We start from the raw sequence: 116,251 nt of genomic DNA, 5'->3' as shown, positions 1-116,251 counted from the left end.
GGATACAGAAACCTTTTTTCACTCCTTTAACTTTATCTTTTTTCTATCGATGACAATTCAGGACGGGTCAAACGAATTGGTCCGCAAACTCGTAAAAAAAACGCGGAACGAGCTGGGATGTTGAACCCACTAGTCCACAATGGTCTGCTCGCAACCCGTGCGGACTAAAGTTGGGACGGGGCGGAGTAGGCCAAAAAAGTGAATCCGAAATTAAACTGCGGAACGGGTCAACCCGACCCGCACTTTACAGGCCAAAACGCGAAGCGAACCAAAATCGGCCGAGCAGACCCACTTTGTCATCCTTATCTTTTACTCTTTGTCTTTATAAATACAATAAAGTTCATTCTTTAATACAATATTTTGTAAATTGTCATCCATATCTTTATTCTTTGTCTATATAAATATAATAAAGTTCATTCTTTAGTACAATATTTTGTAAAACGAACGAAGAGTATGTCAAAATATTATTACTCATCTATTTATCATTTACGTATGTCTTCTATGTATATAGTAAAATAATATCTCATAAATTGCATATGATTTGTTGTTTTAATTCTTCATTTAATCATTTGTGGTAAATAAAGTTTAAGCATAAAAAAAATATTTTTATTTTTACTTGTTTACCTTTTACATAATTTAGTTTTGATATATTTCATAATCTTAATTAATCACATTGATCATGTTTAAAATATACGATTATTATTTAATTTTAATCACTTTGATTTATTGTAATGATAATTAGTATAATTTCATATATTTTATATTTTAAAACAAGTTTATTAGTTTTTTCAAATAATTTTGATGTATTTACTTTAATTATATAATATAAATATTTTTCATTTTGCATTTTTATAATAAATAATTACAATAAAAGTTATACATTAATTTTTAACAAGTAATCAATGCGATGAAAATTGAGAAAAATTAACTTTTAGAATTAAAAAAAATGTAAATTACAAAAAAATTCCTAGAATTTTTTAATTCTAATGTAATAGTCTCTCCCCTTTTCCTTATAAGTATCAATTGGATAATTCATCAATATTATAACAAATCTTTTATTTAGTTTATGAAAATAATAACTTATTTTTAATATATATATATATATATATATATATATATATATATATATATATATATATATATATATATATATATATATATATATATATATATATATATGACAATGTGACATCATCTTGACTAAAGTTAATTATGATGGATCATAATTGACAAATTTGTTATAAATAACATCATTGTTTACGAGGTTGATATCACAAATTTATTATAGTTTCTATTATGATCTAATACACATATATCTTGAAGTGTCAGAGTGTTTTTTGTATGAACACTCTTATCTCAAACACTGAAAATATTTGGTATCTAATCTGTCTCGAATTACCTAAAAGTATAGTGAAAACATTTCAAAGTGAAAAAAGAATTAGAAGATATTTCAACTTTGTAAGAATACTTATTTGATCTTAAATGTCCACATAAGAAATACTTAAATGCAATAAATGAATGTAAAACAGAATTAGAAATATTAAAATAAGTTTTAATCCCGAGATTTTTTGATCCACCACGAATTCAAACTAAATTTTTTTAGTTTTTTTCTTTTAATTTTTTCACACGTTTCTATTATGATTATTTTTTATTTCTAATTTTGTAGATTCACAATTTAATTGTTTTGAATATTAGAACGATGTTGAATAATATTTGTGTTCACTAATTTGAGATGTAAATAGGCATATGTTAAATATGGTACATGGTTGTGACATGTAATCATTAACATCCACTTAATTTCATTAAACGCCTAATGCATTTCTACTATATGACATATTCTGTCCTGAAATTAGCATAATTTCTAAGAGTATTAGTTAAATTTGGCACCAAGCAAGACATTAGATATCTACCTAAATAAACAAGAAAAATTATATGAAAACGAACAAGATTATTAGGTGAATATTGGTAGATGGATTTCCAATTTCCCAATGCACACACTACTCACCAGAACACTAATATGTTGCTTATGTACAACAAATAACATAATATAATATAATCAAACATGTGAAAAACATTAATGTTATCCAAAATATTTTAAATTTGTCCCTTAGTGGGTCTCCTCTCGTCTCTGAGTCATGAATTAATTTATACTTAAATCCTTCCTCTTTCTGAGTTTTTCTTGATCCAATATTGGATGTTCCACAGATGCATTGGCTAAGTCCCACATAGAATACAAGTATTTGTTGAGAGTGGCAAATGCTAATAAATTCCTTATGTGACAGCAGAGTTAGTTATCTTTGCGCTTGGGGCAATGACGCAGCTAGTGAGGTTCTAACCGAGGCGCGTCTATTGCTGGTTGAAAACTATTTCCAAACCCCCTCTTGGGCCTGGGTTTACCCTGGGCCTTCGAGAATTTCTGGAAGGGCTCCCTTAGGGGTAAAGCCCTGCATTTCTTAGTTTAAAGTTTTGTGATTAAAACCACTTTAATGATTTTAGTTCATAGTTTTATAATTAAGTAACACTTTAGTATTTTAGTAGTGGGATTTTGTGAGTTTATAAATCATACATATTTTCTGATTTAAATGTAAATGTATTTTTCTCAAATATTTTAGTAGTGGTATTTTGTGAGTTTTTAAATCATACATATTTTATGATTTAAATGTGAATGTATTTTTCTTGAATAAAAGTATGTTTAGTTTTAGGACAATAGAAGCTGAAAATATATAATAATTATTTGTGGGAAAAGTTAAAATTACAAAATATAATAGTTATGCAAAATAATTTATAATCTATACCATTTTCCTTTTTCATTATAATATGACTCTTTCAAAATGGTGTTTAATTATTTGTAACAATAGAAGCCGAAAAATATTGAACAATTGAGAAAATTTAAAATTACGAAATACAAAAATCATGAAAAAAAATTAATAACATGTTTCTGTTTCATAAATTTTCTTTATAAAATATTCAATAGTATTTTTGTTAAAAGGATGTTTAATTATTTTATAATAATAGAAACTGAAAATATTAATCCAAACTCAATAACAGAGCATAGATCTAATTAAAATCTTATATTAAGTGCATATTAAAACACATGAAGTGATGTAAAATGAAAATCAAGTAGGATTGTAATTTGTATCATGCCAAGTTAATATTTCGGACTAAAGCCCACATCGACTATGGTAATGTATGAACCTATCTATGATCATAATATAAGATGAAGATATCTTCTACATCATCCCACGGAGCCATGAGTTAAACACATAGCGAACTATTCTTTCGCCTTTTACTAAAGAATACCGTGTGTTTGTCTCAATAAGTGGCATACGCCTATTTTTGGAAGAGTCCTTTTGATAGGACTCTGCAATTTAAGTTCAAAGTAATTTCACAGTACACGTAAATCTAACTTGATTGGGTTGTTAACATTAAGGAGTAGTACCTTTTTAGAAATCCTTTTTAGAAATTTTAGAAGACTAAATTTTAAGAATAAAAATGATATTTTAAGTACTTCAAATTACTTCTTTTTAGAAATTTTGGAAGACTAAGTTTTAAGAATAAAAATGATATTTTAAGTACTTCAAATTACTTCATTAAGTTTGAAGTTTCAGTTTCAGCCTTCCTAATTTATTAGATGTTAATTGAGTCTTGTATGCGACTTAAATTTCAACCTTTTTGGAAAAATTATAATTTACACTTAACATATAGTCCTTTGTGAAAGGCTCTTGCAAGAGTAAAGGTATATTTACACTATATCACTCGATGTGGGCTTTAATCAGAGATGTAAAATTGGACAATGCACCATTTCTACTTCAAAACCGTCAATATTGTGCCACATTTCATTGAATTAAATTGATCACAAATTTAGTTCAAAAGTTGAATTTATATGCTTTTCTGGCTGTGGTTGGGGAGGACATTTCAACCTTGAGTTATGCATAAATGTGACAATTAATAAAATCATGCCATGCATTTGTGACATATTCTGCTATTCGTTAAATACTGATTAGAAAATATGTAAATATTTTCTTTTCATCTTATATTTGTATATCACATGACTTATTATGGGACATTTGGAAAGTGACTTTCACTAGAAAAGTTGTCGTCGTTTTCGGAGTCTGCTATCGCATTCGAATATAAGATCGAATCTCTGCTTAGGTTTTTTCCTTGCAACAACGTTGTTACGACAATGGCCAAGAAGAAGAAGAGTTAAGAAATAAATGATTCGAAAGGTAAGACGATTTAAGTTAGTATAGATGGGTCTTTCGATATTGAAGAATCTCCTACAAATGTCATAAATGACTTCATTGTCCAACATAATAACCACGTCGGAAATGCTTCAAGAATGAGTGGATGAACATGGCGTCGTTGTAAGGTTCTGATTGAAATGTGAATGTATTTTTCTCAAATAAAAGTATGTTTAGTTTTAGGATAACAGTAGCTGAAAATATATAATAATTATTTGTGGGAAAAGTTAAAATTACAAAATATAATAATTATGCAAAATAATTTATAATGTGTCAAATCATTTTCCTTTCTCATTATAACATGACTCTTTTAAAAACGGTGTTTATTATTTTGTAACAATACAAGCCGAAAAATATTGAACAATTGAGAAAATTTAAAATTACAAAATATAAAAATTATGAAAAAAAAATTGATAACATGTTTCTCTGTTTTATAAATTTTCTTTATAAATATTCAATAGTATTTCTGTTAAAACTGTTTTATGACTTTTTAAAAGGATGTTTAATTATTTTATATTTTATAATAATAGAAACTGGAAATATTAATCCAAACTCAATAACAGAGTACAGATCTGATTTAAATTTTATATTAAGTGTGCAAATTAAAACACATGAAATGATGCAAAATAAAGATCAAGTAAGATTGAATTACATCATACCAAGTTAACATTTCAGACCAAAGCCCACATCGACTGTGGTAATGTATGAACCTATCTATGATTATGATATAAGATGAAAATGTCCTCTGTATCTTCTCACGGAGCCATGAGATAAACACATAGCGAACTATTCTTTCGCCTTTTACTAAAGAATACCGTGTGTTTGTCTCATTAAGTGGCATACGCCTATTTTTGGAAGAGTCCCTTCTCATAGGACTCTGCAAATTTAGTTCAAAGTTTGTTCACATTTTGAAATTTGATGAAACTTAGTTAATTCTTCAATTATTGTGTACTACATTCTGTACATCTAGATCTAAATTGATAATGTACATCTAGTTCTAAATTGATTGACTGGGTTGTTATTGTTAAGGATAAAATTGATATTTTAAGTACCTTTGAAGTGTCAGTATCAGCCTTTCTAGTTTATTTGTGATTTATTTGAACATTATGTTTGAAAAAATCTTCTTCATATTAGCTTTACTCATTCACTAATTCAAGTGGTTGTTAACGGCACTCATTATAAATATAAAACTGAATATGTTCGAAACATTCTTCAATTCTAGAACAATAATCTATGCAGAATCGGCTAAAGTATTTACTTTGAATTAAATTAGGAAAGCAAGGAATAACTTCAAGTGTATTAAACATCCTTATGTATCACTATTAATAATTAAATAACTAGTAATTAAAAATAAATAAAATTCTAAATGTATGTCACTTAAATTTCAACCTCTTTGAAAAAATTATTATTATTTAAATTAACGTTATAGTCCTTCGAGAGGCTCTTGCAAAAGTAAAGATGTGTTTACACTGTCACTCGATGTGGGCTTTCATCAGAGATGTAAATACCATCCGACAGTATGCCATATTTCATTTAATTAAATTAATCACAAGTTCAAAAGTTGAATTTATATGCTTTTTGCGCTGTGGGTGCGGAGGACATTTCATCCTTGAGTTATGCATAAATGTGACCATTAATAAAATCATGTTATGCAGATTGTTACCCTGCCCGCTACATATTCTGTTATTCGTTAAATACTGTTTAGAAAATATTTAAAGATTTTCTAAAACTTAGAGGTATTCATGGATATTTAAAAATTAATAATTTAAGTTAATTTTTTTTTCTTTATACATGAAGAGAATTTGTTTTTATTTTTTACTTTATATCTTTATATCACATGAACTATCATGGAGATTTGAAAAGCGACCTTGACCAGAGAAGTTGTCGTCATTGTCGGAGTTTGCTATCACACACGAATGCAAGATCAAATTTTTGCTTAGTTTTTTTTTTACAACAACGTCGTCGCGATGGTGGTAAGAAGCGTTAAGAAAGGAATGAATCGAGAGATGAGACGATTCAAGTTACTGTAGATGAGTCTCTCGATATTGAATGATCTCCTACAAATGTCATAGATGACTTCATTGTCCAAGAAAGAGTGGGTGAACATGATGTCATTGTAAGGTTCAAGTTGAAACTTGGGAGGAAGGTAGGAAATAAAAAATTAGGTTAAATTAATTGAGTCAAAGTGTAAGAGAGGTACGAGAGGGTTGATTGATGCATTGAGAGGAAAACCTAATTTTGATAAAGAAAATAATTTAGGTTATGTACCGTCCAGTGAATGACCGACCTCAACATGCTCATTTGGATTCCGACTCGATAAATATTTATGGCTTAAATATACATTTGGTCCCTATTTTTGTTGATTTTATTCAATTTGATCCTTATTTTCGTTTTATGTTCAATTAGGTCCTCATTTTCGTTAAATCGTGGTCAATTTGGTCATTTTCACTAACGGTGTTTAAATAGTTAACGTTTTTGAACAGTACATGCCACGTGTCAGCTCCTGGTTTTTTTAATTTTTTTTTAATTTTTTTTAATTTTTTTTTTAATTTTTTAAAAAAAATTTAATTTCAAAAAAAGTGTCCACGTGTCAAGTTACAATTGTGCCACGTGTCAATGCTAGTGCCACGTGTCAGTTTCTTGTAGTATTATTTGTTTTGTTCAATTTAGTCCCTATATTCAATATTTTTATTCAATTCAGTCCCTATATTCGTTATTTTTGTTTAATTTAGTCCCAAATTTTGTTAAAATAAAACCATTTAATTTTTAAAATTGACATTATTATTACTTATTTTTTAAATTTAATTATAAATTATAATATTTAATTATTAATTGAATATAGTTCTTAGATTCAATTGTTAAATAAAATATAATTATTTAAATATTATTAAAATATAATTATTAAAATTTAAAAAATATATATTAACATTTGTAAAATTTACATTTAAATTTAAAATATTTAATATTTTTATTGCATTTTAGATATTAAAATCTAAAATATTTTATATGTAAATGTTAATTTTATAAATATTAGTTTATTTTTCTAAAATATTTTGAATATTTAAAATATTTTTATATATCAATTTTAAAAATATTTTAGAATATAAATATTAGAAAACAAATTAATAATTATATTCTTATAATATTTTAAATAATTATATTCTATTTAGAAATTAAATATAAGAATTTATTCAATTTATAATTGAATTTAAAAAATAATAATTTTAAAGGTCAATTTTTGAAAAGATATTAATATAATTTGTATAAAAGATATTAAATTTAGTGTCAATTTGAAAAGGACAAAATTGATTTATTTTAATAAAAATTGGGACTAAATTGAACAAAAATAACGAATATAGAGACTAAATTGAACAAAACAAATAATACTACCACAAACTGACACGTGGCACAATTGTGACTTGACACGTGAACCATTTTTTTGAAATTAAAAAAATTAAAAAAAAATTTTAAAAATTTTAAAAAAAATTTAAAAAAAATTTAAAAAAAAATCAAAAAAACCAGGAGCTGACACATGGCATGTACTGTTCAAAAACGTTAACTATTTAAATACCATTAGTGAAAAGGACCAAATCGACCACAATTTGACGAAAATGAGGACCTAATTGAATATAAAATAAAAATAAGGACCAAATTGAATAAAATCAACAAAAATAGGGACCAAATGTATATTTAAGCCAATATTTATCATAAAACAACGAGTTTTAGTCACAGACCGAGGTTATGAGCATTTGGACCGAGGTGGCCGAGGTGACGAGCAAATATCCCTGGATTTTAGGAATAACCACCCCATGCGAGATTCAGGAGAGAATAGTGGAGAAGTGGGTAGGTTGGTTAGCTAAAGATCTGGTTGTAAGATGACGATTTTAAGGCTAAAAGACCCTATATATACATGGGGGATTAAGAAAAAGGAGGAAGGATTATGGACGGTAGTTAATTATCATAGTTCGGGTTTGGTCCTTAATTCTAGACCGGAACAGTTAGGATGTATAAATTATAAATTGTAATTTTTAATTTTAATAGGTAATGGATTCTTGCGGGTACGGGTGGTAAGAAAAAGAAGAATCGAGAGTTTCGCATAAGTCATATCTAGAGAATGGAGAGTAAACAATTACTTGTAATTGTAGAAAATTTAAACAATATTGAATATTGTGTTGTCATTCATTAAGAATGTTATTTTGCAAGGATATCAAGTTTCTACCATAACAATATATATTAAAGAGGTGGACAAGACATGCGGAAAGTGATACAATGATTAACCACAGTGGAAAGTCAATTAATGTTGATAACTCAAAACACTTTAAACAACTATGTTCAAGACTTTTAATATTAGCTCATGATGTATTAGACTATCCATAATCATGAAACGTGATGTATTAGACTATCCATAATCATGAAACGTGATTTATGAAAGGGTGTTAGAATCCGAGAAGAAAGTGGTTGTGATTCGATTGAACCATCAATCACATGGTACTCATCTTACCACCATTCAGGAAATGGTTGAAACTTTAACATCCAAAGGTATTAACTTTAAAAAAAATAAGGTAAAAAAATAGAAATAATAGACATTTAAAGAGTTTGATGAATTAAAAAAATGAAACCTTCGTTACTTTAGTTGAGTCAAGATTTATTGGGGTCATCAACTTTAGTCTCATTGAAATCATATTTAATATTTGTTTTGTCTCAACCATATCAAATGAGGTTCATAAACATGCTTAGTATTTACATTTTTTTTTTAAATGTAACAATGACATACAACAAAATATTTATTAAAATTACTGACATACATCTTATATTATTTTATTTCAAGATGGATGCAAGATTACATCAAATAAATAATTAAAATTTAGTTAGGCTAGTTTAGATATTGTATCATTCTAAAATTTCAATGAATTTTTATTATAGAGACAACTAATGATTAATTTTTGTATGATTGAACTAAGTTAACTTTTTTTTAATTATGAAATTTGATATGTTTGTATGATATTTTTAGAACTCTATTGTATAAATAAGAATAAAAAAAATTCATTTCATTGACAATTTTTTATTAAACCAATTAAATTAAATTGTACATTATTACAGTACAAACCTTTCGATACCATTAACAAAATAAACTAGATATTAGAGAACGAAACTCTGCTTTAAATGTAATTCTATGATGGTTTATTTACAATATATACACACATGGTCAAAAGTCAAAAAACAATATTTTGATAGCTATTCTTCAATCAAATTCTTGTAAAGCTTTGATAACAAAAAAACCGATAGTAATTATCCAAATTATCAATCCCAAGACAAACAAGCTAAAAAATAGTTGTTGAGAAAAAGTTGAAAACATTCATGCAGAATAATATAGCTATTGATAATCTCTGAAAGTACATGTAATAAACGAATTTGAGATTGTATGTAATAATAAATAAACAAAAATTAACACAATTTGATAAATTTTCTTAACTAGAATATCAAACATAACTTAATCAACCTATTACATTAGTATCTTCATATTAATAGTAAAAACATTTGAACCATTCATTGTACATAGCCACACTCATGAACAACAAGCACACATAGCTTGAAAAATTACATTGTTCAAATACATCCTAAAAGGAAAGAAAAAATTAAAAGGAAATAACCAACAAAATTCAACATTCATTGTCAAACTGAACTCCTACCTAGTACACTAGCTAATAAACATAAAATGACACAGTTAAACAAATTTTATTTCATGAGTAAATTTTTCATTTTTTAAATAAATCATATTATTATATAACTATAATTTTTATTTTTGAAAAGATGATTGAATGTTTATTAAAATTTTAAAAATATAAACGAAAAGAAATAATTTGTTTGTATAAAATTAAAAGTAAATTAGAAAGAAATTAAAGATAATAAAAAATAATAAACTAAATATATTATAAATTATCTATTAATTGAATAAATTAGAAATTTCTAAAATAAATTCGTATAATATTTCTTATCTTCTATTATTCAAATTAATTTATAAAAGTCAAATAAGTAGTTAATTAATTTAATGAATAATGCACTTCCTTAACCATAAAACATATATAATATATGGATAGCGGATGACGTGGATTGTAAAGTTCGAGTTCTTCGCCCCTTTGTTTGTCGGTTGTGTTTACCAACACGAAAACCTTTTCATTTGTTCCTCCCAAACAAACAAACCTTTGATTTCAGTTCTTCCTCAATTCAACTTCGACAAGAGGATTGTGCTGTTTTCTTCTACACACCCTTTTGATTTCTCTGATCAGTTCAAACAAACACAGGTATTTCATTTCTATCTATCTTTGTTTACTTCTCATTTCTAAATTGACTGTTCATGCTATCTCCTTCGTCACTCTTTACAATTTCCTCCTCTCCCTCTACTTCAATTTTTCTAGTTAACCTTGTTTCCTTGAATTGTTTAACCAGCAATTTCTTATACTCTCCATTGTTTTGCCTCGTAATATTCTCTCTGACGTAAGGGTTTAAATGTTTCCTAAAGTAAAGTAAAGTTCTTTTCAGATTGTATTCAGTTATGAAATTAATGTAACAATCTTATAATTTCCAAATTTGATTTCTCGTTAGTGTAATATTTTCAACTGATGGTATAATTCCTTCTCTATATATGGGTTATTGGCTCTTTGCATTGTAGTTGGCTGCTAAATGACACAAAGGTTGTATCTTACATAGGTTGAAAAAAAGTCTATGAATTATTGCTGTTCATCTGGTTCTGTTGCGCGTCTGTGCTAGCAGAATTCAATGGAATTCTATGATCATGGTTTAAGTTTTAAAACCCAATGAAATTTACTGACAATAATAAGTTTTTAGGTATACGCCCTTTTTACTGGGAGTTAGGGATAATCTTTCCTTAGAGACAAATTCTGTCTATATTGAGCAAAGCTTGTAAATTTTGGAATTGGGTTGAGTTTAAGAAGTATTCTCGTTAAGAGATGAAATTTAAACCTAACTCAATTTCATAAAACCAACTTGTAAGATGTGTTTTGTGATACAAGTCGATCTGTGAATTGACTTAACTTAAAGCCTACCTATTAACACTTATGCATGCAGCATTCTTGTTTCTCTTGCAATCATATTGGTAAAGAAAATTTTTCCATTTTAATTTCATTACTATCAAGAAGCTAATATTGTTATTACTGGGGAAGAAGCAGCACCTATTTATGGCCAGCGTTGGTGATATAAAGGAATCTGAATGGATAGATAGGATAATATCTGAAGGGGCCGTTCCACTTCTTGAGCCAGACAATTGTTCAAACGGTTGGGCTACACCTCCTGGTGATGTGTTCATGGTGAGAGGCCCTGAGTATTTTAAGACAAGGATTAAGGTTCCTGCTGGTGATTATCTGCTGAAGCCTCTTGGTTTTGATTGGATTAAAAGTTCTGTGAAAATTGGGGAGATATTAAACGATCCAAATAGTAGGGTAAGGAAGGTCATTGATAATGAGTTTCCAGGAGCTGAAAAGCCCTTTGTATGGGCCTTCAATGTTCAAGTCCCAAACAAAGATAACTATAGTGCCATTGCTTATTTTACAACCAAAGAGAGAGTTGTTGAGGATTCCCTAATGGAAAAATTTTTGAAGGGTGACAATGCATTCAGAAACTCAAGGCTAAAGCTGATTGCCAACATTGTAAAAGGTCCTTGGATTGTTAGAAAAGCTGTTGGAGAACAAGCTATTTGTGTGATTGGGCGTGCCCTTTCATGTAAATATTGCACAGGAGAGAATTTCATAGAAGTAGATATTGATATAGGGTCTTCCATGGTTGCAAGTGCAATAGTTCATTTGGCATTTGGTTATATCTCAACTTTGACCGTTGATTTGGCTTTTCTTATTGAGAGCCAAGATGAATCAGAGCTTCCTGAGAAAGTTCTAGGTGCTTTCAGATTTTCTGATCTTGACCCTGCTTCTGCTAGATCAGTTGAACCATCACCTGTTGTGAATTGTGACGAAGTACAAACATCTTTACCTACTAGATTGTGGAAGTCAATTGGACAGGGCTTTTCCCATATTCTTCATTCAGGTCCTCAAGAAGATGGTTCCTCTTCTGATTCACAACATGCAAAAATTGTACCAGATCACAAAGATAATCCAACTGATGCCAAAAACTGGTGAGTTTTATGCATTTGTGATTTGATAACGGTTGAAACTCTCGTATCGGTGTAAACTTTATTTCACAAGCTAATTTTATGAGATTGAGTTAAGTTTAAAGTCTACTTCTTACCATGATTCCATGATATAAAAGTCTATTTTGATAACACACATACTTTATAATATAAGATCACCATCGAAAGATTTTGTGTTAAATCTTGTATTTCTCAACTTCCTTAATTTAAAAACATACAAGCACTTATGTTTGGTTTGTCATTTTGGGTTTAATGTGAAATGATTTTGTCTGCAGATAGATTGGAGTGAAGGAATTGGAAGGGTGTGGAGTTCAATTTGAGATGATTATTCTTTTAGCCATTTTTTTATTATTCAGTTCATAGCATCTGTTGTATTACTTGATTCTTTCCTATGTGAGTATTATGTAATACTACAGAAACTTAGAAAACCTTAAGAGTGGCTACATTCTTTTAGCTGGACTGTTATGTATAGATTCACTATTTCGTTTACAGATTTGAGAAAAATAGAAAACCAAGAAACAAACCCCATAACTTTGAATTCAAAAATTAAAATCCTAAAATTACATATTTAATTAAATATTAAATAATAAATAATAAACATTTTTAATTTACGAAAACAAGTTATTGAATTATTGGTAAGCATTTGATATGTCGTTTAATTGTTATTCTAAAACAATAACAAATATTAAAAAAAAAATTAGGAGGGAATAACGAATATTAAAAAAGAAACAAATTTGAGGAGGGAATAACAAATATTAAAGAGGAAGTTTTTTCTTGTCTTTTTTTTTAATTTTTGCATAGGATTGCATAATGTTTATACATAGAGGTTTAGCTATCTTTAACTTGCGAGTAATTACTCTGTACCCTCGTGATGTTTCTCTTATCATCCATTGTGAAGACAGATATACATCCTCTATGTTTCTCCGTCGGATATCAACTATTTATAATTTTTTTAATTTTGACTAAGTTTCATCACTCCTATAATATAAAATTTTTCTAATTTTTTAGTTTTGACTAAATTTAGTCTTATGACTCCTATAAGATTCATATAAGATGCGTAAATTTGATTGGTAGGACTAAATTTACACATATTTTAAGTTAATGATCAGATTGGATCAAAATTTAAAAATTAATCAATTTTACCAATTAAAATATTAATATTTTTTTTACCACACAAACCAAAATCATTGAAACTAAAAATAGATTTAACAGAAATTATCAATAAATACTACAATATCACAACAAGGTGGGGGGAAATCTCAACCTACTACTAAAACAACATAAAGATGTCATTTTAACAAGCCATATGACATAACTTAAATGAAAAAACACTCTAAAAAAATTTATAAAAATATAATTAACTAATATTAATAAAAGCATTTAAATTAAGAAGCATAATATATAATTTTTCATGATAGATTTATTTTTTAAAAAGTATTATTAGTAATAAATTCAAATTATTAATAAAAAACTCACTTTTATAATATATCTATTAATATATTTACAATTTTATTTGTAAATTAATTTATTATTACTACATTTTTTATAATATTGTTAATCAATAAATAATTTGAATTAATAGTCAATAAAATTTTTTTTAAATTAATACTAATACATTATTAATTCATTATTTCTAATATAACATTAATTATGGCAACATCATTACTTATCTATTAAAAATTTAAGCTATTAACTGAAAATTTAACATTAACATTTATGATTTTTTAACATCAATTTAATTTAATAAATATTGTTGTTATTATTTTTGTTATAATAAATATAATTTTTATAATAGATTTATTTCTATAAAAGTATAATTAATAATAAATTCAAACTATTACTAAAAAAATTCATTTTTATAATATATCTGTTAATATATTTACAATTTTATTTGTAAATTAATTATTCTTCGTACGTTCTGTGTAATATTTGTAATCAATAATAAATTTAAATTAATAGTCAGTAACAATTTTATAAATTAATAATAATATATTATTTCTAATATAACATTAATTATAATAAATATATTACCTTTTTCTACATATTTAAGCTATTAAATGAAAATTTAACATTAACATTTATTATTTTTTAACATCAATTTAATTTAATAAATATTGTTATTATTATCATTTAAATGTTATTTAGACGGACAAAAATAGGTTATTAGTTAGATATAAAATAGTACAGATTTCTAAATTATATACATCATGTTACTTTAATAATTTATATAAATATTTAAAAAGTATGTTTCTAGAAGAAAAATATATATATATAAAAACCAAATGTGAATTTGGTTCTCGATAAATAGAATTTCAATCCATTCTTCTTCATCCAACTACCACATCGTCTCAAACAATTCAGATACTTGTGACCTGAATTTTGACTTGTTGCTGTAAATGGGTAGAGTTATACAAATAACGTGACATTGGTTTGGTGAAATTTTTTTGGGAAAAGTTTAGTTAGGTAATATTCAAATACACTTAATATAGTCCCAATGTCATTGGACCAAGAATAATTTAAATTTATTTTCTTTTTTATTTTTCCGAAGTGTCTTTTCAAAGGAAACCCAAAACTTTAAAATAAAATTAAAAAAAAAAAAACTTAAGATATTCTAATTTTATCAATTAGAAAGCTTAATATTCTGCATAAAATTTATAAATTAAGACGAATTTATAAATAATATATAAATATAGATAAATTTTATATTACAATTTGATTTTACAAAATTAAATTATACTTAACATTCACGTATTAATATATTAATATATGGAAAACAAAAAGATGGTGAAAACTGTAAAAGAAAAAAAAAATTAAAATATGTTTTTTTAAGTTACATATATTAAATATGCATGTAAGTAAACCTTTTAATTTACCCAGTACTGTCATTTAATGACAATAACAAATTCCACACATTATTAAAATATGAGAATAAATTTTATACGAACTTTTCAATGAAAACAAATTCCAATCTTGCATTCAATAAATTCATCCTTAACCATATACATATATATATATATATATATATATATATATATATATTTGTATTATAATTGTCATTTTTGTTGAGTGTAGTCAATTAATCACAGTTGGTAACGTTTGTATCACTCTTTTCCAAATTTCAACTATTTTGTTGCCATTTGGCAACAGTAGTAATGGTTTAGTTGCAGACTCCTTTTGCTTATTCAATGCACTACGCTGAATCAAATTCAAACCTTGAAAACATAATCAGAATCAGAAGAAGAAGAAATTAGTATCTAACTTTTGACCTTATCCGTTCTAGGAAGGAAAACCGCACTGCAACTTCGTGAATCTCATTGCCTTTCAACGGTAGTTAAAGATATCAACCAAAATTTACATTTCCAAAATAAATAACATGTCAATTTCAAGAACAATTTATACGCATCAAACTCTGAGCAGCATTTGCACATTAATCTTCTTCATCTTGGGTGTAACCAAGCCACCAACTTACACTAATTTCCAATACGGTTTAACCACTAAACCAAGTTTATCTTAAATATGTTACTAACTATATAAACCCTTTTGTTTCTACTAACCTTTTCTTCATATCCACACATGTGGTTCTCACTGTTTCTTCGTACTCTTGTAATGCGACACTCCAAGGTTCGTCCAAATGAAGGTTCTGATGAATCACATGTCGAACACAATCCACAGCTTGACCATGGAGGTTGGTCAAGGCGTGGTCGTGAATTTTGTGAGGCGAGAAGAGCGTTTCTGAACAGTTACCATCTGAGTTTGGAGAGGAACAACAATGGAAGCTTCAAGGAAAAGTTGAAGAAATCGGTGAAGGAGGTTAATGAAGCAGCCATGGGAGTTGTTTTGAGCATGCATCGTAGGGTGGTGTCTAAGAAACGAGTTAAAATAAGGGTTTTTAGGATCAGAATGAGTTCACACTCTTTGGCTCTTGTTACTGTTAGATGTTTCATTCCATGGGTCAACAAAAATGAGATTGTGTGAAGATCTTGTTTGTAATGTTGCTTAATTAGAAATTATACTTCATCTCAATAATATACATATATTATCCTTCGATGTAAATTTTTACTACAAGGATTTTATTTTCTAATTAAAGAATAGTGTAAAGAAAATTTGTGTGTATTATTTGTGATATGTAATAAATAACCACTTACCTTTTATGTGGACGTTGGATAATGTATTACTACTTGTTGAAATTTTGCCAACAAGATCTGTTACATTGTATGTCCACTAAAATAAATCTTTCCAGAATTGTTGTACACTAGTTTAGCCATTCACTAATAGATATTTTTAGTTGATATGTTTGATCCATGAGTATGATTATTTAATTATTTGTTTTTCATTGGAATGAATATAAATATTATGATATTCGATTTGTAAATATAAGTTGTTTACTACTATCTCTAGTAACTATTAATAAATTTTAGGTATAATTATTGATTTGATCCTCAATTTTTTTTATTTTGTTTAATTTATTCATGAACTTTTGAGTTTGTTAACATCGTTTTTATAGTGGTGAAGTGTTATTGTGCAATAAATTAAACAACTAATCTTAATATCATACTGAATACACATGATAAAGGAAACATCAAAAGAAAGACTAAAATGATATTAACTACACTCAACAAACAAATCAACCTAATTAGCAACTTCACTCACATTTTTATTGCATAGTGACAACTCATCAGTGTACATACGACCTTAATTGAACTATAACAGGAAGTACTAAATTGAACAACTTTAAAAAATAAGGGTATCAAATTGCATCTTCCAAAACCTCAAAGACCAAAGAACATTCCAAAAATTCAGAAACTAAAATGAACCAACTCAAAAAATTGAGGGACTAATCAATTATTATACCTAAATTTTATTTTAATGATTGTTAAAAATTAAGTAATCAAAAACAATGTTATATATATATATATATATATATATATATATATATATATATATATATATATATATATATTTGGACTAAGCTTATTTTTTAAAAATTTGTATTTTGGTGTAATTCATTTAAATTTATTTTTTATCAAAATTAAATTTATTCACTTTAATATTTTAATGTACAATTTTATTTTATTTGAAGTATACTTTAAAATTAAAAAATATATAAAAATATATGTGAATATTCAGAAATACCTACATGTATATTTTTTCAAATATGTCAGGTTTATTTTGTTAGACGGAATGATTAAGCACTAACTATATATTATCCAACCCGTTGTCATCTTGCACTACCATTCTATTCTGGATTATTTCAAGATATAAATTAAATTATTATCCTCTTAAAATTTCAAATTATTAATTATAAGATGCTTATTTTAAAATATTATATGTGGCGATGCTATGGCTGATTTTGATACCAATTCATTCCATCCAATTGGAAAAAGTCAATTTGTTGACTAAAATATCAAATGCACGAGGGTTGAACTTGAACGTTTAGTTTAATTAATCACACGTCTTCAAATATTTATAATTTCAGTTTTTTATTTTTACTTTTAATTGACTGATGTTCTTAATTTTCACTAAATTATTAATTTTTAATTTGTTTACATTAATTTTCATATTCATAGTAAATAAAAAAAGATGCATTTATCAAGACAATAGAATTACTTTAATAACATTATTTCAACAAATAACATTCATCATTATTAATCAGAAAATAATTTTTTATTATTAAATTTTGACAATTTTTTTTTATAATTTTAGATAGTATTTTTTAAATATTTTTTTATTTTTAATATTTTAAAATAGTTTAAAAAATGATAAATTAAATTATAAAAAAAAATTGTCAAAATTTAATAGTTAAATTATTATTTTCTTTATTAATTTTATTTGCAATGCGTGAACAAAAAAATTAAGCTACAGATATTTAATATTAGATCAGAGAGAGGAGAGTATCTGTTAATTCTGAAAAATTGAGACACACAATTATTCAAAAGAAGTAGTTGTATCAGATTTTCAAAAGATACATTGCAGCTGTTTTTAAGTGTCTTATTATTTTAGAGAAGATAGAATGAATATGAAGGAAATATAGTGTCCACTCAAAAATGAGTTGTACTTGTTGATGCATTCACAGCCACACACACCTTTGACAAGGTAACCCCACTGATCCCTGTTGGTTTTATTGTTGTTGCAGAAACTGATATACAATGCAATGCAATGCAACATCCAACTCCTTATCTTCCTCACATGCTCTCAAATCTCATCCAGTCACTTCTTTTTCTGTCCTCAACCACATTAAATACTTGTTCTGTGCAGTACTTCAATAGTTAATTGTGTTCTTTTTTTGTTCTCATCTCCACAACTTGTCCTAATCTTTCTGCACCATGATTCTCCTTGTTTTGCCTCTGCAAAGTGTTGTCTGCTAAAGGGTTCTGAGTATTTCTTTGTGTGACAATTAAGGGAGAAGAACTGACATGAAAATTCAGTGTGATGTGTGTGAGAGGGCTCCTGCAACAGTGATTTGTTGCGCAGATGAGGCAGCTTTGTGTGCCAAATGTGATGTTGAAGTTCATGCTGCAAACAAGCTTGCAAGCAAGCACCAAAGGCTTCTCCTTCAATGTCTATCGAACAAGCTTCCCAGATGTGACATTTGCCAGGTAAGAACATCATATTTCTGTGTCTATATAGTTTTTAGGATTCCTTAAATAATTCGATGAGCTATTTCTATGCTGATCTTGTTCGGTTTTTTTACTAATGATGTTATACATGCCCCAGTTGAACCTATTAAACATTGGACAAATCTTGTTTTATTTCTTGAAGACATGTTAAGAGTTGATTAAACTTTCTGGTGGTGTGTGTTGAGAATGTTACTTGCTATTTTCTATGTTCTTAGTAGATGCAGACACTTGTTTTAACTGATGGAACCTGGTTTAGGAGAGTTAACAGCTTTGGTGAAATGGGAATACAATTGTCTTATAGATCTGATGGATGTTGGAATGTAAAAACATGAAAAATCTTTGTTGCTCATTTTGTCTTGTTCTTTTTCTCTCCACCAATAGGACAAGCCAGCATTCATATTTTGTGTTGAAGACAGAGCACTCTTCTGTCAGGACTGTGATGAACCGATTCATTCAGCTGGAAGCCTCTCTGCAAACCACCAGCGGTTCCTAGCAACTGGTATCAGAGTGGCCTCAAGTTCTAATTGCACCAAAGACAATGAAAACAGTCACTTGGAGCCTCCCAATAGGAATGCACAACAAGTTCCCACCAAAGTTCCTTCTCAGCAAGTGCCTAGCTTCACATCCTCTTGGGCTGTTGATGACTTTTTGGAGTTAACAGGCTTTGAATCACCTGAGAAAGTAAGAGGCAGCTTTGTTTCATAATGATTTAGTTGCATATGTATATATAATGAACTAACTCAACAAAGTATTATAGCTGAAATAAGTTAGTAGCATTACATGTACATGTTTCGTTTGTTGTCCCTTTGAATTGCCACATAGAATAATAACATGGTTGTAGCCAATCATCATGGTACATGTGAAAATTTTGGTTTATGCTGAGACACCCCAGAAAATAGAAAATTCTTTAGCTAGGTGATTGCTTTTCTGGGATGTATCCCACCGTCACTGACAATCCTCTTAGCCTTATAGCCTGATGCAAGTGTCAGATCAATGCAGTTTGGTTTTCATTGATTTTTTCCTGATCAAGAGATTGATAAGGACAAGAATTACATTGAAAATTTTATCTTGAATTGTTTTCTTACTTATTTTGACACATGCACTCACTTAATCAAGCATTCAATTGTTTAGGAAAGATAGCCATATGTTTATACATAACATTGTACTAAACTCTGGTACTTGATTTTGTGATGTGCCTCTTCCCTTATATATATTTGTGACTCTGGTTTTATGACTGTGCTCAGAAGGAATCTCTACAATTTGGAGAGCTGGAATGGCTTACAGATGTGGGTATTTTTGGTGAACAATTTACTCAGGAAGCCTTGGCTGCAGCTGAAGTACCTCAGCTTCCGGTAACTAATAATAGCAGCAGTGTTGCCTCATACAGAACCTCCAAGTCCTACATGTCACACAAAAAACCAAGGATTGAAGTCCTAAATGATGATGATGATGATGATGATGAGTACTTTACTGTGCCTGATCTTGGATAAGAACACGGATTCCATTTAGGATGTTACATGCATGATTGGAAAGACTAATTATGGGGTCTTCTGTAAAATCTCTTTCAGTGAAATATCGACAGAGATTATTATTTTCTCAAAAATAAACTATTCCAACCAGACACGTTGATATGTTGTATATTCAATTATTCATACTTCACTAAGGACAATGATTTTGGCGACATGTGTGGAGTTGATAAGTATTGTACTTTTGATGTTTTTCTGCTGGATAACATAGAATGAAATTTTCGTGTCTTTAGTCATTGTGCATGCTTTATACACTAGGGATTCTCCCACTGTCACATCTTCCTAATTGATCCCAATAATTTGAGTTCATTTTATTTGTATGCAAGAAATAAGGCTATTTAGTTTTGTTTCTTATTACTAGTTGATATAGTGTGTAGCTAATTAGTAAATATGTTTTTTTTTTCTTGAATGGAATTGAACCTTATTATAAAGTTACTTTTTTAATTCTTTTATTTCCTATTCTTTTCTGTTACTGTTTCAAATATCATGCCCACTTGAACCTTATTATAATAAAATTACTTTTTTTTAAGCCAATGATAAATTGGATATATCATCACTACTATATTTAAAGTGTAATTTGGCAAAAACAACTTCCTTAAAAAAGCTAAAACTACAACAAAAACAAGACTACAAAATTCTCTGAAACAAGATTACAAGAGTTGTGTCCAAAGTTCAGTTGGTTCAGCTGCTTAATCTTTATGATATGTATCTAGGTAGACCAAGTTCTTGGCGTGGCTGAAGGTATTTATATCACTTAGAAAATAATACTTTGTACTGGGATGACCAAGTTCTTGCCTATCCCTCAAGGGTGTTATAAAAAAGCATTTGGAAATTCTTATCCACAAACAACATCAGAGCAAAACCAAATTTCTCTCATATGATGGAGAAAAGAACACCTACTAAAATCCTCTTTCCTCTGTATTCCATCTTAACCATAATTCTCTGTCTCGTGCCATCACAAACCAATTGCTCAACCCTCCAAGACGACACTCTTTCCCTTCTTGCAATAAAAAATGCAATTGATCCCAACTCAATCACCCCCTCTTCCTATCTCAGCACCTGGGACTTCTCAGTGGATCCATGTGAAAGCACTGGCTCACAATTCCTAGGAATATTGTGCTACTTGCCCCTTGATAACTCCTCTAGTAGAGTAACAGAAGTTGACCTCGATGCCATTGGCTATGAAGGATTTCTAACACCAGCATTAGGGAACCTCACACAGTTAACAGTCCTCAACCTCAACAACAACAAATTCCGTGGTCCATTACCAGAAACCATTGGCAAACTAAAGAAACTAACAAGACTCGCAATGTCACAGAACTTTTTCACTGGGGCAATTCCACAAACAATCACAGGGCTCAATAACGTTAGATACATAGATCTTTCAGGGAACAGGCTCTCAGGTCTAATCCCCACTGATATCACTGCTCTGAGAACCTTATCATACTTGAGTCTGTCAAACAATGAATTTGCTGGAAGAATTCCAAACCTCACAGGGTTGTGGCAACTCAACACATTAGACCTCAGTTTCAACCAGTTTTATGGGGATCTTCCAAACCTTCCAGTGAGTTTGAGAAACATGTATTTTCACCATAACATCCTTTCAGGGCACTTGACACCCCTCAAGGGACTCATACACTTGAAGTGGTTAGATGTGAGTGACAACAGACTCTCAGGTGCCATCAGTGGGAATGTTCTTTCTTTGAGAAACGTTGTTCACCTCAATGTTTCTTTCAACCGTTTCACAGCATTAGAGGTTATCAACTATTCTCTGCAAGAGCAAAGTCTTCAGGTGCTTGAGGCTCAAGGGAACCATCTGAAGGGTCATTTGCCAGTGAATTTGGTTAGCTTTGTGAACCTGACCTCGATCAATTTGGCTAACAATCAATTCTCTGGTTCAATTCCCTTGGAATATGGCACAAAAGTGAAGTCATCATGGAGAAGACTGCACTTAGATTACAACTTTCTAACGGGAAATCTTCCTCGGGAGTTTTCACATTCCACAAACGTTAAAGGTAGCCTTGCAAAGAACTGTCTAAAGTGCCCAACAAGTGTTGGTCTCTGCCAGGGGAGACAGAGACCATCTACAGAATGTGTCGGCCAACACAACGTATGACAAATGATGTCCAAACAAACACAATCAACCATAAGCAAGTGCAGTGGTTGTTTAGATCAACAATGTGCTCAGCGTAGAATTTGTATGCAAATAGGAAAATAAATTTTGCTGAACCATATTTGTTTGTTGTCAATACAAGATAAATAACTTTGCATTTTCAGTTATTCACTAAGATTGCAATGGAAAAATGGCTTGTGCCAGAGGTTTAGAACTAGTATAAGTTTTGGCTACTCTTCCTTCTCCATCCTTATAAGTTCATCTTATTAATTCATATAAAATTTATTCTCTTAACTAAAAAAATTAGAAAATAGCAAAGAAATGTTTTCATAAAATTGATGAATCTAAATACAATCAAGAAAATGTTATAAATACAATCCCAGGATTGTTAAAAAACCAGTATAAATGTGGGTGGGAGCATCATGGGCCTGGTACAGGCTAATGGGTATCATGTCTGGGCTGGCCCAAAATCTAAGTAGGCAATTGCTTCCTGTACCCCATAATTACTAACCGTACCCCTATAATGTCAGAAAAAAACGTATTTTACGTGTTCTGATAAATTCTTTGTAACATATTTCATGTAAGGAGGGTGTTGAAAAACTTGTTACAAAAGACATTATGTGCATTCTAAAAAGATTACTTCAAAAAAAATTTTACAAAAAACTTTTTCCAAAATGTATTTAATACATTCTCGAAATTCTATTTCCAAAATTTAAATCTGAAAATAATTATTTTGAAAATTTGTGAGGTACGGGAAGAAGGATATCAGAAAGTCGATACAGTAACTGTAGGAAGCAGCAACTGAACTGCACTGCAGCGATACAGAAGGGTATCAGAAAGAAGGATATTGAATTCAATTCGTAACCACAACTTAATGGAAGCTTCAGATTTGGACGAAGGGGTGAAGGTGTTGGATGCGTGTTTAACCAATATCAATTGGCGCCTCAAGCCTTCTTCCAAGCGTCGCTTACAATTGGGTTTTTTTCTCAGCTTCTCCGTCTCAATTTCCATGTTTCTTTCATCGTTGATTTTGATTCGTTTCACGGCGTGGCTGCAGATATGCTTGCTCTGATTACAAGAATGCGTGCGGTTGTAATGGTAGACTACGGCGGAATCATGCCTCAACTCCAACACCACCTCTCTTCTCTCCTTCAACTCGCACAAAGGGTGAATCATCTTCTCTCGTATTCTATTCTCCTTCTCTTATCTCTTGTTCGTTATCTCATCTTCAGTTCTTCTTCCAGGAATCCCTAATTTTCGAGCATATACGAATAATGGTTATACAAGACATGATTTACTTAATACACCTCACCGAACTAACGCACTTTCTCAATTCAACCTTCAATTCTCACCGACCGTTGCTCTTTGTCGACCTTCAATCGGAAAACCCTAAGGTCTTCCTACTTCCACCGATTTCACCAATTTCTCCCTCTCCTGCCTCTACGATTTTTCGTGCTTTCAGTTTCGTCAATCATTTTTACGTGTCTTCAGATGGTAACGAAAATTGAGGAAAGCCAGTTAGCAATGCAGCTTGTATCGATTCAGAGGTTGTTTTTGACGATATTCTGTCCCGAGAGAGCCACTGACCCCTCGCCGTCGCAAGATGACAAATGTACGGACGAAACCGATGCCACTTGTCGGAGTCAGAGCTTACCTTCTCGTTCTACTACTGACTGCATTGATCTCAGTGACTGCATGGACAACACTGACATCACTGTGCCGACCTTGAATGGGTAATTCTAATTCCCTTTCAACCTATGTATGTACATGTTCATTTTATCCAGTCGTTCATTTGATTTTTCTCCCTTATAGCACGTAGATTTGACTAACTCTGATTATAAGGATTATGCTTTAACCGGTCTCTGCAAATTTTCTAGTTACGCATTTTGTTTTGCTTTTTGGTGTATTGCTATCAGTGTGGTATGATTGCAAATTTGTGGGGGAGATAGGATTGATCAGTCTTGTTCCCGTTCTTCACGGAGGACTCTCTTAAAGTTAATTTCTTGTTGCGCACAACACTACTGATTATCCATCTATTTGCTGTGTCCTGTAAATAGTGCTCCATGCACATTGTAGAGTTTGTGGCATTATTAGCCTGGAATGTTTCGCAGCTTGCATGTTATCATAGGTTATAGCTCATACTTTTTTTGTGCTGAATGGGTAGTTCATTGTGTCAGATTCTTAGCCCTTCCAAGACTTTACAGATTTCAATCATCAGTTTTTACTGTGTCTTACCTGATTCTTTAAATTCAAGGAGTGGGATGATTCAAATTCAAGTAAACTTGTTGTCTACAGTCTACACTGGTATATTTACCCTGAATGCCAACTAAACTAGATAGTTAATATTGTCACCTGTTATGGATAACTGGAGACTAGATTAGTTAGTCTGTCACGGTAATACGATTGTCACCGAATTTGGTCTATTTTAGAAACCAGTATGAACTTAGGCTGTTTCAACAGTGGTTCAAAGAATGCCATAGCTATTTTCATCTTATTTCATATACGTGATGGGAGTATCTCATTTTATTGTATTTACTTGCTTCAGATGGCTTCTAGGATATCCAGTGGTCTATTTGTTTGGCAAAGAGCACATTGCAGATGCCATTTATAATCTTTCGACCAAGTATCTCCATATTTTTCAAGTGTTTGTCTGCAGGTTTGTTTTCCTAGTCATTTGTTCATGCCTTAGATTATGAAACTTCCTTTATATACTTGATGTAGAAACTGTGTTAAATTCCCCAGAATATATTTGTTTTGATTTTTTTTTATCCAAAAAACAGAGTATGATGAAGAATAAATAAGACCAAGAGGGGGGATGGGGGGTTTAGATAACATGGATAATGAAATAATTAGTTACCAAATATGTTGGATTAACTATTAAAATACATCGTTTTGAGATCTTGCAGGAATAGTACTCTCAAGAAAGGGACCCGAGCTGAAGAGCTGCTAAGGTAATTACTACATTTGGATTTGTGAATATCATTTAGTAAATTAGAAACTTTCGCAATCGAACTAGAGGTATTGCTTAAGTGACAAACTGAACTCCATATTGGTAGATTTTAGTTGTATTGTATGGATTTGAAACCCACCGAAAGCATATTGTGAACCGGGCCCAGCTAACACCCAAGCTGGAATCTGTCCCACATTCAAAAGGTGTGAGGAGGAGATCTGATTTTTACCCCAAAAAAAAAAAAAATAACAATGATCTGGGGCATTTGTGTTAGATGGCTCTTGTCTACTTTAAGGTATACATGCTTTAGCTTGGAAGGAAAATGTAGAAAAAGTGACAATTGTATCGAGTATTCAATTCCCATGATTTTTAAGATGAGTTTTTGGTTTCATGTATGAAGCTGAGATGTAGAATAATCGTCTTTTTGCCAAATGGTTTTTACAATAAAAAGGTGGGGATGCATTATACGTTGCTATTTACACCATGGCTATTGGCCTTAGATTTGAAAACTAATATTGTCTTGCATCCCCCAACCCCCCAATATCAAGCAAAGAGCTTGTCACGGAGGAATGTGATACTGTTGCACAATATGCACACATTACTTTTCACTCTCTTTTTTAAGTATGCATCTGCCAGACCGTTGGCTTTAATTGGTGATCTTAAATTGCCACTCAACTCCACGGTATGGTCATAGCTCCTTCACAACCATAATATTTTGTTTTTTGTTGGACGAGTCTTAATCTCCTTCTTCATGGTCGCGTTGTTGTCTTCTGTTAGTAATGAATGGAATTGAAAGTCATACGAATGTTCTATGAAGTCAATCGGAAGATATCTGACACTTTAAGCACTTTGAAACAGTTTTTCAGTGCCTTATGATCTAAGCATGAGAGGGAGTAATGAAGAATGGGCAGAGGCTTTTCTGGCTCAAATGCAGGCTAAATGGGAAAGATGTGCAAGCGCTTGGAAGTCGTTAAAGATGGAGGTTAGTGAATGTAATCCTCAAGCTATCGTCCTATAAATGTCTCCTCTACCTGCCAGAAAAGGGTTTTGTAAAATCGTCCTATAAATGTCGTATAAAGGGTTTTGAAACATAAGTCCACGAAATTTTTGTTACAACATTTTCCGTTCGTGGACTCTAAATTCCTGTTAAAAGAACACGCCTTGTACCACCAAATCCTTGGTGATATAGTGAATAAATTGGCAAGTTTAAATTCCTTTTTATAGATTATTTAGTGGATGATTTTTGTGTGGGTTACTAATGCTTTTGAACATAGCAAAGACGTGAACAATAGTTTGCGAAAACAATCGTGCAAACTCAAACTGAACAAGGCATAAGAACTTCAGCTATTAAAAATATAAGGCGGTTAGAGTTGCAACTAATGATTTGGCAAAACTTCATTCAATTGCTAATTCTCAAAACTTCATAGAAAACGTTATTTGGCAAAACCTGATAACCCATGATCTCGCCACCAGTGCATAGGAAAAAAGAAAAAAAAAACAAAGTACTACAAAGAAAATCCAAGAAACATGAGGAAACTTGAAACATCGGGGGGGAAGAAAACGAAATGATTGGGCATTTTTGTCCAAAGATTCTATGCCCCTTTGATGAGTTTCAGTGCATCCTCCTCTTTGGGAAGGGCGGGAATTGCTCCCTTTTGGGTAGTTGTAATTGCTCCACATGCATTAGCAAACTTGAGTACGTCTCTTAACCTTGATTCATCCTGCAATCAGTAGGTAAAAATTTGATCGATCATCAATATAACGGGATCCGTACAAATATCACTTTGATTTTATCAAGATTACTAAATTAATATAAAATAAGTTATTTGGGGGATGTGGTAGCTAAGCACTCACTTCAAGGATGGTCTGATCATCGACAATCTTGGACAACAGAGCACCAACAAAGGAATCACCGGCACCAGTTGTATCAATTGTCTTGACATGGAAAGCATCCACTGATCCTTTGAAATTCTGGTTTAGGAAAAAATGAAGAAATTCATTAGTGTTTCAGTTCAGAAGACATTAGCAAAATTATTGTAAATAGAGACCCGCTGACACGTGCAGGCTGACACGTGCAGGCATTAGATGCCTTCCTGAATAAATTCTTCAGTTTTTTTAAGGTGAAAGTACCACACGATATTAAAAACAGGTTATTTTAAAAACAATAAAAAAAATTGAACGCAGACAGTTCAATTTTAGTTTGTAGCCACAGCATATGCATACTATAGCCATCAAAATGATATTTGGGGTGAGAGATGGCTTCATTGCAAACAACAAACCGTTTTGACGTGCTCTCTATTGCAGAATATTCAAATTATAATCTTTCCAAAAGTGGGCTGGAAAGTGCAGAGCTACCCTGGTAACAAGTGAGAATAAAGCAAACACAGAAGTTGATTTATTTTGATAAAAAGGGAAGAAAAGGATGATGAGAAGCAGAAAAACACGTGGTGGCCCCGTTCCTGCCAGAAAGAACCTGTTTACAAGCCTATCTTACTTGCAAAGCATTCAGAATGACCATGACACATCACAGCAAACGCAACAAACATCTACGGATCTACCATACTCTGACAGCATTAAAGCATCCAAGATTCAACACAAGAGTAAAAGACAGAAAAGGGATAGATAGGTGAGGTGAAGTTATTTTTTACCTTGGTGTAGTATCTGCAACCCTGTTCTCCTAGGGTGACAAGGAGCAACTTCAAATTGGGGTGCCACAATGACAAAGCAGAAGCATCATCAATCTTGTCACTTTTTGTGAGGAACTCAAGCTCCACATCACTGACCTTGATCAAATCAGCCTTCTCCCATATGCTCAGTATGTGCTTACGAGCTTCGTCGGCCGAGGGCCACAAGGGAAGACGGAGGTTGGGGTCATATGAGAGCAGACACCCAGCTTCTTTGGCAACTTCCATTGCCTTCAAGTGTGCTGATCTGCATGGCTCCACGATCAAACTAATTGATCCGTAATGAAAAACTTTCGCCTGCCAGTTCAAGTTTCAGTTAGACACCCACCTATTTCACTCTACTAAATGTATACCAATTTAACAATCACCAATAATCTTCATCAATACACAATTGGCTTCATTGTACTAGGCATGATGATACGGTCACCGAATCATACACTTTTTTTCTATTCGTTTATTGTAAGTATAAAACCTTACCTGCTATTATAGCCTATAGGCTATAAATTATGGACCCACAGTCACTGCCCTTCATTCACAAGCTATGGATATATATAATTAGTGCAATACAACCGACCGTTTTTTTTAATACCTTTTAATTATTTAAAAAACATTGAAAATCATAACCCATCTCAAAAGTTTTATCAGTTCTACCGATCAATGCATACAATTTTGAGATTCAAACAAACAACTAAATTCGTTGAAGCGGAAAATAAACGAACCAATTTCCAATTTTTCTAAACATTTTCCTTAGAGTATAAAATCCATACTACTAATTACTTAAATTAAACAAAATATATAGTAAAAGAAAAGGGAATAAAGGCTAGAATCGCGTGGAGATGTTGGTCAAAGCCACCACAGCATGGGTCATGACAGCACGGCGGCTAAAGGAACACATCAAAAATTGATCTACGAAATAGTCAAACAGATACAACACAAAAACGCATAATCCATCCTCTCAAATCCCACTCTCATCCTAAAGCGTGCACAACCACGAACGACAAAGAAAACCCACACAGGAAATAAAAATTAGAAAATTGAAAAAGAAAAAAAAAAGAACAAAACTTTGGTTGCGGAATAGTACTATATTTGTTTTGTTTTGTTGGATCGAGAGGAAACATAACCATCCCCCAAATGAATCTGGCACGTGACTCACGTGCCGCGATGATCCACCAACCCCACCCACCACCACCAACCAATGTTCATGATCGGTGCTGTTCGGTAATATTTCGTATTAAAGAAAATCATTGATTTTCGAAAAGTTTAACGTAACGAAAGGGTGGTGACTCCTACTCGTGAATCCTAGATCTAGTGATGGACCCCACTTCCCATAATCTGACGTGGCAACATCTTAAAAGTCACGCCCACGTGTACCGCCACGCGCGTGACATCACGGTCTCTCTCCACAGGTCTCACATCTCGATCATGAACGGACGCATAAAACAAAAGACTTGGTTTTCCGGGAAAAGGTGAAGAAAAAAAAAAATCGCCAGAAAGTATAGAGAGAGTGTGAGAGAGGGAAAAGATGCATACAGATCTGATGAGTTCGAGGTTGAGTTCTTCGGGTTGGAGGAGCATGTCGGCGCTGGGGTTTCTGTAGAACATGAATTCACGCTCTCCATCGGCGCGTAGGGTCACGAACGCCAGGGCAGTGCGGGCGCCCTGGTCGAAGGTGATCCCGTCGGCGCGGACTCCGTTCTCCTTCAGGATTCCGGCGAGCATGTGGCCGAACTCGTCGTCACCGAGTTTTCCAACGAAGGCGGCCTTGCCGCCGAGTCTCGCGACGGCGATGGCGACATTAGCGGGGGCGCCGCCGGGTGCCTTTAGGAAGCCAGGAGCCTCCGCCAGGGAGACGCCGGAGACGGTGGGAACGAAGTCGATGAGCATCTCGCCGAAGCTGGCGATTAGGCCGGTGCCGGTGGCAGGGACGCCATTGCTGAAGGCCATTGGAAGAGAGAGAATGTGTTTGGACTTTCTGAAACGTTCTTTGAAAGGAAGAAGAGAAAGAGAATAAAACGCTGGTTTGGTAGTGATTATATAGAAGGAGCTCATTCAGAGTTGAAAATTTTAATTTTTCCTTTTATTATTATTATCATTATAATAATAGTAAGAGTTTAATGGCCATTGGATTATATTTTAGCCATTCAACCAACCAATCTATTAAATATTGAACCTTTTAGAATAATCATAATTATTATCAAAATTTGTGATTTATTATATGTTTTTATTCAACGTACTACATTCAACCAAACCAATGTTCTCAACATGTGGTAATGGTTTGTGTTCAGATAGTGGTTTAAAATTCTAATTATGATAATATGAAATAAGAAATTAATTCTTTTTATAACAAACTATATCAATATTTATGATATATGAAAATAGTATATCATTCATTGAAAGAGTGAAATGATTTTAAGAAATAATGGTATTAAGGGAAGTATATAGGATTATTTAATTAATCTAATTAATTAATTAATGCAATTTGATGCGCATTAAACTTCTGCAACTTGTTGAAGTTTGGTAATAAGGGATTGGTTTGGGTTGGGGCGTGAATGTTGATGGATTTGGACCGTACCCTACTTTTATATTCAAACTTGCTTCTTCTCTTTTCATCTGGAATTAAATTACTAATACTTTTAGGTCCAACGGCAATTAAAAAGTATGCAATTATTCAATATTTTACGTGTGAAAATAAAGTATATGTTTAATCAAATTAAATTTTTGTTTACTGGGGATTGTTGAATCTCTACGGTTCGAAGATTTTCTTTAGAGTAAACAGATTTTAATTTTATTTTAATATATTGTTATTTTAATTTTTTAAAAGGTGAAATTCATTTTATTTTAATTTTGTTACTGATGAAAATACAACAAGAGAATTTTTCAATGGTACAAATCACCGCTTAACGTTATGTCATGAAATAAAATTGACGCTTAGCGATACAAAACCACCGCCCACTTTGTATTGTTCAGTGCCATGACAACAAATGCATAAATATCAAGAGTTTTCATTATCATACCAGACCAACACAACAAATTGCATACATGTTTCTCATAAATCAAAGGCAAACATCGCAAATAAATGACAAATTCAAATATCAGATAGTACAACACATCACAATCAACAATAATAATTCATAGTTCATGCTTCAAGCAAACACAAATTATAGAAAATAATTAAAACATAAAACAACATAAAGGATGCAAATTTAGCTACCCCACGTGTGAAAGCATCTCAACCAGCTACAGATTTTCAAAAACATCCCTAGATAAACATGATGTTCTATTTACACATAAAAATATCACAAAAACAATCTAAATATACTGTTATGATCATTGATTAATAAAAACTCATGTTAATGATTTAAAGAGCATACGAAACATAAAAAGTCCACGTACAAGACGGAACAAATTAGACAATAAAGAAAAACAGAAAACACGACTCACACAATTGAAAAACCTCATCAATCCAAATTTAATAACTAGTCCTGAGAATCATTCTTACGATCTCTAGAACGTAAAATTAAAATTATAATTCCTATTTGTTCAAATCATTTTCTAGGTAACATGTTTATCGGTACTTTCTAACAACCATATAAACATTTGTAATTATTAAATAATACATTCAATTATTGAAAGATTAATCCAACAATATTTACCGAATCACACGTCCATTATTACAACATATAATCACGATAATTATTGAAGATCAAATCCATCAAAAATTTAGTGATGTAAGTGTTTGTATGCAAGTACACGGACAGGACAATTTCCCAGTAAATACATGTAAATGTTCAGTTAATAAATCAATTTTGAAAGCATAACATTTAGATATGGATTTTAAATCGATGTCGAGATTATAATTAGAAATTGATGAAGTTAATAAGTTGCTAAAACTTGAATAGATCAGTGTGCTTCCTTTATTGTTTTTATTTTAAAAGAATAGAATTAATATCTTTAATATTCTGAGGTCCAAAGACTATCATCATAAATTGTCATCCATTGCCATTATAGTTCAAAATTTTACCATCCTCGTAATCTTCTAGAAATTGACGACTTCACAAAATAATGATACATTTCTCAGCCTTCTCACGGTGCTCCTCACTAAAAACAAAGCATATATATTTATTGTACGTGAAAAAAACTTGGTATATATATCTAATATTTCTTTTAAGAAATCATTAGTTAATGGAAAATGAATTTAGTTTTCCTGTGGAGTATAAAATAAAGATGTCAAACTTATTTGATGTGATCGTTTATATATATCATTTTATTGTTGAACTGTATGTGATATCATGCTTACGTTTGCGTTAAACGTAAGCGTGCATGTTTTTCAGTTTATGATTTAATAAATATAAACTAAAATATACATTATTAAATATGATTTGTGTTTTAAAAAATTCTATATTAATTTTTATTAACAATGTAATAAAGTTTGTTAGAAAAAAAATAGTCATTTAAATTTTATATTGAAAGTTATTTTTCTTCATAATGAAAACGAAGCTGAGGTTGCTGGATAAAAAAATTAAGATTGTTAAACTTTTATTAAAAAAAATATTATTTGTAAAATATGATTAAATTCTAATTCCGTGGCTATTTTTTCGTAGTGGGTTTTTTTTTTGTTAGTTATTATAATTTTCAAATAGATCTCTTCAAAATTATATTTATATATATATATATATATATATATATATATATATTATTTTAATAAAACCTACTTGAGATAATTATAAAATATTAATAATAAAATAGTCTTTAACTATATCACTTTTTAAACTTATTGTTTTAACCTAACATTTTATTTAGTTTTTTGTCATTTTTTCCTATTTTTATCCCTTGTCTTGGACTAGAAACTAACATTTACAAATCAATATTTCAAATATCATGTGTATGATTTTAGCATATAGGATTTTAGTTGATGTCTAATATCTTCTCATTTCTTACATACGAAGAACTCGATTAACACAAACATAATTTAACTTTTGCGACATCAAAATTACATGATTAAACCTTGAAATTGTCATGGTCTTTGTAAATTGTAATCACAAATATTAAAATATTATTTATAAAATGACAAAGAGAATAAAAGTTGTGAAAAGGAGAAAAACAAAAAGAGTGGACGCAATGCTCTGTTAATTTTCCAAAAGCACTTATTCCCTCATTCCACTTACTTTGCGTAAACAAAATAACAATTTGGGTAATCAGAAAAAGACCCATAACTAAGAAATAAGAACGCAGACAAAACAAACAGGGAATAAGACAACGAAACTCAATAAAGCATGATAGAGGAAAATCTCTATGCACATTTTAAATTTCTCAAAATACCATAAACTGAATAGAGTATAGGGACTACGTTTGGCCATACAACAGTTAAAAGAACAAAATAACAAAATCCGATGAATCCCAAACGGACTTCTAAGCATAAAAGCACTTCTCGTGTGCACGTAACTTTAGGTAAACTCAATTTCACTTACACGGATCATCCATGCATGCATCTTTTGACCTACCTTCCAAACTCTATTACTTTTTAATATTCCCTTATCTCCACTTTATTTTTTATTTTTTTATGTAAAACTAGATATTGAGAAATAAATTTAAATATAATTTTGCAAAACTAATTTATAAAAGAAAAGGTCTATAGAGGGGTATCACTAGCGAAATACAACACCAATGAGACCTGAGCCCAACCACACAAGTCATTGACACCACTTTTAATCAAAAACATTAAGGTATTGAGTTTATGAGTCTTTATTCTTATATAGTGCTCTATGCTCTATTTCCTCATTTCTAGTCAATGTGGAACTTAGACTCACACTTGAATTCCTAACAATTATTTAACTTAACATTCAAGTAAAAATGTGTCAAACAATATAAATAACTCAAATACAAATTTGAAATGCATGCGAAATATTAAATAAACCTAACAAAATCTGATTAAAATTATTAAATTCACGTATTTTGAAAGATGAAAGACTAAATCGGTCTAAAGTTTTGAAATTGACTAATTTCAAAATTTGTTGAAAGTTATTTTTTTAAATAAAACTATTATTGAACACTTTTTTAGTGTGTTTAATTTGATGTAAAACTACAGCTTATTATAAAAGGGAAATCAAAGAATAATGCGTATATAACATGGAAAAATAAAATAAAAAATAGGACAACAAATGAATCAGATTCTGAAGAGAAACCCGTGAAGAAAGAGTCAGCATAGAGACCCATTTAAGTGAAAGAGTACTTTATAGTATTAAAAGATGCTTTAGAAAAAATATATATGTGTACACCAAAATAATTTATTGAAATGCGTAAGAACATTATCCTTAAGAATCTAGGTATATAGCACAAGTCCCCAGAAACATTTTTTTACAATTTTTTTATTCGTATTTATATATTATTTGTTATCATTTTCAATAAAATAATTTATGTTCCTCTTGCTTATTCTCTGTCCACTTTATATATTTACTTTTTCTCCACCAAAAGCGTATGTTAGTTTCCCTGGTGCACCTTTAACATTAGGAAAATTTTGGATTCTTTAGTAATTTTTTTTACTGTATCTTTATAATATATGTGTCTTTACAATATATTGATTATATTATATAATTCATCACCTTCAAGTTATATCATAACTTTTACCTTTCGTTGTAGCTCCTCATTTTGAAGTTTTAATCTCTCTAACAAAAGGTTTTAAAAATATAAAAAAATAATTATATAGATGCTTTTGGTGTATTTTTTAAATTATACATTTTACCTTTATTAAAATAATTTTTCTATTTTAAAAATATATAAATTATACCATTAAAATACATTCTTTTTATGTGATATTTTAATTGGAAATGTTTACTCTTTAATAAATTATTATTTATTTTACAATTAATTACTCATAAAAATAGTAGAATTATATATAGTTTTAATACAATAAAGATCTGATATATAAGAAAATATATGTTTCCTCTAATAAACATCTTTCCCATTATATAAAGAAAATATACCGTTTGATAATATCTTTAATGTCATCTTTTAGTTTAAGAAAACTATTCTTTAATAAATATTTTTTTCATATATTTAATTAAATAAATAATTGAATGACTTTTTTATTTTAAATTAAGCAGATAACTTTTTGTTTTAAATAATAATTATATAATTTCCTTAAAATTATTTTTAATAATGTCGCTGAATTATTTTTTATTTTATAATTAATTAATCATAAAATAATAAAAATTTAAATATAATTATATCATAATCAGAATTTGATAATTTAATTTGGTTAATCTTTTAATTGGACAATGTCAAAAAACAACTGCTAACACGAGTGGGTTGTAAAAATGGGCCTAGTGCAAATCACACGGGCCCAGCCCGTGTCCACTTCAGGACTTGGGAAAAATTGACTAAACTGAGAGGGTTGACTTTTTATGGGATTCCAACGAGGAATTGACACGTAAGGTGAGGTACACAGGAGAGTTGATATGGTTGCCCTCAGGTGAACCCCTCTCCTCTGTTCTGAATGAATCTGCTCTCTCTGCACGGAACACAAAAACATAAAAGTAAATTTTCACAATCACGGTCGCTTCCTACGACAATCGAATTTGCGTCAGCCTCAATTCTCAGTAAGTTTTTTTTGTTTTACCACTTTTACGACTTCTCCCTTTTCTCTTTGGCCACTCAATTGCTTCAATTCCATTCCGATTGAGTTCTAGGGTTTTCCTTCTTCCGCATTCTTAAACGACCGCGTTGCCAGTATTCAATTGAAGCGCTTCAATTATTCTTCCTTGTGATTAATTATTTTTTTTTTTCCAATGGGAATGAACCAAGTAGCTGACTATCTGAGTTTCGTTTGAACTGTAGTGTGTAAGAACTTTACCCGAAGACCTGGAAATTCGCTTTAATACTCTGTTTCACGAGTGAGAAAATTTGGAAAGAGGGTAAAAAGGTCCATCTTTTTTTTTTCTCTCTTGGATGGAACGTGAGACTAGACTAATACATTACACTCCTCTGGGATGATGGAATGTTTTGGGGTGCAAAAGCTTTATTCTGTTACGAAATGATGGATTCTTAAAAATGTTAGTTGGCTTTTTTTTTTTTTCTCACATTTTTATAGAAAATGATTTGTAAATTTCAGTGCTTGTTAACTCTTGGATTAGTTAGCGGTTCTTAATTGTTGATTCCATTTGATAATCAAACTCAAAATTCCGGCAGTTTTTTGTATGTGGTGGTATTGGTGTTCGATTTACAATAAGCTCTGGAGAAGTGGAAAATGAACATAGAATATAATTTGAAATGCTTCTGTTAGTATGTTATGAGTCATAAATTTCTCGTCTTTTTTCTCTTTTATTATTTGGAAGCATAAATTTTGTGTATTAAAAACAAAAAAGAAACTTGTTTGAAGTTGACTGATGTTTTCCATACGATGACATGATTGTTTGTCATACTTTTGAAAGACACGTTCTTCCTTCACATTGACTCTGAAAAGTCTTTGATTTGAGCTTGGTAACTGCCTAACTGGTAAATCCATTTTAACTGTTGTAGTTGTAGCGGAGTGTATTTGTCCTCTGTTAATGACTTTGACTTGTATGGTTTTCTTTCTCTGATACTTTGTTGTACTTATTACATTATATGACGTTTTGTACTCATTTTATGGTGTCTGCTGTTATGCTTTCTTCTTAAAACGAACACATCACTTAAGAATTTTTTTAGTTAGGACAATATAGTTCTCATTTTCTTTCATCGTTTTTATCTTCAATGAAAGAGTGATTTTATCAATTTTATACCCTGTTGTGTAGCATATCACCTGGCCTGAAAATCTGATAGAAGATATTTTGTTGCTGCAGTGGAGTTTGGGATTGATGGCTCCATTAATGGTGAGACGGTAGGAAATGTTACTCTAGGGCAGATTAACAGTTGCAGCACAGCTGATGAAAACAAAGTAGGTTGCAGCTCTTTCAATCCTGCTTATAAACATGATCATGATGATAATATAACTCAAGATTCTTCTGGAGGGGACACAATCCCATCAGGAATTCCTGCAGTATCAGTTGTTTCAGCTGATGAGCCCTATGTGGGACAGGAGTTTGATTCTGAAGCTGCAGCACATGCATTCTATAATGCATATGCTACCCGTGTTGGATTCATCATACGTGTGAGTAAGCTCTCACGATCAAGGCGTGATGGATCTGCTATTGGACGGGCTCTTGTTTGCAACAGAGAAGGTTACAGAATGCCTGACAAACGTGAAAAGATTGTGAGGCAAAGGGCAGAGACTAGGGTTGGTTGCAGGGCAATGATTTTGGTGAGGAAAGTAAGTTCCGGTAAATGGGTTGTTACTAAGTTTATACAGGAGCACACTCATCCATTAACACCTGGAAAAGGTAGAAGGGATTGCATTTACGAGCAATACCCGGTGAGTTAGTGTTCTTTTCTGCAAAACGTGGTTATGATTGTTCTGTTAATAGTTACTTTATCCTTGATAGATAATAGATTAGATAGTCACTCACTTAGAGTTTGAATTTTGCTTATAGAATTTCCACCTTACACAAATTACCGAAAATTGTTTTATGCCAAGCTTTCTCAAATGTAAAATCCCTGATATTTATGCCTACTGACTATTGGTTGCAAGTTTAGTTGATGTTTGAGTTTCCCTATTAAGATGCATGGAAAATGTTTTGACAGCATCTTCTGTTTGGCCTATATGCTTATGTTAGTCCTTGTGAGATCTTATGTGAAGAGTAGCTTGAAGAATTTGAAGATGGTCTCCTTGAATTTAGTTTTTCCCATTCTTACATCTTTTGTTCTATGCAATTTCCAGAATGAACATGATAAAATTCGAGAACTGTCTCAGCAGTTGGCCATTGAGAAAAAACGGTCTGCAACCTATAAAAGGCATCTTGAATTGATATTTGAGCACATTGAAGAGCATAATGAAAGCCTTTCAAAGAAAATACAACACATAGTGGACAGTGTGAAGGAGATGGAAACCAAAGAACAACAGAGTCATAGATAGATTCAGTTCAGTATCCAGTTTTTTTAATTATTTTTCACTGGATGTAACGCAGAATCAAGTGTCAGGGTCATAAGTGCCGCTAGAAATGTCGTGCAATAATATAGTTGCTGACCTAGATATTTACTTCTTTAAGCTTTAGGTGTCAGGTGAGTTCTGTAGTTCAGTTTGCTAAGTTCAATGGAACTCAATAATTCATTAGATTGCTTCAAATTCTGTGATATTTTAGTTGTAGAAGAAACTAGTTCAGTCAATGTACAGGTCCTTTGAATCCATTCTTCTCAAGTTAAGCTAACAATGTGCAACTCATAACAGGCATGCAAATGTCTTGACAGAATTAAATTGTTCCATTGTTGATGTTGTAAAGTTTTATCCGTGGTTCTCTTCTTTGTATAGCATTCAAATAATATTCAGAATGAACAATCAGAATTCAGTTTGTTATTGTCAAACTTCCATCAATGAATTCACTTTTTTATTGCCCGCATTGAGTTACCATCGAACACCGCAATTTTTCTGTAATAAGAGGTGTCATAAGTGCATATGACTAAATCACAGGTATGAAGTTTAAAATAAGGGGTGTTATATATATATTTCGAAACAGACAATCCCTAATGTTACTTAAGAAACACACAGAACGTACAAGTTAATTTTAAAAATACTTATGCATTAACTTTTAAAAAAATTATCATTATCTCATGTATAAATTAATTTTAGTTCTTAAAAAAATTCTCTTGCAAGAGTTTACACTCGCTAAAACCCAAATTAATGCGTGATAATGAAAAAAAGTAAAGTAGACGAAGCCGTAGAAAAAAGTAAAATAAAAAAAACTAAGTCAATGTAGCCATTTGAAAACTCTCTCTGATAATCCAATACATAATTTGCTGTATTTTCTGGTTCTTACTAGATAATGATTCTAACAGTGACTTAAAATTACTCCGTATCTAATAAAAAGGAGCCAACGGTATCACAGAATTGAAGACAAACGAAACTCTTTACATCCAAGTGCAGTTGCAGAAAGAATGAAAGCTCCACTAAGATTCTGAAACACAACTCCATGAAAATAGGAACTGAATAATCCATGACCAAACTCAGTTAAGCAAAACAAAACAAATCAAAAAAATTGTTGAACAGTAAGTACTGATAACATCATCTGCTGTCAGAAGTTGTGCTGCAAGAAGAGTTTCTCTCGTGGAGAAGCAAGACCAATCTCTTCCTCAAGACTTTTCAGAGCATCACCACCACCACCACCACCACCACCACCACCACCTCCAACATTGCCCAAATTCCTCCCTTCTACATTTTTTCCCTCAACATCAGCCTCTGAGCCTGATCTTCTCTGAGAAGAAGTCACACTGGGGAAAGTGATCCATGAGGGTGCTCTAAACTCAAACCTCTGATCCTCCACATCAGTGCTTTCTGAGGCAGACCTGTTTGAAGATCTCTGAGATGATTTTTTGTGCAATCTGTTGCTTCCCAAAACCACTTCAGTTGGCAAAATTGGCTGCTCAATGCAAGGACTCCCCATCAACTGTGCAAGAGCTCTCTCCAAAACTGTAGTCACTTTGTCCATTGAAGGCCTATCCTTCCCTCTCATCCTCACACTTTTACAAGCCACATTAGCTATTCTTCTCAATGCATCAACATCAGAAGGAGCTTTCAAAACCGGATCCAGAATTGAAGCTATATCTCCTGACTTTATCAGAGGCACTGCCCATTGAACAATGTTCCCTTCTTCATACTGCATGTCAATAGCTTTTCTGCCACTCAGTATCTCCAAAAGTAGAACTCCAAAGCTGTATACATCAGACTTTGTGGTGAGGTAATGGAGTCTGTAGTATTCAGGATCAAGATAACCAAGAGTCCCAGCTGGTAGTTCAGCCAGTGGGGAGCTGCTATCTGCAGGACCAAGCAGTGACAAACCAAAATCAGCCACTCTTGCATTGTGTTCTTCATCAATGAGAATGTTTGAGGATTTGATATCTCTGTGAATCACTGGTGGACAAGCATAACCATGCAGATATTCGATTCCGCGTGCTGCTTGCACTGCAATTGTCACCCTTCTCACCCAATCCATTTGCTCTTTCATCACTTTGTTGCCATGAAGGTGTTGATGCAATGAGCCATGAGCCATGTACTCGTAAACAAGTAGTCTCTCTCCACCCTCCTCACAGTAGCCTAGTAGATTGAGCAAGTGTGCGTGGTTCAGCCTAGAGAGCAAGTCAAGCTCGGTGTGAAACTCCTTGGAATTCTTCTGCACGTTGGGATACATTATGGCCCTTTTGACAGCAACAACAGTGCCATCTTTGAGAACCCCTTTGAACACACAAGAGAAACTTCCCTTCCCCACTATAGACTCCTCTTTGAATCCACCGGTTGCTCTTTCAAGTTCCTCGTACGGGAACATCTGTGCTCTCCTAATCTTGAACTCCTCCATGTCTGGTCGGACCTTGGATTTCTCCTTCTGGTGTGAGGAACTCCCTCTTAGTTTCTTCCCCTTTGACCCTCTTGCTGAAGAAGAAGAAGAACACTGACAATCTCTTAGCTTGTAGCGAACATACAACATTGCAGTTATGGACACAATGCAAACAAAGAAAACAGCAAAAGCTATCTCAGCAATAACCACCGGCAGTTGAAGAGACCAAAATCTTTCACTTCTCTTGCCATTTGCAGCATTGGAGTAAGAAGAGGAGCAATTGGAGAGGCATTCTGGTGAGGAACACAGAGAACAGTTATATTCACAAAGTATGTCAGATTTCAAATTGCATCCACTTCTCTTGTACATCTCAGGAGGACAAGCAGCACTGCATGGCATGCAAACATGGGAATCTGGTGTTTTGCAGATACCATTTTGTGAGGTTTCAAAGTACCCTGGAGGACATGGAGTAGACCTACACATTCTTGGTGAGACAGGCAAAGGGAGAGAAGTGGGGAATCCAACACCCCAACAAACAGGCATGTGAGATTTCTCAACAAGCACTCCACAGGTAAAGTAATTCCCAGCACCAATCTCAAAGGCCTTAATCCCACTAGGAACTCTTGTGCCTGCTTTGAAACTATAGCCCCAACAAACCACTCCATGATCATAGGTCTTAATCCCACATGCATGGAACTTCCCTCCCACCACAGAAAGCATGGGATCATTGGGAGCCAATTCAACTTTACCTTGTCCTTGTCCTGAACCTGTCAATGAAATTGAAAGTTCTTCACCCAAATCCAGCAAGCTCCTCCCCCAACAAACAGCTCTAGAATTCACCCCTTCCAAGATTCCACACACATGGTACCCTCCAGCAGAGATCTTCTGGAACCTCATGCCTCTAGGAACCATGTTAATAACCTGGCTACTGGTCTCATCCCCCCAGCAGAACACACTCCTGTTCTGAGAAAACAAGCCACAATTGAACTGAGAGCCTGCTGAGATTGCTTGAACCTGCCCATCAAACACATAGTTATTTGTCATGTTGTAGCCCCAACAATCAACCAAAGAAGTGTTCCTGTGTCTTCCGGTCAATGGTTTCCTCAATCCGCAAACGTGAAAATCCCCGGCACTGATCTCTAGGTACTGAGCTCCCTTAAGCATAGGTTGTGGCACACCCATTTCAACATGGCCACTGCTACCCCAGCAATATGGTTGACTAGAACTCATCAAGAGCCCACACACAAAGCCATCACCGGCCGCTAGACCAAAGAACGGAAAATGTGTTGGTGTTCCATAAATTATGGCTGAGTTCATCCCGTAACAGTTTACAGTGTGAGATCCATCCGGTTTCAAGCCACAAAACGCGGACCCTTTGTCGCCGTAAGAGACGGCAATGGAAGACATGGAGCCAAGACTTGAAACTTGCAACCACAAGCATGAGAAAACCACAACCTCAAATATAGCAACAAATCGAACTGGCCATAGGTTCATGTTCAAAGTGCAGAAATGAAGAACTGATACACTGGATATTGTTCAGAAAAAAAAAAAAAGTAGAATCCTCACTAATGATGTCAGTTGGAAACACCCTTTTGACCACTCAGCAAGAAACACGGTTTAAAAGGAGAGAATCAAGTCCAATATAACTATCAAAAAACATCGTTACCTCATGGTTTTTCACAGTTCCATGGATGCAATGCAAGGAGAAGAGACCCCAAAAAATGAAAAAAGGGTGGTGGGGACATAAAATAACCAGTGGAACAAGGCCATTGCTGGTAGCAAAATCAGAATCTTGATTGTGGGTTTGTATGCATGAGTAAGCAACAATCAGCAGCACAAATGGCAAGAGAGTTTGACTGGATCTTTTGTCCACTTTTGGTGCTTACAATAGAGAAGATGCTATGGTTTTGTTGTCTGGTGAGTTAGAGAAAATTAGCAGAAGAAAAAGCAGGTCCATGCTGTGTTTTGAAAACTGACATGAAATGAAGAAACGGTCACAATAGATCAAGAATTGAAGGTGTTTGAAGGTTGCAAGAAGAAGAGAAGAGAAGAGAAGAGAGAGTGAGGGAGAGAAGGTGCATTAAATGACACAAAACTGCTACTTCTGAATATGTGGAAATGTAGGTGAAGGCATTAAATAACACAGTTAATGCTTTTTGATCTTTCCATTCCAAGTTTTCCTGAATTTTACTTACGTCAACAGAGGTATATTTATCATCCCATGGGAACAAGAACAATCCTTTCCCCAAAAATATTTCCCATTTCAATTCTTTATTCTCATGCCTTCGTGCGTTTATTTTTCACCATGCACCACTGATACCTGTGTAGTAAACTTTCTCATGCATTTTGTTACATTCTTTTTGGTGTAATATAAAATATATTCTTTTTTTTTTAAACTATCTTAATCGTTTCATTACCTTTGATTTGTGGTAGGATGAAAATGTAAAATGTTCATTACAGTAACTAATTTTAGATACTATGCTGACTAGATATCATCTTATAAACATTAAAATAGTTTTTGTTGTAAATAAAAAATTATAATTGATTTGTTAATTAAAATATAAATTGAATTCTAATATTACTTGTCAAGATTTTAATTACATATCTAATTTTAAATTAGAGACCAATTTAAATTAATAAAAAAATATTTTAAATGTTAATAATTTTTAGTTTATATATGTTACTTATATATGTTTCGATTCCAAATTCGTCGAGTAAAAATCATTTGTGTCAATTACTTCTCATTCGAGGTATTATCATCAATCTAATGATGGGATGTCAATGTTCTGATCACAAGTGCGTCGAGTGACATAGCTAGGGTCAATCACCCCTCATTCGAGAAATTGTCCTTTTAGAGTATGTCCATCACAGTTTTACTCTTAAAAGATGTTTCAGAAGGTGAGAAGAGAATAAGTCTTTAAATTATATTTGACCTCAATATCTGAGCAATGTGAGAATTAAGTGTATCTTAGTAATTTTTTAAAAAAACTTTGTTATTTAATTTGTGTATTTGTTAAGAGTTTCTTAAAATAAAAAACATGAAATGAGATGTGTCTAAAAATAAATTAATATAGTTAGGATTATTTTTTTCATTAAATATTTTCAATACTTTGACCAATGTAATGAAATTGGTGAGTCAAGAATTTGACTCTCTTAGATGAGAGGAATACAATTCAAAGGTTAAAGTAGACTATAGTAATGAGCATTAATTATAAGATCAATGTTGATATTTACAATTAATTATATATTTTTGTTAAATATCTGTTTGATTATCAATTAATAGGTTGTAAGCGAATTTTATCACAATTTTAAATTGTTCATTGATGGTTAAATATATATCTAGAAAAATATTTGTGTGGGGGAGTTTTTGAAACTATCATTTATAAAACAAGTACCTGAAGAGGATTTTCTACATTGAAATTTAAAAAAGAACAAACAAATGTAAGAATGAGAATCAATACATGCATCTCTATGAAAGTTTGACCAAGTATAGTAAGATCCAGAAGATGGATTCGTAACAAGTTCATTAGAATTGACTTGATCCTAAAACTTAGCACATTGGGACAACAATACTCTTCACATCCTTAACATAAAGAACAACATTAAAATCACTAAAAGTACACAAAAAATCATGGAGATTACAATAGAAGACCACAAAGAACAATGAACATTGTAAGTAGTTACACTATAAACCCCAACAACCTGTATTTTAACATCATTGACCATAACAACAAATGAAATAAATTTACCAGAAATATTAATAATATCAAACGTGAAGTCACTTGTACTCAAGAACCACAATCTAACAACCTTGGCAGAAGAATCAAAGACAACCAACAAATTAAAGTTCAAACAATAAGAAAAATATCATGATAAGAACTAAAAGAAGTTATTGGTTCAACTAAAAAAGAAAAGTGGGTTGGTGCTCAGTAATCAAATTTCGTAGTATATTAAGAGTTTTGTCATCAGCCAACCCCCTTAAATTCCAAAAAATGCCTATAAAACTCATGATTGTTTTTTAGAATTCCCAACTTTTGAGGATTTAATGATGGTGTTATTTGGAGGTCTTCCCCTGCCTGCATTCCTAGTAGTTTGAATCGGCTCATCATCTTTTTTTCTATAGTAGAATCTTCCCTTTCTTCCATCACATTAGCCCAATTAAAAGCTAATTTCAATTCTTCCACAAGGCGAACCTCCTCATGCGTAAAAGAATTAGGGATTATTTGATTTGGAAGAGGTGAAGCATGCAATTTTTTCACTTAATGCTGATAGTTCTCCTGGTCTAGATGACTTAGGTGGATGTTTTTATCACTCTTTTTGGGATATTGTTCCTATTGATGTTTGTAAAGTTGTCCAATAATTCTTTTGACATGGTTGGATCCTCCCTGGTATGAATTCGAATATTGTTTTATTTATTCCTAAAGTTGATGGGACAAAACATATAATTGACTCTCGTTATATAGCAATGACTAATTTTTGTTTCAAACTCATTATGAAAATTTTAGCTTCGACTTACGGTAATTGCTAGTAGAATTATTTCTCTCAATCAAAATGGTTTCATTAATTGTAGAAGTGTTAAATATTGTATTTGTGTTACTTTTGAAGCTATTAATCTTCTATCTAAAAAGGTCAAGGGTACGTAGTAATATAGGCGTTAAGATTGATATAATCAAGGCTTTTGATACCGTCAATTGACATTTCTTGGGAATTTTGTAAAAAAGGGTCAGTTTGACCACAAATTTGTAAAAAAGGGTCGTTTGAATTTTTAATTGCAAAATTGGGTCGTGTCGTCAGGGGGAGGACGACTTTAAAGGTGAAGTCGTCCTCCCAAAGGCCGGTTTTCACTTTGGCGTTAGTGAAGTCGTCTTTGCAGATGACGACTTCATTTTAGGTTTTTTTTTTTTAAACAGTAAATGATAATAAATTGAAATAAAAATAAAAATAAACTTTAATATATTTTTTAAATGATTAAAAATTAAAATACAATAATTTAGTAACTTGAAAATAATGAAACAGTCATCTACGTCCTCCGGTTCCACATGTTGGTTTTCTTCTGGATCTGTTGGGACGTGTTAGTGGTTATTTTTATTATGTATTGGTTGCGAATTTTTATTATGTTATTTTTATTATGTGATGTATTTTTTAAAATTAATTTATTATACTAATAAAACAATACCAATAAATTAAATATACTATACAAAAATTTAAGAAATGTAAATGATTGAAAAAACTGGAAATTAAAAAATTATAAATCATAAAATAAAACTGGAACGAAAAAAAATCAAAAACTAAAATCGGCCTCCTGCCGGACGACTTCATCACAGAAACCGGCCGGAGGCCGGACGACTTCATTAAAAAAAAAAAAAAAAGGAAACCGGCCTTTGGGAGGACGACTTCACCTTAATGTCGTCCCACGCCAGACGACACGACCCATTTTTGCAATTTTTTTTCAAACTGACCCCATTTTACAAATAAGCCTTCAAACAGACCCCATTTTACAAATTTCCCACATTTCTTACTTCAAGTGTTGCGCTGTTTTGGTTTTCATGAAGGATTTTTGACATGGATTCTTCATATTTTACAATCTGCTCATATTTCTATCCAAGTTAATAGTGGTTTGGTTTAAAAAATTTGTAAGCATATGTAGTTCAAAGTTTTTCATCTTTCTCATGAAAGAAATCATTGTGCTGATAAGTTAGTTAATTTAGTTTTGATTCTTAGAGAACAGTATAAGTGGTTTAATGTTTTATCTCCATGTATTTTATTTAGATTTTGTTCTCATAATAGATATAGTTTGTTTATATTTTGTGCAGTGTAATTTTTATCATGGATTTGGTGTGATTCCCTGTGCGTTTGTATTCTTTTATTTTATTTTTTTTAATAAATTTTCATGTGATAACAAATAATTGATAAACTTTGGGATGTCAACATAATTGAGATATCAAAGTTTATAGTGATGCATAATATAATCTTATTTGGAGAATTAATAGAAATTGTTCTAACATTTAAGTTGGTGGTCATTTAATCTATATCGTATTGGATAATAATTAAGATAATGCAGAAGTTCAAATTTTTTGTTAATTTTTTTTATATTGTTCTTTAGTGAGTACTAAAAAAGCATTGATATTGATATATTAATTTTTTTAATATATTTTAAAATGTCATCCATCAACATATTTTAAAAACACAATAACATAAGAAAATTCAATAAAAAATTCAAATTTATAATGCAACATGTTTCTTAGTTTTACAGAAATGAGAATGAGAAAATATATTTTTTTTTTGTTTTTTAGAAAATTATATTAAATTTCACTATAATAATATCACCCGAGAGAATGATTAAAATAATGGTACTAAAATATCTATACATGTACTCGTAGATCGGTATTTCATTTAGGTTAAAATACTCCCTTAGTCCATGTTTTTGTTGAAAAATCTCAAATAGGTCCTAAGATTTTTTTTAGTCTCAATTAGGTCCATATTTTTGAAAATGTGTAACAATTAGGCCCATTCCGTTAGTATGATGTTAACGGTGTTAAGGACATGCCACGTGTCAGCTCCTCATTTTTTTAAATTTTTTATTTTTAATTTTTTTAATTTTTTTTTTTAATTTTTTTTAAAATTTTTTATTTTTATTTTTGAAAATTATTCATGCCACGTGTCACATCAATATTGTGCCACGTGTCAAGTCAGTAAGGTGACACGTGTCAAGTCATTGTTTGAATCTCAATTTGGTCCATATATTTGTTATTTTAATTATATTTTAGTCCATTTTTTTTTAATTTTCAATTTCCTCTTCTCTAAATTGAGATCAAATTTAACTTTTATATAAATTTTATAATGATATTTTTATTAAACAATTTTAATAATATTAAGTTTATTTTATATTTTGTTTTAAAATTTTAAAATATTTATTTTAACTTGTTACAAAATTGTTTTAAATAATTTATATACAAATGTTAGAGTTGGTTTAAAAATAAAAAATTTATAAATTTAAATATAAAATTTTAAAACAATTTTGTAAAAGGTTAAAATAAATATATTTAAATTTTTTTAAAAAAATGGACTGAAATGTAATAAAAATAACAAATATATGGACCAAATTGAGATTCAGACAATAATTTGACACGTGTCACCTTACTGACGTGACACGTGGCACAATATTGACGTGACACGTGGCATGAATAATTTTCAAAAAAAAAATTAAAAAATTTTTAAAAAAATTAAAAAAATTTTAAAAAATTTTAAAAAATATATTTTTAAAAAATCAAAAAAATGTGGAGCTGACACGTGGCATATCCTTAACACCATTAATATCATACTAACGGAATGGGCCTAATTGTTACACATTTTCAAAAATATGGACCTAATTGAGACTAAAAAAAATCTTAGGACCTATTTGAGATTTTTTAACAAAAACATGGATAAAGGAAGTATTTTAACCTTTCATTTACCGCGCCTAATAAACCTCGTGATTATCACGTGGGGATCCAAAATTTCATATATGTTTTAGTTGGCTTTGATCAATTTTATTCAAACTCATTGTTTTATAGCGCATTTCTTTTTATTATTATTATTATAAGTTTTTTGGTAGCTTCTAATTACTTTTCTATCAAACACAAACATAAAATTTTGTTTACTTTTCTTAGGCTTTGTCATTCAACCACGCCACATCTATTAAACAAACCCTATCAATTTAATATTAACCATTAATTAAATGCTAATCAAAATAGTTTCTATATTTTGATATCGGAATTTTTTATTTGTCGTTTCTCATTAATTTGCTTTAAATTGTCTGTTTTTGAGTTAAAAAGGTTGAAATTTCAACTTCAACTTTAGTGAGATAATATTGTTACGATGAATTACTGTATTCTATATATATTCATTTTGAAATCTAAAAGTTATGTCATATTTTTATTTCTAAAAGACATTTTGACGTCTTAAAAAATTAAATGAGAAAAATTTATTAAATCATCTTTGATCTTAACTCCTAACTAATATATGACGTAACAAAACAAAATAGGATATAAAACTAACTTTGCATTAGTTCATGAAATAAATTGTCATAAAAATAAAAATAAAAGGATTTCTTTCTTATATTTTATTTTATACCTTACTAAACCTCATCCTTCAGTGATATTTTGAAATAAAATGGTCGTAACTTGGAGAATAAAAGAATCTATTGTTTTTTTATATTGAAATTTATTTTCGTTTTAAAGATTAAGAAATGCTAAGCCTTAAAGATAAAGGTTTAATTCTTAGTTATACAATAATAACGATATATATATATATATATATATATATATATATATATATATATATATATATATATATATATATATATATAGAGAGAGAGAGAGAGAGAGAGAGAGAGAGAGAGAGCAATTAATGTTCTTAAATTGTTTTTTGTGTTGGAGAAAAAAACTTACCTAGTGACAAAACAAGATTATTTTTCGAGACACTCATTTGAAATATCACACACTTTAATTAACTAAGAAAGGACCATGTTTTGAAATTTCAATGAAAATTAATATTAATATATTTAGATTTGTTTAGAGAAAAACATGTTTACAGTGTCTGCAGTTTTTTTGTCAAACTAGGTTTTAGTTCCTACACTTTAAACGTGTTGATTAGTCCTTCAACTTTTATAATATGTAAAAGTAGTTTTTCTTTGTATTTAAATTTAGTATTTGCTAGTGAGTTTCTACTATTACAGCTAAAAGAAATAATTAAATTCACATAGTTTCCAAAGTTTGAGAACTAATTTATTGATTTAAAATGTATAAAACAAATACAGAAAGTGTATAAAACAAGGGAAAAATACGTTTTGATCCATTAAATTTCATAAGAAAAATACGTTTTGATCTATTAAATTTCATAAAAAATTATAGATGATCCCTCATCGAAATTTTGTCACTATTTGATTCTAGTATTATTAATCCTTCGGTTAGAACAGTCTTAAAAAAATTGATAAGTGACAAACAACAACATAATAAATGTTGACACGTCTTGTAAGATATCTTTCACATATAATTATATATATATATATATATATATATAAATGATATATAAAAAAGACTTAAAAACACATTTTTTCCAGTTATTTATAAACAATGCATGGTATTTTTAAGTTAAAAAAATTACAGTAAGTGTTCTTCATGTAATAGATAGATAATTAAAAATAAAAAAATAAAAATAAAAATATTACAGTACAGTTCATCATATTTTTTAATTAAAAAAAGTCATTTATTGTTAACCCTATCATTCTGCCTCGAGCCCACAAAGTAGCAGATTTATTAGAAGTTCAATTGAGGAATTCAATGTAACGTTAACAATTTCTTAACACGTTAAACGAAGAATGAATAACAATTAGCTAAAATTATTATGCAGGTTGATTGTCATATTTTCTAATTTAAGTTGAAGTTTCATATGGATAATTCTGGTTAATTTTCAAGGTTATTTTATCCTGCGAGTAACAAAATTAACTAATTAAGGAAATGAGTAATCTTGATTTTGTAAGTCTTATATAAATTTAAATACTCTATATATATATATATATATATATATATATATAAAACTCTAATTCCAAAATTGCTAAAATGAGTTTTTAATTTATGATGTGAAATTTATAATTAACGTAAGTACACTTTATCAGTTAATTACCTAAACAATTTCGTCACAAAAAAAAGCTAAATTATACCATGATGACGTTACTTTTCCGATATGTCCTAAATATATTGATGACCTGAAAAGAACTTTTATATATGTGTTTTAAAATAACCTTAAATATAGAGACTTATTCACGTTTTTTAACTTTCATCAAATAAAAAATAATAGATTTAGGAAAATTACTTTGAAACAAATTTTTTATGATAAACTTTTGATAATGTACAAATGACAGCATCTTAATAAATAAAAGAAAGATTTTATGTAATTTAAAAAAAATGATATATATTAAAAAGTAAACTTTGTCTGTTAAAAAAGAGTTTGTCAAATATCATAGTCGTTGTATTTATATATGTGTATAGAAACAAAAGTTATTTTGTTTCGATAATTTCGCGTTTGTTACGCGATTTTAGACTCAATCGTCAAACACAAACATACCTTGTCATATTTCCGAATCAGAAAAAGCAACAATACAAGTTGGAGCATAATAATACTTAAACTTATATTAAATTTTATGAACATGCTATCAATGTTCAAATAAGATATTAACTTAATTATTTAATATCACCATGGAATCTAGAAGATGACTAATGATAAATCAGTCTATATAGAATAATAATTATTAGTATAAAATTAAACAGATCAGTAACATAGATAAGAATAACGCTGAAAAAAAAAAGACATTTTTATGCAGTCTGATTATACCTAATGTTTATTTATTCCAGACAAAATTAAGTATAGTAGAAGAGAAAAGTGATAAAGTGGATTTTTTTTACATAGGAAAATTTGCATTATACTACGGAAGTAGGCAAATTTAAAAAAAAAAAAAGGAAATAAAAATAAGAGTTAGGAATTCAAGTGTGAGTTTTAAGTTTTATATCGCATAAAAATGAGATATTGGAGTACCATACAAAGATAAAAACACATAATTTAACTAACCTTTTCATTTTAATTATTTTGGTTTATTTAATTTTTCACTTACATTAATCATGCAAGCATAAATAAAATATACGCACTAAGACTAACTTACATTGCATTTAGATGGTAATGGGAACTAGTTTGCTTCACATTTAGCCCATAAAAAATAGGTTAAACTTATCGAGTCAAGATTTTTTATTGGTTTTTTTGGTATTGTTTTCTACTCAGCATTGAAAATACATTGTGTTGATATTTTAAATATCTTTTTAATATATTTTAAAACGTCAAAATTAATTGTAATCATTATATTATGGAGATACAGTAGAGAAATAATACAACAAAACCTAGCAGAGAATCCAAATTCAACTTATCTAATCGGCATAAAAATTAAAGACTAATTTTGTTGACCTACTTTCACACAACACAATAATTAGTTCACCACAAACCCGATTCAACCCGCATAAACTAAATTTTAAAATTTATTTTATGCAAATATGATAATAAGAATAATAATAATAATAATACTTGTTTTAATATTTTTTATTTTTGTTTTAGACCTATTAATTTATTATTGACAATAAAATAAATATAAACTAACTAAACATAAAATGAAGACCAACATAAAATAAATGTGAAAGTTAAATCTTTTATAACACAAGGAGCATAGCAATAAATTGTTATTTAAGTTACCCGAAAACTTCAACAATTAACCAAAAATACTGGTTTAAAGATTCTAGAGTAAAGAAATAACAAAATAAAATAAAATAAAAAAGTTTTATTTGAGAGAGAAATTAAAATATAACATTTACGTACCTTTTCTTCCGGGCCGGGCTAGAGAGTCTCTTCACAGGGTCCACCCAGCATTACCATGCTCCTCGCATTATTATTAGCGAACACACAGGCGCACGCATGTGTATTCGCATTTTTTAATTTTATAAGATTAATAATATTTATTTTTAAAATATATATAATAAATTTTAAAATAATTGTTAAATAAAATAATTGTTTGAAAATGTTTTTAGAATAACGGTCAAAATAAAAAAGATTTAAAAAAAAAACGGTTACAGAAAAAATAATTATAAAATAATTAATTTTTAAAATAGTAATTAAGGATAAAATTAAAAAATAAAAAATGAATACAAAAGAGGAATCCCCTTTATATATTGTTATAAATTATTATTTTTCTTCTGAGTATATTTCTTTCAAAAGAATAAAGCAACATGCAACCTATTATTACATTAAATGAATAGCTTTCACTTTTAAGTTTAATTAGTGGGATCCTATCCATTTTCGTTTGGATGTATCAGTTTAAAAGTGTTAATCAAATCTTAATTTAAAAAAAAAAATTTAATTAAATCCTTTCGGTACAAAATTATTAAAGACTATAATTTTTTTCTTTGAAAGAAATATAATATATTATTTCAAAAATTAAGATTTAATTACCACATTTTTTAAAACAGATATCAAATATATATATATATATATATATATATATATATATATATATATAAACGAAATTGAGTATCTCTGACTAATTAAACCAAATTTTAATAAATGATACTGAACATATGGGAAAATTTCGGTGTTGTGTATACCTCAGAATATAGTCCAGACGCATAAAACAAGGCTGCAAAACAAAGCTAACAGCAGCAACACCATACAAAATTCTTGGACAGGGAATTCATGTATATTTATTGGTTTCAAATTTCGGTGTTGTGTATGCTTCAAAAGAACAATCATGTACAGCAAAATTTCGGCTTTGTTACTAATTCTATTTAATGCAGTGATTGTTGAAGCACCTTGGAGAATAGCCGTGTGGATCTTCTAGGCCGAACTGTCACAGATTTCTTCATGCTTCTTAAGAACATTCCAACACCTTTATCACTGCAACTTTGACCCTTTGAGTGTCTGTTTTTCTTCTGATGTTTCATTTTATATTCCTGATCACCACACTTTTCAAGCGGCTCATCAAATTGGTAGCATCTGGAAGAAACACAGTATGATTATGCTCAAAAACCAGTTACATAAAACCTTAATTAACTAAGAAAAATGTTGCTGAGGGGAGTAATTAATTACTCTGAATTCTCCCTTCCCTTAACATTTTTTCCCACCTCCTGCAGATAACGAGATGTTTTATACATTCATCACAAGAAAATTCATAAAAGCAAAGATAATAAGTATTGGTCTCATAAAACTGTTTAGATTGTCAATACTCAGAGAAGTTCATAATATGTTCCCTCACAGACCCTATACTTCATCCCCTTCTGCAACACACACAAACATATAAAACAAATAGTTCTTTTCACAGATATGTTACAAAGGATTAAAAGAGTACTATCACAAAAATAGAGGACAAGATACAAATTATTGAGAGCCGAGTTTCACTAGAAAACAACTAGCAAATAGTGAGAAAATAAAATACCATACAAATCCCTGTTCAAACTACAGTGAAAAAGATATCAATATCAATAATGAGCTGAACTTTACAAAAGTGGACAGAGTTAGGAAACTGCATTCAGTAAGAACATGAATCTTTTAATGATGAGATTACTTTCACATATGTAAACAAAGATCCAAATAAAAACAACACATTACATATTTAGAAGGCCAGAGATAGCATAGCACCATACCTCTTCTTCAGCAAATGAAGGGATATTCTTCACATCAGTATCCAAATCAATCTCCCTTGAATTTCCCTGTTCCACAACTAAATCGTTCTTAGGATCAACTAAATCTGGGAGTCCACCATCTTCAAAAATTTCATCACCAGGATTTGAATCATGATGCTTTAGTGTCTCGGAACCACATATGAATTTAATGAATGGAGTATTAATAGCCTTAAGGGTTTTCTCAGATACATCTTCAGCACAAGATTCAGCACCAGAAAGATAATTGTTTGGTGCAGCATATCTGACTAAACCTAAGGCAGTGGATTGCTTTTCATTTATACCTTTTCCTTGTGAAGAACTCCCTCCTAAGCAACCAAGATCCTGCAGAAGACTCCTACATTCATTCATCATACACACATTCTCACTCACACATACCTCATTTCTATACTTGTTAGCCCAATAAGATGGGGATGAATTCAAATCGACACAAAGGTTAATCCCCTCCTCTGACCACCCATGGTACTCAAAACAAAGAGGGGAAACATCAGTAATTTCTATCAGTGAAGAAGTGAAATCTTTCTCCTGTGAACAAACACCAGATTCTACATCTCCACAGTTATTCTGATGAATATCAGACAACCTTGTCTTCTTTGAATCTCTATCAGACATTGTATACAATACACAAAGTGAACCTGTAATTGATGAACACAGCTTCAAATGATTGTACAAAAAAAGAAAGAAAGATAGATGCAACTAAAGGTAGAATAACTCAATCTACACCTCATGTTCCCTAACCCCTATCCATTAACTGTAAGTTTGTAACAGACACAATGTGCAACTACCGTCCAATCCAATCCATAGTACGAGGAAGCATGAACTTCATTAAGGTTAAGATCATATTCTTGCAACTTCCTTTTCTTTTCTTTCTTTTTCTTGATGAGGGTTTGTTTTTTCATGGCTGAGAGAGTTTATTAAGACACGCAACAGCTCTCATTGGTGGCATTGAATGAGATTGAAGCACAGAAGGAAGAGAAAATAAAGAAACAGTTTTTATTTTACTTTAAAGGAAGTGGGAAAAAGAAAGAGAAGGAACATGAGTAATACCTGATCCCAAATCTTGCGGAGAATGTCAGAGTCACCTAAAAATGGAAAATAAAGATTTGGAAAGGTTTACCTTTAATATAATTGTTGGGAGAGTCTAAAAGCTATTTTTCACAAGTATATTTATCCTGTTATTTTATTTTGTTATGATATTTCTCGTATTGTAATTAAATGATCTGTTTCTCTAATTAATTTTAAATATTTAGATAAAATAATATTTTACTGTATTTATTTAAATTTATTTTCCCTCATTAGCATCGAATTGTCGCTTTGGCCGAGTGGTTAAGGCGTGTGCCTGCTAAGTACATGGGGTTTCCCCGCGAGAGTTCGAATCTCTCAGGCGACGATTTGAATTTTCATTTATTTTGTTTTTTCTTATTCAGTTTATTGTTTTTTTTTTTTCATAATCAACATTTTAAATCATTAAAAATTAAAGCAGCAGTGAACATAATAAATCAAATTTTAACAATTTTAGTTTTGATATACAACAACAATAGACTAATTAATTATTATGGAAGTTATATATTTATTACGAAAACAAGAAAATATCTTCAAGAAATTAAATATTATAAAAACTTCTAAAATTTTATCATTAAGATTATCATATTCCAGATAAGTTTTTCTAAATATTTTCAAGGTAACTTTAAGTACTTATCAAATAATGATTTAAGCTTTTTTAATATTAAACACAAAAATATAAATATGCCTTCATATATGTTATATTATTTAAATATTCTTTTAGGTGAGCCATTTGTTTGAAGTATAATGTATTACCAATCATTTATTTTAGAAGACTCTTCAACTAATTCAATTTAATAGTATGTCTTTAAATTTTTGGGAAAAAGAATCACATTTAATTAAGTCTTATTTTGGAATAAATATGCTTATTTTTTCACTATTTTTTATATTTTTTTAGTAATTTTTTTCATTTTTTTTATACAATCACATCGCTACAATTTAGATTGTAGATATCTATTTAATAATAGAAATTACAAATATTTCTATTCTCATTATTATACTTACTTTGGTAATTACTAGAAGGCAGACTTTAAAAAAGTAGTATTCTATGCAAGGTATTTTACATTTCCCATAAATTTAACTGTTTAATAATATGTGATTACTTTTTCTCCTATTAAATAATGAAATTTGAGAACCAATAATTTAAAAAACATTCTTTATTTTTTATTCTCTTGATTCAAATTGATATTCTTATTTTTTTTTAATATTATCATATTTGAACCATCAAATGCAGAAGAGCTTTAAAGGTTTATTTAAATTTGGGAAATTGTTCAAGATTTATATGGAAGTGTTAAAAAAACTGTTAACGATATTGAAGATTTTTGTGAAGGTGCTGTAACAACCATATAAATTAATTTTTTTTAATAAAATATTCAAGGCAGAAGTAATGTTCAACCAACTTTGTTTGAGTTGATGTATTTCTTTAAATTAAATCGGTTTCGTTTATGTTTTTATAAAAAAGTTAATAGATATGTCTATTAATATATTCTTTAATACCAATAAAAACGAATTATTTTACTTCTTTAAGTCATAGATTTTATTTATAATACTCTATAACTCGGTTAATGGTATTTTATTTTATTGTCTCTTTAGTCACAAAAAGAAAATACACCTATTTTTTTCATAAAATACTTAGTTTTCTTTATGCATCAAATATTGAATGATTACAATAACTACAAATGTTACATTTCCAATAAAATTCTTACCTTTACAAGTGTGCATAGTTTTTTTTTTCCATATATAATAACAATTCATCAAAACACTATAATCTGGAAATTTGGATCATATGAAATGCTCATTGATAAAAAAGACTCCAATCGAATATTTGAATTAATTATTTTTTTAACCTTATTTAAAGGGCCTAACCGGCATAGATTATATAAGTAATACACCAACTAAATTATTATAACAATTATTATCTTTATATATACAAACACTAAACGCTAAGAAAATTAAGAGAGGAGACATGAAAGGATGCCACGTGTTAGCACCCTACCAAACACACGCAAATAGGTGTTTGAGTGTAATAAGTCACAGAAAATAATAAATAATAATAATAATAATATAACTAAAGTCTCTCTTTCTCTTTCTCTCATTATTTTATATTTTAGATCCGTTATCAACGCTCTTTCACTCACCCCATTGCATTTTTAAACTCCTCTTTATATGTTACAACCTTATTTAACTCACTTTTTTGTTTTACTTCATCCATGTGTCTTTTCATTCAGGTCACTCTTAAACAGTAGATGTCCGGTTTTTATTTAATTTTTAAATATTTTTAATAACTAAAGTTTGATAATTCTTTTTAATTTGATATTTTTTAAGTAATTTTAAAATATAAAAATAAAAAATATCACTTAAAAAATATTATCTCAATATATAAAAAAATTATTAAAATATTATTTTCTTTTATGTAACTATTATGTAATAGTAATAAATCATTAACTCATATTACTAGTACCATTAAAAGTTTAAATATGAGTTCTTTTGTAAAATAGGATTATTTTAAATTTGTAATTATAAAATAGGATCACTTGATTTTTTTTGAAACAGAATGAAGTCGTCATAATAAAGTCGTCAGGACTTATGACCATATTTAGATTAAAGTTGTCATGAATGTGACCGATTTTTATTTTTTATTTTTGTAAAACTGAAGTTGTCAAGACTCATAACAACTTTAGTTCTATATTTTATTAAATAACTGATATAAATGTTAACGACTTCTTTTCTAAAAAAAATAAATAAATAAACCGAACACATTTATGACGACTTCGTCTTATTTTAAAAAAAAAAGTCAAATTACCCTATTTTCCAATTACGGATTCAAAATTTTTGTTAAAAAAAAGGCCTTGGATCTGATATTCAGCTTTTAGAAGGATTTTACTAGGTCATTGGGTACTCTGGAAGAGAAGAATAATTCATAAAAATGGTTATGCTTTGAAGGAGGAAAAAAGAATGAATACTTAGCCTCTGATCCATTGAGAGAGGAGAGAGTCATGATTGGCAGACCTATGTTAATTTATTGTGTATCATGGCACCACTTCCACATTATATATTAATCACTCCATTAATTACATCAAAATCACTCACTGCAACTCAAATTACAGGTAAGCCAACACCATTGATGGACCCTTCCAAACCCATTATTTAATGTCAACGCGTCTTCCAACAACCAAGTCCTAACCATCATTATGTTTCTTTATTCAAACCAACCACATTTCACTGCTTTCCCTTCTACTCCAGTACAAAAAAAAATCTGCATGCACAGTAATTTATAACAGTATTTTGCATCAAACACTCTCTTGCATTAAAATACGATTCCTTCAACAAGATGAAAAAACGCGTGAAAAGAAGAATCAGCTCTTGCATGGCTTCATGAAGTGTGTGTAAAGTGTTGTAGTTGGAATTGGTTTATCTTATATAAATGCAAGTAATGAAGCTAATTTACCTAACCTAAGAACTCTTTATTTAGAACCCAAAAATCTCTCTTCATCCGACAAACAAGAACCACAAACATCTCTTCCGATGCCAACTATTATGCTTAGGTTTTTTCTTCTTTACAACCTCCTTCACCCATTTCTTCTGAGTCTGGTTCCTAAGAAGGTGCGAGCCATTCTCTCTCCTTCCTGGTTCCGATCCTCCACCACCACCACACCACCAACACCAACACCAACACCAACACCATCATCTTCTTCTTCGAGTGCCTTCACAAGAATTTCAATGTCGATGGATCCCACCGAGCTGAAGCGCGTGTTTCAGATGTTCGACCGCAATGGCGACGGGCGAATCACGCAGAAGGAGCTGAGCGATTCGTTGGACAATCTGGGTATTTTCATTCCCGACAAGGAACTGGCCGTGATGATCGAGAGGATAGACGTTAACGGAGATGGGTGCGTGGACATCGACGAGTTCGGGGAGCTCTACCAGACGATCATGGACGAGCGTGACGAGGACGACGACATGCGAGAGGCCTTCAACGTCTTCGATCAGAACGGCGATGGCTTCATCACCGTGGAAGAGTTGAGGACCGTTTTGTCCTCGCTCGGGTTGAAACAGGGAAGAACAGTGGAGGATTGCAAGAAGATGATCATGAAGGTGGACGTTGATGGAGATGGGATGGTCGATTACAAAGAGTTCAAGCAGATGATGAAAGGGGGTGGCTTTAGTGCTCTCACCTGATTTTTCTTCATCTGCTTCCGTTTACTTTCATGTTTCGGATCCGTTTTTTTTGGAAGCTATAATGGTTGTGGTTTCCACGTTCGAAACGTCATCATCGTTCCATTCTTCAATTCCCATGTTGTAAATAAATCTGGGGAGAAATTGTTACATGATTTAGGATTAATCTTCATATGTCAGGTAACTCTGTTATGTATTTAATATATATATACATGTGTGTGTCTCGTGAAGATTAGTCCAGAGCATCAATGTGATGGTTTTTGTTTATCATGGGAGGGTGTAAGATTTAGACCAATCCCATCTCATTCATCTTCTTCTAGGTGTGTAACCTGAGCTCGTGCCTCGTACTTACCATGCATGTCATGTTTTTATGGTTTTGGAAGAGGCACGCGTCCAGGATTGATTGTGTGCGTGTGTGTGCGTGTTATTTTTTCCAATGGACTTTTTTTTGGAGGGTTAGCACCTGGTTTGATATCTATAAATGAGATGAGCCTTTTTGTCTTGGTAATGCAAGACTTAATTTTCTTCACTTTGGATGAAGGACATTAAAATCAGGGAACTACTCTGTTATTTTTGTTGAAGTTTTTAGGCGAGAATGGTTGATTCTATTTTTTCACTCTACAAAACTGTGTTGGATGATTCTGTTGAATTTTGAATACTTTTTTTTCAATCAAGTTCAGCATTGAGATTTGGGATAAATTCACATGAAATAAGAAAACATGACTTTAGTCACAGGTTAAGTGATGACCAAATATCAAAATAATTTAGTAAAATAAAGAATGAAATGGCTAAATTATACTTAATGCTTTTAAACAAAAATAATAAATCATGTATAAATTATACTTTGAAATCAACATAATCCACAAAATGGTAAACACCAGATAATAAATTTCCAAGTAAACTATATGCCGCCTGAAGTTTAACTTGAACGTTACATGATATAACAACACTACTTCAAGCAAAATCACGTCTACATGCCGACAGAATAATGTTAGTCTCCGATGTTTAGAAGACTCTTTAACAATCTCAACCAGAATGTCTCCAATTAGGAAACAGGCTATAATAGCACTTGTTACCCACTATCTGAATCTGATTTTTCTTCCTCAATCTCTCTAATACTTCGTACTACAGCAGCAACTTTTTCAGAAATATGTTCGGTGTGCTTCTCTAAATCATTCAGAATCAAATTTAACTGCTCTTCATATGCAGCACAACGACGTTTGCACTTTTGCCTTTCATTGTACAACTCAAGTGATAGCTCACGGATTCTTCTATCCTTCTCATCCTGCGGCACTAAGAATGAAATTATCAAAAAACTTATCCAAACAGCTTGAGATGTGCTTTCGATGTTATTCAACAATTTAATCAATCAGATTCACAACTATTTTCTTCCATTTTTTCTCTTTCTCAACACCGGTCAATGTCATGTAGATGTAATAATTTACTAAGAGGAGTGTAACAAGACACTCAATTATTGGTTAAAATTTATGAAAAATACAAAATTATGGTGTGACTCATTTATTTTTTGGAAAAAAAAAGTGGGACCTAAAAAAGTTGGGTTTTCTTTAATAAATTTTAGCCAAAATTGTTTGTTAAAAGTTACTGCTATATCTCATTTACTGATTATCATATCTTCTTGATGCAAGACTGACAGAACTCCATTATGGTCTAAAGAATATATAAGATGTTTAGGAGAATCAATGGTAAACACTGCTTTCAAAAAACTAAAAGTCTGCATGACAGGAATGCTAACAGGAAGGTTTGGTTGGGCCAATGGAGAACATGTATAAAAACAGAGGCACCAGTAAGAAGGCAACAAAACATGAGAAAATGGTTGGGGTCGAGACATAAAAGACCAAAGTGATAAATGTTTTGCAAACTCAGGGACTATAGTAATTGGCACTCACAATTTCAACCCAAAATTAAGAATTTACTTGTATTTTGTTAGACAAGCTTATCTTAATATGTCTATTTCAATCCCCCCAAAACTGATGTCAACCCCAGACATTAGGAGTGGAGATCTTATCAGTTCAATCAAAACATACTTATATGATGCCCGGTTCAATCAAAACATACTTAAATTGTTCATTAAAAGTGCACTGTTTGACTGATCTTCTTAGATTTCATCAGTTTGACGACAACAGAATAACAAATAACAAAGGAAACAGGATTTGGGAACTGTGCATTCAACTATAGATCACAAATCATTCTTCTTAAGAATCATCTAGTCACATTTGACGTTGTAAAGGAAAGACATACCTCGCTAACCAAGTGCTTCCCAGATCCTCGCCATGGAACTTTACTGGGACTCATTAGCTTATGATTATGCTCCTTTACAAATTTGGTGACAACCCACTTCCCTCCATCCCGTAAAGCCAGCCTTATCATGGCCTGACAACCTTCACGAGTGGCTGGTGGTGGAGGCAGCACCCTATCTTTTCTGTGTACATACTTTTTTGCACGAAAGCCTTCTTTTGAGCAGACAAAATCTTGACCAATAACCTGGTTATTTACTCGTGAACGACGGTTGTGATGTATTCGTACCGTAAACCCTATTCGCCTACCATAGGCAATGTAGAATTCTCTCGCTTCCTCTCTTGAATTGAACTCCATGCCTATGAATGGTTCAACAGCTTCTATATCTGTTGGAATTTCTGTTGCAGGTAGTTCGACAAACTTCTCATCTTCACTTCCACATAATTCTAGGTTTTTTGAAAATTCATCTATTTTCCCGTGTTTCTCACTAATTTCTGCTTGCATATCAAGGTCACTATCATCTGAGTCAAATCCCTGGACAGATTCGTGATCCATAGCCTCACTATGGCAGAAGAATTACACAAATAATTAGATTATTCTTCCAAACCAGTTTACCTAATATAACAATATATTAAAAAAAATCACGGCATATGCATAACTTTAGTACTCTTGACACAACAATCATGTAACATTTCAATTCCATAATAAAACAAAGTAACAAACCAGTGAGACAGTACATCATTATCGAATAAGGTCAAAATACACATGACCAAATCATATGTAAATTCATAATAACATTAGTTCTTAAAGAGAAAACATTTCAAAAAGAGTTATTTTCTTTACATCATTTAAGTCATAGTAAAATTTTACATATATGTTGCCTTCAGAAACAGTGCATAGCATACAACACTGACTTCGGATTCAATGAGGGGCAAAAGTTACATTTGATTTCAATGCCGCTAACTTGCTTCTTGACTTGAGAGTTTATACAATATTCATAGTTCTGCAAGTTTACCAAGTTTCTCCAAAAAAGAATTTGGTACGTTAACTCATTTTCTCTACACATTATTGTGAACTCATAACAGTCTGCGCCTTATCTTAAAAGTTTTATTTGACAAACAATAGCTATTTGATTATCTAACCATAAATACTGATAATAACGTTCAACCAGAAAAGGAAACAACAAAGCCCAAGGAGAATTTGAAAGAGATTCTAAGAAGCATTTCTTATAATATGAACACTTAAGATGAAAATCGAAAGAGTTTGACAAAGCTTGTGAAAATAATAATTAATCCTCCTTGAAGCTTTGTTTAGCTTATCAAAACAAGTACAGTTAGTATTTGACCTTATTCCTTTTTGACTTCCCATCTCCTTAGAAGAAGCTCCTCCAGTTATACTCTACTTTCCGATTTCAACTTTCCCATCATTAATAAAAACTAACTTTCCCAATAGAAAGAAGAGAAGCGTAAAAGAAGTTGGGTCAAACATTATCTAAAGGAGCTAGAACTACATTGGACTGAGCACTCACGAGTTGAGACCTCATAAAATGAATTTGGGTTCAAATGTGCAGTTTGCACCTCAACTTCCCAAGGCCATTAGGCGCTAGACTATGTGAAATGAAGAATGCTTCGAGTAGAATCTAATAGCTCGTTATGGGCAGAGAACTTAGGTTCTGTGGAGGAGCTTAGCTCAGTGGCAGTGTGAAAGTTCATTCCACTGAAGTTCCTACAGTTTTCAGAAATAATACAGACCTTGTTTTTCCAAATGGAGATACACATTTCACTAACAAAGATCCCAATCTAGATGAGCATTGTGCACGACTTTTCTTTCACCATTGCTGCAGGTAAGGTACCTCTAAAACCCTAGACTAAAAAATAATGGCGGACACGGGATAAGTATATATTAACACAAAATACATTCATGAATCTAACTATGATTATTTTGTCCAAGTAAAACAAACAAGAGAATGTTAATTTTCATTAACTAAAAATATACATAGAATTTTTCAAAAATGCGAGAAGATGAAGACAACAGTTTACTACCTGTCCAGCACAAGAACCACCCGAGATAAAAATCAGCCAGATTTCAACATGTTACTGTAAAACCTGCAAGAAGAACATGCAAGTTATTAACATTGCATTACGGTTTCCTCTTCACCCATGAATGCCCCATCTAAATTCTGAATTGTCTGTGGAATTGACTGCTCACGAAACATAGTATTTCCTGATGGAAAGTTTCGAAATAACCGAAAAATTCAAAGCACGAGTTCTAAAAAAAAAAAAAAACGTTGGTTTTCTTGATGAATACAAATTCGGAGCAGAAAAATGACACCAAGAAGAAAAAGTTGAAGAAGCCTTACTTACCCCTCCTCCGATTAGGTCCGCCAACCTAGAGTGGTGAATTTGGATCGGGTCGGGCTTACCGATTTGGGTCTCTCCGAATCCGAAAGAGTCGCAAACAATCAGTCACCATTGATGTACGGACGCATGACCAACAGTGACACCACAGACTGATGCAGTACACGCTCGCTCAGGTGTTATTTATTTATTTCAAAATTAAAAAAAATAAAATAGGCACAGTTCAAATAACTATTCCCACCACCTGACTACTATTTAAAGCTCCACCTACGCCTTTAAATGACCTTCTTACCCCCACACCGAACTGAACGGAACGCTTTCACAAATATTTCCGGTCACCGGAGCAAACATTCATGCACTCCTCTCGTAAGAAAACTTAAATATTTTTTTTCTCAAGTTTATACTTACGTGACTATATTTTATTAACTTTTGAAACACGAGATGAAAAACATAACAAAATGTTCCATAAGATGTTTAATAATTATTGTATGCACTTCGAATATAAGTTATTAAAGTTAAATTTAATTTAAAAAAGCAATCAAAATTATATGAAAAATTAAATATTATTCATATTCATATCATATTAGAAGAATATCTATAAAGATAAATTTATTTTCAAAATGGAACACACTTATATTTACGATGTATATTTATTATGAGACATTTGATTAATTCATATTTATTGAGTATATTAGTTTGCTTAAATTTGATATAGATTGCCAAATATTTTTTATTGATATCTTAATGCATTTTACTAATATAAATGTTACTTTAGAAGTGTAATCATTTTTAATTCCAAGTAAGAATTCTTTCCTCTCAGGAAATATAGTTTATATATTTAAAATGTTGACATTAAAACTATTTTTTTTATTAAGAGTTCATTACAATTTCTGATATAATATATAATTACAATATGTTAATAATTACACTATAAACTGTGTGTAAGTAATAACATAATAATTAAGTATTATAATATTCATTAAAACAGAAGGAAATGGAATAAGCATGTGAATATGTGTTGTGATGTCGTCAAACTAACAAAAAGTTGTCGTACCGTGCGAAAGAGATGGCGGGTACCTACAATAACCAACACCGCCACGTGCTGCAGCTGGTGCTGTCATGCCGGAAAATCACCGCCCAGGTCACCAACACCACCACCTCATCCATCATAGCCATGGCCTCCTCGTCGGAGCAGGAATTCGCGGCTCACTACCGTGCCCAGCTCAACCGGTTCCCCAGATCTCAGCGCTACTGGGACGGTAAAGTGGCCTCTCGCGTCGGGGAGAAGCTAGGGTTCCGCCTCAGAGAAATTGGTATCACCACCGTGCAAATCGACCCTAGCGAGGAACAATCCCGTCCACCACACTACCGCGCCATGGTCTCTCCCTTGTTCCATTCCATCAAAAACGCCGGCGTCCACGTTTCCGGAGTTCAGTGATTAATTTACCCCAAATTGTGAGTTTCAATTTTGAGGGTTTTTCATTCTTGAGCCAATTTTTCACCACACACAATAAAATTTTGACTCTGAGCCACTATTGCCTGTTGCTATTATTATTATTATTATTATTATTATTATTATCGGGATCACAAATTGTTCAGAAATTGGTGATCGTTCTTGTTCTTTGCTAGTATCAACATTGATTGATTAATAACTTGGCCGCTCCAGTTGCCAGATTTTTGTTTGTTTTCTGATTGATTTGATGGTTACGAAGTTTTGTTCGGTATCCAAATGGCGTTTGGCATTGATTTAATACTGATAGAAGAATGTGTTAGTGACTTTTTTCGCAATATTATAACGTTATTCCCATTGAAGAAATGTGGTTACCAATTCAAGAAAAATTGGATTGGAACATTGACTAATCATGAAAATTGAAACAGTTGGGGGGTTGTTATGAACATCCTTCATACTGCACCATGAAAATTATTAGAATATGCATCCACATTGTCTGTTGATTTTTTTTTTTTTTGTTATTGATGTTAAAATATTAATAAAAATAGCATATTTTAAAACATTAAAATCATTGTGTATTTTAAAAATATGACAGAAGAAAAGCACTAAGTACTCAGTAAACAAATTCAAATTGATAAATCATCCTTTGAGTTTGTATTGACATGATAAAGATAATAATATATACATTAGGTGGGTTGAACCAGTTTGTTTGTAAACTTTTGAACTAAACAATCAACCCACGAAAACCCATTTGTAATGGTAAAATTTTAGTTTTCAAAATACATTTGTTATAAACTAAAAATATTTATTTATTATATATATTCACATCTCCACCAACTTAACGAAGTAAGAAAAAATAATCATAAGTAAGATATATTAAAGAGTTAATTTTAAGTTTAACGTAATTTTATAAGAATTTTATAGATATTTGATAGGGGATCTTTAAGATAATTTTATTTATTAGGTTAAAAATTACTACTAATTTTATTTAATATTTAAAGTAATACTAACACTTATTATTTGAGCGTATTTATTAACAACCATCACATTTGTTTTTTGTGTGCATGCACTTTTAAAATCCCATTCTCTTACCACCCATCGATGTTTTATATTTTTCACTCCAATTTTTAATAATATTTGGTCAATTTCTAAATAAAAAGCCACTTCCAAATTTCATTATAGCAAAACTAATTCTTATGCTAGTCACATAAAGGATAAAGTAAATTTAACTATTCTCACATATTAAATTTCACTTTACATTTAATCTTAATAGAATTTAACACATGCATACTTTTGTTTCGATGATATCTTAATAATAATCTTTTATACAAATAAGAATAATTATAGTATTTTTTCAAGAGTTTTTTTTTTCAACATGTTGATCGATAGAGAGACATGTGCAACCAACGAAAGCGTTGGCAAAAAGATGAAAGAAATGATATGGCGTGAGACCATAAAAGTAAAAAAAAAAAAAAGAAAAAAAAAAGAAAATAATGGAAGTCACTTTCCTTTCCTTCTTTTTCAATTTTACTTTCTAAAAATCAAATTCCAATATAAAAAAAGAAAAAAGCACCAACCCATAATTTTCGGACCGTTGGAATGAACAACTCCAACCCCCTTTAACCTATCAATCAATAATTTTTATCTTTCTTTTTGTAAAAATAAAATAACAAAAGCGATCATTCTTATGACAAAATTGATAGCATATGATGATGAAGCATTGGGTGTAGTCAACTTTGTATTACTCACCACATCATCATCATCGTTCCACGGTATGCATGCGATGCTATAATCGCGTAATTTTTGTAATAAATAATAATTTATGCAACATTCATATATTATATAGAAATTACTATATTGATGATAAATGACCACTATGGGTTCATGGTGGTTTAATCGTCCAACACATTTTGTTTGTAAGAATTAAAACGTTACATTTGATAATAGTGCCAAGGGTAGGGGAAGAGTTGCACCTGACTCTGACCCTGACCCCATTGCCATTTTCCCTGGTATTTTTTTTTTAATTTAATTTTATACGGTTTTGTTTTCCGTTGGATTTGATCGAGTACATACAAAGATTTTAAATATTCGATTATTTTTTCTCTTTTCCTAAGCGTAATACATCCCAATTCTCTGATAATTTTGTTTTTTGCATAGATCGCGATCGGCGAAGCTTCATTTTGCGAAGGAGTGGAAACTATATAATTCGAATAGGTTAGGTAGGTAGGTTTCGGACGTTTCTCGCTGTGAATTGTTGATGAGTTAATTCAGTATATATCGCTCGTTTGGTCCTCAATTTTCGAGCGTTCGTTTTTTTTTTTTTTTGTTATTGGGAAATTCGTTAAACCCTGTGCGGACTCTTGATCGAGCTGAATTGGATTCGGTTTGTGAATATTGCTTGTGAATTTGTATGAATTTGAGTTCTGATCACTTGAATGTGAATGGTTGAGGTAATTTGCGAAGTGAATTTTGTTGTGGAAAATGTTGCAGGGCAGGGTTTGTGAATTCATTGCAAAATGGGGGTTATGTCCAGGCGGGTTGTGCCCGTCTGTGGTAACCTCTGTGTGTTTTGTCCTTCTCTGCGTGCAAGATCAAGGCAACCGGTGAAACGTTACAAGAAGTTGATGGCTGAAATATTCCCGCGTAATCAGGTGAAATTTTCAGCTTATGTTGTTACAGTCATTACTTGGTAGGTATTAGTCTCACGAGACCCAAGAATTATCAGTTGACTCAGTAATTTTATCTAATGTATGCATCGGATGGTTATTTGTGTACTTTTTGAACCAAGTAATACCATCTTGTGTATCATTACTGTTGCTCTTAGTGGCTGGTGTACTGTTATGTTAAGATGAATAATGATAAATGCAGTCAACGGGGTGATAAGACGTGTTTCTTGTACTGGTTTAGGTTATTTTAATTTAGCAAACGGAGAATGTTTAGAAGCCCTTCTTAGCCCTATTTCGATTCTTATCAGGTGATGATTACTGTGATTTTCAGGTTGCTGAGCCTAACGACAGGAAAATTGGAAAACTATGTGAGTATGCTTCTAGGAATCCATTGAGAATTCCTAAGGTAATAATTCTTAATAATCTCCCCCTTGTTTTCGTCTCTTCTAGGCTAGTTTGTTTCATGCAACCAAGAACATCATGACATGGTGGAGGAAATTTAGATAATCATTCCGTAAGAAACTGTCAGATTGATTAAATTATCATTGTAGAAGTTCCAGTTGGATGCCATTCAATAATCACCTGTTTGATAAAATATTTTAAGATATTATATCATATCTTAAAAAATACCTCTTAGTAAATCATTTCTTTACCTCTTAGTAAACTGATAAACACTTGTATCCCTAATTAACTAGGATTATGATTAGTATAAGTAAGGGTTAGTAATAGGTTTTATGAATATAATAAATTCATCAATACATTCAAATACATCTAAATTATCAGTTTGCTAAGTTAATATCAATTTACTATACAAGGTTTAGTACTATAGTGTTTCTTATATATAAAACTATATGATTTCAATTTAAGCACTGAGATGTCCAGTGATAAAATTTGAAGCACTGATCCGTAATGCTTCACAATATTTTCATAAATTCTGAATATCTTATTGAAGGAAAATTTGATTATTTAATATTTTGAATGAGGCTAAACTAAAGGAAATCATTGCTCTTTAATATCTAAATAAAGAAACTTCTCATGAATGCATTTATAACCCTTCCATGACCTCAATGTTTTCATATTTTCTTCACCCAAAATCTTATTTGGAATTAGTTAAATTTAACAAACACCATTGAGTCACTTTAAGTACTGAATCTTTTCATTTTCATTGTTGATTTCTGATCTCTGACATATCTAAATTTATTTGGTGTTTTGTCTTGGCAGATTACTGAAAACTTGGAGCAAAGATGTTATAAGGATTTGCGTCATGAAAACTTTGGTTCGGTGAAAGTGGTCTTGTGCATATATGAGAAACTGTTATCGACATGTAAGGAGCAGATGTAAGTTTTCCACAGTATAAGTTAAGTGCGTGTTCCTTGGATTTAAATATCATTTGATCCTGACCAAATTCATTTAAACACATTTGGGTGTTGGGGGAAGGACTCAGGCACCATAAGTGTATTACATTGCGGAGGCCATTTTGAAATTTATGGACATTTATGAGTTCTGTGTCCAGGTTTCATTCTTGTAAACACATTTGGCTGTATGGGTACTTTTTAACACATGGTTACGCTTACAATTCTGTTTTTTTTTCTTAATTTATTTTTCTTGGTATTCTTGAACAGGGTCTCGCAGTGTTAATTTGTCTCCTCTAGTCCTATTTGATATTGTCAAAAGCATCTTGCCATAGAGTTCTTGTTCATTTGATTTATTTCCTTATTGGATGCTACCCTTTACTATAGTGAGTGATAGTATTCAAACATGCTTCTTAATCTTGCAGGCCGCTGTTTGCCAATAGCTTATTAGGGATCCTTCAAACGCTTCTAGAGCAAACTCGTTCAGAGGAAATGCAGATCTTAGGTTGCAAGACTCTTGTAGAATTTACAAATTGCCAGGTATTTGGTTAATCAACCTTTCGGACTTTCTAGTGTTAAAATTATAGTAGGATTGCTTCAATTTGCAACAGATATTCCACCCATTTAAATCGGTTTTGCTGATTTAAATTTAACTTTAAAGTTTGTATTATTATAGTTTATGGTCATGATACATTGCATTTTGTTGTAGACCAAGTATTATTTTTCTACTTTTCTTTTTTCAATTCCATAAATTTAGTGATATTGACCCTTTGAGTTAAAGTAGACAAATGGTACATACATGTTCAACTTAGAGGGTTTTATACCAAAACTATGTCAATTGGCTCAAGAAGCGGGAGATAATGAACAAGCTCTGCTTCTACGATCAGCTGGCCTACAAGCACTATCCTACATGGTACTTTTCTTTGGTCCATTGTTCTTGCAGTATTTGCTTATGTATTCTTGTAAATTTATAATTTCAAGGACTTCTCTATCCTCTTTTTATAAATATGAGCAAGAATCTATATATTTTGATGATTTTTAAGGAAACGAACCCTCTGAAGAGTATGTCAAGGATGGTTACTAACAGTTTTAATTATTTCTGATTAATAGTCATTAGATATTGAACTTCTTCATACTGATTGGAACTTTGTTTAACTTGGTAAAATTTTCTTAAAAAAATTGAAGCCATTGTAATCTAAATAAGGAAATGAAATTTACTAAAATTAAAGAGTGAAAGTGGACTTTTTAGTAATTTAAACTGTAGCAGGATAGAAGCTTTATTTTGGGAACAAAATTATTAAGTGGTACATTTCAATCATTCAAGTTGTTTACTGGCTATCCTTTTCCAACCACAGTATCTTTGGTTAATTGTTCTTCAAGGTCACTTATACCTTCAGTTTGCCTGTTGTTCTTCCTCCCTATGTTTGTCCAGGTGCAGTTCATGGGAGAGCACTCACATCTTTCCACGGATTTTGACCAAGTGAGTATTATTTCCCTATTCTTATTCCTTGATTCTGTCAGAGACATTAAGCAAAGGGTTGCGTTAAACATGTTAATTTAGTTTGTATGTATTTATTAATAACCACAATTCAGCTTTTGATTTTAAAAGTTAGTTTATACTTGTCTTAATTTGTTGGGTGGGTGGGTATGCTGTTCAATAGATTATATCAGTGATTTTGGAAAATTTCCCGGATCCCCAATCCAAATCCAATCTTGCCGAAGTAGAGAAATTGAATTCACAATCTCAGAGCCATCTGGTCCAACAATTTCCCAAAGGAGGAGACCTACGTTCTTTATCAGCTATCAGTAAGAAGGATGCTTCCTTACTTAATGGTGTGACAGGAACTGAGACAGAACCCAAGTTGTAGGTGTTCTCTATCTGTTCTCCCATCTCCGTCTTGGTATAAAGCCAACATATGACATCCGGACAACCATTTTGTTCACTGTTTTTACAGAGATACTGCTAAAGATCCTGCTTATTGGTCAAAGATTTGCCTGTATAATATGGCCAAATTGGCCAAGGAAGCCACAACTGTGCGCCGTGTCCTTGAACCATTTTTTCATAATTTTGATGCTGAAAACTACTGGTCTTCTGAAAAGGGAGTTGCTTCTTGTATTTTGCAGTATTTGCAATCCCTTCTAGCAGAATCAGGTAGCCTTGTAATGTTCAATATTATAACTTTTCTTACATATGAAGTTTTTATCTAATTTTCTATAATCGATTATCACTTTTTGAACACCAGGTGATAACTCCCATCTTCTGTTGTCCATTTTGGTCAAGCACTTGGATCATAAAAATGTTGCTAAGCAGCATATCCTTCAGATTGATATCATTAAAACCACCACGCAGCTTGCACAAAATGTGAAGTATCAGGCTTCAGTTGCAATCATTGGTGCAATATCTGATCTCATTAAACATTTTAGGAGATGCCTGCAAAATTTAGCTGAAGCATCCAGCACTGGAGATGGTACATATAGGTTGAATACTGAACTTCAGTCCGTCTTAGAAATGTGTATATTACAACTTTCAAAGAAGGTACTTGAACTAACTTTATGTATCACTTCTTTGTTTTCCTTTCAAAATTTATATTATCTCGCACTTAGCATCATACTGGGGGGTACCTTAGATGTGATTTTGAGTAAAGTTTCCTGGATTCTAGATATCTGTAGATCCAATTTGTTATCTGTTCTACTATAACAACAGGTTGGGGATAAAGGACCAATTCTTGATTTGATGGCTGTGGCATTGGAGAATATCCCAGTTACTACCGTAACAGCAAGATCGACAATCTCTGCTGTCTATCAAATAGCAAAATTAGTCACTTCCGTTCCAAATGTGTCATATCGCAATAAGGCAAGTGTTCCTACTTGGATTGAAAATGGGATTTTGTGCTTAGCTCTAGTAGATTTCTAAACTTTTGGGCCACCTTTTGACTTATCCAGGCTTTCCCTGATGCCTTGTTTCATCAATTGCTCCTGGTCATGGTTCATCCTGACTACGAAACACAAATTGGAGCACATAGGATCTTCTCTTTGGTGCTTACACCATCCATGGTTTCTCCTTGGTTGGACCACAAAATAATGACTGCTCATACTGGAGATGAAAACTTTAATGGAAAACTTGAAGAAGAAAAGACAATATCTAGTGTCAAATCGAAGAAATATGCAATTCATCCATATAGGGGCTACAGCTTTTCTCCCAAGCTAACTAATGGAAACGACGTAAGAATTTTTTTTATGTGTCATTATTAATTGTTTTCACTTAATAGTCTGTTTTTGGTTGGAGAAGGAAAAGAATTTGCAATTCGTATTCATCTTAATTTAGTTTTAGTTATTCTTGTTTAGTTTAATTATGTTAAATATATTGTTGAGCTACTTAGGTTGTTTCTTTTTTCCTCTTTCCAACAATAGAGACCCTTGATCCTTCATTGCTCGGGTTCCAGACTAAATTGAGTCTGAAATTTTCAGGATAAAAGTTCTCTTAGGCTAAGCAGTCATCAAGTCAGTCTTCTGCTTTCTTCAATCTGGGTTCAGGCAACATCTGTGGGAAATGGCCCTTCAAATTATGAGGCAATGGCACACGCCTATACCATTGCTTTATTATTTACTTGTTCTAAGGTGAGTATGGTTTGCTGCGTAGTTGGTGTTCTCATTGCTTATAAAGATCCATGATCGATAAAGACTACTGACGTTACTTTACTCATTTTGTTTAAATGTTTCTCATTTATAATTCTATAAAGACATATGCTAACCAGTGTCATTTAAAAAAAAACAAAAAAGTAGAGAATTTCATTGGGGAAGGAAGTATCTATTCTATTAGAAATACAAAATATTATTCAAAACTTACCCTTTTTAGGCAACTAGAAATGTTTAATAATGTAATTAATGCTACATAACTAGTTCCATTAGGGCAGTTGTTATTAGAATAAAGAGAAATTGTATTTTATTATTGGAAATTAAAAGCCAAAGTACAAGAGTGATGCCAGTTATACATAGCTGATCTAGAGAGTCTAACAGAATGTAACTGACTAAGAAGAGTATCCTAACAACCTATAACTAACTAGGTATTAGTTTACCAAGTACAGCTATCAAAGTAATACAGCTGTCAAGAGCTTAATACAAAAGAAAGGGTCTATTTACAATGAGTTATACTATACTCCAAAACCTTTTTAAATTGGTAATTGACTTGGTGGCAGTGGTTGTATTTTGACAGGAAATTTTATCTTGTCATAAATGAAGAAAAGATTGTGCATATTATATATGTTAAAATTAATCTTAATGATTTCTAAGCCTTGTAATATTACATGATTGATTTGCCTAAAGTTCATGAAGTTCTAATTGTTTTCCACAGGCATCCAGTCACACGGGTTTAGCAAGATCTTTTCAACTGGCATTTTCCCTCAGGAGGATCTCTTTGGACCAACAAGGTGAGATTTACAGACAAATTTTCACTCTGGATGAAGGAACAACATTGAGAAATCTTGTCCCTATGGAATCAAGTCTTGAGAAGTGGAATAATCATTCCATGACTTTTTTCATACAAAACAGAAATGTTCTTTCCTATGGAATGGAGACAATAATGGAATCAAATTCCAGGGTTCTCCAAATGTTCTGCTACACATATATAGGAAATCGTCTTAACTGAGAATAATATTTTCTCTGGTGAAACTTTTCTGACATTTTCTTACATGCTTGTTAAAGGAGGCTTACAACCATCTCGTAGGAGGTCCCTTTTTACCTTGGCTTCATATATGCTTATCTTCTCTGCCAGGGCTGGCAGTCTCCATGATCTAATTCCAATAGTTAAAGCTTCTCTGACCAAAGAAACAGTTAATTTCTTTACCTTACCTCTGGACTTGATCCACATTTTTCTTTCCTTCATCTTCCTTTTAAAATTGGGTGTCACTATATACTTTCCCTTTTTACTCATGATTAGATTGACCGATTAAAGTTATAATTCCACAGGTAGATCCTTTTCTTGAATTGGTTGATGATATCCGACTGCTGGCTGTCCGTAAAGAATCGGAGAATATAATTTATGGATCTCAGGAAGATGAGGCGGCTGCTGTGAAGTCTCTTTCAGCTGTAGAATTGGATGACAAGCAGTTGAAAGAGATTGTAATATCGTACTTTATGACTAAATATTCAAAATTGCCAGAGGTAATGTGAATTTATTTGGGTTGACGAAGAATACTTTGATAATATGCTTGGGAAATTAACAGTGTAGGTTTTACCTATATTAATAGTCAGTTAATGATTTTTCTAAAGAAATGTGGCTTTGATACACTTTAATATGTACTGACATACAACCCTTCCACATGCAATAAGGAGTAGGGAAAAATGAAGGTTAATAATGAGGAGACATGTGTTTTGATTTGCTTCACTATGTTGAATGTAGTCGGGGAGAATATAAAGGAAGATATAGCATAGTGTTTCAGAGAGAATTCAGAGAAAGGAAATGCTTTATTATTATTCAGTAGAGTGTAACATATTGCATAGGTTCTGCATGTCACCCATATTTATAGTTTCTTGAAAAATACTTAGTTGAGGTAACTATTTCCTAGGCTGCTATTTGATTGTGCAACTTCGTAGACCCTAATGCCCGTAAGTGCTAAATGCTTCTTTTTTTGTGTGTGATAACATGAACACAGTAATTACTAGAGTAACAAATACTATGTGGTGTATCGCCATGAACTTTTGAGTAGCAAGGATGTGGAAACTATCAAAGTATATACTTTTTTAATTTAAAAAATAATACTTGCGAAGCATGCAAAAAATGTGGACTTTATAAAAGTATGTGGGCTGGGGGCTCAATTTGTGGCCCATGTACTGGTGTATAAAAATGTGGAGATAACTAGAATTGTTTTCCATATTTACCAGGATGAACTGTCTAGCATAAAGAATCAACTTGTACAGGGATTTTCCCCCGATGATGCATATCCATTAGGACCTCTGTCATTTATGGAGACATCAAGACCATGTTCTCCTCTTCATATGATTGAATTCCCAAGTTTTGACGAGGTAAAATTCTCCAAAGTTGCATCTACATTAGTGGCTTGTCAATCTTGTGCGTCAAATTTTGTAATTGGTTTTCCAGATAATGATTCCGGATGATTTCACGGAGATAGAGACTGGACATAGTGGCAGCCAGTCAGATCGCAAAACATCACTGTCAACCAACCACCCCGATGTTCTAAATGTTGATCAACTATTAGATTCGGTAAAAACTTGCGTGCTTTTGTTTGTATAATCGGAGAGAGGATATTTTATTTCTTCTTTCCTTAAACATACTGTGGGCATCATTTTGTGGATAGGTTTTGGAAACTGCACGGCAGGTTGCAAGTTTCTCCACTTCCTCAACTCCTCTACCTTATGACCAAATGAAGGACCAGTGCGAGGCACTTGAAGCAGGGAAACAACAGAAGATGTCCGTCATTCAGAGTTTCAAGCATCAACAAGAGAGTAACGCCATAGTTCTTTCTAGTGAAAATGAAGTTACAGTTGCCCCTATACATGCTAAGGTTAGCATTTTTTACAGAAGTTTAATTTTTCAGTGAAGAAATATTTGTCGTATTTGCCATTGAATTTTGCGTACATATTTTGAAGAAAAAAAAATCAGGATCTATTGCCATTGAATTGGTTATATTTTTTTAGAAGTTTGTCGTATCGACTACCATGGTTGGTTGGGTAACAAGGTAGGGTTTGAACTAATTAATTATAAACGATTTGTGCCTTGAGTTATTAGTGGAGCGATGTATTTACTCCCAAAGTACATTAAGAATAACTTGGTATGGTTTAGTTTGGTTTTCTGGAAATGATTATTATTTATTGGCACTGTTCATCGTGCAGGCACTGGAATATTCAAAAAGTGATTTGAAGTTAGTAACTCAGGAAACATTTAAAGAACAGGATGGAGCACGCGACCATTACGATGACTATGGGCTGCAACATTCTTTGAGGCTACCTCCTTCGAGCCCCTATGATAAATTCTTGAGAGCTGCGGGATGCTAATGACACTAACCTGCAATAGATGCCATTTTTTCATTCTTTGCAATGCTGGTAAAATGTTTCTTTAGATGGTTTCTACCATTCATGCCCCAAGTACGTGAAATATGCAGGAGAGTAAATTTTTTCTTTTGTTGGGAGAGGTGAATGTTTGTTTCCAGCAAATGTAGGATTTTGTCTATAAATTATAATTATATTTGTCAATATTTATTTATTTTGTTTTTTTCTTTTGTGAATAAAGGGTTTTGTTGATACTTTTGTTTTGCTGAAACCGTTTTCTCTCGTTCTCTAGTGTGGACCAAATGCTAGAAGCTCCTAATGATTCATGAGTTGTGAAGAATGATTTCCTGTGCGGCTGCTCCGCTTTATCTCTGCCAAATTCCAGTCAAAGCATGCTCTGGGCGTATTACCATACGTATATTTTATTTTTAATTTTTCTTGCATATATTAATATCAAATATGTATACTATTTCACGTGGAACACGTACACGCTTCATTGTTATTCTGTATGGGTGAAAACTTTAATAGATGTGAATGTGATAACGTGATGGATAATAAAGCGATACACGAAAATGAGATGGAAAGAAAAATTTAATACATGATGATAACTATTTAATTGATATCTCTTTGATATTAATTTAAAATATGCAGTTATTTGAAGAGATAATGCATTATTTATCTCTATAATTTGAAAGAATTATTACTTAGATTGTATTTTGGGATATTTTAAATTTAAATTGTTTTACTGACTTTTATTCTTTTAAATTATTTGTTTGAATAAATCATTTTTATTTTTTATTTTTTATTTTGAGTTTTTAACTTTAACAGAGTAAATTAATTTTTCCATATGCATTTTTTTTAAATTATATATACTGTTAGAGAACATTATAAAAATAATACTAATGTTGGTTCCTTCAAGGTTAATATTGATAGAGATGGAGCAGAAAAAAGAATAACGAAGGGAAATGTGAGAGAGAAAATTTTCAAATACATACTTGTTTGCCGTATTAGAATTATAAAGTATTAAATAATAAAAGGTTCATGAAATTTTAAATTAATTGGAATTTTGGTCATATATTATGTATTTTTTCCATTCTCGTGTCATGTTTAAAATAATGAATTAATCTGAAAATATAACAAAGATACATGTAATTAAAAAGTAAGGGACTGAAATTATCTAAAGAATTTTTTTAGCCGAAATGACGAATAAGCAAAAATTAAATTACATGAAGAAAACCAAATTAAAATTAGAGTTACATTTTTCGTGAAAACATTCACACTAAAAAGAAATTACATCAAATTGATTGCTGAAGAAAAAAATGTTATGACAATCAAAGTAATGCTGTTAATATGTGTTTGTTGAGGGTTGAGTCCTGTAGCATAGGATGGAAGAGCACGTGTCCCTCTCTCTGGTTTCGATCTATTTGGAGGGGTAAATAGACGAACCAACCGAATTTGGATTTACTTTTAGTTTTTTCTTTTCTTTTTACTGTGTTTTTAAAATATACAGATGATTACCGATTGAAAATTTGAAATATTTTAACAAAATATTTAAAGTATTAATATAGTGTATTTTTATTAGTCGATGAAAAGTAATATAAAAAATTTAGTAAAAAATCTGAATTATGGACCAACCACATCACATTATACACAATTACACTTTAAGCCTTCACTTTTGCATGTGTTTGTTTTACTTTTGGATTGTGCATTACACTAGTTAACTATCTCAATAAAAGATAAAAGAGCTAAATTAATTAGAAATAATGAAGCTAAATTTCAGCCTAGATTATTAAAATATCCTTTCGGTATTTAAGTTTGATTTGGTTTGGTTTTTCATTAATTGGACTTCAATGTACTTCTTTATATTCGTAAAGTGATTAAAAGAGCATGTGACAAATTTTAATGGCGTCTATAACCAAGAAAAATACTTACTCTTTTCTCTTCACTCCGACACAAACATCTAAAAGACAACATTTTTCCTCAAATGTTGGTCGCTTCTGTGTTTGGTTTGGGACGAATCCATGTCTCCCTTCTTCCCAAAACCACTCAATTTTTTTCCTCAAAACCTCACCCAGGTTTTGTAAGAATATCTCTTCTTCATTTTTGCATCTCCATCACAAATAAACTCACTACTACTTTCTTTCCTGCTTCAGTGTCTCAACTTCGAGCCTCTGTGACTAACAAAAGAACCAGAAAAAGCTTGCAGCTTCAGCAGCACGTTCCCGAAATTGAAACGGAAAAGCATCAGAAAGTGAGACTTTCAGTTTCATTGTTGTTTGAGCTTTTCCGACCTCCGGAATTTCAATTTTCAATCTGAACTTTTCAATCCTTTAATTGGTCCCATTTATGGAAACTTTTTCACTTGTGATGTGATATGAACCTGTTAACTGCATCTTCAAGAGTAAGTTTCATTCGAATGTGATGTAATGTGTGAGTTTACCCCATGCAGGAGATCCCAGATTTTGCACTTGCACGCGCAAGATCAAATGAATTGGTTCATAGTGGTGAGTTTTTCTTGCCTCTGGGCTTCGTCCTTGGTTCGGGAAGCTCAAATTTTGCAGTTGATGTATGTAGGTGAAGCCCCTGTCAACTGGGAAAAGGTTCTTCAAGGAATTCGCCAAATGAGGAGTTCAGCAGATGAACATGAACCACTTGCGCGCGAGGAAACTTCTCATAATACTGTACCTCCTAAGGTCTACCATTAAATGCATTGCTTATTCTCATCGAACTCATCTATAACCTATTTTCTGTCTCCTATTAGAATTACTCATTAGTACAAGTTTTGTGATGGGTTTATATATTTCATCATATGAAGGGGTTATAATCACCAAGAGATTGTGGTTCTTTATATATATCACATTAGTTTTATATATATGATATCATTTTTACTCAAAATTTTAAGATAATACTGTTATGAATATTTATTTTTATATAATGTTTAATTTTGTCTATTCTATTGACTTTTGACTCACTGGTTATTCCTAACATTTTGAACCACATTTTGAATCCTGAATGGGTTGGATTGTCACAGGGACTTTCTATTAACTACTGTGATTGTAGGAGCATTATTTTCTTCTAATTTCAGAATACTGTTTGAAGCATGATGTTACGGATAAATTTACCCTTATGTAAATTCTGATGATTACAAGTAGGAAAGAAGATTTGCTGTTCTTGCATCTTCCCTTTTATCAAGCCAAACTAAGGAGCATGTTACTCATGGTAGGTATTCAAGCCCTTGGTTTTCTTTTGTTAGATTGTAGTATACTAAGACTCATTCTAAGGACAAAGATATACTGATATTATTTCTCCTTAGTAATCCAAATGTGAGTTTGAGTCTGAAATTAAATAGAAATGAAAAAGTTGATCATCATTAATAGACTCACAAATCCATTATTTTAATGTTTTAGGTTGAAAATAATATCTTTTATACGTGATTAATCATGTTAATGAAGTTGCTTATTTTAAATTTTTAATCACAAGTGTGTACTTTCAAGAATAGGAGCGACTCAACGTCTTCAAGAAAATGGCCTGCTTACTGCTGAAGCAATGAACAAAGCTGATGAAGAAACCATAAAAAAGTTGATTTACCCTGTATGTTCTTTGCCAAAGTATCTATTGTAGTAGCTTCAGGAAACCAATTTCTCATCCATTATTTCCATAATACCCATTCTTATACTTTATTCTTTTCCAAGGTTGGATTTTATACAAGAAAAGCGAGTTACTTGAAGAAAGTTGCTGACATTTGCCTCATGAAGTATGATGGAGACATACCTAGCTCAATCCAGGAACTACTCTTGCTCCCAGGAGTAGGTCCTAAGATTGCTCATCTGGTCTGTACAAAATGCTTTTCTATTTCAAACACCATTTTCCTTTCAGTTTTTATTAAAATATTTATTGGTCCTTGTACATAACATTTATTAGGAGTTATGACAAAGGAACTAAAACTTGAGTATTTTTTTTTTTCATAGTAGGACTGATTCCTAAATGAGTGCAGGGACAAAAAATTATTATTTATACTTTTTAAGCTCATTTTATTAGTGATAATAGTGTGGGTTTTTTTTTCCTCTTTAAGCTCACTTTGTCAGTGGCAGTATAGGTTATGATTTGTGGATGGAACAATGTCCAAGGGATATGTGTAGATACTCACGTACACCGTATCTGCAATCGTCTTGGGTGGGTTTCTAGATCAGGCTCAAAACAGGTTCACATCTTTTGCTTCTCTGATTTTCTGAAATTGACATTCATATTGCCAAATTTTTCACTTCTATTTGATATGAAACTTCCAACTCGAACTTGAATTCAGCTTAATATGTATGTTAGAACAAGAGAATGTCACTGATAAATATCACACAATATCACTTGTTTACCGTGATATCTGAAAGTTGCTGCAACTATGAGTCTGTTCAGCAAATAAGAATTACTTGCTTCTAATGTCACAATTTGAAAGTCATTAATCCTCTTCTATGTGCTAGAAAACTTCGACACCAGAAGAAACCAGACAAAGGCTGCAACTATGGCTTCCGAGGGAAGAATGGGTTCCAATAAATCCTCTTTTGGTATGCTAAGTTTATTTCTTTTACTGTATATCATTTTCAACATATGCCCAGAATGGTTAATTTGGTTATCACACTATTCTGTTTTTACAGCATCATAGAAATGCATGTTGGAGCTTGTTTACCCCAAAATAGGAAAAAAGTTTTTTTCGCACCTTTTGACAACTATTTTTTGTATTTGTAAAGAAAAAAAGAAAGTAAAAATAATAAAAGGTAGTATCAGATAAGAGTAAACAAATTTTGGGTGTCAAAATAGCAGTGTCATTTTTATATTACAACATTGTCTTACTTGAATACAAACAGGTAGGATTTGGACGATCAATTTGTACTCCTCTACGGCCTCACTGTGGAGAGTGCAGTGTAAGTAGCTTCTGTCCATCAGCATACAAGGAGGTTTCAAGCTTTTCATCAAAGTCCAAAAAACTTACATTGAACAAGAAGCCTTAATCGAGCCAATGTTGCTTTAAAGGTTTAAAGTAATGATCTTCTGATTATAAGATAATATAATAACACTATCATGCGAAGACTGCAAAATCTTCATTTTGAAAATAGTACTTATTATAACATCACACATAACTTTATTCATGTACTTGATTTATTAGATGTAATCATAATTCCCATTATAAGTTGGCCAAAAAAACTGTAACCTTTTTTTGAAACTAATTTTACTTGCACACATCTTTCTCCATCACCTTTTTACCAAACACCACACAAATATATTTATGCTGTTCAGACCCCAAATATAATTATAATTAACAACCTTTTTATGGGTATGTTGTAAAAAACATGGTAAAATGTTGGTATATAAACTATAAGAATAGTTTATCTAAACAGTTTTATATTTTATAGTTAAATCCAATAACAAGCGGGCATTTGCTCTAGTGGTATGATTCTGGCTTAGGTGCGATAGGTCCCGAGTTCATATTCTTTCCGTGAGCTTGTATTGGTTCCTGATGGCCCATCATGATACTGGGCTTGATGTCCAGACTTGGCCCATGACGGAGGCTGATGGATATGTTGGCTGTCACGGCCTCACTCAAAGGTTTATATACATCGATATATATATATATATATATATATATATATATATATATTATTTTTTATATACAATGTATTAAAAAATAAATAAAATAATTAAAGTTTAAGTAAAAAATATAGCCAGATATAATTCTTGAAGTATAATTTAAGTTGAATGCACTAAAAATATAAAGAAGTTTTACATTATTTCAAAAATTCTAAATTATTATATACGATATGACGAGCATATTAAATTTTAAAGATAACTAGTTTAGAAATTATCTAACATTTTATTTTTCTTTTCTAAAAATTATCACACCACATTTAAATATTTTATAAAAACAATTAATCAAAGTAACCTCATTAAGAATTCAAATGAAAAAATATTACAACTATGCATTTTATATATATGTTATATCTTCAGATTTTTTTTTTTTTTTAACCTTCACATCCCTATCATTTCATTGTATCCGATCGATTAGTTGGTTTTTCAAAACAGATGTAAGATCTGGTAGGCTCCGCCGCAGAAACCGTTCTTCTTATTTAGTAAAAAAAAAAAAATCCTTTGCTGAATTGCGTAATGTTAATCTAACAATACATAGATTCTCCAAATTTTGTTAATTTTAATTTTTAAAGATCAACGGATTCATTAATTCATTAAATTTATACATGGATAAGCTAGGGATGATTTATGGATCCCATTTGAAACCTATCATGCGCCCCAAAGGAAAAGACTTCAATTTCTTATTGTGCAGTGACTAAACTATATTTGCTTTTCAATCCATACACTCAACATGACAGTAATAACATGACCAAAATAAATAAATCTGCACCAAAAGAAACAACATCACAACACAGCCAAAAATCAGGCATCACTTCAATGAGCTTTGGTACACGACATAGTTGTCCTTTAAAAACTTTGGTATTAGGCTGAAAGAGAAAGCCTGCTCTTGCGCCAAATCCAATAGTTGGTTCTAATTGGATCAACGTGTTCTAGGATAGAACAAATATTTCGTGCTATATTTAAATTTTGATGTTCCCCTCTCCCATCATCTTCTAAACTGTGTTTATCCATATCTACTGCATTCACAGCCTCAATGGCATTTCTCATGTCTTCATTTGGTTGATAGCCATAGCATATGAGATCCAAAACGGTGCCAAGAGCAAACAAGTAGTTGCTTTTGGTTCTTAAAATCTTTAAACACAAAGAAGAAACTTGAGGATCATTTACCCATGAAGTGATTTCACCTTTATAAAGTCCTCGTAGATATCTCCACGAGCTTTCATTTTCAGGTTGGGATATAATGGCTTCAATGGTGTAAAGCACTTCAGACTCTCTCATAGCTTTTAGCCCCCCCAAGAAAGGAGACCTTGTTATGACAAAATATCTCTGTAAAAATTATTAAATGTTAATTTTCTAAATTATGAAAACAAAGGAAGAATACTTGTTAAAAGTAAAGTACATTTGTCATGAACATTAATAACTTTACCCCTGAGCATATCATATTACTCAAGGATTTTACTTTTAAGGGTAAGAAGACGACAAGGTGTCAAGCACAATATGTGGCACATCTTTCCCTTTTAACAATTCTTATAGCAGAATTTAGTTGACTCACAACCATATATTAAATTTGATACCTCATTCTTGTTTCTCACGAAGTTAAATGATACTTTTTCTTCTGAGGAAACCACATCATATGTAACTCTTTCTTCTTACGACGCCACATTTTACATGCAAATCTTTATTCAGTTAAAACCACGTATTTATTGTAACATGTGCCAATAGTTATTCAAGTAAAGAAGATTTTCACTTTTCATAACTATTAATTAACACTTAAATTTCTTCAATCAACAGTAAATATAAAAATGTTTGTGAATCATCATTAATACCTTTCTACTAATTAGAATAGTTCAGAAATTTAGAAATTAAAAAAGAAATCTCTGTTTATTAGATATTATCATTGAAATAATATTTATCAATTAATTTAATTTTCCACAATATTTTAAATTAATTTCTTACATTTTTATAATATGACTGCTCATTGCGTTGAATTCTTACTGGTTAAATTATATTGAAGAGATTGAACCTCAACTCAATTTACTATTAGAGATCTTATGTTCGTAAAGAGCCTATAAGAGAATAACGACTCTCATAAGCTAAAATTAAAGTTGATACGGAACTTTAACAAAATACAAGGAAAATAGTTACTTCTCAATTGTAATTATTGGAAATGTAAGATTAGGCGTGGGGGGACGTGTGAGAGAAGGAGTCTGACATCAATTAGTTAGGCAACAATCAAGCAAATCCATGATGAGTATTTATGACGTGTCCTGTATAAACTAAACAAAACAGGTAACATAGTTGCATACCTGATTCCAAGCAGAATTATTAAAAATGTCTTCTTCAAGAAGTTCTGAGCAATAATTAAGCTCATCTTCCCATCCTCCAAGTGCTTGAAGAGCCCACTGTCCACGCAACAAAAGAAGGGTTTCAATAATTAAACTATGCCTCAGATAGAGATACCAATGCTAAAATAATGAGCATTTACATTTGTGGTGACAATATGAGAAACAAACCTGTCTATGCGACCATGCATGATAATGTTTGGCGTCATTAGAGAGTATCTTTTTGGTGAACTCAAGCTCAACCTTTCTAGCTTCAGGTCCTAACTTCTCAGCAACCCATCGTCTATGATGCCTACAAAACATCTGACATGAAGATCAATATGATGGTGTGTGTACAAAAGTTGTATTCAGAAGAACTTCAATTCACGACGATTTACATAAGAAACGACTGTCAAATACCAAACATAGCACACAGAAGAATCATGCTAAAAATGCTTTTGTGCAACTGAAATGGCTAGTCATTATGAACAAAGAAGCATTTCAAAGCACCAGCTTCAGAGACACCACAGTTCATAAATTTTCACACTATAAACCCTTTGTCAAATAAACTTCTTTATAAGCATTTAATAGAGAAGAAAATAAGAAGATAAAAATGAATTGTGCTTCTCCTGTGAGCTAAAATCAACTTATACCCCTAACTTTAATAGCACTCTTATTTACTTAACTGATCCAAAAACTATAGCGCTTCCACTGTGAGCTAAAATCAACTTATCCCTAAGTTGACTTTAATTTTAGCTTATGCAGAAGTTCTACCTTCTTATTTTCTTCACTTTCATAAATAAATTTATCAAAATAAAGTCTATGACAGAATTTACTCAAATGGAAAAGACAAAAATCCTTATAAGGTTCGGGATAAGTCAAACAACCAATCTCAAGGAAATGCTAGTTGCATAAGTAGATTTTAATTTATGTGAAAATTTTGATTCAACGTTATTTTCTGATCCTATAACAGTTGCTGGACAAGCTAACAGGATTGTCAGTCGCAATGAAGTAACGGCAAAGTAACAAAGAGCAGAGCAGAGCAAAGCAGAGCATCTCACCACATCTGATAATTTTTGGAATTTCCAGCGGCCATACGCTCCACAAACTCCAGTTCACTGTGCAAGTCAACTTTTAGCGACTCAAGTAACAACCGCCGGAAATGCCACACCTACAAAACAAACCACATACAACTCACTTCAATCGTCATACGTAAAAAAAGATAATCAAATTAACTTCAACTATCATTATACCACACACATATTGGTGAGGAGTGAGTAATGAAGATTTATAGCAGAGAAAAATTGAAACGCGTTTTGAATTGATTTAGATTGTAAAATCGAGAGAGATAGCTAGATAAACGTACAGTGTAATTGCCGGAGTTGAACTGGATAACTTCGGCGGTGAGAGCTAGGGCGCGAGGGGAGCGTTCATCGGCGTGGTAAACGGCGCGAAAGTAGTCCATGACTTCGGCGAAGTCTTGCGTGTATTGGATCGGAACGACGGGGCTGGGGCCGTCGTTTTGCGGAAGTGGAGTAACATCTGACCACTCCGGTCTCTCCCTCAGCGGCACGCGTTTCTGCTCCTCCTCTTCGCCTTCAGATTCCATCCTTCGATAACCTTCTTCACTTCGCTTTACTCCTTCGCACGCCCTCCCAATTTAGACTGGGGTCTTAACTTTTGCTTTAAGACTTGGGCTTATGAGCTTGCTTTTGTAGGCCCAATGCGATAAAAAGCCCGTGTGATGTGTCATGTGAATGTGATTCCTTTCTTTTACCTTGGACAAAAAGGTGGGTGAGGGAAGCTTCACTTTTGGCATTTTCTTAAATTTATTTAATTTTAACTATTATTTATTAGCTAATTGGTTCTTATTAAAAGAATTAGAAGAAATAGTATTTAATATTCTCAACACATCCTTCAATGTCGACACACTATTTTACTTCCTATTTCCAACCAATAGTTAGTTATGACTCGCTTCTATGATTCTATTCTATTCATGAAAGTTATTCCTTCCCCCTAATATTAAGTGTCGTCACAATAAATATGTATTAATATTTCTTAATAAAACAAATCTTACTTTTAATTCTTTAACCTGTACCTTTAGGATACCTGTTAATATTTTTAAAATGTTACTTCCTTCTTTTCATGTTTAGGATTATTCATCATACATGGATTAATAAACGTTTGCTCAGTTTAAAACGGTGTAGCAAATTCTGTTATGCTCTATATATTTTCACTCTCTCGTAAATATATAAGATAATAATTATTCTAAAATAAATTATTTTTCTTGGAAATTGTAAAACATAATTTGTTTTAAGAAAAAAAGAATAAAAATAATATTGTTTTTAGATAAAACAGAGTATTATGGATATAAACGGGGGAAAAGTAACTGCTATTGAAAGTTGAAATAACACTTGTTTCAAAACCTATTTTTTTCCTTCGAACACGATACTATTATAAGAGGAAGTCTTTGCCAAATTAATTTTTGGATTGTCTTTGTTTGGTATGTGTCGTGACTAAATATTATAACCCTTTACAATATTTTATCGCTAATCTTAGCATTTCATATATATAATTCAGAATAGAATCGAAAGAACATGTTTTTGGAGTTTATGTTAAAAAAACATACTCATGGAAAATCATGTTTAGAGTTAATTTTTTTAAAACCAAATTCTAAACTCACAGTAAAAACATACTACTAGTAAATAAAAGCTAAAATATACTATTATGAAGGAAAAAAAATGAAACAGTGTGCTATTTCTATAAAAATTCGCACCTTCTCACTCTATTATGGCGTTCCACTCAAATCCAGCCATGTAATACATTACTACTACTTTGTCAATACACTACCGCTTGTTTGATTTACAATTCCAATATCTTAATTTCTTTAACATCGAGATAAGTGTGCAAAATAATTTGGAGTAAATCTCCACATTAATTCTCGAGATTGTACAATCATATATTAATCTCTAAAATTGCAAATCGTTAAACAGATTTCTTTTTTACTTTATTTTCTGCTATCATTTTACACTTAAAAAGACTAATGAATATCACCTAGTAAAATCAAAGACCAACAGCTTTTGAATACCAAGGACTAAAATATTCAACAAAAGCAATCTCGAGGATTAATGTGCGATTTACTCAATTAAATGAGACAGTATCACGGTAAACATAAACTAATAATTCAAATTTAGACCTCCATTATTGCTAAGCTATAAGAAAAATGGAGAAACTATAGATTTAAAAAACAAAAGAATGCCTGTGATTCATATTATAAAAATGTACGGTGTCATTAGAATTTTTTATCGTATGTCCGCCAACGTAGTATCTGATTTTCAAATTCTCGTTTACTTGTGAAAGAACTTCCAGATATCCCTATCAGCCAAATCCTTGACTAAATGTGCTCCAAAAATTCCCTCCTCGTCTACGAGACTTCTTAGTTGCCGCACTCCATTACTGAATCCAACATAGTGCCTCTTGGTAGGAGCTATATATACCACACCATATGGCGGCCTCAAGCACTGATCTCAAGAAAAATACAAAAGATAAATTAAATGGTAATAATTCAGTCAAAATAGAAAAGGACAAACTTCGAAAATCAACAAATGCATAATAAATCAACAAATGAGGGTGGAAGACACAACCCAAATCCAACCACATGATAATCAGCCAATTGTCTAATAAACATATGCCACATGTACCAGAAGAACAGAATAAGTAAAGCATTTACAATATTTCAGTAAGTATAGACAACCAGCACAGGAAAACAAACCTTCTTAATAAGTGCATACAGCTTCTTCAAAGAGGTAATGGAGTATGGAATCTCTGTCATTAAGATAACATCATAGCCACCCTCTCCTTGATCCGCCTCACTGCCTCTTTCCCATGCTCGACTACCTGAGAGCTTCCTAGACCGTCTTGAGTAAGATTCATGACCAATGATGCTACCATCTTGGCTGCTACATCCTTCCATAAAGTCTTCCTCCGAAAAACTCAAACTCATTCCAGGCATAACTTCATATCCATCACTTTTCACAACAGACAGCACGGTTGGTAATTCCTCCCAGTCACCAGCGTAAAAGTTAACCGATGGTGCCAGAGTCTGTCTTGAAGGGGTAAGAGGAGATTCAGGCTGTCGACTCTGCCTATCACGGGCTTGCTTGAGATTAGCAAGGACATTTGGTATGGTTGTGCATCTTACAGTTTCTGCACTCTGATCTTGAAAATGCACCACAGAAGCTCCCTGTTAAACAAAACCAAATAGAGGACAAACCGTGTTATTTCCAAAGCGTGAGTGTATTTCTTTAAATATGCTGGTAAAAAATTTACTTGATGCTATTTATTCTCCCCAAAACACTACAGGTTTCTCGTATTGCTATTTACCTGATTGTCTGTCACTAATATTACCCTGAAAAAAGTTGAAACTTTTGGCAATCACGCCAAGAAGACAGTGTAATTCGAGCAATCAAATCACAAAGAACCACAATGCCTACACAATTTAAATTTCAGTCTCTGTCTATCAATTGTCTAAACAGCTTGCCAAACAGACTATGCTTTAGGAAAACATCTACCTAATGTATTATTTCCAGCTTATACATAATAGATCAGTGACAAGTGAAACCAGAAAAAAGATCAAGTGATACCCCAATACTAGAGTGCATACCTTCAAGCAAGCGAAAATTCCAGGCAGTCCATAGTTGCAACTGAGCTGCAAAATACATGAAAGCAAAGAGATTTGTAAATTATGAATAATCAATACTACCTTCAGTACATTTTATAAGAAATAAATGATAGTGTTTTTAACACAATGACTTGTTTTTTATAATAAGGCCCAGGGGGAATAGAATAAACATGATTGAAAAAATAGGTACAAGGAAGAAGAAAGGAACGAAATCTCATAGATGTAGCTGACATTTTGAGCATTTGAAAAGTGAGGAAAGGACCAATGAAATGCAAGAACTCAATAAGATCAAGTTAAAAATAGCAAGCAATAAAATGTTCATTCGCAATATACTTCAAGTACTCTTTTTCCTCTGAAAGTCAGTTGCCCATCACGAATCTCATGCTTAAGAACACTAACAAGATCAATGGAACTAGTCCAGGATTTCAGATAACCTACAAAGTCAAATGAGTAAATTTGATAACATCAGTCCTTCATATTCGTGAGACAACAAATTACATGTATATAGCAAAGACATAACTGTGAAAAGACATTTTTCTCAACACGAATCTTGTCATTTTTTTTTTTCTGATTTAATATGGATTTCGGGCTAGGTTAAATTTGTTAGGATGATAATAAGCTGACCTTAAAGATTTGTCACCTTCCTTTCATGCCAAATAATATTTTGGTCTAAGAATTATTATAACATCATAAGGACGTATGCTGTGTTAATTCTCAAGTACGTTACTTTTATGGATTTATGAAACTGGAAGAAAATGCTTCTTCGCAAGAAAACATCAATCATGTATCCAACGCATACAAGTCTGAAACATCAAATGCATACCGTCAGGTTTCAAGGATATTGCCTCCGAGCCACTGAATCCAACAATATCAGCAACACTAACTAAACCCTGTCAGAGGTTTAAGAGAGCATCAGTGCGTAGCTATAAAACTGACCGGTACAAAAAAATAACATTATCTTAATCTTGCAGAATAGAAGATTCATACGAGGAAATTTTCAAAAAGAATAAATGAGACAGTTTTCAAGAAAATAGAAGAATAATAGGTGCTCTTAAAAAAATATTAAAACCCATCGTGTAAAACACTTCAAAAGCACACAATAAACCATGGAAATGTAACCAAAAGATCTTATTTCAATACGACTTAGCAGACAAATTTAGTCAGCGAAGTATAACCTTTGTGAAACCAATGCCTCGCCTACGTCAATTTCAAGATATAAAACTTGCATCCATGTATTGAGATTTATCACAAAAAAGACAACAACAAAGAATCTTAAACCTTTTTCTTAACACCAATCTGCCATAAAGAATTGTACATTCAGGAGTCAAGCCATCCTTCACAAAACAAATACAACAAACCACAATAAGATTTACCTTAAAATGATCCATATTCTCCCCATTATCCTTGTCGGTGTGAACTGCCTGCAAAGCACGACAAATCTAAAACAGCGTCACACTTTTTAACCTCGACATTTTTCAGGGAGTTGAGTGGCGGTGATAGGATAGCAGTTTGTAGAAACATGAATTGTACCTTGGAAGGGAGAATCTCCACGGCCGGTGACGGGAGCTGAACATCTTTCTCAGGAACGGAGGATATGCTGAGACTTCCACGATCATGAGGCACAAGGCCAGGTAAGCACTGAGCAAGTAACGCCGGTGCACGCATTGCAGTTGAAATCGAAAGCAATCTCCTGCAACAAATTTTAAGTAAGCAACTCCAACATATTTAAAATTTAAATATAATACATAAAAATAAAAACAATAACAGCCAATAATCACAAACACTCAGCGCGTTTTACTGCCACGGAATCGTGCAATCATAAAGCAAGAAGCAAGAAACAAAGTTTGAGTAGTCAATTACATACAAGGATAGAGAGAAACAAAAGCTTTTTCTGTCTCCGAGATAAAAAAGAGGGGAAAATCTACCGGTGGCTAAAAGGAAAAGACAGTAGCAGGTATCGAATCAGCACGGAGCTTCAAATCGAAAGTGCCGCGGCTAGTAAGAAAAAGAACTTAAGAATTCAAGCGACGCAAATTCAAATAGCGAAATTAAACAACAGGAGTAACAGAAAGTAGAAGTGGAATCGCAGGAATAATTGACGATCAGCAACACGGACTATTGATTAACAGTAATAATAAAATGAATTGAGGAAAAAGGAGAATTGAAGGAGAATCGCGCGAGAGAGGAGAGTACCTGAAGAGAGAATAGGTCAATGGCAGTGTGAAAGACGAAAGCGGAGTGGGATTTGGTGAGGAACGAAAAAGAGCCAAAAGTTCAAAGCTGTGATTTCTAAAGCAGAAAGAAAGAAGAGCAGAAACAGGAAACAGAGAAGGTTCGACGTTAGAGGCCTGCACCGCACGAATTTCCCAAAATGCCCTTTCCTTTCCATGTATGTATGTATGTGTGTGTTTTGGTTGGACGATTACGGGGTGGGGCCAGATCATATCACACGCTTGTCTCTAGACTACACCTTTTTCACTTTTCTTCTTTTTGGTAATTAATTAATTAATTAATATTAACATCAATAGTTCCTTCGCATTAATAATACGTTTCATATTCCATAAAGTGAGATATAAATGAAATTAAAAATATTTTATTTTTCTACTATTTTGGAAAACAATTTGGAAGGGGGTAAATGACTCTTTCTATTTCATTTTGTAATTTCTATTTAAGTTATTAATATCATTTTTTAATCTCTAATTCATTTTTAATCCAGGTTTAACGTAACAATACACGTTGCTATTTTGAAGTTGTTGCTTCTGAGATTCGTTGATTATCTTCTCGAGACTTCACTTTTATAGTCTATGATTATTTATTTTATTTTTCAATAAACTCTCCCATTTTTTTTACTTTTAAAGTTTAGGTAAGATCTGTGTAAGGATCTTTGGGGCACTAACCACATGATAATCATATTTAAAAAATAGATAAACTTAATTATCTATTGTTTGGGTACACGACACGGCTAATAAGGGCTCAATTAATCGTTCACATTGTGTTGAGTTTTTGTAGGTATGTTTTAATTATAATTGGAGACTTTGACGAATCCACAACTATTTAAAAACTAATGCATGGAAATTTTTTCTTTTCAGAAAAATTCTGTACTACAAAAAGAAAAATAGTCATAATATCTAAAATAATTGCTATTAGGAACTTTTTAATTACTCAAAAGTTAATGAACAAATCTTCTGTACGAAATCCTGGTACATTAAAAATACTGACTTCAATTTTTGTTCAGTGTGTCTGTACTACTTTCTCTAATTTTTATTTTTTTAATTTAAATATGACCATTCAAGTTTTTGGATCAAAGAATTATTTTTTTCTCCAGCACAGGCTTAACATGATTTTGTGTTTAACCATCAATTGTTTCAAATTTAGGATATACTTTGATAAAAATGCATTATTATGGGATTAAAAACTGCTACGAAAGTCTTTTCAGGATGACAAGTTAGGTTTTGTAGATTTTTAACCATTATGTATTATATAAAATTATTAACAACTTTAATCATGGATTACATTTTAAAATAAATAGTTAAATTGAATTTTTAAGATATATATAATATAAAATTGTTTTCAAATAAAAAATTGTTTAAATCTAAATTAAAAACAAAGGACTATAAAGATAATATAATATTTGAAATATTCTTCTAACTTAAATAAATAAATATATCTTTTTATATTTACCAATTACTTTTTTTAGGTAATTTAATTAAAAAGTTAACTTATAAGCCTCCAACTCTTAGCTTATATTCTATGAGCCAACTTTTAAACTACTTCTACCAAATATATCTTAACATTTTTTATGCAAGTTGTTAGTAAACTTAATGAATTAATTTTATGAAACATATATTATGCTGCCCAAATGGTTTGGTATTTTTTCACCTTAGTTTGTTTGTACGAACCATTTATAAACGAATAAAAATTAAAAACTTAATCATTTCTCTTTAAACACCATATATAACCATCATTATTAGTTAGCATAAGTAGTAGGGACTTATGTCGCATAATTGAGTAACATAAAACTTGATTTTAGTTATAAATATTGAGAATAATAATAATAAAAAAAAACTATATTGACATCCGACAATAAACACTATATTTTAATTTATAGAATTTGTAATGAGTAAGGAAATTAATAGTAACAAAAATATATTCTTATAAAGAAGTTGTACATACAGGTATCATATGAATATCCGTTTAATTTGTTCTTAAAAAAAGAATTTGAAAGTCTTGGCAAGATGAAGATTAACGTGAGATTACATTGGCTCAATTTAAAAAATAAAAACATAATAAGTACTTTGTTTTTGACAAACAAATGGGAAGATAAAACAAAATGAGGAGTTGTTGAGTTTTATTATTCTTGTGTCTGCATTTATTTACCTGCCGAATCCATTCAATTATTTAAAGTTAGTTTCTTAATTTTTGTGGCACATGACAGTGAGTTGACCTGAAATATACTAAACAAGCTCGTGGGGGAGGCGAAGGAACGTTGATTTCCACTTCATTCTCCCTCTCAGCATGAATAGTTAGTTACCAATAAACTGCTATAGAAAGGTGCAGCAATGGATCAAAACTAACCTGGGAGGTAAAATTAAGTGATGATGATGACAGTATCAGATACAAATGTCTCACTGTCTCATGATGTGATAGATACCAAACAAAAACAAAATGAAGAAACTGTGAAAATAAGCACAGGCTTAGTCAAAAGTTTAGCCAGTAACCTAACTATTTCTGCTGGAACATGATGTGACCTATATGTACAACCGTGCCTAATTACCTGTTCTATTCAATTAGGATAATACATATTTAATCAAGACACAGAAAAACATTAGATCATATAAACAGGTAAGGTGGGTTAACAACCTAACTATTCTGATATCAGGATTTACTATAGTAAGTTGCAGTCATCTTGGTCTTCACAAGGTTAGGAAGGTTATTTGCTTGAAAGCATCATTGAATTCTGAATCAAACCCCTCATGTCCATCAAATTCCTTGAGCCCCACCAATGTCTCAATGGGTAGCTCTTCACCCAAAGCAAAATAATATTTTCCCACCAAAAGAAAATCCTTGGCTGATTCGAATTCCTCAGACTCTAGTGGTACTATCTTTGTTGAACTTTTAGGCCACATGCTTAACCTTGAAGTTTCACGGTTCACTCTGCATGGAGCCTCATCGCCTTTTTGTTTATTACACTCCTTTATCTTTGAAGTGATTGGTGCAGAGTTCAATGCAAATCTTCTCCTCGGGGAGGTACAAAATGAGCTCCAGGGTTCCTCAGAATTCCAATTGAGTTTCCCTTCCAATGGCCAAAAAAGTGGTTCATCGGCACTGAACTCTTCTTCTACTCCTGCGGTTTCTGATAGATTCTCCACTAAAATACTATCTTCTGAGTCGTCAAAGTTTACCAAAGGAGGAACTATAATGTCCCAACTAGTTGAATCTGAGAGCCACTCAGAGTCTTCATCTTCAAGAATGAGTAAGGAATCCAAGTAACTTGCTTTGTCCAAATCTGAAACATCATAGTAAGAATCGCACTTGGAGCTAAGAGGAGTTGAATTCTCAGAGGAACATCCGTAATATGATTTATAATCTAAGAGCCGGTCGGAGTTTTCATCTTCAAGAGTGAGTAAAGAATTCAAGTGGCATTCTTTGTCCGAATCTGAAATATCAGAAACAGCATCAAACTTGTAGCTAAGAGGAGTTGAAGGGTTCTCAGATGAGCATTCAAAATGCATCGAATCTGAGAGCCACTTGGACTCTTCACCTTCAAGATTGAGTAGCGAATGCATGTAACTTGCTTTGTCCAAATCTGAAATCTCAGAGAAAACGTCACTCCTGTGGTTAAGAGGTGTTGAAAGGTTCTCATATGAACATGCATGAGGTTTTGAATCTGAGAGCCACTCAGAGTCATCATCATCTTCAAGACTTAGTAAGGAATGGAAGTAACCTGCTTTGTCCAAATGTGAAATTTTACTGTTGTATCTAAGAGGAGTTGAAGGGTTCTCAGATAAACATTCAAAAGACTTTGAATTGGAGAACCAATCGGAGTCATCGTCTTCAGGATTGAGTAAAGAATCTATGTCACTTTCTTTCCCCAAATCTAAAATCTCAGAGAAAGCATTACTCTTGTTGGTAAGAGGAGTTGAAAGGTTCTCAGATGAACATGCATACGGCTTTGACTTTGAGAGCCACTCAGAGTCATCATGTTCAAAAATGAGTGAGGAAGGCAAGTACCTTGACTTGTCCAAATCGGAAATCTCAGAAGCTAAATCAATCTTGCAGCTAAAAGGAGTTGAAGAACATTCAGAAAACTTGGAATCTGAGAAACATTCAGCGCCTTCATTTACTAGATTAAGTAAAGAATGCATGTAAATATCATTGTCCAAATCTGAAATATCAGAAGCATCATCAAACTTGTAGCTAAAAGGAATTAGAGGGTTATCAGATGAACATCCAAAAGACTTTGAATCTGAGAGCCACTCAGCACCTTCATCTTCAAGACTAAGTAAAGAATGCATGTAACTTGCTTTGTCAAAATCTGAAATCGCATAGTGTGAATCACCCTTGTAGCTCAGAGGAGTTGAAGGTTCCTCTGATGAACGTCCAAAAGACTTAGAATCTGAGAGCCATTCAGAATCTTCATCATCAAGACTGAGTAAAGAACGAAAGGAACTTCCTTGCTCAAAGTCTGAAATCTCAGAAGCAACATCAAACTTGTAGCTAAGAGGCGTTGAAGGTTCCTCTAATGAACGTCCAAAAGACTTCGAATCTGAGAGCCATTCAGAATCTTCATCATCAAGACTGAGTAAAGAATGAAAGAAACTTCCTTTCTCAAAGTCCGAAATCTCATAGTAAGCGTCACACTTGTAGCTAGGAGGAGTTGAAGGCATTAAATCAGAGGGCCACCCATCACCATCTTCAAGGCTGAGTAAAGAATTCATGTAACATGCTTTGTCCAAATCTGCAATCTCGTAGAAAGAATCAGTGCATAGCTCAGTATAGCTGTTACTGTGAGAAATTTTATTAGAACACCCTGAACTACTAAGCCTATCACTTGCAGCGGTTGCACCATTCTTTATGCTTGCATTTGAGACAGTACTGTCAGATGAAGAAACTTTCTCTGCATGTCTTTCTCTGCAACTGCCAAAAGTATTTACACCTTTGCGCAAGAGAAAATAAGAGCTTGCGACCAAGAACAACCAAAAAGTTAACACATTGGTAAAAAGAATAAATGAATTAGCAGGATAAAATATGTCTTCAACAGACAGGGAAGGCCATTTTCTGCTGTTGTCTGATGATACTCGCAGGTTTCTAAGATCACAAAAGTGACCTGTCATTTTATGTACAGGTGCCATGCAGAAACAAGCCCCATTTGCAATCAAACTCATTCCAGTTGCTATCCTCATCAGGAATCAATGTCACACTGTTAGCAAGAAAAATTGTGTTAAATATATTTGACAGTTTGCGGGTATAAAGGAAGAGCAAAATGAACAAGAAGAAAAAAAGATCACTGTAAAAGCAGTTCACTACCCTCTCTCACTGAAGTAGAGCTTCGTTACAATAAATGCTTGTTTGAATTCACATTTCATCATCCAAATTCACATCATTAAATTACAAACTATGTTATTTAGTTTCACACAAAAAACTTGATAAAACTCTAACTCTGATTTGATTAAAACAAGTTTAGGTGGGTTTTGTTTTGTGTTGATTAAAAACATTAAACCAAATATTAGCATTAATTTGTTCCGGGATAAAAGCATATAAGATGAACCACTCTATTCTAAAATTAATTAATTTAAATCAAGTAAATTCAATTCAAAAATAAAATTTTCAAAAGCTTCCCTAAAAGCAACCCCCAATGAAAAACAGATATCAAATTTGAAAACTTGAAGAAGAATAAATTTACAAAACACATTTTTGTACAAGGTGTAAGCAAGGGTTAACTAACATGTTTAGATTTTGGTTAAAAGGGACTAAAAGGTATCTTGTACTTTCAAAGTAAAAAATTCTTTTCTTTATTTTGTGTACTGAAATTCCTTAATATAATTTCTAAACTTTAATCCAAATGTAACTGATAATGATCAAGCACAGTGGTGGTTGGCATTCACCTGTATATATATCATTCATTGTTAATAATTAAAATGAGGAACAAACAAAAAGAAGATATCAAATATGCTAATGAATGAGAAAGAAAAATAGTGGCACATCATATCATCACAAAAAAATAAAATAACATAAGGGCTAAAACCTAAGAAGATTGGACAAAGCTCAAGCAGCAATAAGTTAACAAGTATATGCCATCAGATAAAATAAACACCAATATACACAGTATAAATTTATTTTTAAACACCTTAAACATCAATTATTATCTCTTTCATTCACTTCATATAACCAATAATATAAGTGTTCATCTATCACTTCTTTAACACATCGATATTCAATCGTGAAAATTTCTGCAAATTGACCGATTCAATAAAAATAAAGCACTGAGCAGGTACAACCTCGCATTCATAATTCATAACAGACTACGGTAACGCCAATACGCAGAATCGAAAACGAAAGAGAAAACGACGTACAAAGATAATACACATAAAAATAAAAATAAAAAACACCGTAAGAAGAGGGTGACGAAGAGAAAAGATGAAGAATTGAAAAGAAAAAAGGGTTACCTGAAATTATTTTGAAAGCAGCGTAACGCGGTTCTGATCATAACCAAGAGATTTTTTGAGAAGCAGAGGAAAAGGAATTAGAAGAATGCATTATGGTAAGAAGAGCAAATAACGCCACTAACGTGGTGATGTGTGTACTAAAAGGTCATAATTGGCGTTTAATATCAATTAATTCAATCTTAAGTAAAATCAATGTCAAAACAAACAAGGTAGCTTCGCGCTTTCGATTCCAATAATAACCAATATTATTAAAAACCTCAATATCGCGTTTTCAGAAAGTCACTATTATTGCGCAATTTATTTATTATATTTTTAAATCTATATTTTTATTTAATCTTTTATGTATGGCAAACTCATTACAATTTTTATAATATTTCTCTTAAAAAATTACACAAACAATTTCTCTTGGAGACTTTTTTTTTTATGTATATATAAAACTGAACTTAATTAATTCGATCAAAAATGATTTTGTTAAGTTTTAAAGTAAAAACGTATTGACAACGCATTCTCTCTCTCTTTTGGTGCCGTGTTGTAATTATTAAATTAAGAGTATGTACAGAAAAAAAAAAAGTAGTGATGTATTAAATATAAATTCTATAATAATCTTACAAAAAATAATAATTCAAAGAGTCGTATATTTATTTAATGTGGTAAATATTAAAGTCATAATAATGGTACAACACATGTGTTACTAACATAAAAGTTGTTACATTGTTAATGAAATGAATTCAGTGTAAAAAATAAAAAGCAATGTTAGATTGCATGTATAACAATTTATGATTAGATGTGATAACATAAAAACCCACACTATTAGTATTATTTATTTTCACATCAATTATTTCCATAGTTCATTTATTTCTATTTCCTTTTTTGTTCCTCAAAAATATATTACTGCGGTAAATTTTCCCTTCATTTATTTAGTCTTTTGCGAATAAAAAGTATTTCATGGTTTATTAAAAAAGAGAGACTTATTTAATGGTTATAAGAATGGAATAAAAGTATACGATGTAATAAATGTTTAATTCACAAGAAATATATCTGTTACATAAAATCATTTCACTAAAACTACATACTAATCTTAATTTTTATTGTTTACTATTATTTAAAATAAACTATTATGATTTACTTTAAAATTGTATTTATATATTTAAAAATGTGTTATCTAGAATTAATATTCATCAGATACATTTTAAATTGATTATTACAAAATTAGAAAAGTGTGATATAGTTAAAGGAAAAATATAAATAATTAAATTAGTTTCCTTGTATAGTTGTTAAAATGTAAATGAGAAATTATTATAAATATTGTTTTATGAATTCTAAAAGATACAAACTCTAACAATATAAACTAGTATATAAATATAATAATATTTTTCCATATATCTTCAAATTTTCATTTGTTATTTGTATGACACTTAGTAGGCTTCAAAGGTATTGAAATTGAAGAGAAAATGTTGAGAGTATCATCTCTCTTATTCTTGGTAGGTTACTGCATCCAAAGAATATAAAAGAAATTGAGGAAATGTTAAAATAATATACTATAAATAAAATATCCATGTGGTTAAATATGTTTTTCTTTTTTTATATTATTATAAAAAGGTTGTGTTTCGTTTATAAATTAAATCATAAAATATTTAATTTCTGAATTTTATGAAAGTAATGTAAAATATTTTTTAAACAGTCAAGTAAAGTGTTTCCTATATGATAAACATATTTTCACAACTAATTATAATATAACTTTTACATGTTTGCTGGAAATAATCTAACTTCTGTAAAATGCAGATATAAAAAACTTTATGATTTAATTTAGAAATAAAATTATTTTTTATAATAATTTTGAAAAAAAAGAAACATTTAATAAGGATTAAGTATTGAAACTACCAAGCATATTCATAAATGTTCATTTGGTAAAGGGCTTTGAACACAAATTCAATGTTGTTATCAATATAAAGAAGATGAAGAAATGAAAGTGAAGAATCAAGTTGACCAAGAGATGCAAGTGAAGTTGGGTTGACCAAGAGATTTACTATGATATAAATTATGAAATAAAACCTATTTATTTTTAAAAAATAAATTAAATCGACAAAAATATTTCTGATTCCAAATTCCTGGAAAAAAAAAATTGTACTAGACGTTCTTTGAGGAGGTTTTTCGTACAAAGAAAAATTGGAGTTTTATGGGAATTTTAAATGAAAAAAAGCATATAATTTACTTCCTAAAAATAACGTTTTTAGAAAATAATGTTTTCTGGAAATGGCACTATATGTTAAGCTTTTAAAAGAAAATATTTTCATGGGGTATTTGATTGTAACTTTCCTAAAGTGAAAGAAAAAAAATTAGTGAAAAACGTATTATGTTATTCTTATTAAATAATTTAATATGATAATTAATTACAAATTTAAGTGAAAATAGCACAATAATTAATTTCAGAAGATTTATATAAATCTTTCAAGTAATATTTTTTATTAACTAAATAGAATTTGATCATTTATAAAAATTACAATTATCAAGATTTATGATTCTTATATATGAAAAAAAAATGTATTTGATGCAAAAAGGTTTTTTGTTCTATTTTTATAGATATGTAAATAAATAATTTTATCCTTATATTGTACTATTATTTATTCAATTAATAAATGTATCATATAATTAATTTTTATAATATTATTAAACATTTGACTTTTCAAAAGAATATATTAACTGTTTTTATAATATTATTAATGAGTGTATATATTAAATTCAATATATATAATTATATTTAATTGAAATTAAATATAATTCATTTATTAAGCTTTAATTAAATTTAATAGAGTATTTACTACATGTATAAATTTATAGGCAAATATATAAAAATATATTTTCTTGATATGTTATTATTGTATTTTAATTGTATAACGTAGTTAATTATTAGTCCTGTAAACATCATTGAAATTTCTTAATACAAGATACAGTTATATCAATAATATGATTAAAATATAGTGCTTTTATTAATTATAGTAAATGTTTATACTAATATTGATGATATAGTATTTATTTAATAAATTAAAAAAAATTAATGGTATGTTTGTTTTATGTTTGACTTCTTGGTAGTTATCTGTAATTCTTAAGGAAAAACTCTTTGAATAATCAAGTCATTGTCTCATAAGGAAACAAATCTAAAACATCATTATGTTTGGCAATTACACGAGCTTGAAAAAATTAGAGATTTTGAAGTTGGATATTGTTTTTTTTTTTTTTGTTGAAATTGTTGAAAGTTAAGCTTAATTGTATAATTAGAGTTTAAAATTTTAAGATTTGATTATTTGAAGGATGTAAAACTGATAGAGATGTAGTTATATTTTATATGCGCTGAAATTTATAAATTATGATTGTTATTGATATTTGATTTGGAAATATAAAAATTGGCATGTGATTTACATGTTTAATGATTAGTATGAAAATTGGAAGTCAATTTGGATTAAAAGAGTTTTGGTTTGGATAAGAAATGGAAATGACCTATTTTGAATCAAATTTGTTGAGGTTTAATTTAAAATTAAGTTTTTTTTTGTATTTTTTTTATACCTATTTATTTTATTTAGGATATTAGTTGGTTGCTTTAGGTACATGAAACTAGCAAATAATTAATTGTGTTAAAAAAAAATTGTTCAAGTGCTTATATGTTGGTCAAGTGTTAGCATTTAAATCATCAAATATTGGTGTAGGATGAGGGAGTAAGAGAAAGAATCAAGTACTTTTCCTCTTAGAGTATAGTTGTCTAGGCAATTTATGACCATTAAGTAATATATATATATATATATATATATTATTTTTTCTTTTAGAATAACACTCAAGTAATGTTTAAGCAAGAATAATGTCACATATTGTATTTTTTTTTTATTTAACAATGTCATTCTTTACTCAAACAATATTTCTTATCAGTTAGTAACATAATTTAACCCTTTATAAATGTATTTTCAAAAGGTAATTAATGAATTAAAATAGTTTGAATGCATGATGATACGTTATTCTTGACGGAAAAATATGTAAATTATTAAAGTTATATGGTAAGGTAAGACGTGTAAAGTTAGTAGTTATCAAGAATGAAGTGTCAAGTGAATATTAATAAGTTAAATGATATATCTTATTCAATTAATAACTCAAGTCAACTTTTAAGTGTTTTGTTATTCTTCAAAAAAATGTTGGTGAAGCAAGTAAGTATTACTCAAGTGTCATTCCTTTATTAATATTTTGACATTTTGTTTAACTTGATTATTTTACTGATGGTTGGTTGTTTAAAGTGAATATTTAGTTATTTTAATGCTTATATTTAATGATAGTGAGTTGGATTGAATGAGTGGGTTGAGAATGTTGATGTAGAGTCATATTGTCTAATAATGTATAATAAATGTATTAATGGATAAAGCATTGCATTGAAATGTATTATGATATTTTAGAAATAACTATAGTGGTATTACGGAGTTGAAGTGATATGCTATTTAAGTAAATGTAATAAAATGAGTTGAACTCGACGAACTAGCAAGTAGTTCGATTACAATCAAGCAATTTAGGTTGTATTTTCTCGACATAACCTGGTTTGTCTAACCCGTCAGGTTATAGGACAATCGGGTTAGCTCGTCAACCCATAACCATGAGTAAATAAAGAAAGAAGTCCTGCATTGCATTCCATTTATTCACAAAATACAATAGAATAACACACACACACACACCATAGGAAGGCGCAATCGCACCCCTCATCTCCTCCAAGTTGAACCACAATCATACCTCATCGAGCAATGACAGACCATTGCTGAACGCATGCCAACCACACTATCAACTACCACAACTTCCTCCTTTCACCTTGCCAACAACCCACAAAGAAACACACTTGCATCATGCGCTCACAATGAAACAAATCAACCTCCTCGCACCATCGTGCCTAAAGTGGATCCCATCTCACCAACCTACCCTGTTGCGAAATAGATTCCACTATCTAATCCGATTTGAGTTGATGGGCTAGCTTGACTCGACCTATTTTCGGCGGGCCTATAACGGGTCTGGTTAACCCGATTTAACACCCCTATATATAATTTGTGATGAAAAAAGCGTTTTTGATCTGATGATGTACAACATAAGTATTTAGTTAGTTAAGTAGCGAGAGTGTGTGAAGGTTTATGCTTTGAAGTTGCTGATGAATTGCAATTGATACTTAATATGTTATGCATTAAGCCACCCTACTGCATAGATGAAATTTATACCAAAGACATTAGATTATTTTACATACCAAATGTCATGGCATACATAAATATGAGTTTAAACTCAATAATAGATTTTCCGAAGCATTCATTTATTATATATGTATTGTTAATTATTCAAATTGCCTTTAATAGGCTTTTTTCATAAAGATGTGCTAACTTTCATTATAAAAAAAGTTATTAAATAGAAACTAAATTTAGAGACAAAAATTAATAATAGTTTAAAAACTCTATTTTATATTTTTATTATTAAACCTTGGTGTGCGAAGAAAATTAATATAGAATATTTACAAATGTCAAGAGTATATTTCATCAACTTCATTCTCATGCATTCATAAACATTTTAATTCCAATTCCAAGTCAAAATCAGCTCACAACTATACTCAAATTTTATCCCCAGTGACTTTAAGCCTATGAATCAAGTTCTCGAATATTCATCACGTAAAATCATATTAAAAAGAGTTTTAAGATCAATAAAGAACCATAATCAAGTCATGGGATCAAATCACAACAAACATTAAGCATAAAATCAAACGCTAACTTGAATTAGAAAACCACATATATATTAACAATACAAATTACACAATAATTGTTATATATTTATAATAATATTGCAAAAATAATAGTGTTGTTGTTGTTGCAACGTGAGCAAGCCTCCCTCCTTTTAAGGATGGTGCATCGAGATCTCCTCCACATGTTGATCCCACCTCCACATTTTATGGGATATTATTTTCAACACTAGGCTTCAGTTACAGAGCATGGATTTTTAAATCCCTTCATCACACAACCATTTTCTGATCTCTCCTTTTCTTATTTCTTCCTTCTCTATTCTCTTATATCCTGGGTTACTTATCTTGCTAGTTTTTGCTATTCTCGGGATATATCTGAGATGTTCCTGCTGTACCATGGGGGGTTTGCGCATATACTGCGGATAAATCCTTAAGGGCAGTGTTTTCTACATGCCTCAGAAATTCCTTTTATTTATGGTTTTATCTATTTTATGCATATTTGCTAACAATAATTTAGTTTGTTATATCTAATATCAACAAATAGGGTTAGTTCTCCATGGTGGAGAACTTACGTCATACAAATTCAAGAAATAAGAAAGAAATTGAATTGTGGTGATTACTCTCAAATCACCTCTTCATTTTTTAATAGTTTTCTTCAACTCTGGTGATGTGAGATTTTGAAGAATACCAATTAAGAACCAACGTCTTTTATATTTGATTCTTCACTTTTTTTAAAAATTTAATAATATGCCACATTGTTTAGAAGTCAAGGTCTAAGGTGGTTTAAATATCATTTCCTTCTTTCACCCTCCAAGATGCTTTTTAGGGGACTGATAGTTCTGTTATCGGTCCCACAGTGGACAACAATGTTTCGATCCCAAGTCTGACGATAGAAGAGGATAGTGTTTCGTCACGATTGTTTCCTTAAAAGATGTCTCAAAGGATGGAAAGAGAAGAAAGAATATTTAAATTGTCTTAGACCTCAACTTCTAAAGAATGTGGGATGGATAGGCGTGGTAGGAACAACATGTAAAATAAATAGTATATTTAAAATTAGTTATATCAATTAAAATTGTTTTTGATGTTACTTCTTATTTCTGATACATATGAAAGGCCATGCATGGACGTGGTCTTTGCATAGAGTTTTATGATTGAATTGAATGCATGAATTTGTTTGGAATATGAATTTAGGCAAGTTGCTGCAGCTGATGACACTACATATACTTCCCCCCAAACATAGCAACCAGGTACACATAACCTTAACTTAATTATTAAAATATCTTTCTCATATCTTCAACTTCTATGCTTATATATAACCTCAAACACCCATCTCAATAATCACAATATTTTCTGACATCATCTTTCTTTCTCTCTCTCTAAGTGTTGATCAATGACTCAAGCAAGCTTCTCAGAAGAGATGTATCTTTGTCTCGCAATTTCTGTTTTGTTGGGTTTGTATATGTTTCTGCTAGCCTTGGATTCTCCATTCACCAACAAAGGGCTTTCTTTGAAGCTGCAAGATTGCAGTTTCCCGATTCTCACAGAAACTATGTGTCACTCAGAAGAGGGGATGTAACTCACAACAATTTGTATTTGTTTTCTAATTTGAGGATTAAACTCAAGAGTTTATTTTCAGTTTTCTTAACTTCTACAGTGATGGTATAAGCAGAATACAGATTCTGAACTTCTGCTTTTGTTGGGAAGGGAATTGAAGATCATTGATTAGTTGAAGATACTGAATACTAATGACGTAATTAAAGGATGCTTTCAAAAAAATGTTGCAATATCTGTTATTATATTATATAAAAGTTGAACAGATTAAAAGGATGGACGAGGTCAAGACTAATTTATTTGTTAGACAAAATGGATTTTAATTTGAAATAAAATATTCTTAGAATCCTCATTTAGTGATGGGTAGGTCCAAGTGGCTTGCACCTCCAAGTCAACGACAACTTTCTCTTGCTTCATTCTTATTGTGGAATCTTTCATTATAGTTTATCTTGGTGTCGTTATGTCACAGAATTTGCAGAATCTGAGCAAGCTTCGATTTGGTTAAGCAACATGATAATATTACATGATATCATTACTTCTGGAGAGAAAATAATAATAATAATTATTATTATTATTATTTTACAAAACTTATAATTTATAGAAAAAAAAGCAACTCCATAAATAAAGTACAGTTTAAATAAAATGTTTTTTTTATCTATATTTATTTTAATTATTTTAACACATAAATTTAAATTACATTATTTACTATAAATATTAAAATTAAATACTAATTATTTAACTATTTTTTAAGATTGTACTTTTTACGATATAAAAGTGTGGGTTTATAAATAAAATATACCTTTATAATCTAGCTAAAACCATATTTTTATGATTACTGTAGTTTGAAAAAATATAAATCTACGTAACTTAAAATTTGTTAAAATTTTTATGTAATATTTATTACTTTCTATTATTATCATTTAATTTATTACTTTTAGACACTAAATTGGATTGAAGTATGAATTTTGAAAAGTGAATTTGTATCAATTTGAGATAATTTGTAGGTAAAGATAAAGTTATTTGGATTAAAGAAAAGATAATATAGTTTAAGTAGATATGAGTAAAATGAAAATTTGTGTACCATTAATAAAATTTAATAAATTATAATTTTTAATAAAGTAAATTATATAATTATCATAAATAGAAAAAATGATATTAAAATAAGATTAAAAATGTTATTTAAAATTAAAAAAATATGATTTATTGATATTATCATTAATAACTTGAAATAAATTATTATTTTTCTCAATAACTTAAAATAATTTATTAAATAAACTATTTAATTTATATTTTCACATTTATTTAAATTTATTTTATATACAAAAAATATTTATTTGAATAATAATAATACTAATTATTATAATAATTATATATATAATATGATTATTATATATATTATCGTTATAATAAATAAATATATATTATAGTACAGAGTGTTATCATAATATACATATAATTAATATATAATCTATAATAATGTATAAAAAAAAATTCTCTTTTGTGCCCACATTTCAAAATTGTAATTTTATCCTTTAAAATATAATTATTTATTAAATTTTTAAAAATTGATTGTTACTTATACAAACTTTTTATAAAATTGTTTATCTTTACTTCTTCTCTTCTTTTTTCTATTTATTATTCTCTTATCTTTTCTTATATATTTCACTTTATTTTTAATAAATATAGTTTTATTTTATATATTAATTTAATAATATTACAATATCATCACCTACTAATATAATATTACACATATTTAAAAAATACATACATACATACATACATACTTTATATAACGTATATATATAAATATACTTTTATTTTATATATTAATTTAATAACATTACAATATCATCACCAACTAATATAATATTACACATATTTAAAAAATACATACATACAAACGTTATATAACGCCTATATGTTTGCTAGTTATTATAATTATTTATATATATATATATATATATATATATAAAAGAAGGTAATAAATATAAATAAATTAAATTATTAAATACAAGAACAATGAAATAATTTTATCGTAATAAGTATTTTTTTTCTTTCATTTAATTTTAAAGAATACTAAACTCTGCGACTCATTTACAAATTTGTGCAAACTTTCCATCCACGTACTGCTCGAATATATTTATAATCTATGATGTTATTTATCCTATCACATTATTTAAACCAAGATATATAGAACCGCTACAGATGGTTGTTAAAAATACAAATTACCATAGACATATTTCATACCTTTAAAAAAAATATCTCTAGCAGTGGGAGTTCAATGTCTGCTTTAGATTCACACGCTACATATAGAACAAGACCTCGCCAAATTCTCAGTCCAGTCAAAATTCAAAGGTGCTATAAAACAGAGTAATACTTGTGTATTTCTGTCAAATGGTCCCTTATTCGTGGAATTTAAGAAAGAAGAACTTAAGGTAAAATAAAAGAAGCTGCAGAGAGATTCAGAAGAAATCAGGACACAAACAAGCACATTTGTGTTCATCTCCAGTATGTTCTGTGTATGATATTCAGTTACAGAAGCCTGTTGCATAAACCCAACACGGAAAGTTTAAGATAAAACATTATATACATTAAATTGTGATGTATCCAATAGGAGTGCGAGGAGGATAACCTTTCTTACGCGACTTAACCCCCTTTCACATTAAAATAGCCTTACAAAAGGGAGCCAGTATATGATATAACAGGAAGTAAAGACTCCATTTCAGCTTTCGGTGGATTGGATTGGCCTGAGGCAGAAGACACTTTGTTTCTAATGGAGGATCCAAGTCATCGCCGCTGTTGATTGCACATCTGGCATGTGGTGGCAGACCTAACATTTGCATACGTACAATGTTCACAAGACCAATGATTATCATCACTCATTCTGCTGGATATGCTAGTTCGGATAGTTGCTTTTCCTCTTCCTCCTCTCCCCTTGCTGCTCCCTGCTGCATTTTTCGAGCTCGTTGCTTTGCTAGAAGCAGCCCCATTACTATCAACATCAGATAAACCATTCTCCAATGCCCTCACCAAATTCTCAAAGTAGTTTCTAGTCACACTGCCAAAACAAAATGAATTAGAAAACATGTATACACCCTAGGGTGGACTTTCTTGGTGTATCAGATGTATACAAAAATATAGAGACATGAGCATCTACCTGGTCAATCCAGCTAGTTTGGTGCGGAAGTCATTGAATTCTCTGGATGGGCCATCGGCATTTAGGAATAACTGTAGTTCCTTTTCAGCACATTGATGAAGTCTCTCCAAACCCGATTCTGCCTCACCTGGTGGGAATAAAAGTATCGTTTGTAGGAGAACCACCACATATGCAAGATATTTCAAATTAGTATTAAAGTTGACAAACAAAACCTTGTAAGTACTCAAAGAATTGCTTTTTAGCATGTTCATGCTCCGGTAAATAGTACCCATATGCATATGTCCATTTCAGCACCCTCCTGCATTCAACAATCTGCCAACATGAAATTCAAATTAGAAAGCCTTCCAGTTTACAACAGTTGAAAATATTCTCATCATAGGACCACCACCTTCAGAAAACAGTTAAATTAATAGTGAATTATGAGTCCTAAAACTTGTTTGAAAAATCTTTTCCATGAACACTTCTAGGAGAAAAAATAAAGAAAAATTAAAATTAAATAATGCACAAGTAAATTTGCAGAAGTTTTGCTCATATAATTTCTCTTAAGTTTGTACTTTTAAATTGTGCAGCAGAAACTACTTTTTGCTTCTTATTTTTCTCTCCCATAAATGTTTATAAATAAGATCGTCCAAACATGTTCCTAGTAAAACTACTATGCAGTCCAAAATAATTGAAAGGTTCGTAAAACAATCAACAAATTTTACTGCTCATTATACCAAGTTCAAGACTATTAATATTCATTTACCTGTAACCATGCCTCCGTTATGAACTTAAGCTGTGATTCAGGCTGGCACTGTGTGTCACTAAGCTTCTCAATCTGCCAAAGGAAAAAAAGACAATTACTACACAATTTTAAAGTTCCTGAAAAGCAGATATCAAGCCCTAATTATAAGTAAGAAAAATGACAAAGCAATAGAGCAAAAGGTATATTTTTCCCTTTTTTTTAGAGTTTATATTGACAGACACGTGACAGTAAAATAATTAAAAGGCTAAGAAAGAACAAAAAAATAAAATTAAAAATTGCAGCCATGAGGAATGCGGCAAAAACTAAGACCTTGGCTAGTTATTTTCAACGTTCAATTGTTTATTATTGTACAATGAAAGGATGAATAACTTAATATTTTTACTGCGCCAACTTGAGGGACTACACATATTTTTCCTTTTGCAATTTCACTTTCCATTATTCCTAAAAGTTTCAAAGCACGCTTAAAAATCAGCTTTCCTACCGCAGAAAATTAGATTTCACATCAGTTGTCAAAACACACTGCAAGCTAATTGGAGGGAAGAGGAAGGTGGGAATAAAATGGAAGAAAACAAAATAAAAAAGTATGTGTAACATACATGAACAGTTTGCATCTGGTGTAGGTCTGCAAGAGCCTTTTGCCTTGACTGATAGTTAAAGAAAAATAAAATTAGTTATACGTCATTAACCCAAACAAATTCAAGCAAAATAAAATTTAAACAGTGGATGTGGGAACTGTAGATAAAAAAATCATAACGATAATGGACATTAAAAGTGTCAAGTGGTGCATACAGATTGGTTGCTGGCCCACCGCTCATAATAATGTGTGTACCTCTCCAACGAATTCTTTGCCATTTCTCTTCTTCTTTCAGTTTCATCATACTACATGTAACAAGATTAAGTTCAAAAGCGGATATCATTATCATACTACATGTAACAAGACTAAGTTCATAAGCAGATACTGGTAGCCTGAAACCTGAATCAAGAAAAGTACAGCATTACAAGGTCACTCTTACCACTCCCTCTTGTTTAGCTGCTTCATAACGATTGCATGCATAAAAACCACCCGTCCTTTCACCATGGTCAGACCACGCACCAAGGCATAGCCTATGCAGATAAAACAAAATATCAAGTTTAGTTAAAATTCACATAAGCTAAAGTTGTTTGGAAATAGACATTAGACGTGTTAAATATGAAAATATAAAAGCATCATTCATACCAATAAAAGGAAGAAAAAGGAAGTGGAAGCATGCAAAGGTGGGAAAGACGTACCAGCAGAATTCAAATTTACAAGGTGGAGTACAAGTCATATGCATGCACCCTTGGTTTTTTTCAATTGGTCGCTTGCACTTTGGACACGGCTTTGAGTTAGCAAGTATCCTGAAAAACACTAATTAATAGCTGGTTTGGTGCATCAAATCCAAAAAAAATGACACTGTAGTAGTGTATAAAATGGACATTGGTTATCATATATCAAATAATTCTTCAATCTCTGAATTTTTAAGTGTGAATCATAAATTGTAACAGATCATATGATTCAGAGAAGTAATGAAGCCTAGCTTGAATTACATTACAAATTTTATGAATAGTTATATGTTATTAACAAAATATACAACATCTATCTCTCAAAAACAAAAATGAGGATTTATGTAGAGAATGAATCGAACAAAAATTTGAAAGCAAAAATTTACACTGATTTGACGTGCAAGTTATGATCTGAAATTTAAAAAGAAAACACCGACCCCTATTTATACTCTATAACCTAATGAAATCAAATAAGGAAAGAAATCATGAAAGAGCTAGAAAATATGAAAGTCAATCCTAAGACATCACTAAGATCCTATACAATATTATAAGATATATTGATAAGAATATTTTTCATATGCTTTTAGCTAATAACTAGTAGGTAGACAAGTAGTCCAAATCTGAACTCTAAAGTTTGTTCCTAGCTCTGTTCACAGGTACAGTTGAGGACAAATTGGTAGAAATAGATTAATTATATAGGTTTTTTCCTACATACTAATGTGGAAACTGCACACTATGCATATCTGTCCATTTTTATTTTTAGTTTAAGTGTCTTTTCGTTTCATCAGATCACATTGAATCATATTGACCCAACTGTGTGGCCCACACAATTTACAAACAACCCACTCAGTCAGTCAGTACACGACAATTCCAAACTTTAGATCTGTATCAAGTAAATCTACTAATTTGTGCCACAATTTCAGCTGCCATGTGATTGTCTCCTCAATTTGTATATTTTGCGTACCAAATCATATTGAATCATTAAATGGAAATCATGAACAGCTAGGTTCCTACAGTGAACTTCACTGCTTAGAGCAGTGCAATACATGAATATTCCATGGATTAAGAACTGATTCAGTAAAGTTGCATATAGAAAAATTAAAAACACAACAGTTTGTGCGTTTTTTTTTTCCTTTACACCTCCAGCTATCATTTAACCAAATTCAACTATAAAAATAAAATACTCACATGGGATCATCAGTTTCTTCCTTTAAAGATGGTTTAAAACATTTCCAGAACATTATCTAGTTTTGTTGCGCAAAACCATCACACAGGAATCATTTGTCATAAATAGGAAAGCTACATGAAAACGCGACATGCAGTGGTGATGGCCAGAGACAAAGCATGAAATCTAATTGATCACGTGGAAGTACGTTTTCTGTTTGAAGAAGCTAGGACCCAATCCAATCGCTACGAAATCTTTTCAAAACACATCATTGATTTTGTTTTCTAAAAACATTTCATGTCGTTGTTCACGAACTCAGTGACTCAGACTCATGAGTCCACCATGAGTGAACCAAATGTGGTCAAGTCTACTCTGAGTACACCGAGAAACAAGTTTTGAGATCAGTCATTTCATAGACAGTGAGCATACTCATAGACTCGTACAAGTTCGTGAGTTGACCTTTGGGTTATAACCTTGCTTTAAACCCACCCACAGGCAACAACACACTCAAGAAAAAATAATCTCACCCTTCCATTATTATTCCTCAATTCCTTTATCCTATTTCATAATTGAATGTGCTTAATTTCAAAACAATAAATATAGAAATATATTTTAATATAATTAAAACCAGGAGTATTTTTTATATTACAACACTGTTGTATAATGTTGCTCCCCTTTGGTGTCCTGTGATGTGTTCATTATGGGGAAATTGCCTATGCTAAATAACACCCACGTTCTCTCTAGTCTTAAAATAGACATCCCCCTTTCTTATGTTTTTAATAAAAGGGCATTCATATCCCCTCTATAGTAGACATTTACCCCCTTATAGTTTTGCTAAAGGACACTCAACTCCCTTATTGTATTTAAAAATACCATACTGACTAAAATTTAAATAAAAAACTATGAAAGTTAAAAAAAATAAAATTAAGGCATTAAAATATAGAAATTAAAGTTTCTTTTATAAACAAAGAAAGAACATATGGAGTGTAAATGTCATTTATTAAAATCATGAAGGACGTGAATGCTCATTTAAAAATTATAGGGGGTGTGAGTGTCATTTCATTAAAAACACAAGGGAGGTAAGTGTCTATTTTAAAACTAGAGAGGATGCAAGTGTCATTTAGTATAACCTTAACGGAGATATGTACAATATACCCTTTAATTAATATTGTGTTATCAACTAATATGCACACCCAGATGCAAAGATTTTCAATAGAACAAAATGATTGTAATGTGCATTAGTCTTCACATAAATGAGTTTAATTATTTAATAATATTAAATAAAATTAAAATACTATATAGATACCAGTTCGAACCAGGTTCAGCCCTTGAACCAGTTTGATAATTGGTTCAATAACCAGTCCACTTTAAAAAACATTGATAAACACGCATTAATAACAAGGCATCGATGAATATACATTTATAACTCATTGACCTTGACATAAATGAGGCATCAAATACTATAATTTTTATTGGCAACTCCAAACAGGGACAATCAGCACAGCACAGCAAGAAACTAACATCTACAGATTTCAAAATATATTATGTACCAGTTCATGTTCTCGGATTCTGCACTATTTTTTAAAATCCACTTTGACACAGTGCCACAGTCCACTGGACGGTGAGCCTCCTCTGTGCACTGTACATCCAACACACCAATTAGTGGAATATGAAAATTCTAAAATGTAATGCTATAAAAATCTAAAACAGATTCTAAACAACTTACATTCCAGCAAAAGCTATATGAACAGAGGCAAGATACATCATAATTTCCACTTCCAGCATCAAAAGTAACTGCGTACTCACAACCTGGAGCAGGACACCACTTGGTCTACAATAAAACAGAGAGCAGGATTAGACAACGAAATAGAGAATGGTGTCAAAAAGTGTAGAACTTCAATGATCATAAAAAACAAGCAGGACTTAAATAAGAAAGGTAGGGAAACATTACGTGTTAACTAATGGACCATTTATCACAAAATGTAGAAATTTATAGCCATTTGTAGCCACACTAACACTTAAATCAACATGTAAAGAATTATGAATGCATAATTTGGACATAAATTGTCAACAAATCAATACAAGATTGCAGTTGGCAGAACAAAATGCATAATTTCTTTACTATCATCACCAAATCAAAAATCTACAACATACCTTCTTATTGTCTTCAATGTAGGACCTAAGAAGGTAACGGTCATACTTCTGTTTATCTTCAGGAGATGCTAAAAGATTAATCATATCTTGACCAACAGCAGCACCACAAGTGGGATCAGGACATCTCAGCCCCAAACATCCCGGACCATCATTAATTGATGTGCCAATATATCCTAGCATGTAAAAAGAATAGAAGAACGTGGTTTAACAAAATTTTAAAAACAATAAGGAAAGAATATTGATGATACATGTATTCACACTAGTCAAACAAAAAAAACACAACAGCGCAAGGCATGATTTAAAAACAATGTCAAGACAGACAGGTATCCGTGACAAGCAAAGAATAGAAGGATGGCACACAGCTAATACCTGCCCAGCACAAATAGCAGTAAGGATGACCACAAGCAGCCGATTTAACTCGTGAACGAGAATACATCTCAAAACAGATGCCACAAGTAAGCTGACCGACCACAAAAAGGGGTAAATGTGAGATAATTCATGCAGTGAAGATTAAATGAAACCCAGGCAGCATATGACAAGAAAATTAAAACTTAGTCAACCTGTTTTAAACCCCAAACAACCACGCCTCACCTCTCTAGCATTAGAATTTTGGAAAACTGGCTTATCCAACAAACCAACTGTCTTTCGAACTTGTTCTTCGTCAGCAAACCAAGCATCATGCACCTTACTGACACTCCTGCATCACCAATTCACTCTCCTTCAGTGTATTAGTAAACGATAAAAGAGACAAAACTTTATCAAACAAGGCAGCATCAAACTATACGTTCACATAAAACTGCAACAGGAAACAAGACAAATACAAGGTCAAAAGGTAACAAATTTACCAATTATAGTGACGAAGTAGGATGCTCGCGGAAACCCGCGGTATTGAGAGAACTGTCGATACTCTTGTGATGTCATCTTCCTGCCTTTGCCGGATGTCCAATTCCCTCAGTATGGTAAAATTTTGCTGAAATCCAAACAGGGATCCGTCAATCGGACAGAGATAATATAATTCCAGAAACAAACAGAGACACGAGTAACAAACACAATAGGTCCCAAATTAGAAACAGAGCACTCATGATCGTATCCATAAGACAACCAAGAGATTGCATGTTATAATTCTTTCGATATTTTTCATTTCGAAGAAAACGGCAGCGCAATGGAGTGAAAAGCGTCTCCACCGTTTAAACCAACGCCCTCTCGATACATCAACCGACTCCAGCGATTGACTAATACTATTAGTCATCGAGATCAATTGAGCACAAATTCCGGCCCTACCAACCACACACTCCGGTATAGTTCCAGAATTTATTAAAATCAACCACGTGTCGTAAAGCTTGAACAGTATCCTTTTCATCTGAATACATCCACCACTCTCGAGTGTAACAAATTACTCCGCCGCAAGAGCCGCCTTATCAGCCTCCTTCACTCGAATCACTTAATACTTCACAGTCGGCAAAAGTAGGTGATAACAACGACATTCGCAGCTGAAAAAGATAAATGAATCAGAAACGTAAGTCCAAAACTAGACCTACCTCGGGGCGACGCGACTCAATCCGGTCAGAATCATCAGCGTCTTCGAAGTAGTCGTCGGCGACGTCATCGTAGTCACTGTAGTAATCCATGGGAGCATCCTCGGTCTCGCCACTGTAGAAATCGTCGTCGAGTGACTCGATATCGTTGGCGTCGTGCATATCGTCTTCGGAATCCATAGGAACCCTAATGGAAGAGTGAAGGTTTTGGAATTTAGGAACGATCGAAGGGGTTAGAGAAAATCTAGGGCACAGCACCGAAGATTAGAGAGGAAGGTGAAGGCGAAGGAAAAAAGTGTCTTGCTTTATGGTTTCTGCCTTCGATCCTTTCTCCTCCTAACTAACGAGAGGCTTGGAAAGTGGAAGAATAATAATTTAATTATATCTTTATCTATATATTTTTAAAATAATAATAATAATAATATTAAAGATGGAATGTGTAATTCTTTTGTAATGGTTATTTTTTACTATTCAAAATATTGAATGATACACTTTTATCACATGTAGCTTGTAAGGATGTCTTCATGTTGAAGTAGGTGAGTGTTTAAATAGATTAATATGGTTAATAACAAGTTTAAATTTACTAAAAAGAAAATATCTATTTTAATTTATGAATAATTTAGTGCCAAATTTATGTTTTCAATGTTCAGTTTAACTTTTTAAAAAATATATATTTTAAGATAATTAATTTTCATCAAACTTTCAGTCATTTTCACATAAGGACGTAGCAGTTTCATATTTTCAAAAGTTTTAATTAATGTTTTTAATTGACACTCAAAAATTATAATTTTAAAAACTAATAATTCTTACAAACCGCATTTTCTATTATAAGTAAACACAGTAACGAGCGTTGTCCTGGTATAACTCACAATGTTCTGCTGTTAATTTTATTATTTTAAAAGCATAATGATGTGACGGTTTAAAAAATTAAAATATATTTAATTTTACTAACCGTTTGAAATTATTACAAACATCTTTTAAATATTTCTATCACCCCTTTTTTTACCGCAATCATAATAAGAAATAAATATAAATGTTATAGAACGAAATTTATTTTCTCACTTTCAATTCTAATATCTCAGCTATACTATCATTCAACGAAATTTCTTTCTCATTAATACTGTTAATTTTGTGTATTGTTGGTTTATATTTTAAAAAGGATTAAATATGTTTTAGACCCTCAAGTTTAAGTAAATTTTAGAATTAGTCCATCTTCGAAACTTTATACCAATTTAGTCATTCATTTTTAAAAATGCATAGATTTAGTCATTCTTACCAAATTTTATAAAGTTTATTTGACATTTTAAACGCATTTGTGATAATATTTGAGTTAACATGGAAG

General features: G+C 31.4%; 17 protein-coding genes and 4 non-coding genes across 36 annotated transcripts; 13 read left to right on the top strand and 8 right to left on the bottom strand.

Moving 5' to 3' along the window:
- Positions 1–2,293: 2,293 nt before the first annotated feature.
- On the top strand, positions 2,294–2,444 carry LOC114186399 (U4 spliceosomal RNA). Its single transcript, XR_003605058.1, has one exon. It is a non-coding gene; the product is annotated as a U4 spliceosomal RNA (small nuclear RNA).
- Positions 2,445–3,246: 802 nt separating this feature from the next.
- LOC114186406 (U5 spliceosomal RNA) lies at positions 3,247–3,363 on the top strand. Its single transcript, XR_003605064.1, has one exon. It is a non-coding gene; the product is annotated as a U5 spliceosomal RNA (small nuclear RNA).
- A 1,639-nt stretch (positions 3,364–5,002) lies between these two features.
- On the top strand, positions 5,003–5,120 carry LOC114186407 (U5 spliceosomal RNA). Its single transcript, XR_003605065.1, has one exon. It is a non-coding gene; the product is annotated as a U5 spliceosomal RNA (small nuclear RNA).
- A 5,226-nt stretch (positions 5,121–10,346) lies between these two features.
- On the top strand, positions 10,347–12,852 carry LOC114183477 (protein ENHANCED DISEASE RESISTANCE 2-like). 3 transcript variants are annotated; one of them, XM_028070503.2, is made up of 3 exons: positions 10,347–10,543; positions 11,429–12,384; positions 12,675–12,852. In XM_028070503.2, coding segments are annotated over exons 2-3 (948 nt in total). In that variant the 5' UTR covers positions 10,347–10,543; positions 11,429–11,437; the 3' UTR covers positions 12,676–12,852. The 3 variants fall into 3 exon arrangements, with proteins under 3 accessions (XP_027926304.1, XP_027926305.1, XP_027926306.1); XM_028070504.2 differs by having other exon boundaries at positions 10,360–10,543; positions 11,426–12,384; XM_028070505.2 differs by having other exon boundaries at positions 10,360–10,543; positions 11,423–12,384.
- Positions 12,853–18,506: 5,654 nt separating this feature from the next.
- LOC114183169 (B-box zinc finger protein 24-like) lies at positions 18,507–20,778 on the top strand. The gene is made up of 3 exons (XM_028070085.2): positions 18,507–18,995; positions 19,398–19,697; positions 20,261–20,778. The coding sequence occupies exons 1-3, from the start codon at positions 18,813–18,815 to the stop codon at positions 20,504–20,506; spliced, it is 729 nt and encodes a 242-aa protein (XP_027925886.1). The 5' UTR covers positions 18,507–18,812; the 3' UTR covers positions 20,507–20,778.
- A 554-nt stretch (positions 20,779–21,332) lies between these two features.
- On the top strand, positions 21,333–22,736 carry LOC114186280 (Leucine-rich repeat (LRR) family protein). Its single transcript, XM_028074338.2, has one exon. The coding sequence runs from the start codon at positions 21,420–21,422 to the stop codon at positions 22,656–22,658; it is 1,239 nt and encodes a 412-aa protein (XP_027930139.1). The 5' UTR covers positions 21,333–21,419; the 3' UTR covers positions 22,659–22,736.
- A 642-nt stretch (positions 22,737–23,378) lies between these two features.
- Positions 23,379–28,186, top strand: LOC114183863 (uncharacterized). Of its 2 annotated transcripts, XM_028071023.2 has the most exons (8): positions 23,379–23,632; positions 23,713–23,822; positions 23,900–24,049; positions 24,147–24,388; positions 25,201–25,311; positions 25,562–25,606; positions 26,464–26,587; positions 27,910–28,186. In XM_028071023.2, the coding sequence occupies exons 1-8, from the start codon at positions 23,530–23,532 to the stop codon at positions 27,973–27,975; spliced, it is 951 nt and encodes a 316-aa protein (XP_027926824.1). In that variant the 5' UTR covers positions 23,379–23,529; the 3' UTR covers positions 27,976–28,186. The 2 variants fall into 2 exon arrangements, with proteins under 2 accessions (XP_027926824.1, XP_085530035.1); XM_085673909.1 differs by lacking the exon at positions 27,910–28,186 and having other exon boundaries at positions 23,381–23,632; positions 26,464–26,828.
- LOC114183862 (fructokinase-2-like) lies at positions 26,989–30,301 on the bottom strand. Its single transcript, XM_028071021.2, has 4 exons — positions 29,820–30,301; positions 28,254–28,586; positions 27,460–27,576; positions 26,989–27,326 (listed from the first exon to the last, which is right to left on the bottom strand). Exons 1-4 carry the CDS (start codon positions 30,231–30,233, stop codon positions 27,198–27,200), a joined length of 993 nt encoding a protein of 330 aa, XP_027926822.1. The 5' UTR covers positions 30,234–30,301; the 3' UTR covers positions 26,989–27,197.
- A 5,433-nt stretch (positions 30,302–35,734) lies between these two features.
- Positions 35,735–38,637, top strand: LOC114183580 (uncharacterized). Its single transcript, XM_028070653.2, has 3 exons — positions 35,735–35,884; positions 37,106–37,674; positions 38,080–38,637. The coding sequence occupies exons 1-3, from the start codon at positions 35,782–35,784 to the stop codon at positions 38,272–38,274; spliced, it is 867 nt and encodes a 288-aa protein (XP_027926454.1). The 5' UTR covers positions 35,735–35,781; the 3' UTR covers positions 38,275–38,637.
- A 447-nt stretch (positions 38,638–39,084) lies between these two features.
- On the bottom strand, positions 39,085–42,778 carry LOC114183874 (serine/threonine-protein kinase-like protein ACR4). Its single transcript, XM_085673918.1, has 2 exons — positions 42,351–42,778; positions 39,085–42,209 (listed from the first exon to the last, which is right to left on the bottom strand). Exons 1-2 carry the CDS (start codon positions 42,353–42,355, stop codon positions 39,428–39,430), a joined length of 2,787 nt encoding a protein of 928 aa, XP_085530044.1. The 5' UTR covers positions 42,356–42,778; the 3' UTR covers positions 39,085–39,427.
- A 10,059-nt stretch (positions 42,779–52,837) lies between these two features.
- Positions 52,838–55,058, bottom strand: LOC114185661 (uncharacterized). Of its 3 annotated transcripts, none has more exons than XM_028073525.2 (4): positions 54,982–55,058; positions 53,899–54,569; positions 53,345–53,382; positions 52,838–53,251 (listed from the first exon to the last, which is right to left on the bottom strand). In XM_028073525.2, the coding sequence occupies exons 2-4, from the start codon at positions 54,544–54,546 to the stop codon at positions 53,044–53,046; spliced, it is 894 nt and encodes a 297-aa protein (XP_027929326.1). In that variant the 5' UTR covers positions 54,547–54,569; positions 54,982–55,058; the 3' UTR covers positions 52,838–53,043. The 3 variants fall into 3 exon arrangements, with proteins under 3 accessions (XP_027929326.1, XP_027929325.1, XP_027929327.1); XM_028073524.2 differs by lacking the exon at positions 54,982–55,058 and adding an exon at positions 54,658–54,941; XM_028073526.2 differs by lacking the exon at positions 54,982–55,058 and adding an exon at positions 54,720–54,941.
- A 184-nt stretch (positions 55,059–55,242) lies between these two features.
- TRNAS-GCU (transfer RNA serine (anticodon GCU)) lies at positions 55,243–55,324 on the top strand. Its single transcript has one exon. It is a non-coding gene; the product is annotated as a tRNA-Ser (tRNA).
- Positions 55,325–58,334: 3,010 nt separating this feature from the next.
- Positions 58,335–59,631, top strand: LOC114183098 (calmodulin-like protein 3). The gene has a single exon (XM_028069964.2). The coding sequence runs from the start codon at positions 58,522–58,524 to the stop codon at positions 59,173–59,175; it is 654 nt and encodes a 217-aa protein (XP_027925765.1). The 5' UTR covers positions 58,335–58,521; the 3' UTR covers positions 59,176–59,631.
- A 347-nt stretch (positions 59,632–59,978) lies between these two features.
- On the bottom strand, positions 59,979–64,971 carry LOC114183513 (protein FAR1-RELATED SEQUENCE 5-like). 3 transcript variants are annotated; one of them, XM_028070556.2, is made up of 5 exons: positions 64,840–64,971; positions 63,788–63,937; positions 63,471–63,533; positions 61,432–61,990; positions 59,979–60,457 (listed from the first exon to the last, which is right to left on the bottom strand). In XM_028070556.2, exons 4-5 carry the CDS (start codon positions 61,981–61,983, stop codon positions 60,245–60,247), a joined length of 765 nt encoding a protein of 254 aa, XP_027926357.1. In that variant the 5' UTR covers positions 61,984–61,990; positions 63,471–63,533; positions 63,788–63,937; positions 64,840–64,971; the 3' UTR covers positions 59,979–60,244. The 3 variants fall into 3 exon arrangements, with proteins under 3 accessions (XP_027926357.1, XP_027926356.1, XP_027926358.1); XM_028070555.2 differs by having other exon boundaries at positions 63,792–63,937; XM_028070557.2 differs by having other exon boundaries at positions 60,326–60,465; positions 63,792–63,937.
- LOC114185760 (Ribosomal L18p/L5e family protein) lies at positions 64,852–65,474 on the top strand. The gene has a single exon (XM_028073665.2). The coding sequence runs from the start codon at positions 64,852–64,854 to the stop codon at positions 65,221–65,223; it is 372 nt and encodes a 123-aa protein (XP_027929466.1). The 3' UTR covers positions 65,224–65,474.
- Positions 65,475–67,094: 1,620 nt separating this feature from the next.
- Positions 67,095–76,878, top strand: LOC114184585 (protein SEMI-ROLLED LEAF 2-like). Of its 7 annotated transcripts, none has more exons than XR_003604598.2 (22): positions 67,095–67,244; positions 67,393–67,454; positions 67,726–67,886; positions 68,233–68,307; positions 69,123–69,238; positions 69,679–69,793; positions 70,038–70,166; positions 70,686–70,733; positions 70,915–71,117; positions 71,209–71,405; positions 71,497–71,789; positions 71,958–72,107; positions 72,197–72,475; positions 72,722–72,871; positions 73,605–73,680; positions 73,955–74,082; positions 74,219–74,413; positions 75,134–75,274; positions 75,351–75,473; positions 75,568–75,774; positions 76,103–76,401; positions 76,551–76,878. XR_003604598.2 is itself a non-coding variant. In XM_028071893.2 (22 exons), the coding sequence occupies exons 3-21, from the start codon at positions 67,752–67,754 to the stop codon at positions 76,262–76,264; spliced, it is 2,922 nt and encodes a 973-aa protein (XP_027927694.1). In that variant the 5' UTR covers positions 67,095–67,244; positions 67,393–67,454; positions 67,726–67,751; the 3' UTR covers positions 76,265–76,312; positions 76,551–76,878. The 7 variants fall into 7 exon arrangements, 2 of the variants coding, with proteins under 2 accessions (XP_027927694.1, XP_027927693.1); XM_028071893.2 differs by having other exon boundaries at positions 76,103–76,312; XR_003604599.2 differs by having other exon boundaries at positions 67,102–67,244; positions 67,393–67,458.
- A 1,295-nt stretch (positions 76,879–78,173) lies between these two features.
- LOC114184586 (endonuclease III homolog 1, chloroplastic-like) lies at positions 78,174–81,396 on the top strand. The gene is made up of 10 exons (XM_028071894.2): positions 78,174–78,333; positions 78,412–78,509; positions 78,708–78,762; positions 78,833–78,951; positions 79,411–79,477; positions 79,758–79,849; positions 79,951–80,088; positions 80,355–80,459; positions 80,731–80,814; positions 81,115–81,396. The coding sequence occupies exons 1-10, from the start codon at positions 78,243–78,245 to the stop codon at positions 81,256–81,258; spliced, it is 993 nt and encodes a 330-aa protein (XP_027927695.1). The 5' UTR covers positions 78,174–78,242; the 3' UTR covers positions 81,259–81,396.
- Positions 81,397–82,543: 1,147 nt separating this feature from the next.
- Positions 82,544–85,885, bottom strand: FTA (farnesyltransferase A). The gene is made up of 5 exons (XM_028074017.2): positions 85,580–85,885; positions 85,275–85,384; positions 84,406–84,526; positions 84,199–84,294; positions 82,544–83,218 (listed from the first exon to the last, which is right to left on the bottom strand). The coding sequence occupies exons 1-5, from the start codon at positions 85,820–85,822 to the stop codon at positions 82,754–82,756; spliced, it is 1,035 nt and encodes a 344-aa protein (XP_027929818.1). The 5' UTR covers positions 85,823–85,885; the 3' UTR covers positions 82,544–82,753.
- A 1,446-nt stretch (positions 85,886–87,331) lies between these two features.
- Positions 87,332–91,264, bottom strand: LOC114185593 (S-adenosyl-L-methionine-dependent methyltransferases superfamily protein). Of its 2 annotated transcripts, none has more exons than XM_028073416.2 (8): positions 91,088–91,264; positions 90,425–90,584; positions 90,268–90,333; positions 89,718–89,784; positions 89,228–89,328; positions 88,877–88,921; positions 87,986–88,456; positions 87,332–87,734 (listed from the first exon to the last, which is right to left on the bottom strand). In XM_028073416.2, exons 2-8 carry the CDS (start codon positions 90,557–90,559, stop codon positions 87,561–87,563), a joined length of 1,059 nt encoding a protein of 352 aa, XP_027929217.1. In that variant the 5' UTR covers positions 90,560–90,584; positions 91,088–91,264; the 3' UTR covers positions 87,332–87,560. The 2 variants fall into 2 exon arrangements, with proteins under 2 accessions (XP_027929217.1, XP_027929220.1); XM_028073419.2 differs by having other exon boundaries at positions 90,268–90,315.
- A 2,196-nt stretch (positions 91,265–93,460) lies between these two features.
- On the bottom strand, positions 93,461–97,697 carry LOC114184376 (uncharacterized). The gene is made up of 2 exons (XM_028071689.2): positions 97,561–97,697; positions 93,461–96,314 (listed from the first exon to the last, which is right to left on the bottom strand). Exon 2 carries the CDS (start codon positions 96,295–96,297, stop codon positions 93,808–93,810), a length of 2,490 nt encoding a protein of 829 aa, XP_027927490.1. The 5' UTR covers positions 96,298–96,314; positions 97,561–97,697; the 3' UTR covers positions 93,461–93,807.
- A 9,615-nt stretch (positions 97,698–107,312) lies between these two features.
- Positions 107,313–115,272, bottom strand: LOC114185075 (putative E3 ubiquitin-protein ligase ARI7). Of its 2 annotated transcripts, XR_003604743.2 has the most exons (16): positions 114,913–115,272; positions 114,220–114,344; positions 113,966–114,071; positions 113,744–113,834; positions 113,375–113,547; positions 112,947–113,051; positions 112,771–112,859; positions 110,023–110,130; positions 109,767–109,857; positions 109,543–109,632; positions 109,350–109,397; positions 108,754–108,825; positions 108,221–108,320; positions 108,009–108,135; positions 107,484–107,909; positions 107,313–107,393 (listed from the first exon to the last, which is right to left on the bottom strand). XR_003604743.2 is itself a non-coding variant. In XM_028072574.2 (15 exons), exons 1-15 carry the CDS (start codon positions 115,087–115,089, stop codon positions 107,639–107,641), a joined length of 1,773 nt encoding a protein of 590 aa, XP_027928375.1. In that variant the 5' UTR covers positions 115,090–115,272; the 3' UTR covers positions 107,313–107,638. The 2 variants fall into 2 exon arrangements, 1 of the variants encoding a protein (XP_027928375.1); XM_028072574.2 differs by having other exon boundaries at positions 107,313–107,909.
- Between the last annotated feature and the right edge of the window lie 979 nt (positions 115,273–116,251).

The sequence above is a fragment of the Vigna unguiculata genome, chromosome 5 (assembly GCF_037176805.1).
Source record: "Vigna unguiculata cultivar grain cowpea cultivar isolate G323 ecotype 2 chromosome 5, ASM3717680v1, whole genome shotgun sequence".
NCBI lineage: Eukaryota > Viridiplantae > Streptophyta > Magnoliopsida > Fabales > Fabaceae > Vigna > Vigna unguiculata.
This window is presented reverse-complemented; position numbering and strand designations above follow the sequence as displayed.

What these genes read in the sequence shown, in the direction of transcription:
- LOC114185661 (XM_028073525.2), bottom strand. Translation starts at nt 54,546, where the DNA reads ATGTCTGATAGAGATTCAAAGAAGACAAGGTTGTCTGATATTCATCAG. An exon ending in CTTCATTTGCTGAAGAAGAG is followed by an intron (nt 53,383 to 53,898) that starts GTATGGTGCTAT and finishes CGTTATCTGCAG; the next exon opens with GAGGTGGGAAAAAATGTTAA. An exon ending in AAGGGAAGGGAGAATTCAGA is followed by an intron (nt 53,252 to 53,344) that starts GTAATTAATTAC and finishes TGTTTCTTCCAG; the next exon opens with ATGCTACCAATTTGATGAGC.
- LOC114183862 (XM_028071021.2), bottom strand. Translation starts at nt 30,233, where the DNA reads ATGGCCTTCAGCAATGGCGTCCCTGCCACCGGCACCGGCCTAATCGCC. An exon ending in ACCTCGAACTCATCAGATCT is followed by an intron (nt 28,587 to 29,819) that starts GTATGCATCTTT and finishes TTGAACTGGCAG; the next exon opens with GCGAAAGTTTTTCATTACGG. An exon ending in GTTGCAGATACTACACCAAG is followed by an intron (nt 27,577 to 28,253) that starts GTAAAAAATAAC and finishes TTCCTAAACCAG; the next exon opens with AATTTCAAAGGATCAGTGGA.
- LOC114184376 (XM_028071689.2), bottom strand. Translation starts at nt 96,297, where the DNA reads ATGAGGATAGCAACTGGAATGAGTTTGATTGCAAATGGGGCTTGTTTC.
- LOC114183580 (XM_028070653.2), top strand. Translation starts at nt 35,782, where the DNA reads ATGAATCTGCTCTCTCTGCACGGAACACAAAAACATAAAAGTAAATTT. An exon ending in TGCGTCAGCCTCAATTCTCA is followed by an intron (nt 35,885 to 37,105) that starts GTAAGTTTTTTT and finishes TTGTTGCTGCAG; the next exon opens with TGGAGTTTGGGATTGATGGC. An exon ending in GCATTTACGAGCAATACCCG is followed by an intron (nt 37,675 to 38,079) that starts GTGAGTTAGTGT and finishes TGCAATTTCCAG; the next exon opens with AATGAACATGATAAAATTCG.
- LOC114183513 (XM_028070556.2), bottom strand. Translation starts at nt 61,983, where the DNA reads ATGGATCACGAATCTGTCCAGGGATTTGACTCAGATGATAGTGACCTT. An exon ending in GGAAGCACTTGGTTAGCGAG is followed by an intron (nt 60,458 to 61,431) that starts GTATGTCTTTCC and finishes TTAGTGCCGCAG; the next exon opens with GATGAGAAGGATAGAAGAAT.
- LOC114183169 (XM_028070085.2), top strand. Translation starts at nt 18,813, where the DNA reads ATGAAAATTCAGTGTGATGTGTGTGAGAGGGCTCCTGCAACAGTGATT. An exon ending in CCAGATGTGACATTTGCCAG is followed by an intron (nt 18,996 to 19,397) that starts GTAAGAACATCA and finishes CTCCACCAATAG; the next exon opens with GACAAGCCAGCATTCATATT. An exon ending in GCTTTGAATCACCTGAGAAA is followed by an intron (nt 19,698 to 20,260) that starts GTAAGAGGCAGC and finishes GACTGTGCTCAG; the next exon opens with AAGGAATCTCTACAATTTGG.
- LOC114185593 (XM_028073416.2), bottom strand. Translation starts at nt 90,559, where the DNA reads ATGCGTGCACCGGCGTTACTTGCTCAGTGCTTACCTGGCCTTGTGCCT. An exon ending in GAGGAAAAAGAGTACTTGAA is followed by an intron (nt 88,922 to 89,227) that starts GTATATTGCGAA and finishes TGTATTTTGCAG; the next exon opens with CTCAGTTGCAACTATGGACT. An exon ending in TGTATGCACTTATTAAGAAG is followed by an intron (nt 87,735 to 87,985) that starts GTTTGTTTTCCT and finishes TCTTGAGATCAG; the next exon opens with TGCTTGAGGCCGCCATATGG.
- LOC114185075 (XM_028072574.2), bottom strand. Translation starts at nt 115,089, where the DNA reads ATGGATTCCGAAGACGATATGCACGACGCCAACGATATCGAGTCACTC. An exon ending in TTGAGTCGCGTCGCCCCGAG is followed by an intron (nt 114,345 to 114,912) that starts GTAGGTCTAGTT and finishes TTTGGATTTCAG; the next exon opens with CAAAATTTTACCATACTGAG. An exon ending in AAACTAGCTGGATTGACCAG is followed by an intron (nt 107,910 to 108,008) that starts GTAGATGCTCAT and finishes TTGTTTTGGCAG; the next exon opens with TGTGACTAGAAACTACTTTG.
- LOC114184585 (XM_028071893.2), top strand. Translation starts at nt 67,752, where the DNA reads ATGGGGGTTATGTCCAGGCGGGTTGTGCCCGTCTGTGGTAACCTCTGT. An exon ending in TAGAATTTACAAATTGCCAG is followed by an intron (nt 69,794 to 70,037) that starts GTATTTGGTTAA and finishes GAGTTAAAGTAG; the next exon opens with ACAAATGGTACATACATGTT. An exon ending in GATCTCTTTGGACCAACAAG is followed by an intron (nt 73,681 to 73,954) that starts GTGAGATTTACA and finishes TGCTTGTTAAAG; the next exon opens with GAGGCTTACAACCATCTCGT.
- LOC114185760 (XM_028073665.2), top strand. Translation starts at nt 64,852, where the DNA reads ATGGCGGGTACCTACAATAACCAACACCGCCACGTGCTGCAGCTGGTG.
- LOC114183477 (XM_028070503.2), top strand. Translation starts at nt 11,438, where the DNA reads ATGGCCAGCGTTGGTGATATAAAGGAATCTGAATGGATAGATAGGATA.
- LOC114184586 (XM_028071894.2), top strand. Translation starts at nt 78,243, where the DNA reads ATGTTGGTCGCTTCTGTGTTTGGTTTGGGACGAATCCATGTCTCCCTT. An exon ending in GTCCTAAGATTGCTCATCTG is followed by an intron (nt 80,089 to 80,354) that starts GTCTGTACAAAA and finishes GTGGCAGTATAG; the next exon opens with GTTATGATTTGTGGATGGAA. An exon ending in CTAGATCAGGCTCAAAACAG is followed by an intron (nt 80,460 to 80,730) that starts GTTCACATCTTT and finishes TCTATGTGCTAG; the next exon opens with AAAACTTCGACACCAGAAGA.
- LOC114186280 (XM_028074338.2), top strand. Translation starts at nt 21,420, where the DNA reads ATGATGGAGAAAAGAACACCTACTAAAATCCTCTTTCCTCTGTATTCC.
- LOC114183863 (XM_028071023.2), top strand. Translation starts at nt 23,530, where the DNA reads ATGGAAGCTTCAGATTTGGACGAAGGGGTGAAGGTGTTGGATGCGTGT. An exon ending in TTCAATCGGAAAACCCTAAG is followed by an intron (nt 24,050 to 24,146) that starts GTCTTCCTACTT and finishes ACGTGTCTTCAG; the next exon opens with ATGGTAACGAAAATTGAGGA. An exon ending in GGAAGTCGTTAAAGATGGAG is followed by an intron (nt 26,588 to 27,909) that starts GTTAGTGAATGT and finishes TCTCTATTGCAG; the next exon opens with AATATTCAAATTATAATCTT.
- LOC114183098 (XM_028069964.2), top strand. Translation starts at nt 58,522, where the DNA reads ATGCCAACTATTATGCTTAGGTTTTTTCTTCTTTACAACCTCCTTCAC.
- FTA (XM_028074017.2), bottom strand. Translation starts at nt 85,822, where the DNA reads ATGGAATCTGAAGGCGAAGAGGAGGAGCAGAAACGCGTGCCGCTGAGG. An exon ending in TCCAAAAATTATCAGATGTG is followed by an intron (nt 84,527 to 85,274) that starts GTGAGATGCTCT and finishes GATGTTTTGTAG; the next exon opens with GCATCATAGACGATGGGTTG. An exon ending in ATGCATGGTCGCATAGACAG is followed by an intron (nt 84,295 to 84,405) that starts GTTTGTTTCTCA and finishes TTGCGTGGACAG; the next exon opens with TGGGCTCTTCAAGCACTTGG.